General features: G+C 38.6%; 1 protein-coding gene across 2 annotated transcripts; it reads right to left on the reverse strand.

Annotated features, from left to right (window-relative positions):
• Positions 1 to 16,449: 16,449 nt before the first annotated feature.
• On the reverse strand, positions 16,450 to 104,847 carry bcar1 (BCAR1 scaffold protein, Cas family member). 2 transcript variants are annotated; one of them, XM_063004095.1, is made up of 7 exons: positions 104,753 to 104,847; positions 36,478 to 37,095; positions 25,620 to 25,763; positions 21,632 to 21,742; positions 20,288 to 21,229; positions 19,027 to 19,107; positions 16,450 to 17,746 (listed from the first exon to the last, which is right to left on the reverse strand). In XM_063004095.1, the coding sequence occupies exons 1-7, from the start codon at positions 104,792 to 104,794 to the stop codon at positions 17,234 to 17,236; spliced, it is 2,451 nt and encodes an 816-aa protein (XP_062860165.1). In that variant the 5' UTR covers positions 104,795 to 104,847; the 3' UTR covers positions 16,450 to 17,233. The 2 variants fall into 2 exon arrangements, with proteins under 2 accessions (XP_062860165.1, XP_062860166.1); XM_063004096.1 differs by lacking the exon at positions 104,753 to 104,847 and adding an exon at positions 48,329 to 48,513.
• Between the last annotated feature and the right edge of the window lie 28,746 nt (positions 104,848 to 133,593).

Here is a 133,593-nt window from a genome sequence, read left to right on the forward strand (position 1 = left end):
TGTAATGCTCTTCTAACTGGATGCTCTGGTAGATCCATAAACAAACTCCAGTTAGTTCAAAATGCAGCAGCTCGAGTGCTAACTAGAACTAAAAAATTTGATCATATTAGTCCTGTTCTATCATCTCTACACTGGCTGCCAGTTAAATTCCGCATTAATTACAAAATACTTTTACTAACCTATAAAGCGCTACATGGTCTGGCTCCACAGTATCTGAGTGAACTTATTAATCACTACAGCCCAGCGCGTCCACTTCGTTCACAAGATGCAGGGTTACTTATAGTTCCTAAAATTAAAAAGACCACAGCTGGTGGAAGAGCATTTTCTTACAAAGCTCCACAACTTTGGAATAATCTTCCTGCCTCTGTTCGGGATTCGGACACAGTCTCAATGTTTAAGTCTAGACTAAAAACATATTTATTTTCTCAGGCTTTTGATTAGTATAGACAAAGGCGCAGAGCTTGGGGGTTCTTGGTCATAGAAACTTGTGGTGATCAGGGATGTTGGGTTGCTGTCGTTCTGCCTCTCTTGTCCAATCACTCTGGTTTGGGTAGGAGAGGTGGGCGCTGATGTCCTGTGAAAGCCTTCATGACCTTGTTACCTGCTCGCTCTCCCTTTTAGTTATGCTGTAATATTTAGGGCTGCCGGAGTCTAAAACTCTCTGTAAAACTGTTTTACTCAACTAGCATTGTACATTATTAACTACATTCTTTGTTGTTTTACTCCAAAGGCATTCTGATGGAAACCTGTTTACCCGCCGAGGTTAAGGATTAAAGTCGAGACTGCCGTGACAACGATGCTGCTCCTGCCAGATGTGACGGGTCTGGAGTAATTGCACCAAGAATGACATCTATTTATTACAAGTTATAACTTTTAGATCATTTAATTCTGTGTTTGAATGCTTTGTGTAAATCGTGTATTTATTTAAAGTATCCTCCAGACCACCCAAGAAGGATGGGCCCTGCTGAGTCTGGTTCCTCTCAAGGTTTCTTCCTATAATTTTCAGGGAGTTTTTCCTTGCCACAGTCGCCCTCGGCTTGCTCAACAGGGATTTTCGTATCTGTTGGTCCTGGATTTTGTAAAGTTGCTTTGAGACAATGTCTATTGTAAAAAGCGCTATATAAATAAAGTTGACTTGACATTAAAAGATTTTAGAGCTGTTTATAAAGCTTTTTTTTTTTAGCCTTTCTGGCGTTTCAAATACATTTTGCAATGTAATGTTCAACAAAGTATTAGGTGTGTAGAAAAACACGAAAACACTATACAGCACTGTGTTTAAAACGCTCCTTTGAGCTTGTCTAATGCTGTATATTATCAAATGAATGAAAATGTTCCAGAACATTAAAAAAACCATTTCTTTGAGCTTCCCTTCTCTGAAAATGATTTTTGTAATGTTACTATCAACAAAATAATGAGAACATTAAAACACTTAAGAACTGTATGTCTGAAGCATGTCTTTGAGCTTTTATGACGCTGAAAGTGCATGTTGCAATGTCTTCATTAGTATTAGGAGTTTAAAAGTTTAAAACACATTAAAAGTCTAAACAACTGTGTTTCTATCCCTCCTAAGAACTTGTCTGATGCTGAAAATTCTTTTTGGAGAGTCACTGTCAACAAAATAATGAGAACATTAAAACACTTTAGAACTGTGTCTAAAGCGTGTCTGAGAGCTTTTCAGACGCTGAAAATGCATTTTGCAATTTCCTTATCAACAAAGTATTAGGATTGGAAAAAAATACGAAACCACTACAGAACTGTGTTTATATAATTTCTTTGTTTGTTTGAGCCTTAAAATGTGTTATTATTATTGTCAGTATAAACAAAGTATTGGAATTTTAAAAACACAATAAAAGACAAAAGAACTGTGTTTCTAACTCTCCTAAGAGCTTGTTTGATGCTTTTTGTAGAGTCACTATGAACAAAAGATTATTTGAAGATTTTAGAGCTGTTTATAAAGCTTTTTTTTTAGCCTTTCTGGCGTTTCAAATACATTTTGCAATGTAATGTTCAACAAAGTATTAGGTGTGTAGAAATACACGAAAACACTATACAGCACTGTGTTTAAAACGCTCCTTTGAGCTTGTCTAATGCTGTATATTATCAAATGAATGAGAATGTTCCAGAACATTAAAAACCGTTTCTTTGAGCTTCCTTTCTCTGAAAATGATTTTTGTAATGTTATTATCAACAAAATAATGAGAACATTAAAACACTTAAGAACTATGTCTAAAGCGTGTCTTTGAGCTTTTATGACGCTGAAAGTGCATGTTGCAATGTCTTCATTAGTATTAGTAGTTTAAAAGTTTAAAACACATTAAAAGACTGAATAACTGTGTTTCTAACCCTCCTACGAACTTGTCTGATGCTGAGAACATAAAAACACTACAACATTACAACATAATGAGAACATTAAAACACTTTAAAACTGTGTCTAAAGCGTGTCTTTGAGCTTTTCAGACGCTGAAAATGCATTTTGCAATGTCCTCATCAACAAAGTATTAGGATTGTAGAAAAATACGAAACCACTACAGAACTGTGTTTCGATAATTTCTTTGTCTTAGGCTTAAAATGTTTTATTAGTATTGTCAGTATCAACAAAGTAATGGGATTTAAAAAAACACGTTAAAAGACTAAAGAACTGTGTTTCTAACTCTCCTAAAAGCTTGTCTGATGCTAAAAATGCATTTTGGAGAATCAATATCAACAAAATAATGAGAATGTACAAGAACCTTGAACAAGTTAATAACTGTCTCTAAAGCGTTTCGTTGAGCTTATCTTTAGCTGAAAATGCATTTTGTATTGTAGCTATAAAGAAAGTATTAGGATTGGATGAAAACACGAAAACACTCCAAAATTGAGTTTAAATTATTTTTTCGTTTTACTGAGTTTCCTTTTTTCATTGTCAGTATTAACAAAGTAATGAGAATGAATAAAAACATAATAATAGGGAAGGGAAGGGAAGCTCCAAGATAGGCATCATCAAGCTTTTAAAAGTCTTTGAAAAACATTTTCTCAGTCTTTTATTGTATTTCTTAATTCTTATTACTGACAATACAAAAAATGCATTTTAAGCGTCAGACCAACTCAAGAAAATGATGTAAATGCAGTTCTTTAGTGTTTTCTAATTGAACACACTCCTAATACTTTATTTATAATGACATTACAAAATGCATTTTCAGCAGCAGACAAGCTCAAAGAAACACGTTAGACACAGTTATAAAGTTTTATAATGTTATTGTACATTCTCATTATGTTGTTAATAGTGACTGTACAAAAAGCCTTTTTAGTATTTGACAATCTCAAAGGAGCGTTAAAATAACAGTTCTGTATTGTTTTCGTGTTTTTCTATACTCCTTTACTTACTTTATTGAACATGACATAGCAAAATGTATTTGATGCGCCAGAAAGGCTAAAAAAAAAAGCCTTATAGACAGTTCTAAAATCTTTTAATGTTCTTGTACACTCTCAATATTATGTTTATAGTGACTCTACAAAAAGCATCAGACAAGCTCTTAGGAGAGTTAGAAACACAGTTCTTTAGTCTTTTAGTGTGTTGTATAAATCCCATTACTTTGTTTATACTTACAATACTAATAAAACATTTTACGCTTCAGACAAACAAAGAAATTATTTAAACACAGTTCTGTAGTGGTTTCGTGTTTTTCTACACTCTTAATACTTTGTTGATAAAATTGTAGGAAAACACGAAAACAAGAACTGTGTTTAAAACACTCCTATGAACGAACACTCTAAACCAGTACAGAATTGTTTTTACATTATTATTAATTTTGTAATGTAACCATAAATAAAGTATTAGGATTGAACGAAAAAACTTTTTTCATTACCAGTATTAACAAAGTATTGAGAATGAAAAGAAAAGCACATTAAAAGACTAAACAACTGTGTTTCTAACCCTCCTAAGAACTTGTCTGATGCTGAAAATTCTTTTTGTAGAGTCACTGTCAACAAAATAATGAGAACATTAAAACACTTTAGAACTGTGTCTAAAGCGTGTCTGAGAGCTTTTCAGACGCTGAAAATGCATTTTGCAATTTCCTTATCAACAAAGTATTAGGATTGGAAAAAAATACGAAACCACTACAGAACTGTGTTTATATAATTTCTTTGTTTGTTTGAGCCTTAAAATGTGTTATTATTATTGTCAGTATAAACAAAGTATTGGGATTTTAAAAACACAATAAAAGACAAAAGAACTGTGTTTCTAACTCTCCTAAGAGCTTGTTTGATGCTTTTTGTAGAGTCACTATGAACAAAAGATTATTAAAAGATTTTAGAGCTGTTTATAAAGCTTTTTTTTAGCCTTTCTGGCGTTTCAAATACATTTTGCAATGTAATGTTCAACGAAGTATTAGGTGTGTAGAAATACACGAAAACACTATACAGCACTGTTTAAAACGCTCCTTTGAGCTTGTCTAATGCTGTATATTATCAAATGAATGAGAATGTTCCAGAACATTAAAAACCGTTTCTTTGAGCATCCTTTCTCTGAAAATGTTTTTTGTAATGTTATTATCAACAAAATAATGAGAACATTAAAACACTTAAGAACTATGTCTAAAGCGTGTCTTTGAGCTTTTATGACGCTGAAAGTGCATGTTGCAATGTCTTCATTAGTATTAGGAGTTTAAAAGTTTAAAACACATTAAAAGACTGAATAACTGTGTTTCTAACCCTCCTACGAACTTGTCTGATGCTGAGAACATAAAAACACTACAACATTACAACATAATTACGTTAAATCAGACCACGCCAATGGGATACTCGTATATTGATGAACCTCGTATGGAAGGGCGAGGTGGTGGTGTTGCTGCAGTCTATAGGGATGATATTAAAATAACCACTTTGTCTTTTCCTGCTGCTCTTTCTTTTGAACACCTGGCTTTCAAGTTGTCAGGGCCTACTCCTCTGGTCACTGCTGTAGTTTATCGTCCGCCAAAGCCAAACGCTTCCTTTCTCTCTGATTTTTCAGATTTTTTAACCCAGCTTAGTGCCCTCTCATCCTCTGTACTGCTTATGGGTGATTTTAACATCCATATTGATGACAACAACTGTAAATTTGCCAGGGAATTTTTGGAATTGTTACAGTGTTTTAATTTCACACAACATATACATTTTCCAACTCATAAAAAAGGTCATACTCTTGACCTTGTCTGCTCTACTGGTGTCCTAGTTCATCAGCCGTCCAGCCATGACCTTACTGTCTCTGATCATTTGACAATCATCATGGACATTGAGGTCACTAGGCCCATCACTAGAGCTAAACGTAAAATATCCTTCAGGAATCTTCAATATATCTCTCCCTCTGCTTTCTCAGATTCTCTTGTTAAAAAGATGTCTGTCTGTCCTGTACTGTCTAGTAATTCATCTGACCTTGTCGATTACTATAATGACATACTCGCCTCATGTCTTGATGAGCTGGCTCCTTTGAGAACCAAATTTGTTTCATTTAGTCATTCCGCACCATGGTACACAATTGAGCTTCACCAAATGAAATCCCGTAAACGCCAGCTTGAAAGACTTTATAAGAAAACCGGTCTAACAGTACATTATCAGATTTATTCTGATTATCTTCAACATTACAAAGACGCTCTTACGGCAGCCCGATCCACTTACTATTCCGAACTCATACATGCTGGATCAACAAATCCTAAGACTCTCTTTTCCACAATAAATAAACTTCTCAAACCAGTTGACAATACTACCAATTCCTTTACAGTTGACAAGTGTAACTCTTACCTCTCATTTTTTCAAACAAAAGTTGAGAATATCCACAATTTTCTGACAGTTTCCCCTGTCATCTCTGTTTCTCCGCCTATCTCATCTCAATTTATTACCCAGCCTCTGTCTCAGTTCTCACCTGTGTCTCTTTTGGACCTATCTGAGATCTTAACAGGGATGCGAAGCTCCACTTGTGTTTTGGATCCTGCTCCATCAAAACTTGTTAAGGGTTGTTTTCCAGTTATCTCATCACTTATCACAGAGATAATCAATTCCTCTCTTAGTTCTGGCTCAGTCCCTCAATCACTCAAATTGGCTGCTGTTACTCCCATACTTAAAAAACCTGGACTTGACTCTAACATTATGAGTAACTTTCGGCCCATTTCCAATCTTCCATTTCTGTCGAAAATACTGGAACGTGTTGTTGCCTCACAGCTCAAAGATCACCTAAATTCCAATAATCTATTTGAATCATTTCAGTCTGGTTTCCGCCCCCAGCACAGCACTGAGTCAGCCCTCCTCAAAGTCACAAATGACCTTCTTCTTTCCTCAGACTCTGGACAAATTAATATTCTCGTCCTCCTTGATCTTACTGCAGCTTTTGACACCATTAATCACTCCATTCTTCTGTCCCGCCTTGAATCCTCTGTCAACATCACTGGTACTGCCCTTTTGTGGTTAAGGTCATATCTCATAAACAGACAACAGTTTGTTAATATCAACAATTGTAGTTCTGCCATTGCTCCACTGTCCCAAGGCGTTCCCCAAGGCTCAGTGTTAGGTCCCCTTTTGTTTATTCTTTATATGCTCCCCCTTGGTGACATCATACGTCGGCATGGTTTACATTTCCACTGCTATGCTGATGATATTCAGCTTTACATCTCCTCCAAATCCATTAATACTGAACTTCACTCCACTCTGACAAATTGCATCACTGAAATGAAATTGTGGATGAAAGCTAATTTCCTCAAATTAAACTGTGAAAAATCAGATATGATCATCGTAGGTCCTACAACCCTGGCAAAAACCACAAAAAATTTTCAAATTACCATTGATAATGACACTTTGTCTCCGTCTTCTAACATCCGAAATCTTGGTGTAATTTTTGATAGCAACCTCTCTTTTGACCGCCATGTAAATCACATCACCAAAACTGCTTTCTTTCATCTAAAAAACATAGCACGTCTACGTCCATCACTCTCTTTTTCTGCCGCCGAAACCTTGATTCATGCTTTTATTACATCCAGAATTGATTATTGCAATAGCATCCTTTATGGTACATCTAACAAAATCCTAAAAAAACTTCAGTATATCCAGAATTCAGCTGCTCGCCTCCTTACTCATACTCGCTCCCGTGATCATATTACACCTGTTCTACAAAAACTTCATTGGCTTCCCGTTGCTCAACGCATTCAATTCAAAATTCTTCTATTCACTCACAAAGCTCTCCATAATCAGGCCCCATCCTACCTCACCGACCTGCTCCATCAGCACATTCCCTCCCGTAGCCTTCGCTCTTCTGAGGCTAACCTACTGTCCATACCCTCTAGGACCAAGCACCGGACCTGGGGTGACAGGGCCTTTTCCATAGCTGCTCCATCTTTATGGAATGCTCTCCCCAAACACCTACGAGATTGTCCTGACCTGTCCAAATTCAAGTCACTTCTCAAAACTCATCTATTCAAAATGGCATTTAACTTGTAACAACACGAAATAAATGCTTTTATTTTTGCTATTCTTTTTAATAGTTTTTATACTTAGATCACGACAGAAATGTGAAGTCCTAGATCCTAAAACTTGTAAAGTTTTCAGTTTCCTGATTGCATGTGAATCTGTCCTGTTTCTGTCTAATTTTAAGAAATTGTTCTATATTTGTTGTTCTCTCTCATAATTTAGCTAATTTTTAATGAACTGTCTTATGCTGCTCTCTTTGTTTTTATCTTAATTATTCTTGATGTTGATGTACTATTTTGATTTTGTACTATGATTTGTATGGTGTATGTACGTATTTGTTTTGATTATTTGTCTTATGTAAAGCGTCTTTGAGTATCTTGAAAAGCGCTATATAAATAAAATGTATTATTATTATTATAATGAGAACATTAAAACACTTTAGAACTGTGTCTAAAGCGTGTCTTTGAGCTTTTCAGACGCTGAAAATGCATTTTGCAATGTCCTTATCAACAAAGTATTAGGATTGTAGAAAAATACGAAACCACTACAGAACTGTGTTTAGATAATGTATTTGTTTGTCTTAGGCTTAAAATGTTTTATTAGTATTGTCAGTATCAACAAAGTAATGGGATTTTAAAAAACACGTTAAAAGACTAAAGGACTGTGTTTCTAACTCTCCTAAAAGCTTGTCTGATGCTAAAAATGCATTTTGGAGAATCAATATCAACAAAATAATGAGAATGTACAAGAACCTTGAACAAGTTAATAACTGTCTCTAAAGCGTTTCGTTGAGCTTATCTTTAGCTGAAAATGCATTTTGTATTGTAGCTATAAAGAAAGTATTAGGATTGGATGAAAACACGAAAACACTCCAAAATTGAGTTTAAATTATTTTTTCGTTTTACTAAGTTTCCTTTTTTCATTGTCAGTATTAACAAAGTAATGAGAATTAATAAAAACATAATAATAGGGAAGGGAAGGGAAGCTCCAAGATAGGCATCATACAAGCTTTCAAAAGTCTTAGAAAAACATTTTCTCAGTCTTTTATTGTATTTCTTAATTCTTATTACTGACAATACAAAAAATGCATTTTAAGCGTCAGACCAACTCAAGAAAATGATGTAAATGCAGTTCTTTAGTGTTTTCTAATTGAACACACTCCTAATACTTTATTTATAATGACATTACAAAATGCATTTTCAGCAGCAGACAAGCTCAAAGAAACACGTTAGACACAGTTATAAAGTTTTATAATGTTATTGTACATTCTCATTATGTTGTTAATAGTGACTCTACAAAAAGCCTTTTTAGTATTTGACAATCTCAAAGGAGCGTTAAAATAACAGTTCTGTATTGTTTTCGTGTTTTTCTATACTCCTTTACTTACTTTATTGAACATGACATAGCAAAATGTATTTGATGCGCCAGAAAGGCTAAAAAAAAGCCTTATAGACAGTTCTAAAATCTTTTAATGTTCTTGTACACTCTCAATATTATGTTTATAGTGACTCTACGAAAAGCATCAGACAAGCTCTTAGGAGAGTTAGAAACACAGTTCTTTAGTCTTTTAATGTGTTGTATAAATCCCATTACTTTGTTTATACTTACAATACTAATAAAACATTTTACGCCTCAGACAAACAAAGAAATTATTTAAACACAGTTCTGTAGTGGTTTCGTGTTTTTCTACACTCTTAATACTTTGTTGATAAAATTGTAGGAAAACACGAAAACAAGAACTGTGTTTAAAACACTCCTATGAACGAACACTCTAAACCAGTACAGAATTGTTTTTATATTATTATTTATTTTGTAATGTAACCATAAATAAAGTATTAGGATTGAACGAAAAAACTTTTTTCATTACCAGTATTAACAAAGTATTGAGAATGAAAAGAAAAGCACATTAAAAGACTAAAGAACTGTGTTTCTAACCCTCCTAAGAACTTGTCTGATGCTGAAAATGCTTTTTGGAATGTCACTATCAACAAAATAATGAGAACATTAAAACACTTAAGAACTGTGTCTAAAGCGTGTCTTTGAGCTATTATGACACTGAAAATGCATTTTTTAATTTCCTTATCAACAAAGTTTTAGGAGTGTAGTAAAACACGAAACCACTTCAGAACTGTGTTGAAAACGTTCCAATGAACGAACTTACTAAACAACTACAGAACTGTGTTTAAATAATTTCTTTATTTGTTTGAGGCTTAAAATGTATTATTACTATTTTCAGTATAAACAAAGTATTGGGATTTTAAAAACACAACAAAAGACAAAAGAACTGTGTTTCTAACTCTCCTAAGAGCTTGTCTGATGCTTTTTGTAGAGTCACTATAAACAAAAGAACATTAAAAGATTTTAGAGCAGTTTATAAAGCTTTTTATTAGCCTTTCTGGCGTTTCAAATACATTTTACAATGTAATGTTCAACAAAGTATTAGGTGTGTAGATAAACACGAAAACACTACAGCACTGTGTTTAAAACGCTCCTTTGAGCTTGTCTAATGCTGAAAATGCTTTTGGTAGAGTCAATATTATCAAATGAATGAGAATGTTCCAGAACATTAAAAAATCGTTTCTTTGAACTTCCCTTCTCTGAAAATGATTTTTGTAATGTTACTATCAACAAAATAATGAGAACATTAAAACACTTAAAAACGATGTCTAAAGCGTGTCTTTGAGCTTTTATGACGCTGAAAGTGCATGTTGCAATGTCTTCATTAGTATTAGGAGTTTAAAAGTTTAAAACACATTAAAAGACTGAATAACTGTGTTTCTAACCCTCCTAAGAACTTGTCTGATGCTGAAAATTCTTTTTGGAGAGTCACTGTCAACAAAATAATGAGAACATAAACCACTTTAGAACTGTGTCTAAAGCGTGTCTTTGAGCTTTTCAGACGCTGAAAATGCATTTTGCAATTTCCTTATCAACAAAGCATTAGGATTGTAGAAAAATACGAAACCACTTCAGAACTGTGTTTAAAACGCTCCTATGAACGAACTTACGAAACCACTACAGAACTGTGTTTAGATAATTTCTTTGTTTGTCTAAGGCTTAAAATTTTTTATTAGAATTGTCAGACCTGTCAGAATTGTCATTTCTGACCGGGCCAGTGGGGCCAGCGCCCCGGGGGGCCCAAAACATTTTGCGATGCCTATCAACATTTATGATACAATATATTTTTATTTCCGAGGGCCCTCCATTTTAAGGATCCTCTGACTATTAGGGACTTTGACCCCAGGGCCTCTTGGGGCCCCTAGCCATGCTTTTGGGCCCTAGCCATGCTTTTGGGGGCCCTAGCCATGCTTTTGGGCCCTAGCCATGCTTTTGGGCCCCTTATGAAAATGTACGAGGCGTTGTGGCACTGCTCTGACTTCGACTTCTGGCTATTAGGGGTCCTAGGAAAGAGGGGGGCATACCATTAGAGGGCCCTTGATCACGAGGGCCCCTGCTATGGGGCCTTTGACTTCCATAGAAGTCGTTTATCATGGCTCCTTGACTTTCTAGGGACCTACAAATTGCCAGGCAAGCTACCATATTTCATAACAGACGTTTTGTTGCAAATATGCGATTCAGGCCTTTACTTAATGTTTCTGAATTTGTATTGTTTCAAAATTATTATGTTCAATTTCTCTTAAGCGCAGAGACACAAATTAATTTAGCAATTTTGCAATTATTTAAATTTAAGACAAGCAATTTGTCTGATGAATGCTATCTTTGACACCGATTAAATTGAGTGAATTTGGCCAAGGGTGTGATTTCACTTATGTGAAAACAACAAGCCATTTGACTAGTTTCATGTTTCCCCTTTAATAAACAACAGTAAAGAGACCAGTGGTCACTCTAGCTCTAAAGGAATGCATGAAAGGAAAAGTGCCTTTTCATACAACAGAACTGCAAGCTAATTTTACTGAGTAGCACAATTTTGCCAAGGGCACAAGCTTTAGCTGAATGCCCGTGATCTTCAATCCCTCAGACGTCACTGCATCAAGAACCGCCACTCATCAATAGCTGATGTAATCACATGAGCAAGGGATTACTTTGGCAAACCTTTGTCAAGCACTACAATACGGAGTTACATGCACAAATGCCACTTAAAACTTTACGTCGACTTCTCTGGGCTCGGCGGCAGCTAGGATGGACCATCACACAGTGGAAACAAGTATTGTGGTCAGATGAATCAGCATTCCAGGTCTTTTTTTGGAAAAAATGGTGCTCCAGACCAACGACAAAAAGGACCATCCAGACTGTTATTAGCAACGAATTCAAAAACCAAGGTCTGTCATGGGGCTGTGTCAGTGCCATTGGCAATGGTATTTTACACTTCTGTGATGGCAGCATTAATGAAGAAAAGACATATGCTTCCTTTCAGATGTCATCTTTTCCAGGGACAGTCATGCAATGCAAAAGCACATTACAAAGCATTGGCTGCAGAAGAAGAGGGTACAGGTACTGGACTGACCTGCCTGCAGTCCTGACCCGTCCCCAATAGAGAATGTGTTAAGAATTTTGAAACGAAAAATGCGACAACGACGACCCCGTACTGTTACACATCTTAAGACGTGTTTGCAGGAAGAATAGGACTAAATAAAACCTGAAACACTAAATCACTTGGTCTCCTCGGTGCCAAAACGTTTTTTAATTGTGGTGAAAAGGAATGGCAACATTACAAAGTGGTAAATGCTTTACTGTTCCAACTTTTTTTTGATTGCAGGAATGGATGTTTATTAATAAATGAAATGAAGTTGACCAGACAAAACATGAAATATCTCAGGTTCATACTGTCTGCAATGAAATAAGAGTCAAAATCGATGTTTTTTTATTATTTGTATTTTCCATGCTGTCCCAACCTTTTTCTGATTTGGGGTTGTAAAATTGCAAAATTTATTTTCAGTTAGACAAGCTCAAAGAAGCCTTTAAAACACAGTTATGTATTGTTTTAAAGTTTTTTTTACACTCTTATTATGTTGTTGATAGTGACATTGCACTGTTATGAGCTAAAGACAAATTCAAATACGCGTTTTAATCAGTTCTGTAATGTTTTTGTATTTGTACATTTATTTCATTTTTTTCTGTTGACATTGCAACTTTCATTTTCATCGTCAGACAAGCTCAGTTCTGTAGTGTTTTAGTGTTTTTGTACATTTCTATTACTTGCTAGTGAACAGCAAATTAGTTGATAGTGACATTACAAAATGCATTTTGAGCATCAGACAATCTTAAATACTCTGAGCGTCAAAAATTCTGGAGTGTTTTTGAACATTCCTTTTTGTTTTGTGATAGAGACATTGCAAAATGCGTTTTTAAATACAGTTCTGGAGTTTTTTTTATTGTTTTTGTACAATCTTATTGCTTTGTTCCTTGAGACATTGCAAAACACATTTTGTGTGTCAGAAAAGCTCAAATAAGCATTTTAATCACTGTTCTGGAGTGTTTTAGTGTTTTTGTACATTCCTTTTACTTTGTTTATAGTGACATAGCAAATGCATTTTAAGTGAGGGACAAACTCAAATAAGGATTTTAAGCACAGTTCTGGAGGTTTTTAAAAAAAAATATTTCTATTGCTTTGTTGATATTTTAAATGCATGTACAGTCCTAAAGAAGCACAAATAACCATTTTAATGTCTGGAAAAGAATCTTTGGAAACTGCATTTTTAGCACAAAAGAAAAAAAAACGTTTTAAGTGCAGAAGAAGAGCATTTTCCCTCTTTCTTTTATTAGCTAAACTTGGATTTAAACTTCATACAATTCTCTTTTAGCACAAGAAAATAAGCATTGTGTTTTTGTATATTCTTTTTTGTACTTGTGAAACTTGGTTTAGGATTTTGTTAAATACATGTACAGCACAAGAAAACCTCAAATAAGCATTTTAAATGCAGAAAAAGAGAATTTTGTGTTTTTATATGTTCCTAATCTTTTACTTGAGAAACTAGGTTTTGAACATTGTTAAACACATTTTCTGCTCAAGTGAAGCACAAGTAGTGTTTGAAAAGCAAGAGAAGGGCATTTAAATGTTTTTATTTTTTAAGAAAGTTGGTTTTAGACATTGCTAAATGCATTTTCAGTACTAAAAAAGCACAAATATACGTTTTAAACGCTAAAAAAGAGCGTTTTGTTTTTTTGTTTAATTTTGTCATTATTTTACTGGACAATACCATATGTGAAAAGAGCATTTTGTATATTTAAATGTTCTCATTTCTTTAATTGTGACTTTATTTGGTTATTTGGTTTTGGACTGTTATGTGATATACAGTATATATGTATATATATATATATATATATATATATACAGTATATGTATATATATATATATATATATATATATACAGTATATATACATATATATATATATATGTATATAAGCAAGCCCCCTGTTAAGCAAGCCCAATGTCCTTGGAAAAGATGTAGTCTTGAAGGCACCATATGGTGATCTAAAATCAAAGTGTATTTTTTATAGTAATGCTGCCATCACAGAAGTGTAAATTACCTTTGCCAAGGGCACTGACACAACCCCATACAAATAATTTTAAGTGTGTCTAGTCTTACTAAACCCAATTATTAAATACATTAGAGTAATATCCTTAATAAATAAAAATGTAAAAATTATCTTTTAAAAACTATTTAGTTTTTACTCCAAAAAATGATGAGTGATTTAAAAAAATTTACTACAATTAAATAAGTAGCAAAAAATGCTACTATTTACAGAATTCAGTTCTTATGACCATGTTTGCACTAAGATTCAAACTTGTTTTTGTAAGTTTGTCATTTTACCATTCAGAGTTTACATCCAATCAGTTTGGCTTATTTATTGTTAAAGATATTTTAAAGTCTTTAAACACAGATCTGAAAACAGAACAACATTACAACAAATATCAAGTTAATATTTATTTGACTATATGCACAATGTGTGTACTTAAATGTAGAATCAAGTTCACTGACCTACTTCTGCTGACATATTTTAATATTTAAAATACAAGAATGTGAAAATGCAAAGAAAAAGTGAGGCAGATTGTTGGCTTTTCCTGAACACTGTTCTCAATAATAATTGCAAATGCTGCATGAATAAACAGTATTTAACTGCGGCCACAGTACAGTACAGTACAGTGAGAGAAACAGTTTGCTTTAAGGTTAAACATGACTTTGTGCTATTAAAGGAAAAAGTGCCTACTCATATGAACAGACCTTCCAATGTGATTAATAGATTTTAAGTCGTCAGTATAATGCCTAGAAAACAAAATTATTGACTTAACACAAAATCTTTTGGCTACCTATGATGGCCCTGTCCAGCAGGTTGTTGCACTGTAGTGGAGATCCTTGACTTTAGCAGGCTGCTAGAATTAAAACATAGCCAGCACATGTGGTGTAATTAAAAAAAAAAAAGTGTTGGGACAGAATGGAAATGAAAAAAAAAAAAAAAAAGTGTTTTTTCCATTTACTTTGACTTTTATTTTATTGCAGACACATGAACCCACAATATGTAATGTTTTGTCTGGTTCATTTTATTTGTTAACATACATCCAATTTGGATAACAGGGGTTATCATTGTCACATTTTTATTTGAAAACTTTTTGAGGAACATTTTTTTTAAGCAATCAATAATTTTCTCATGCTTTTGTTGACAAACTGGAGATCATCTGCCCAGTTTTGCTTCTCAAAGATTCAGCTTTTCGTGGATACTGCTTTTGTCCCAAGTCATGATTACAATAACTGGTTGACATAACCTGTTTGAAATCACAAAATTTTCATTCATTCATTACCTTATTTTTAGCCCTATGTTGCCCCTGTCCCAGCTTTGTTAAAATGTGTATAATTTTATGAAATGCAAGAATGGATGTATAATAACAACTGAAATGAAGCTGACCAGACAAAACATGTATTGTCTTGGGTTCATAAACAGTTCTCACAAAGTAAAAGTAAATGAAACACTGAAAGTGTTTTTTGCATTTTCCACACTGTTCCAACTTTTTCTGATTTAGGCTTGTAAATAAAAAGATTTTGCAACCAGTCAAGGTACAGGCTGCACTAATATGCACTGTGCCTGTGTACTGCCGTTTTAATCCATAGATTTGCATAAAATAAATGACTAACTGGAAGCAAGTGGAAAACCACCATTGCCTTTTAAATGTTATGCCAGAATGTAGAATCACCATTGCATTGACATCTTTAAAAATAAATTGCTAATTGATAAATAAAAAATGGTTTAAATAAATTGGTACAATAAAATGGTTTGCAGTTTGGCAGAATCCAGCAAGAAGTAACATAACTACCTTTTATAACTATATTTTTGATACTTTGGCCTTTTAAAATGTTGACAGTAAAACTGTACTTGTCTTTCTGTAACACAGAATGTATTCTTATTGTCCTTGTCTTCCTTATGACACAATAACTGCAGCCATGGTAAAACTTGTGCATAAGATTAGTAATTGCTTTCTAATTTACAGGTGGCATCATTGCACTTAAAATGACTTTTGAAAAATAACAAAGCAACTGCTAAATTAACGTGTATGTATTGTCACTGGACATAACTCATTAAAAACATAATCAAAGAGCTATGTCATTTTGCTCAATAAAATGCATAATTTGTGAACAGTGATAGTAAATCAACTTGCTATTTTTGGCAGGTTTCTTTCTTTTTTGTTGAAATGAATGTTGTATAATTAATGTCTTTTGATTGCACTTATAAGAACAGTTTGATTAGCAGTTATGAGAATTAGCACTTATGAGAATATTTTGATTAGCATTACAGCTGGAGGGTGGTAGTGTGAAAGTGGAGTACAGCTCGAGATGTTGCTGTTGATTAGTCAGTTTTTACTGACTTGAGCAGTTAGCTTTGCTACCACTCTAAATCAGCCTCCTCTAGTGATGTAACAAATCTTTGCCAATCTTTACAACACTATATGACCAAAGGTATATAGACACTTCTCCTAATTACTGAGTTCAGGTGTTTCAGCCAAACACATTTAAAAAAGGTGTTTAAAATTAAGCATATGAAATAAATGATATGTTTCTAACTTTGATACAACAGAAACACCCTTTCCAGGTCCAGCAGAACTGTATTCTTTGTGCACAAATTCATATCTATGAAGACACAGCTTGATGAATTTAGAGGGAAGGAACTTAACTGGCCTGTTCAGAGCCCTGACCTTAACCCAATTAAACACTGTTGGTATGCGATGGAATGTCAATTGTGAGCCAAGCCATCACCAATTATGAGACCCTTTGACTAAATGGGTAGAAATTCATCCAGACACACTTTATTTCACACACATTCTCAAAAAGGTTTAGACTGTTACAGGTGCAAAGAGAACACCAACTCTAATGCCCATTGTTTTTGGAATTGGATATCCAACAGGTTCATGGTTGGGTGTCCACATACTTTTGACCAAATGGTGTACCATCAACTTTGTCATACAAACAAACTAATTAAAAACAGCATTAGGTACATTTAGATACACATTTTAAATTCTGGACCCTTCTTAACATCTCATAAAGGTTGTAATAATCAGAGCAATAATTACATTATAGCAATAATAACAATAACAGAACTACTAATAATAAGTATAATATCCAAAAACTGCTTTTCAGTTTTCTCTCCTTTGTTGTTTAAACAGATAGTTCATCAACTCGTTTTGTCTTACTACACCTCCGCATCTTACAGAAACTTAAATATTTACATCAATTAATTTACAAGCAATGGCACAATCCACTTTTTGGGAAATAAAAAGCAGAAGCTATGGACATAAACCAAGTATGTGCAACTATGTGGAACTTAATGCATGTGTTGCAGTAGTGTTTTTTGTACAAATCTTTTGTGTTATCACATGGACAGTAGGTGATTGAGAGCCATGCGGAACTGCTGGGTGCAGCCAGACAATTCGCGTACCCTTTCAGTCATGTCCCGTGCTGCCCCTGGAGAAGGGTACTGCAACGCAGCAGTCTTGGTGCTAACTACGATGTCCTTCAGCTTTTCACACAGCACATTGCTGTGCTGTGCCACCCTGCTCCGTACCTCAGGGGACTTAGCTTGACGCGAGACAGTATCTCCAATAAAGACCAGCTTGTGGGCACTGAGGATGACAAACTTGCTGTGGGCAACAAAAATCTTTGGAGGCTGGTTGTTGTTGATGGATGAGTAAAAAGCATCAATGGCATTGGTCAGTGTAGTGATGTTTGCCTCACACTGTTCTGAGTAGAACAGTAGCAGTTGCCGATCACCTGCACACAGCTTGCTGCGTGATGGAGGGGGACAGTGTAAAGGTGGAGTCCAGTTCGAGATGTCATTATTGATTGGTCGGCTAACTTCTTGCTCCAGCCTCTCGAACTGCTTAAGCTGCAAAAATGTATGGCAAAAAAGAGAAGGAATCTATGTAAATATTTGACAAAGATAATCTGAAATTAAACAATGAAACTATATGAAAACAGCAAAATAGAATATGGAATCGTACAAAAAGATTTTTGTTATATAACATTATGTTCTCGTGTGTAGTTTGCTGTAACTTGCATTTTTGTAACTGCTGTTCTAATAAGGTATTTTTTTGTATTTTCCTTAACCCCTTTTGTTTGCAAAGAAACCTTTGATTGAACTGAATGAACACCATGCAACTGTGTATTATTATGAGTACAATTTAATCAAGTCAAATTAAATTAACCATACGTATTGAAATAATTAGGGATGCATCGATACCATTTTTCCCAACCGAGTACGAGTACAAGTACATGTATTTTTGTACTCGCCGATACCGATACCGATACCTATTTAGAATGATGCAATCTGGAGCATTATGGAATAGTGTAGTTGCTTGGGTTGCCATCACTAATTGTAAAAAAAAAAAAAACACCGCACAGACATCATTGAGAAAGCTTCTGACAAGCTAACGTTAACGTTCATTAATAAACGCACGTAATTAACGTTGTGCACATCATACATGCGATGCGATTCTGCTGATTGAAATATTTACTTTAAAAGGATAATACAGTCCGATCCCATCTGAGCCGATTCTATCAGCACATACCAGTATAATTAAGCCTGAGCTTTATAATGTAAGCGAGTCACACAAAATGTTCTGTAGTATTTGGTGTTTATTTACAACCGCATCATTCATTATAACAGTTAACACGGAGAGATGACTGAGAAAAGAAGCTGTGCTTAAAATGAGTCGACTCCTAAATCACTTGTATCGACACTGTGAACAGAGTATTAAAGACACACACACGTCCTATAACAGCGGTCGCTGCTTTTGTAACCGGTTATCTTCGCTGTTAGCTCTATTTTGAAGGTTTGTTGTTTTTTTTTTCCAAACGGAACTAAATAACATTAAACGTGCGTGTGAGCGTGGTCAGTGAGAATAATTAATTATTATTAATTATAATAAGACAACCCCGAGACAAGCACTGCAGGTTAAAAATCCCTGCGTTAACGCAGCAACGTGCACTAGGCACAAGGTATCGGATGTTTAGAATCGGAGCCTCGTTTGCGAGTTCGTACGAGTTAATGAGCGTGGTATTGGGCTAATACCCGATACTAGTATCCGTACTCATGCATCTCTAGAAATAATACTTAAGATAATAAAAGTTAGCATAATTTTTATTCACATGTCAGAAATAACTAACCTGCTGTTGCTCTAGCTGAGTCTTATTGTGTCTGCCTTTTTCCAACAGCTGCCTCTGGTTCTTTTCAAATTCCTCCTTACCCTAAAATACAACACCTCCATTATAATCACATTTATCTCAAAATAAATACATTACCAGTTGTAATTTTCCAACAAGCAGTGTTTGCTCTTTAACACACCTTTAAAAATTAAAAGCATATAGGCTACGTGGTCTATAAACGTTGGCCAATCGCTGGTTCAAGATGGAGTGAAGCTGTATTTACTATGTTAGTCACAAGGTGGCAGTGTGGTTCAGCGAAAAAACTTATTCTAAACTGCAATTTCACCAGTATTAATGTTCAACACAACAGTTAAACAGTTTTAATAATCATCTATTAGGCTGACTAAACTTCTGCATTGCTGCAGCTAAGCACAATTCCTTGACAGTGACACATAGTATAGTACAATCAATGAGAGAAAATGTATATGTACTATAAAATTAAAACAGGCCAGCACACATTTCCTGGTGATTGATGATGACAACATAAGTAGTACACAAGGGGATTAAAAGCCAAGCTCACATGAGAGAAACATGGAGTCATTCAGTCACGTGAGAACCACTAGCATTCTTTCCCAACTTAACCAGGAGCCAGGTTATGTACAGAACTACATAGTAGGACACTGAACTTTTTGGCATTACTCTACTTTAAAGCCGTGGTCAAACGTTAATCTACTTAGCCTCTTCATGTCAGCTGTTAGAAGGCTAAGCTAACTTTGGCACCCATAAGCAGCAAAAACCTAAAAAAAAAGTAAATCCCTCTAGGAGCAGTCTCTAAGAATAGTTTATTTTTGCTCAAAAGCCTCAAAATCTAATGGCTGTTTCCTGCTAAAGCATAAAGCATGGCTCTACTGTGTTGCAATTAGATTGATCTGTAAGTTGTAAGCATAGTCATGAAGTTGTGCTTTGGGTCTTTAATGTGACATGAAAAAGATTTATTTTCAAAATGTATTGGTAAATGAATTTAAAATAAACATTTTCAACTGACAATAAACTTAGCGTGACTGTACAGCTGTGGCCATTAAGGACAAACTTAAAACAGTTTTGTTACTTGGTCTACACTGTGTATCTTCATATGTTGAAATAGCTGTTGTTAAATATTTGCTGACTGTTTACTGGTGTTTTTCCCCAAGTATTTAGTGCACAATATGATAAAAGACAAAGGCATGAAAATGACTGCTACACTGTGGGACAACACTAGGTTGACCTTAATTGTCTCCCCTACCTGTAAATGTACGTAGTCGTAATCCTCCATCCAGCCCTCCTCTGTAGTCTCATAAGGCCGCTCAGCTGTCTCTTCCTCAGCTGTAAACTTGGGTGGCGATGGCAGAGGGCGGGACTGGATGTTGGCCCTGTCTGGTGTGCCTGATTGATAGGTTGAGGCATTGCTGGTCAGCTGAGCCAGTGCATCTGTGGCATGCTGTTGTTGTCTGTTTGTCCGTCTGAAGAGCAGTGTGGCATTTCCATGCAAAAAGGACGCCAGATGCTTAGTGTCATCGGGCACTGCCCGAGCACACATTACCAGCCGGTCAAGGTCATCCCCTCCACTGTTGGGAGCAGGCACTGGGAGGGCAGAAGGTGCCCACCCCAGAATATCCAGTGCCTGATTGTGCTTGAGCAAACCCTGGAAGGCCTCGTCCATCTTTTGAACTTGCTTGCTAAGTTTAGCCTGCAATGTACGGTCAGTGGCTTGTGAGGCATTTGCTACGGCACCACCTGGCACTGAGCTGTCCCTGACTGGAACTGTGTCAAGGGATGAATTGGAATGATTGCTGCGGATGCTACCTGTGCTGGAGGCTGACAGACGTTTAAAGCTAACTGTGAGTTCCTCAGTGGTGGCACTTGCTGCATCACGTACTACTTGTGGGGGTACATCATAAACGTAGTCACACGATTCTTCTGTGACTGGCAGGTGCTCACGTGGAAAGTCATAGACATCACCATGGTGTTGGCTGCTGGGGATGTCATAGATTTCTTGCACCTCAGCCTGTGCTTTGCCAGCTAGGGGAGGAGGGACGTCATACACATCTTCAGGGATAGATAGTTCAGGATTGGCTGTATTTGCGGTTGGACTTATTTTGGCAAAATGTGGCGGGACATCATATGTCTCTTCTCTGATTAGGCCATCTAAAACATCCTTACTGACCGATGGGGGAAAGTCGTATACCTGGAACAGAGAAAGTCAAGTGAAACATTTTGGCTTTCTAAATCAAAGCAAGTAAAATCCATATGAGAAAGTTACTCCATTTATCCCAAATCGATTTACTAAAGGTATAATCTTTTGAGTTATGCTTTGCTCATGGGCTGCTCACCTGCCGGGTCACAGGCAACTCTGCTGATAAACATTGTAAACTGAATTCTAAAGGGTGCACTGTTCCTTTTAAACACAATAACCCACAACCACATTGCTCACCATCATATTTTACTATGTTCCAACCACCACATATTTCTAAATAAATAAGCCTAAAATAAGTTTCTTGTTTTGTCTCTTGTCTTGAGAAGGTCTCATGCCAAAAGCTGTATGCTGTAATGCATTAATGTAAGATCATTGTATGTGTGCATGTCTCACCATTTGCTGGGACAACAGTTGGTTCTTGTCCACATTTGGTGGAGTGTCATAGATTTCTTGCACATCACGACTGGTTGGGCCTTTCATCACCATGGGAGGAGTATCATATACCTGTAAAAAGATAAAAGTGTTCAGAGTATGATCAGGCATTGTTGTGCCATTTCTTTGATACTTGCTTGGGCCCTCAGATTTTACTGTAAAGACACTGTAATCTTTCACTCTTCTTACCTTTCCAACATGATAGAACTGGATAAACAATAATCTGAAAAGCATACATGTTAAATTCTCACCAGAAACTTTACTTGCAACTCTACATGCAATACTGCACACTGTAGGCCAATAGAATGCCATTCAAGAGGCCTGCTACATTTTAGCTGGCTACAAATGTAGACACAGGTGCACAGACTTAAGAGGTAAACATGCAAAGAACTTTAATGAATCTGTGTTGCACACCTTTGGACACCTTTATTTTGTATCAATCATTTGCCAGTACCCAAACCAGTCAAAATATGCCATAATTATACCAACTACTAGTTGATTACAACTTTAGTTAGGTTGTCTAACTAGTTAGATAGTTGTGTATCAAGTTAATTAAAAGATCAAGCTATTAGGGCATAATGATGGGTTGTACTGTTGCTCACACCTCCTGCAACATGCTTGGGTTTGGGCTGACTGTTGAATTCAAGCCCCACCACCAACTTGCTACAGTGGGGATCTGAGAAAGGCCCATAACTCTCAATTACTTGAACTGTATTTAGTCACAATTGTAAGTTGCTTTGGATAAAAGCCTCTGTTAAATGCTGTAAATGTAAATTGCCCATTGATAGAGATACAGTAGGTGAATGTGTGTTTGCACAATTTCTGATTGATATTGGAGCTACAAAATTAATGAAAAGGATACACATATTTATTGTAGTATTTTTGTATCAGCACAAATAGTTAATGAAAACTAATCTTACATGCTTTAACAGATAGACATTTCAGCTAACCACACTCTTTAGTCTCATAATTGCCTTTTTTTTTCTTAGACAATTTCTGTTGATGTCTTAACAGAACAGATTATTGATGCTGCTAGATAAATAAGAGTCAGGAGAACAGTGATGCACAAGATAAAGGCTCTTCTTCTTTTAACATATAAATAAATCTGAGTGATTTAACTCTGTTTTGTTCATAAATGACTCTGAATTACAGTCTGGCTATTCCTGGCTATTGGCAGCAAATTAATTTCTTAGTCAGTTCATTCAACTCGAAGACATTTCGGGTTTGAATTTACAATGTGATATTGACAATAACATTTAAAAAAGACATCACTTTGTCTCTGAAAAGACTACAAATGCAGCATATATTTTACCTTTTATTAGAAGCCTTTAAAATGTATTGCTGGAATTCCTGTGTAAAGTGAAATTTCCCATATCTTACGAAAAAAAGTATTTAGTACTGCTTATGATGTATAGTCATTCCAAGCACTGAAAGCCTAAACTTAAAATCTGACTTTTTGTTAAGTCAATTTTTTAATCAAACTTAGGAAAAAGAACCCTGTGCATGCGAAACATGTTCTTAGTTGCTTTGCTGCCTCAGGCACCGAGTGCTGAAGTAACAAGACTATCAAGAAACTTTGAAGTGGAACATACAGCCTATTGTCAGAAAGCTGTGCCTAGTGTCAGAAAGTAGTGGCTATTTTAAAATAGAGCCTTAAATTATGCAATACAATGGGGAATCTGGCGTCATGATCTAACTGCTTCTTGAGGCTGTTTGTGTGTGTGTGCATGTGGTGTACGCGTGTGTGTGTCTTGGTACAGGCTATCATTACTTTTCTTTGCTTCAGGGGTATGTATTTGTGTAAGTGTGATGCAATGTGCTACAATGTGGAACCGATCTTGCTGACAGCCATTTCAAGATAAGACAAACACATGCACATCCATTTAGACATGTCTTTAGTACCTGCATACTTTGCTTCATACACTTTACACTTTAAGTTAGTCAAATCCGACAATGCAGACAGTGAAATACAGTGGGGCCAAAAAGTATTTAGTCAGCCACTGATTGTGCAAGTTCTCCTACTTAGAAAGATGAGAGAGGTCTGTAATTTTCATCATAGGTACACCAACTATGAGAGACAAAATGAGAAAAAAAAATCCAGGAAATCACATTGTAGGATTTTTAAAGAATTTATTTGTAAATTATGGTGGAAAATAAGTATTTGGTCAATAACAAAAGTTCAACTCAATACTTTGTAACATAACCTTTGTTGGCAATGACAGAGGTCAAACGTTTCCTGTAAGTCTTCACCAGGTTTGCACACACTGTAGCTGGTATTTTGGCCCATTCCTCCATGCAGATCTCCTCTAGAGCAGTGATGTTTTGGGGCTGTCGCTGGGCAACATGGACTCCACAAATTTTCTATGGGGTTGAGGTCTGGAGACCAGGACCTTGAAATGCTTTTTACGGAGCCACTTCTTCGTTGCCCGAGCGGTGTGTTTGGTATCATTGTCATGCTGGAAGACCCAGCCACGTTTCATCTTCAATGCTCTCACTGATGGAAGGAGGTTTTGGCTTAAAATCTCACGATACATGGCCCCGTTCATTCTTCCCTTAACACGGATCAGTCGTCCTGTCCCCTTTGCAGAAAAACAGCCTCAAAGCATGATGTTTCCACCCCCATGCTTCACAGTAGGTATGGTGTTTACTCAGCATTCTTCTTCCACCAAACACGACGAGTTGAGTTTTTACCAAAAAGTTCCATTTTGGTTTCATCTGACCACATGATATTCTCCCAATCCTCTTCTGGATCATCCATAAGCTCTCTGGCAAACTTCAGACGGGCCTGGACATGTACTGGCTTAAGCAGGGGGACACGCCTGGCACTGCAGGATTTGAGTCCCTCTCGGCGTAGTGTGTTACTGATGGTCCCAGCTCTTTTTGTTACTTTGGTCCCAGCTCTCTGCAGGTCATTCATCAGGTCCCTCCGTGTAGTTCTGGGATTTTTGCTCACCGTTCTCATGATCATTTTGACCCCACGGGATCGAGGGAGATTATCAATGGTCTTGTATGTCTTCCGTTTTCTTACAATTGCTCCCACAGTTGATTTATTCACACCAACCTGCTTGCCTATTGTAGATTCACTCTTCCCAGCCTGGTGCAGGTCTACAATTTTCTTCCTGGTGTCCTTCGACAGCTCTTTGGTCTTGGCCATGGTTGACTGTTTGAGGCTGTGGACAGGTGTCTTTTATACAGATAACGATGTCAAACAGGTGCCATTAATACAGGTAACGAGTGGAGAACAGAAGAGCTTTTTAAAGAAGAAGTTACAGGTCTGTGAGAGCCAGAAATCTTGCTTGTTTTCCACCATAATTTACAAATAAATTCTTTAAAAATCCTACAATGTGATTTCCTGGATTTTTTTTCTCATTTTGTCTCTCATAGTTGAAGTGTACCTATGATGAAAATTACAGACCTCTCTCATCTTTCTAAGTAGGAGAACTTGCACAATCAGTGGCTGACTAAATACTTTTTGGCCCCACTGTATCTGTTTACTGAGAAATGTGCAACCTGCTCCAAAAATAGATGCAAAATCTTTAATCCAACAGCAGTCATTTCCAACTTAGGTTATGCACCCTTAGGTTAAGCAATTTTGGGTTTAGTATGTAAAGATGTAGTAGTAAAGACTGTCTAAGCACGTTTTCTCTCTCAAAATTAGATGTAAATATATGCTAGGAGGTCGGCCATCTACACAGACGTAGATGTTTGCATATGTAGAATAATTTTTAATGTTAATTGTGATGATTTCCAAAAACTACTAAATTATAAGAAACTAAATTGTAGTATTCACAATAAAACCATATAAAACACTAGTTTATGCAGTAACAGTGTTCTGCAACTATGTTCAATTTTTTTTTTATCACAGAAAGTTTATTTCTCTTTCTTCATGGCCACTTCATACTCAGTGGTTTGTACAGTTCATCTTTTTAATGCTTTGTTAACACTTTACCTGCTGGTTGTATTGGCCACGAGGAGGAGGTATATCATAGATGTCCTGGGAGGGTGGCAGATGTCTGGGAATATTGTACTCATCCTGCTCTGTCTTTCCTGTGTCAAACACATACATTTGGCCAACCCGTGTGGGCACCACCACCTGAAAGAGACAGACAAGAAAATGTTAACCATATATTAATTCATTTATACTTTAGTTTTAAGTAACTGCTCAATGTAGAACAGGAAGATTTTTAGGAGCTGTAAAGAAATTGTGGTTCCCAGAGGAAGCTTAGTTGAGGAGAGCAATGCAAATTCCCCACAAACAGAAACTGGTGATGAGGGTCAAACCTGGGACCCTGGAACTGTGAGGTACATACACTATCTGCTGTACCACATCAGCTCTTGAGGTAAAACTTTTGTCTCTTGAGGTTTCGAAAGTGCCACTGAATTCTGCTTCACTGCCCTTTATGCTATGTTAAACCCTTCATTTCCAGAACAAAAAGGGGTCTTTCAGGATCATTGTGGGTACAAGGGTTGTCCTATTGTGTGCCTATTTACCCTCTGACTTCAGGTTTCAGCAAATTCAGCAACTGAGTCAATTTCCCAAGCCTGAGAAACAAAACACACATGCTGCCTTATTTTGACTATAGTGCACCCTTATGATCCTGTTTTCACAACACAGAGACTTCTGCTACTCATTCACACAAGGGCCACAATGGCACTCACTTTTGTTAACTAATAATCTAATCTCATAATGACTATAAGGTGCAATACTTCTTTTAGTTGTTATGATTTTGACAGTGCTTCTGGTACCCATAATAACAGAAATGTGCAAAATATTTTAAACAATGAAGTAAGTATGTATTTGTTTAAGGTAAATAAATGTTTGTAATGGAATTGTTTAAACAAACCTAATATCCACATCCAAATTTTATTATTTTATTAAATACTAGTATTAAACCACTCATTTCCTTCTGTCATCCACTAAAAGTACAACATCTAATTAGCTGCTAATATCTAGTATTGTAGCTTATATTTTCTGTGGTGTCCTTCCCCTCCCAAAACATGTCAATAGGTGGACTGGCTGCTCTAACTTGCTCCCAGGTGTAAGTCAATGTTTAAGTGTGTCATTGTGAAAGTTTTTTCCTTGTCTATTGTGTATTCTTGCCTTGCTTCTAGTGTTTTCTGCTTACTGAACATATATAAATAATAAAGATATGAAGCATTTATTAGCATCTAAACAGGTCAAATATGATATATTAAACATGATGCTGTCTATGGTATTCTTGCCTCGCACCCAGTTTTTACTGGTGGAACTGAACCTGTGTGACCCTGACCAGGATAAGCTGTTGGTAAAAATGAAATGAAAAAAACAATTAATGGCTGGGAACAGATGTTGGTCAAGAAAGTCGTAATTGATGTTAGCAGTTGCTGTGGCTGAAACACATGAATTCAAAAAATAGAAAGGTGGTGTCCCAATACTAAAGAAAGTACATTTCAGTACTTCCATGTCTAAGGGTGTAATAATCGCTTGACTCCTATTCATGACAATAGGCATTTAAAAAGATTTTAAGCCATATTATACACCTACACACCATTTCACACGACTAAACATATCAGCCTCCTTAAATGTTGCACACAAATTTGCCCAGCCAAATTTCCTTCATGAGCCCTCTGAGACCAACTAAAGAACTTTCCAAAAAAATAGCAATCAATAATGTGATTTATCAGTTAGCATAGAAGAGCACCATATGGTCCATTGACTATCACCCACCTATTCAACAATGTAACTAAAAGGCAACTGTAAAATTAATGAGAATGTGTGTTTGTGTGTGTGTGTGTGTGTGTGCGTGTGTGTGTGTGCGAGTGTGCGTGTGTTAACAATGATGTCACTAAAAAATGTTCATGATGCTGGGTTGATAAAAGAAGACAATAGTCGAGCAGTGACTGTCTAACTACCATGACAGCTGATCAAATGTCATGACCACAAAAGAAGGGTCAGCACTAAACATGGAACATGTCCATTCTGCAATTACCCAAGATCCAACAAGGTCGCTCCTTTACCCTTGCTTTGACCCCAGGTGACAGAGATACATTAAAACATTCCAGATATGTTGGAAACTTCCAAGTTACATAACTATAAGGAAGAACTTAGTTATATAAAGAAAATACACACTCTGTATGTATGGCTTAATGTGTGTGTCTGGTTGGCATTTACATGACAGTTGTTTAGTCATTGCTGAATGGCTTTACTACTTTCACTGACCACAGCAATTGGGGCTGAGGTCAGGATAAGGCCAGGACATTTGTACTGCATGTGAATTACAAGAGTAATTTGGATGATGAAGGTGATCAGTAAATTCATGTACATATCATTCATCACATTATCTGAAGCCTGTGCACCTTTCCACAAACAACTTTCCAAAAATTGTTTAAAAACACCAAAGTATCGATCAAACTCAGTAGACCCTTTTCTATGACTATTTGCTTGCTCCTGAATAAACTTTCAGCATTTTGGCACTTATTTACCCAGACAGCTATTATTTAGGATAGGGCAGGGGTGAACAGACAATGAGTGAATATGCAAATAAATTACATGCTAAATTTCCTTCAGGTTTGAGTAAGTGATAATTATATGAGTGTATGTTGCTCTGCATTAAACTGCAGTCCTGCCTATGGTGTATTTCCACTGGAACAACCTTAACAGACTTGTGGTTGGAAAAAAAATTAATAAATCAATAAATTATAAAAAATGGGCCTATGCTTTTTACATGCTACGTGCAGGGGTTTGAGTGTACATTTTTTAGTTTCAAAAAGATTCTTTAACTTAATGTGTCTTCATGTGTTTTCTTTATACACCAGTGTCATATGGAATTAGCATGTGCCATGTGGCAAAAGTGCTGGCATAAATGAGAGACAGTAAGTCATTTTTATTGAAACCAGGGTAGTATAAAGCACACAATAATTGGATTACTAGCTACCCAAATTCAAAGTGCCATCTGTAAAGTATGGCGAAGGATAAATCATGGTCAGAACTGTTTCGTATGGTTTGGTCAAGACATAAAACGGTTTTTGAAAGTACGTAAAGAAGAACTTTTTTTACCCCAATGCCTGTGGGATGAATTGAAATTGAAAACAAGAAAACGGGGAATTAGATCATACAGACAATACTATATACCAATGTGTTGACGTGAGTTTATCCCTGACTAATACAGACACTGTACCATCAGGTAGCCATTAAGTGGACACATGCTGTAACATTTGGTTTTCATCTAAAAGTGGACACACGCTGTACCATTTGGTTTCATCTGAAAGCCAAGGACAGATCTCATTTCCTTTCATGTTTAACTTTAAGGAGGACAGTAAAACATTCTAATATCAGTAACAAAGTGCAGGCTATGTTTAGCCCTGCAGCAGTGTGCTAACAGAAACCAATCAGGGCTGGAAAGTTTATTACAAAAACAAACATCTATACACGCACAATTGACCGCACAATTTTAAACAATCTTACATTTTACCTGTGTGGAGGGGGCATGTATTTAGCTCATAAATTAGAATAAATTTTTAATTGATAATATGAAACCATGACTTTCGACTATGGGTGGTCTTGCATGTAAATAATAATCTGATATCTGCAAACAAACAATAATTTATCAAGATTATTAAATACAATTACATAAGTTAATAATGGAAAACTAAGGCTATGTGTCAGTCATTCATTTATTTTAGTAGCTCTATTAGTATTAATACTATTGGATTCATTACATTTTTAAGTAGCAAATACCTCTACTACTCTGAACCATACTCGACTATCTGGAGATGCTGCCATGAGTGCTGGAGGAATACAGAGGGCATACTTCATATGGGTTAGTTCTCTGTTGGATTGTGTAAAAATGTGTCACACTTGCCAGGAGAGGTGTGTTCCTGGTTGAGGCCCTAGGCTCACATCAAGGGTGTGATCAAATACAGAGGTCACCAAATTGCATAGAGGAATATTGAATTTACTACTTAAATCGAATAATAATAAACAGTGTGCATGTAAACACACACTTTATGTTACAGTTAGGGATAACACTTGCAAGAGCAGTTCACCCTAAACATAGTTTAAGAACTGTTCACTGTAACACAGTTAACCCCTTGGCACAGATTATAAGGCACAGAAAGCAATGTAGCAATGTAAATAATTGTAGCTTATTTTGTTTACAAGTTATCTTAAAAACACAAAACAATGTAGTTTTGATATATTCTGACAAATTACAGTGTCTATATTTTGTATTATTACAAGGCTGTATTTGGATTACTATTGACACAATTTGTATCAAACAAACCAGCAGAATATCACAATCACATTTTGTTGTCTGTTTTACTTCAAATAAATGAGAATAAAAAATGCCAAAAAAGTTCAGTATTTAATAATGCTTTGCTATCATTGCAAAATGAAATCAGCAAAACAAATGAATCTTTACTATAGATAAGAGCACCGCTCCCTGATTAGATTCCAATGAAAAATTTGTTTGAAAAGAGTCATTTCTGACTTGTTTTAGGTCAGTGATTTAGTTTGCTTTATCAGACTGATGTGAAGAAATGGGGGATGGGTAAATTTTATGTGTATGGGCAGAGTCTGACAGAGCTTTAGAGCCAAAAAGGCACAAATGTATTAAACATGACACTATAAAGTACAAATAATTCATCTTACATATTTTACAGATTCTTACAGATCATACATATCTGTTTTTTTGTGTTGGAAAGCTTTGGAGACCTTTGGAGACCAACATGGACTCTTTGTACTCCAACTTCAATAACTCCTGATCAGAATTAGTTAGAAGCAAACAATTTGGTATGGTAATTGTAAACAACATTTTCCACAGAAATAAATGGTTGGTAATGGAATTTCAGACCTGCATTTCTACTTACACTCACTGAAACTTACACTTACATTTTTTAGGAATTTTATCATCATTTAAGCATTCAAGTTTATTCTGATATTTTATGGGGTTTCATATAACATTAAACTATAAATTTTGTCTTATCTTATAAACATTCTAAATAAAAAGCCTTTAAAACCAGGCCTGACAGCCAAGGGGTTAAACACTTGACCGCTTTATGCCAGTCCCCCCTACCATGGTCCTCCACTCTGCCTTGTGCTTTGTTATGGCCTTTTAATGTGAACCCCATGCCCAGCTTAAATAATTACAAAACCTTAGATAAGAATCACTGGAGCACAAAAAGGCTGCAGGAGCACTTATGTTTATACTGAGGGCAGCAATGTCCTGTCCTGCACATCCCCAGTTCCATGCTGCCTTTTTAGTGTGCTAATGACAAGCCACAAGCAATGGCTGAGCATGGAAAACCAAAACCTTCCTTCTTCTACTTCTGAAGATTTGAGCCTGGTGTCCCATTTCATCTTCATCTGTAACTCCCTGTAATTTGTTCTTTATCCATGTAAAGTTAGAGAGCAGAAAATAAGTCCTTAGCAGGTAGTGGAAGACATCAGGCTAGACAAAGAAGGAGGGCCATTTCTTTGTATAGGCATGCACATAAACCTCTTAAATCTGTGTTGCAAGAAGTGTTAGGTTTGTGTGAAACTAGTAGGTAAGGAACAGCAGTGTGAGCAGGTGGCTGGCATATGGGTAACCACTGTAGCTCATCAAACCACAACCCCAAATCAGAAAAAGTTGGGACAGCATGGAAAATTCAAATAATATAAAACACAGAATCTTACATTTACTTTGACTTTTATTTCTTTGCAGACAGTGTGAACCTGAGATACTGTATTTCATGTTTTTTTTTTTATCAACTTCATTTCATTTGTTCATCCATTCCTGCATTTCAAGCCTGCAGCACATTCCAGAAAAAGTTGGGACAGTAAAGCCACTTTGTAATGTTGCCATTCCTTTTTACCATACTTAAAGGACATTTTGACACTGAGGATACCAAGTAATTTAGTGTTTCAGGTTTTATTTTGTCCCATTCTTCCAGCAAACTCTTAAGATGTGCAACAGTACAGGATCGTTGTAGCATTTTTTGTTTCAAAATTCTTCACACATTCTCTATTGGGGACAGGTCAGAACTGCAGGCAGGCCAGTTCAGTACCCGTACCCTCTTCTTCCGCAGCCATGCCTTTGTAATGTGTGCAGCATGTACAGTAGTTTTGCATTGTCTTGTTGAAAAATGAATGAACGTCCCTGGAAAAGATGACGTCTTCAAGGCAGCATATGTTGCTCTAAGATCTCAATGTACTTTTCTGCATTAATGCTGTTATCACAGAAGTGTAAATGAACTTTGTCAAGGGCACTGACACAGCCCCATACCATGACAGACCCTGGCTTTTGGACATGTTGCTAATAACAGTCTGGATGGTCCTTTTCATCTTTGGTCCTGAGCACACGGCGTCCATTTTTTCCAAATGCTGGAATGCTGATTTATCTAACCACAATACACGTTTCCACTGTGTGATGGTCCATCCTAGATGTCTCTGAGCCCAGAGAAGTCGACGCCACTTCTGAACATGGTTAACATAAGGCTTCTTTGTTGCGCAGTAAGGTTTTCAGTGGCATTTGTACATGTAACTCCGTATTGTAGTGTTTGCCAAAGGTTTGCCAAAGTAATCTCTTGCCCATGTGGTTATATCAGCTATTGTTGAGTGGCAGTTCTTGATGCAGTGCCATCTGAGGGATCGAAGATCACGGGAGTTCAGCTTAAGCTTGCACCCTTGGCCTTTACGTCCTCCCGATTCCTTGAATCGTTTAATGATATTATGCACTGTAGAGGAAGAAATATGCAAATCCCTTTCAAACTTTCTTTGAGGTACACTGTTTTTAAACATTTCATTAATTTTCTCATGCATTTTTTGACAAACTGGCCCATCTTTGCTCCTCAAAGACTCAGCCTTTCCTGGATGCTGCTTTTGTACCAAACCATGATTACAATCACCTGTTCACATCACCTGTTTGTAATCACATCATTATTTAGTTTTTTTTCACCTCATTACTAGCCCCAAAGTGCCCCTGTCCCAACTTTTTTGGAATGTGTTGCAGGCCTGAAATGCAGGAATGGAGGTATATCAACATGAACTAAAGTGGAGAAGACAAAACATGAAATATTTTGGGTTCAAACTGTCTGCATTCAAATTAAAGTCAATGTAAGGAACATTGCATTTTTATTTTAATTGCACCTTCCATAGTGTCCCAACTTTTTTCTGATTTGGTCTTTTAACAAGTGTGGGTGCCTCAAGAGTCTTGAGGAGTTAGATTCTTGCTTAAACTCACTGTGTTTATTCTCTTATTGTTCCTGTGGGTTTGTGAATGACTGAATGTGGAAGTGGGTGCTTTTCTGTGATTAGTTGGTATTCTATCCTAAGTGTTTTCCTTCCTTTCTGCACATAGGGATAAGGTTATTAATGAAGTATTGTACTAAATGGAAACTACAGATTGCAATGTTTTATTATTTTCTTAAAATAGTGTTGACATAGAAGGCGACTTCTCTCTCATGTACTGGACTTAATTTGGATCCCTTTAAAGCATTACATGTGACTTCTTTCTCCATTAATTTATTTCTGCCACTCAGCACTTTAAGCTAGAAATGTTCCACAAGAACATACTGTCTGCTGGAAGAGAGAAACTATAACTGCTGTCTGAAGGCCTAATCCACTCCATCAGAGTCCAGTGACAAAAAGATGAGTATTGCTTTTGGAAAAACGTACTTGGTCTGTAGATGATTTCCATTCTCAGTGCTGAATTACTATTTAAAACTTAACCAAGTGCTATTTTCATTAAGTTTTTAGGAGGAGCACAGAATGAAAAGAGGAGCAAAGTCTTTTCTAAATAAGAACCCCTGATTCAGATTATGTTTTGGCTTTTAGTTTGTGTGTGTGTGTGTGTGTGTGTGTGTGTGTGTGTGCGTGTGTGTGTGTATGGACAAAAGGGAGGCAGAAAGAAATAACTCCCTTGGAGAGGAATGCAAAAAGAGACATGGAGGAGGTTGCCTACTTGCCAGGGGAATGCCCACATCACACACACACACACACACACACAAACTAATCAAATTAAATCTCCATTAATGAATTGTTTTTGCAGTATTGCAGTACCCCTGCACAGTATGAAAGTGTTTGTCATAAAGATACAAGACTTCCATACGTAAATGCAGACCCACTAACCCATGTAGCAGTTCCACAATATAAATTTCAAATATAAATTTAATTCCAGTCCTCACTGTAACACGATGTTGTTTGATTTAAAATCCACATACATTTCTGTGTGTGTGTCTTTTTATACTTCTCTTCCACTGCAACCCACACCTCATGAACATACCCAATGTGGCAAACATCGGGCAATTGTTCCCATACAGTTGGAATCACCAGGCTGAAACCATTGCAGAACCCAAACCAAATTACTCTTCTCTTAATCCAAACCTGAAAAGAATATACTAACCAGGTTAAAATGTGTAACTTTAATATAACCTTAGTTTTATTAACATAGGACAAAGTTTACCTTTACCTATGTTACCTACCTTTAAGTAACTTATCATATTTAATTGGACCTTTACCCTGGTTAATGTCTCTACCTGAACTGGCTCCAAAATCATTTTGCTCCTCAGACAGGTAGGAGCAAGACAGTTTAGAAAAGTTGAACCCTCCAAAACAGAAGCATGTGGGTTTGATGCTGATCTGATGGCATAAACTAAAATACTGTACTGAACAGTATCCAACATATGTTACCAGTGGCCATTATAACTTTGATACACCATTTAGTACGTAGTATAGAATCTGGGAAATAGCCACTATGAGAAATGCTGTATAAGTACATTGTAATAACTTTATTGGTTGTAATAGCTTAGGGCATAAACCGATCCATATATTTAGGTGCCATGTGTCTATCTCTCACAGTTTTAAGTCTTTTCTCTTTCCATTCAGATGTCTCTTTTGATGCATATGGTTATGTTTGCTCAAAAAGTTCAATGTGCAAACAAAGCTGTTATTGCCACATTGCTCTGGTTAACATTTAACTAGGAGACCAGTGTGTTAGTGTCAATTCTTAAGGTGAGCAACAGTACAAGATTGTCACTATCACATTTTCCATTTCAATACTATTATATTATTATATCAGCTGTTGACGAATGACAGTTCTTGATGCAGTGCGTCTGAGGGATCGGAGATCACAGGTGTTCAGCTTAGGCTTATGACCTTGTCCTTTACGCACTAAAATTCCTCCAGATTCCTTGAATCATTTAATGACAATGCACTGTGGAGGTAGAAATGCAAATCCCATCCAATCATTCTCTTAATTTTCTTACGCGTTTGTTGACAAACTGGCGATCCTATGTTCATCTTTCCTCCTCAAAGCCTTTCATGGATTTTGTACCAAATCATAATTAAAACTACTCTACAACTTCTCATCTGAAGTCACCTGTTGACATCACCTTTTTAAGATCACAGCATTATTTAGTTTTTTATTTTCCCTGTACAAACTTTTTGGGATGTGTTACAGGCATGAAATTTAGGAATGGATGTATTTTAACAAATGCAATTAAGTTTATTTTGAAATATCTCGGCTTTACCCTGTCTGCAATTAAGTACAAGTCAAAGTAAATGTAGGAAACACTGTCTGATTTGGGCTTGTACTGCCCTTTTACTGAATAAGACATAAGAATGTGTATTCATTCATTTATTTATACAATGGGTCTAGAGCCAATCTTAGCAATGCTAAGAGACACCCTTAACATAAAGCATTTCATGGCAAGATATTACACATTTAAACAAGTATTTACTTCCATCTAGGGGTAATGTAGAGCAGCCACTTGCTGGTGGAAGAATGTTAGAGTACAAAATTAAAACCCATGCAGACAGGGAATACTCACTTTGAACCCAGTTTCCCAAGACCTTGTTGCTGTGTGGTTCATATTATACCAGCTGTACCTCTGTGTCAATTAAAGTATGAGCATGCATTTTAAATTGGCAGGTTTTTAAATTTTTTATTAACAATGCCATATCCCTAAGTGTACTAACATGGGTACACATGGCTGGAAGTCAGTAGGAAAGCAGCTGTACATCTCCTCTTTTTCCTCTGACCCATTATTTACTTAATTCATTTCATTAATCCTGATGCAGGTGCATAAAAATATGAGTCTATGCACTGACTTGAGGACAGCCCCAAATAAGTGGCACTGGCTGCTACAGAAGAACTGAAGACATCTTATATTAGTCACAACCTTACCATGCCTGTAGTCTCCACCAATTTTTGTCACTGCATTGTTTATTACTGTATATTTCATTTACTCCACTCCCATTTCACAGCCTTTTTTCATCTCTGGCTATCCTAAATTTCCTATTTGTTTTTGTTCATTTAATTTTACCACATACATGTTTTATCAAATAAGACACTAGGTACAATGGGGAATTATTGTTCAAGCCTTTTTGCCATATGCTGAATGGCCCTGCAAGTCATTGTCGCTGTCAGTAGTGTCACTGTCAGTCATAAACTCATAGCTAGTTTATCACTAGATATTTGTGTCTGTAGATCCTTGACTTCCACAAATACTTCTCATACTAATATAACTGTTAGTTTGTTCATTCATTCATTGTCTGTTTTACCACCACTTTATCCAATTCTGGGTTGCAGTGGGTTCAATTAATTGGGCAAAAGGTAGAAAATACCCTGGGCAGGTTGCCAGGCAATCACAGGGCAAACACACACACACAATCACACACACAAAAAAATATTAGTAGCCCCAATTATCCACACAGGGAGAACATGCTTAACATGCTTGATAACCACTCAACCTGGTAATCAACACTTCATGCTGTGAGGTGGCAGTGCTACCCACCAAGCCACTATATTGTTATTATTATTATTATTATTTGAGTTGTGCATCCCTACCTTCCCCAATGTCTTGGAGGAGTCCCAGCATCTCTTGTCCATGGATGGTGGGGTTTGGTAGATTTCTTGTTTCTGGTTCAAAGAAGGTGGCACCTGATACACATCCTGCTCTTCTGTTGCAGGTGGCACCTGATAGACCTCCTGGCCTGGTGTGCCCATGGAGGGCGGCACCTGATAGATTTCCTGTGTGATGGGGTGATACTTGCCAGTACATTGTTTCTGTGTAAGAGGGGGTGCTTTGGGCTGGGTCTGTGGAGTCTGGGGACCAGTGGGCACCTGGTACAAGTTGGGAGGGCTGGTGCAGGCAGGGTGCATGGTTGTGTACTGGGTAGAAGGCAAGGGTTTAGAATAGGCACTGGGTGGTATGCTGAGGTGGCTTTGAGGTGTACATGGTTGTGGGCTAAGGGGCTGCTGCTGCTGTTGTTTATCATACATGCCCACCAAAATTTTGAGTCGGTTACCTGGTACAATGCCCTGGCGCCCATGTAATGAGCAGAGCCACCAGCCATCCAAGCCTTGAGTGTCTCGCTCCAACACGGTCATTATGTCTCCTTTTCGGAAGGAGAGCTCATCTGGAGACTCTGCCACATTGTCATATAATGCCTTAGCCAACACGTTCTAGTAGAAAAGAATGACAGAAAGAAAGAAAAAAAGTAAGAGAGAAAAAAGAGAAAGAGAGAGAAAACAACTTTTAGCATACAAAATAAAAATAATAAAAATGCAAAGGTTTAAAAAAGAACTTTTAAATAACATCAGTTAGCATGTATTAGCATTAGTGTTGTCATGTTAATTGTTAGTTTGATAACAATACCAAACTAAATGCTTGTTTTAAATTAATACATATTTACAACAATTACAATACAGCTTTATGCACATTGAAAGCATCAATGGATTTAGATTTTTACAGATCAACCGCTATTACTAACTAACAAAAAGACAAAATTTTAACACTGCTCATAAACCTGATTTCTTTTTAGTGTCCAGGTACATTAATACAAAATGCCACTCTGTGAGTATCCATTACTACCCTGCCCTACACAACAAGCAATCCATCTGTCTTAGTACTAAAAAAGCCACCCACAAGCACTGCCAGTCATTTACACCAAACAAATGTTTGCTTTCAGGCCCCACACCGGCAATAGAGAAGGGTAGAGCCTGGCTCGTGTAGCTTGTCTCTCAATGCACCCACTTAAAAAAGCTCCAGCATACACCAATGGTACTTCATCACTTTCCTTGCTCCAAATGAACAGCATGTCACTGGCTAATTTATAAGATGTTCCAAACTGAACCAAAGCTCCATTATACATCTTGAAGTGTAAAGTAATTTTTATGTCATTCAACATTCAGCCTTTGTTAAAGAAAAGGTTGAAATGTCAAAGCTCACTGGCAACATACAGAATCTTATTTTATCTAATTAACTATATCTGTGTCAAAAATGGAGAGAACTGGAGAGACTAGATGGGCATGGCAAGGACAAAGACTTTTTGATCAAGCCTAGCTACGTTTTTGAGTTTCATTCTCTCACATTCTCTCTCTAACATTGACATTCTCTCTTTACAGACATTCATTATTACCCACGCGAATATACAGACAATCCTTATTATGTTTCTTCTATCAGGACACAAACTCGTCTCTGTGCCATAATAGTGAGTGGCAGTATGTGAGCCATTGTGCACTAAATAAGATGTGTATGTGTTTGTAGCAATCTGTGCTAAGAATGGTGGGGTTGTGATGAATGCTGGGTCTCTGTGTTGTGTTGGCAGAGAGCGGGAAGGCAACATTTTCTTGATGAATGCCCTGCTTGTGTTGTCAGACTGGTCGTAGCATCTCCCTTAGGCATAAGTACTAAATAATAAACCAGAGTGGCTTGGTGCTGGCTAGCAGCTGGCTTGGACATTCCCATGCAGCCCTGGAACATTCACACACACACACACACACACACTCACAAATGCCACAAATAACAAGAAGCTCTCAAGACTAGTTAAGAGGACACAATAACTGGTGGAGCTTGAATCAGAGACCTTTTAATCACTAGTCCAGGGTCACTACCACTGACCTGATTAATAAAAACAGAGCTTAACTTATGAATAGTGTCCCAAACAGCAAAATAGGAAAACATATTAAATAGTACACAATTTATGATGTTTACAACTACATTACCTGGTTGTGCTATTCCTTTCCAGTTCAGATAATCGATAAGAAGTTCTGAATATTGTCCATTTTAAATAAATTAAATAGGTTATATAAAACCTTGTACTGTTGTTCTTAGAAATGTATATTTTGCAATTCTTTCAAATTGATAAGAGATCTTCATTAGTCAATAATTAACCATTAACCCCCCAACATAGCATCCTATAAAAATATAACAAGCATTATTTTTATTGTACTATCCAAAAAAAAAAAGTCAAATATGCTGCTGTGGCTAAAAAAACAACAATTCTCATCTGATTTGCAGCACTGACTGATTGTCGAACGATCAGTCACTCAGTCCTACTCTGCATGTTACATAATTACATGAATTACATTTTAGAAAGAAATGTAACACATAGAGAACAAGTCAGAAATGCTTCCCCGCTGCTCAATAGAAAATAGCAAAGAAAAGTTAGTATTGGTGAAAAGTAAAAGAAAATGGAATATACATCCAAAGGACTTAATATTCAACCATTTGCATTAAAAATGGCCAGTAAGAAAAATGGCAGGAACTTGACAAAAGCAGGGGTTTGAGGAATGAGAGATTACAGAAATAAGAAATATAAAAAGCAAAAAGATCCACAAGGTAAAGAGTAGGAAGAGAAATGAAAATATATACAAAATTGTGGAAAGAAAAAAAAGGAAGGAAGTGAAAGGGTTAGTGGCTGCTGAACAGGAAATAATGTGGCAGCTGGTGGAGTGCACACAGTAAAGTCAATGGATGAGAAGGCACTACACGAAAAAGCAGGGTGTGTGTGTGTGCAAAGGTTGTGGGGGGAGAGCATTTATCTTATGTCTTTCATATGAAACAGGCTTTGTTAAAGTCAGCAAAACATTTGGTTAGTATTTGTATATTACAGCTTTCATTCCTCTCGCAAACCAAGGTTTTAGACTATAACTGCAAGAACTCACTTTCATTTAACCCTCACAATGTGAACAGAGGCAGTTAAATAAGAGAATTAAAAAAACCTTCTACAAATTGTTGCCATAGAATTGTTGTTTCTGCTTTGTAGAAAGTGGCCTACATGTTTTATTAATTCTTAACAACAACATGCCTAGTTGACTGTGGAAGCATTAGCATTCTGGAAGAATTCCACACTGAAATATTTTAAAGTTGATGTTTGTATATAAAAACTTTATAATTAGTAAAACACCTATAAAAGTAAGGTTAATCCATTTTTTTGTTTTCTTAAATGCTAGCTAATTTTTCATGCCATTTTTGCTCCCATCAGCCCTAAGCAAACACCACCTCTACCAACAAAAGCTTCACTGGCTTCAAAACAAATGGACAAAAACAGTATTGTCTCTTTTCCTTATGGACACCTGTGCCTAAGTAGAATGTTTAAAGTAATGTTTTGCTCTTTAATTTATGTTGCTAAATCAGGAAACACAGCAAGTGTATTACTAGGCTAAGTTATGCATGAGTCCAGGTTAAAATGTTAATACAGCAGACATTACACCAACCCTAGCTTTTTGAGGTTGTTGACCTGTCATTTGTGTAATTAGCAAGCTGAGTAAGTATGAGTTGTGATGAGCAGCAACAAACTGGTGATTAGTGCAACCCACTGTTATTAGGCAGTGAGATCAGAGTGGATCGATGCTTGTCATGCTGAAATACAATACCTACAACTGTATGTCTGAGCAAGAATTATCACCTGGTTTCTCTAGGAGTTTTTCAACTTCCAGGAAGGGCAGGTGATAATTCTTGGTAAGACGTACTCTTGTAGGTATTAAAATACCTCAAATGTAGGCAACATGCTTGAGGTAGAGCATGTAATTTTTAGAAAGAACTTACACACACTGAACAGGCAACACAATTAGAGCATGTAGAATTAACAAAAAATTGTAGAGCTTTTACCAGCAATACAAAAAAGCAAAATGCTCCAGTTGACTTCAGTCACTTAGGGCTAAGAACAATAGTGGCCTGCTCTAGTTACAGGATATATGAACTGTGTTTGCTACAGGCAAGACCAAACTTAAGCTCTAACAATAGGCCACAGGAGAAGAAGGGGAAAAATGGTGGGAGGGAAGAATTGTTTGTATGTGAACGTATGTCTGTGAAGTATATGAAATATGAAAGAAATGAATGAAGACTATAGACATGAAATAAATCTATATGGAGTTAAACATATTCAGGAGATGGCTATCTTACTTCTCTTATAAGTATTGTTTACTATTTTATCTGGTGGAGATCTCAATGGTAACATCAATAAAATGATACTGTGATACATTTCCATTTCTGTTACTTCCTGTTGAATATTTTGCAACTAACTACAATTAGGTGGCCAGGAACAGTCCACCATAAAACATTTTAGGCTAAATTTGTATTTCTTATTCACTTTGCATTTCTAGTGGTAATTTGTTGCTCCGTGCTTTATTTTATTAGTACTATTGAAGGTTAGCGTTTTTGTGCCACTGTTATTCAACATTATTTTATTGCTTGTACAGTTACACTTACAGTAATCTTAACAGGAAAAACATTTTTAGTAATCAGAAAGATAACTCAAAAACATTAATGACAGTAGTATTTTGCTTTTAAACTACACATTTAAATAGCAAGCATTTGTTTTCTGGCTCAGCATTTCTTAGCAAAATACGACCTCATACTAACAACAAATCCAGTGTAGTAAAAGTGAAGATAAAAGTTAAACTGAAAAAAGCAAGCTATACCAAAGAGCTGAGATGACCATACATGTCAAAAGACTTAGTCATTGCCCGGCATTTTATTTTGCTAATAATTTTATATTTTTTGCTTAAGTTTACCAATATTAGCCATTATTATTTGTTGCTTGTTATGAAATCTTTTGTAGCAATGTTTTTACAGAAAATAACACAAAACTACAAAAAATTAAGATCTGCCCATGTGCACTGTTCATTGAAATTTACCAGTCTGAAAAGAAATTACAAAGCTATTGATAAAGCTCTGGGACTCCAGTAAACCACAATGCCAATATTCACAGATATGGAGAACAGTGGATGGCCTGGAATCACTCATCCAGGAATCACTGTTATTTAAAATAACAGAAATGACAGAAATTGAGAAGATCTGCCATGAAAAATAGAATAAACTGTCCATATTCAGGTGTGCAAAGCTTGTAGAGACATATCCAAAACACCCTTTGCTCCAAAGTGGGCTTCTAAAAAGTATTAAATTATTTGTCTAAAAACTTGTGTGTGTGTTTTTGTTATCCCCTACACAAGTTTAGGCATATCTCTTTGCTACCGGCATCTGTACTGAAGCATTCCACAACTTCTTTACACCTTCTTACCTCACATTCCACCTCGTCATACAGCTAACAACATGAAACACCCTAACACAGACACACACACACGCACCTGGTGCATTACACATACACAACACAAAGCCCACAGAAATTAAGTCAACAACCAAAGCAAAAACAGCCAGATGAAAACACAAACACACCGCCCTAAAATAAAGCATTTCCATGCTAAAAACATTTGAAAACACACCAACATTTAAAGACTACTGTGGAGTCAACAATCATGCCTCCGTGCTTTCCTTCAGGCAACAGAAAAACAAAGGCACTTCTCTGGGCACTCCTTTCCTGTTAGGTGAGTGTGTGTCACTCATAAGAAAACATCTCACATTCTTGTAGCTTCAGGCTACAGTCAAGTGCTGGCTTGCTGCCTATGCTGAACTTGCCCAATAGGGTTAGTGTACATGCTGAAAAAATAATCTCTGTAGCCTTTCAAAACACTCTTTGGGTTAGGTAACATTTTGGCTGGTTTTTTTATTTATTTAAAATTGTTAGCTCAAAGCAACAGTTCATGACAAACTTCTAAAAAAGTAATAACAGAGCATTTATAAGCAAAGAACAATTAGTCTAATAATATAAATGTAGATTTTAATATGAATTTGATTATCAAGTTTGAAATGTAAAACTAATTATGAAAAAGTCAGAATTTATTTTTAGCAGATAATTTGGCAAACTGTGGATTTGTTTACTTCCTATTATAGACAGTAGCATCTCCACATTTTAAATAAAGCAGATTATTTTTAAACTTTATTGCTCAGTTATCTTTCAGTCTGAAATTACGTAAAGAAGCAATGTCTCTATTACAGAGGTGGACAACTAAATTTTCCAAGGGGCCACATAAGAAACTGGGACTGTTGTGGAGGGCCAGACTAATACAGTGAACCTGATTGTACTCAAAATTAACTGTAACTCTTTATTAAAAAAGCAGTAAATTGTACAGTTCTGGTAAGCTGTTGCTATTCAGAGTAGATGTTACAAGCAGGCAGTTAAAATGAGAAGCAGACATTTAATCTATTTAATCAACTTTCACAAAAACAGGTGTGAACAAAATGTGCAGGTGTTTAAATTATTTTTACACAAAGTGCTATTGCTATTTTCTTTGCAGTCTAATGACCTAATTTGCTGTTTTTCAGTTATTTGTTCTAGTTGGATATTCTTTTTGAATATCACAAATCTGCTCCAGTTCTGGATGTGTAAAACTACCTTGTAAAAAAGTCCTTGTTGCTTTTACAGTTTGGCTAGCAAAGCTTCAGATGTCACCGCTCTGCATCGTTCAAGTTCTTGTATTTCTGTGTTAGTGTCGTAATGGTGATTTTAATTGTAATCCATAAACAACTTTAATCTCACTTCAGTAAGTAAATACTTTAAAAAGTCCATGTTAAAAAGTCCATGTTTTGTTAAAACTTTAACGTCTCTATCAACCGCACTCAGTTCTGTTCACCAACACATTACGGTGAAGCTGGATACACTCACACACACGTAAATTTAAACTTAGTAAATTTTTAAAAAATAGCGGTCCCTTCAAAATTAAACAATTCTGTTGTATTGCATTGTCGATGTACAATTAATTACGTATGATTTTTAATTGCCACTGACCTCATACAATGCCCAGGTGTGATCTATTATGTAAAGAAGCTGTTCTGTTACATTGTAAATACAACAGTAGTACCATTACTTTTTTTTTAAGTAATTCTGCGCGATCAACACTACAACATTTATTAATAATTCTATTGTTTTATGCTTTCTTTATGCTTTTTTTAAGTTAAAAAAATCCATTTTATATCGAGTCAACTCAAATGATTGACCATTTTAATATTTTTATCTCTATAATGAAAACAAGGATGTAATGCAATCCCACTTCCAGCTGCTTGATTTAGGCATAGTTTCAAATAATTTACTAGTGTACTATCTAAGGACTCAACAAAAACAAAGACTTCTTACTTAGAAACTCACTTACTTGGGGCTTCCCTGGCAGTATGGGCCACTGATAGCAAGCTAAGCAAACTCGTCCCTCAGAGGTCAATATGGTATGCAATACGGTAGTTGCAGACAAACGTTTACTAATGTCAGTGTTTACCAAATTTTTATTCTGCACGATAATTTTGCCCAGTTTCTTTGGCAAACATTATTTACAACTGAAGTTTTTTTATTCTAATTTTGCAACATGATTCTTAAAATCAAAATTACAACTGGTTACATGGGATTTTTCCCCTTAGTTAATATGTTAGCCTGTAGGACAGCCACTATGTTGACTGTACTTTCCTCTTTTATTCATATTTTTACCCAGTGCTATTTTTCTGCCAATAATCTGCACAAGTGACCTGCTCACATAACACATTGGTGATACTCTCATTAAGTAGTTCATCCTTGAGTGTTTCGTATAATAACAGTTAAAAGAAAAAAAAATTTATTTGTCAACTTGTCAAAAATCCATTTAAAAGGTGTCATAACATAAAATGAAAATCCAATAATTTAACCAATATAACCAATAAAGACAATAAAAAAATAAAAAAACAAGAATCTAAAGCTGAAATGATTTTTTTAGCCCTGAGTCAGAGACCTGGCATGACATGTAAAGAATTTTGCAGCTTCTTAAAATTGATTTAAAAAGAAATGTATGCATTCATAAGACTACTGTAGTCACTCTCCAGTTCAGCATGTCACTTAGTTTGACATTTCAGTGGTTTTGACAAAGTCAGGAAAAACTCAGGAACTATTGTTTTAATTGATTTAAAAAGAAATGTATGCATTCATAAGACTACTGTAGTCACTCTCCAGTTCAGCATGTCACTTAGTTTGACATTTCAGTGGTTTTGACAAAGTCAGGAAAAACTCAGGAACTATTGTTCAGAGGTGTCTTTACCGTCTTAGGTTATCAATAAAGCTACAATCAACCAGATCCTTTCTTAGATGGTCATTACCTTTTCTGATCTCTGAAAACTATTACAAAGCACAGCATTAGCTTTAGGCTTTCAGGTAAACAGCAAATCTCATCATAACTTATTCAGCTTTACAACCGGCCTGCTTCACATTTATCCATCCCTGAACAAACCTCCTTCTTTCTTCCTGTGAGTCATCAGACTTTATGATTGCTAAATTCATACAGTTAAAATCCATAGGACTGGAAACCAGCTTTACTGAAGGCAATGACTATTTAACTGGTATGAATAAATTAGTATAAACACCTAATCATAGTACTTTTTCCCTAATATTGTGGTACCCCTTCATAATACTTGTAATTATAATGAGAAATAAACATATACAGGTCCTTCTCAAAAAATTAGCATATTGTGATAAAGTTCATTATTTTCCATAATGTAATGATAAAAATTAAACTTTCATATATTTTAGATTCATTGCACACCAACTGAAATATTTCAGGTCTTTTATTGTTTTAATACTGATGATTTTGGCATACAGCTCATGAAAACCCAAAATCTCAAAAAATTAGCATATCATGAAAAGGTTCTCTAAACGAGCTATTAACCTAATCATCTGAATCAACGAATTAACTCTAAACACCTGCAAAAGATTCCTTAGGCTTTTAAAAACTCCCAGCCTGGTTCATTACTCAAAACTGCAATCATGGGTAAGACTGCCGACCTGACTGCTGTCCAGAAGGCCATCATTGACACCCTCAAGCAAGAGGGTAAGACACAGAAAGAAATTTCTGAACGAATAGGCTGTTCCCAGAGTGCTGTATCAAGGCACCTCAGTGGGAAGTCTGTGGGAAGGAAAAAGTGTGGCAGAAAACGCTGCACAACGAGAAGAGGTGACCGGACCCTGAGGAAGATTGTGGAGAAGGGCCGATTCCAGACCTTGGGGGACCTGCGGAAGCAGTGGACTGAGTCTGGAGTAGAAACATCCAGAGCCACCGTGCACAGGCGTGTGCAGGAAATGGGCTACAGGTGCCGCATTCCCCAGGTCAAGCCACTTTTGAACCAGAAACAGCAGCACTGGACTGTTGCTCAGTGGTCCAAAGTACTGTTTTCGGATGAAAGCCTGGGAAGACTGGGGAGAAGGAAATGCCAAAATGCCTGAAGTCCAGTGTCAAGTACCCACAGTCAGTGATGGTCTGGGGTGCCATGTCAGCTGCTGGTGTTGGTCCACTGTGTTTTATCAAGGGCAGGGTCAATGCAGCTAGCTATCAGGAGATTTTGGAGCACTTCATGCTTCCATCTGCTGAAAAGCTTTATGGAGATGAAGATTTCATTTTTCAGCACGACCTGGCACCTGCTCACAGTGCCAAAACCACTGGTGAATGGTTTACTGACCATGGTATTACTGTGCTCAATTGGCCTGCCAACTCTTCTGACCTGAACCCCATAGAGAATCTGTGGGATATTGTGAAGAGAAAGTTGAGAGACACAAGACCCAACACTCTGGATGAGCTTAAGGCCGCTATCGAAGCATCCTGGGCCTCCATAACACCTCAGCAGTGCCACAGGCTGATTGCCTCCATGCCACGCCGCATTGAAGCAGTCATTTCTGCAAAAGGATTCCCGACCAAGTATTGAGTGCATAACTGAACATAATTATTTGAAGGTTGACTTTTTTTGTATTAAAAACACTTTTCTTTTATTGGTCGGATGAAATATGCTAATTTTTTGAGATAGGAATTTTGGGTTTTCATGAGCTGTATGCCAAAATCATCAGTATTAAAACAATAAAAGACCTGAAATATTTCAGTTGGTGTGCAATGAATCTAAAATATATGAAAGTTTAATTTTTATCATTACATTATGGAAAATAATGAACTTTATCACAATATGCAAATTTTTTGAGAAGGACCTGTATTATATGGCAACTTTTTAACACCAGAGGTTTTATTATACAAATTCATCTGTATTTAACCACAGAGATATACAGGGGCAGTTGTAGCACAGTGGTTAATGTAATGGACTGGTAATTGGAAGGTCACTGGTTCAAGACCCACTGCCAGCAAGTTGCCACTGTTGGGCTCCTGAGCAATGCCTTGCATTATACTCAGTAACAAGTGTAAGACACTTTGGATAAAATTCAATAAATTTTGCTCACTAAGACAGCAGCTTAAAAATTTACAATAATTATCCGTGGCAAGGGGTGGGTGTAGCAAGAATTAACAATGAATTTTATATCATGTTTATAGGTCTCAAAGTTCTACTCATTTGGTTTACGATCAGCATGAAAGGGAACATTTTACTAATTATAGTGATGTCTGAGGATTAGACCTTGATTGTCAAGCTCCCTTAGGAGTAAGGGATGAATATAGGGGGTGAATTCCTGAGCCATGGAGATGAAGCGTGAGTCAAGGGTGAGTCATGGGGTAAATCACTCTATGGCTGATTCAGGATCAGCCATATGAGCCAGGTTTAATGAATTGAGGGGGCTTTTACCTGATTAATATTGTTTATTGGGCTTTGCTAAGACACTAAGAAATAAAAAGCTCTAACACAGAATTACATTATTAGAAAAGCCTGTTTAAAATTAAAACAAAATGTGTACATACTGTAGCTTAAAATCAAGCCCTTGTTTCTCATTTTGATCAAGTTTATGGCACTGTCAAAAACATTTTAATTACAAGAAAACCCACCAAAACATTGTTACTTTCTCAAAGTAAGCCATCCAGACAAAGAAGCTATTAATGGGTTATGCAGGGGGTCAGCCCCAGCATGCAAGGAGTAAAGTCTCCTTAGACGAAACCAGCTTTTGTTTCCAAATACCATAGTCCTGTGTCATTCCTGCCTTTACAAGCTAAGTGTGTGCCAACGCATTTAAACAACAGCAATTTCAGTCTGGCCCCTGTGATCCGCCTCTCTCTCTTTCTCTCTCTCTCTCTCTTTCTCTCGCTTTCTGTGTGCCTGACATCCATAATAAAACCTTAATCTTTCAACCTTCTACTGAGTCAGCAGTGCAAGCCCCATAGAGGCAGCGCCATACTTCCATGATTTTGGTCTGAACACTCTAAGGAAGTAACCTCTGTAAGCACTCCAGCTTACTCCTGCTGAAAGCATTATATTGCAGTCTTGGATAGTGCAGTTAGGATCTCCCAATTACACTATTACACTTATAATTACACAAAATTTTTAATCCTACCACTTCTGACTGGTTTTCAAATATGTTAATTTGGCTTAAACTAAAAAGTGGATGGAAAGTAGATGGAAATTTCTAATCCCCAAATGAAACACAATATACACACAAAAAAAGACAAAATACAGTCAAATCCCTATAGTAACAAAAAGAGGTAAACAAAATAAACCTAGAGTTCCTTTTTTCTGATTCTTTTCCCTCTGATTGGTCTGATACTTCCCTGTTTTCCACAGCTGGACTATTTAGCACAGACATTCCCACATATATATCTCACACACACACACACACACACACACACACTCAGTGTCACTCACCAGATAATTCATTTTCAGTCCTGCTGTGTGAGCCACTGGGACTCCAGGCAACTCTTAATGACCCTGAGATTTGGCCCAGGACAACCAAACAAAAAACTCCCTCGGATTAGCCACCTCCAGGTCAAACTTTTAATTATCTGTTGGGCAAAAAACAGTCAGGACAGACTGTAGCACATAGTCCTATTCCGTGATCTCAGAGGCTAAGAATGAGACTGTCCTATATACTTCTCTCTTTCGTTCTGTCCTTCACTCTCATTCTCCAGCTCCCTCCCTCTTTACTCCCTCCCTTGCTTTGACGCTAGAGAAGGCAGGGCACAGTGTAATCTGACACCCTGGTCCCAGCACAATCCTGAGATTTCCCTTCATGAATTGTATTGGCTGGGAAAGCTCTTTTTATGTAAATTTTTTCCCTGCCTGTAAGGAATGTTTAAGGAGCCTCCTTGTTGACCTGTGAGGGGAAACAGACATTAGCTTTTTTTTCTTTATACACACACATCCCCCTACTACTACTTTGTCTGTGTCTTTTCCTTTAACCCCTCAAAATTCCTGTCTTTTTTCCTGTCTGGGCTTTTTGGCTATTTCTATAGTCCCAGTAAAAGTTTGTCTCATGTAACTTATCCAGTTTTACTAAAGATACACTGACAACAAAGATGGTTTAAGTCTAATTAATTTAAATGACTTGAACTTGAGTCATTTTATCTATATAGCACCTATTATCAGATGGCTTACAGATACAGACATTTTACCAAAAAATAAATAAATAAATAAATAAAAAAAATTAAAAAAATAAAATAAAATAAAAAAGCTGAATAGAACATTTAACATTGTTTTAAAGAAGCTGTATTTACATTTACATTTACATTTACATTTTCAGCATTTAGCAGACGCTCTTATCCAGAGCGACTTACAGAAGTGCTTCTATAGTGAACATTTCATTTCTCAAGTTTAGGAAAACAACAGTCAAAGAACACAAATCTGCTAAAAACCTGTTAGAACCAAAGTGCCTTTTTTTTTTTTTTTTTTTTTAATGGAAAAGAATGGAACAAAATGTTAGTAAATAAGTACAAGTCAGCCTAAGTGTTTAGTAAAAAGGTGGGTTTTTAATCGTTTTTTAAAGACAGCAAGAGACTCAGATGTTCGGACAGACAGAGGAAGTTCATTCCACCACTTTGGCGCTAGAACAGAGCGTATCCATGCTAATAGCAGTAAAGTCCTAAGGGATACACTTCTTTTGACAACCGATGCCACCTTGCCATTCAATGTATCTGTGGGTCCATTCTTCCGCTCAGCAACTAGAGTTGGTTCAGGCTGCAGACGGCATCTAAATCCCAGCAGCAGTAATGGAGCATGCAGTCAGTACAGAAAAAGTCAAAGTTTTACCTATATTTGCTTCACTGAAACAAAGAGACTTACCCACTGCCTGAAGCTGCTTTACAACACTCTTACGTTGAGTGGTAGCTCAGTGGTTAAGTTACTAGACTAATAATCAGAAGGTTGCCGGTTCAAGCCCCACCACCACCAAGTTGCCTCTGTTGGGCCCCTGAAAAAGGCCCTTAACCCTCAATTGCTCAAATCGTGTTCAGTCATAATTGTAAGTCATTTTGGATGAAAAAAAAGCATCTTCTAAATGCCGCAAATGTAAATGTTATGTTAACATTACTATTTAAAAAAGCAAAGCAAGTACACAAAAACATATGATGGTAAAAAGCATGCCAAAGTTCTTGAAGGCACCAGATATGTGGAACATTTCCTGGTAATGCTTTGCCAGATACATTAAACTGCATTCACAATAGATTGCTCAGGAAAAATTTTACTAATTTACATTTGCAAACATAAATTTCACTCAGACATGGTTAAATTGGAGTTGTATCATGTTTTCTCACCATTATTAATTAATAAAACAATCTGTTTAAAACTATGATCTGCTGCCTTGCTATTCAAGGTTAATCAATGTACTCTGGCTTCTGATCAAGAAATACAGTCAAACATACTTCAAGATTCAACAAGTAGATGTCAACAGTGCTGTGTGAATTTCACCATTTGATGTTTTAATGCTTTGTGGTTAATATCAAGTTTACATTGTCTTCAAAAGCCAAATATCAGTGCTTGATATCACTGTCCAGCTCTCTGATAAAGGTCAGAATGTCAGGTTGAGCCCATCTCCTAATGTAATTCATGTAATATAGTGTGGGTGTAATTTGAAAAAGGTAATTAAAAGTTTCTATTAGTGTTGGCCAATGGCAAAGGTTATGTGTACCTATGAAACATGCATTGGGAATTCAGAGCTGTTATCAATCATTATCTAACGATAATTATCTAATCTCATCCTGTGGCACAGTTGGTAAAAAAGAGTCTGATACACTATTTGTTAGGAATGGTCCCTTGCTCTGATGGCATTCCAGAGAGCTTAAGTGTAACCAGTTCTGTCGCTTAACAGTGTTTATGTGCGTGCAGTTATTGATTGTGTCACTTCTTATCACCAAACATATTACTACCAACAGGGGAATTAATTTGGAGCTTGGCATTGTGCATGCTAATGGCTTGTGTATGGCTGCTAAATTAATGGAAATCCAATCAACGGCAAACTGTGCCTGTATGAGTAACACCCTTTTTTAATTTTTAAGAACAATGCTGTTGCGTCATGCATGTTTCTATTCACCTGCCTCAAAAATGGAGTCTTAGTTCATTCATGGTTACTGGACTTCTTGACTGTGTGTATGTGTGTGGTGGACAGTAGACTCATTGTGTCTGCATGGCCCGATGTCAGATGGGTCAGGCTGCCAATGCATTCCTCACACCTACACACTATCGCACTGCACAGACACACACTTAATGCCCCCTTAATCACAGAACCTTCATCCCATTATACAGGCTGGCACACAACATTTGTCGATATCAAACATGCCATTAAATCATATGTCAATGCCAAACCAGCCTCTTCAGAACTATTCACTCTGTGTGGGTCACACTAAAAGAATATGTTATTCAAATTTATCTTGCTTTCTCCAAATCCTCCTCCTTCTGGACGTTTTGCACCAGGGTGCTGAATTTATGTACAGTCTGTTACAGACATTTTAGGGAGGTCAGGAGAGGAGGTTCAACATGTACCAAAAATATAACCACTTTATATAACCACTAATCTTTTGGCATTAAGGTTGAGTTTAAACATCATTGTTAGAATAATTTGTCTTTTCTAATAGCTCTGAAGGTCATACTACAGGACAATATACTAAGTGAGGGATTTTTTCCTCAAAAGTGCTAAAAAGCCTAATAATGATCTTTTAAAAGACATGAAAAAACAGTAGGGACACTTATAATACCTTACATATTTTGGACAAATTAAATGTTTTTTAATAAATACTGTGGTCTGAAACACAAAAATCTGACCTCACCATAAGGACAGTATAACTGGGTGTGGTTGGTATTTTGACTCAGCTGCTATGATGAAAGAAAATGACTGCATCTGAGACTTATATGCAGTGTTTAAAATATTGCACTTAGAAAATTACTTTTTTGGAGTGTGTCAGTAAATGCATTAATGTGCATTGCTGTTTTTTGTTGATTGCAGGAAAATGTTTGTGTTATTTTTTTCCACTGTGAAAATTCTACATAGAGATATCAAGCTTTTTTTTCTGAGAAGTAATAGAAATAGAAATACATTTCTATCTCTATACCATTATCTTTGCTTTGCTTATGACCACTGGTGCTTCGATTGTTTCTGGTTTTACAATAACCCCTTTGACATGACATTTTAAAACTTCAATTTCCATATTTTAAAAAAGTTAGGGTAGGTGCAACATTTTAAGTTATGCAAGTTTAGGTTATGCATCCTGCTTGGGTATAACAGGAGCATCCTGAAAAGACCTACTCCTTCATAAATAAGGATGAGTTAAGGCTTTCCACTTCATAATTCAACAGTTTAAAATATTTCCTAATGAGTGTCTGCAATTATTTTAAGTTGTTTTACTTTATACAGTGCATAATACCTTTAAATAGTTTAGGGGATCCAAATAAATTATTAAAATTGAAAAATATGGTATATATTACCATATATATAAATATGATATATAAAAATATAAGTAATGTTTTACCTATAAACGGTGACTTTTACTATGGTGCATGTTTTAATAAAATATAGGAAATTGACTCCTAAAGGCTCCTAGAATGTAAAATGTTAAGTGGGATTTATGATCATTTTCAAGGCATGATGAGACAACCCTTGGTGGGTTTACTGTGTACTAGTTCTGGGCAGCATGACGGTTCATTCGGCTTTAAAAGGCAGCAGTCTGCCGCTCAGGTGGCGCAGCGGTAAAAAGAAACGCGCTGCAACCAGGGCTGGATTCTGAGAAGCGTCGTATCGAATCCAGCCTTGCTTTACCGGTTCGAAGCTGAGTGGCTATATGAGCAACGATTGGCCGGTTGCTCATGTGGGGGGTGGGACAAAGAACCGGATGTGGGTCTCTCTCTGTCAGAATGCGGTTGCGTTCTCTGCCGGCTGATTGGAGGCGCTTACACAGAGATGGGAGGGGGTGCACTTAGGGTGTGTCTCTCCGCATGCAACGCTAGGTGGCGCCAAACTCGTCAATGTGTGGGTGGCAAAGATCTGGCTGCTGCTCGTGTTTCGGAGGGGATACGGGTTAGCTTCAATCACCTCCGTCAGGGCAGGGTTCGGCATAGACAGAGAGGAAGCACGATGCTAATTGAACAATTGGATGGGCTAAAAAGGGGAGAAAAAGGGGTAAAAAAAAAATAAAAAAAAATTAAAAAAAAGGCAGCAGTCATATTGTTTGTCGCTAAATGCCCTATGGAGTGCCTTGAAGATTAGGTACAGTTCACTAGTTAGCCAGGTACGTTAGCGTAACAGTGTTAAATGAAAGAGGTTTCCTCTATATGGTGGGGGGAAAAAAAATTTAAAAAAAAAAAAACAGGAAACAGAAAACTGATGGAGAATGAAGAGAGGGAGACCAAAGATGCACTGAAAAAACCTGCCAAAGAAATGAGCTGTGTCGACAGTTTAGACATTGTTTTGGTTTCTGACACAGACTAAAACACTATATACGGTTTGTCGAGCCACAGCTGTTAAAAAAAGCAAAAGCAAAATTACTAACGTTGCAACAATCCATCTATGCAAGGACATGATTTATCTATAAACAGTTGAGAAATAAGATTTCAGAGCAATGATTAAAATACTGGATTCGAGGTATCTTACTGAGGCGAAAATACTTCAGGTCAGTTGCTAAACCAATGTTATACCAACAACACTAAAGCAAGCTGCAAGCGGAGATATGTAAAGTCGTCCACTTTTCTATGACAACAAATCAGAAATTGTACAGTGGAGTCATACCTCAGAATAACGGTATAACTGTGCACTCATAGCGGTTTTCCACTAAAAGAACTCTGGTTCTTGAACCGGTTCTGTTCAGGTTTCTTTGAACCTTGGTGTTTCACCAGTTTTTAAGAACCAAGCATGCGTCATCAACGGTGGCCGTTGCCCAACAAAAGTAAAGAGTAGTAACATGATGGCGGAGCTTGTAGATTACCTGCGAGCATTTGCGCTGTTGTTACAGATGTTCGATTTTATGCAAAAAGCATTGATTATCTATTGGTGATAAGAAGACGTAGACATGTTTGTCGCCATTGTTGCTTTTTTAGTGTGTTCATGTGAGAAGCGTTCTCGCTCTCAACGCGAACCCTAGGCGCAAATAGCCGATTTGCTCAGTGCTCAGATTGAGTGGTGAAACATCACTAAAGTTCTACGACACAAACATCAATTTGAGTGAAATAACCATCAAACCTACTCTATTTTTTGTGTTTAGCTGTGTTTACTTCACGTGTGGTGGTTATGCAGTTTGGGGTTCAGAATCTGCTTCTCAGGACAGTCGAAAAAGCTTAATGTAAAAACAGGGCTGAATGTACTAAAAGTACGACATAGCAACTCTAAACTTCTATGTTATTACTTGTTGTCAAGCTCCATACGAGACAACAGCACAGCGGTTTTGCAGCTTCTCTTGTAAAAGCACCCAAACCTCTACAACTTTGACACGCCCACAGATGACGTCACGGTTCGCACTGAAAAACCAAGTATTCTGTGGTGCCAGATTAAAATGCTAGTTCGCTGTCTGGAACCTCTTTTTTTTCAGTGGAAACACGCATAACCGGTTCCAAATCAAGTTCGCGAACCGGAACCTTTCTGCGCCGGTGGAAAAGGGGTATCAGTGGTGACTGGAAGAATGAAAACATTGTTTTATGTGTTAAAGGGAGAGTTAATTGTATAATATTTAAATATTAACAAAACTATAAAAATTTTGTATTTTGCAACTGTTGCTTACATACTGATTCCATTGTGTAGTTTTGTGGGGCCAAGCAAACCTTATAGTACTCAAAACCCTAATTATATACATGGTGAAATTAAAATGTTTAATATTCTATGTACTAATGACAGTAGAATAAGCCACAGACATATAAAACGTCATACAAAAAATAAAATATACAGTGAAACCGCCAGAATCTTAAAATATACTGTGCTACAAAATTTTGGTATAAAGTTTGATATTGTGGCGCCAGCGCGTCGGGGCTGCGAGTGAGCTGCCTTTGGCAGTTCATTCAGTGGTTTAGGAACAGACACCCATTCATACACACATACATTCATACAACAGACAAACATTTAAGCTACTTACCCAACCCTCACCGCAGCCACCCCACCCCACTCCCAACAACGGGATACACGGCTACGGTGAGCTTAGACACCACTGCCGCAAGGCTTTCTGGGTAAAGCCTGTGCCGGCCCCCCAGTGGCGACGCTACACTGCCCCCTCCCTAATGGTCAACCGTCCCGGTGACCTACTCACCAGCGTCCACTGGGTGGCTCCTCGGCCAGACCGCACCCCATTACACTGCCGAGCCGCTCTTCCACCCACTGCTGGACCGGGCACCCTGCCCCTACAGCCACCTGGGCTAGCGCACTCAAACAGACCGGACATATTGGCCCACTGTACCACCAGAGCCACCCCAATGCCACAATCCCACTTCTGACACCAATGTGGCGCCGGCGAGTAGGAAAGAGAGCGTTGGGGCTGCGAGTGAGCTGCCTTTGGCAGTTCATTCAGTGGTTTAGGAACAGACACCCATTCATAGACACATACATTCATACAACAGACAAACATTTAAGCTACTTACCCAACCCTCACCGCAGCCACCCCACTCCCAACAACGGGATACACGGCTACGGTGAGCTTAGACACCACTGCCGCAAGGCTTTCTGGGTAAAGCCTGTGCCGGCCCCCCAGTGGCGACGCTACACTATAAAGTTTAATGTTTTCTAGGCTTTTAACCAATTAGCTTATTAAAAGTTTTAAGGGATATTATTATTCAGGTACACAAAAACATTTTTAAATGTATTGTGTTGCATGTAAATGTGTAATTAGGCAATTAAGTCTGTATTTCTAAATAGAGGAACTTTTTAGCTTACAAGCAAAGGCAAGGTTGTTTGTTAATATTTGGGTTCGAGTCCCTGTGCCTCCACTCCGGTCAGCACTGTAGAGACACAATTGCCTGTGTCTGATGGAGGACTGGTTAGATTCAGTACATTAAAAAAGGCAAGCAATAGGAAAAAGCATAACATGTTTTGTGTATGTTAATGTTGGCCAGTAAAAAGAAGCAGCTAGTGGCTTTACAAGTGTTGGTGAAGGCGAATGCTAGCCTGTGGACTAGAGATGCATGAGTACCGATACTGGTATCGGGTATTTGCCCGATACGCGCTCATTAACTTGTACTCGTACTTGCAAACGAGGCTATGATACTAAACATCCGATACCGTGTGCCTAGTGCACGTTGCTGCGTTATGCCTAGTTCACACTACACGATTTTTGCCCTGATTTTCACTCGGCGACTGGTTGGAGCTAGATTTGCCGGCTCGGGAGCAACTCGGCGTTCGCTCGGCGATCAAAACTCGGCTCTCGATCGCTAAGTGTGAACTACCCAACAACTCGATCCGACCGGCTCGCCGAGCGCTCGGCGACCGGATCGAGTTTTCTAGCATGTCAGATATCTGATCCAATAGGTATTGGTATTGATATCGGCAAGTACAAAAATACATGTACTTGTACTCGGTTGGGAAAAAATGGTATTGATGCATCCCTACTGTGGACCTACTTGACCAATGTGAGTGTTTGTTGTGCATGCAGCAGAGGTCACAATTATAACAGGAGAACAGTCTCATTTCTGTTTCTGCATCAAAATAAAGTGCATTTTTACCTGTTATTTCTGCTTATTGTTTACCTGCCTCATTCTAATAGAACCTTATCCATCATTTCTTATTTCTTTTTTTCCAGTGGCTTTTAAAGAACGTCGGGTAATACACACAAAAGACATACATCTAACCAGCCTGACAATAAACAGTTAAATAAATTCAGCAGTTGGTGGTCAATTAGCAAATTAGGTACAAGTATAAACTTGTGCGCAAATTTACACTATCAAGATTCAATAAGCTTCAAGTGATTGCAATGGAATTATTTTGGAAGAACAATCTTTGATGTTTTATTATAAAATATCTAGATAATAAGAAATAATTGTCAGAGCCACAGTGACTGGTTTTTGGAGTGATTCCTTCAATTCTCTGCTGCTTTGATTCACTGACGGACCTAAACAATGCACGTCCTTGTGCAGTGACATCTGCTCCCCAACCAACAGCAACATTGATGCAGCTTTGAAGGACCTAACAGAAAAGGGTCTATTTCTTTGATGGGGCTGTCCAGCTCAGTGCACAACCTGTCTCTGCGCTTTTGAACTGCGTATGATGAAGGAAGCAAGTCATCTGCAACAATCTTAAACAACCACACATTTGCATGAGCAAACAAACAAAAATAATACAGACTCGCAAATTAACGTAGCATTTTGCATTCCTATGCAAAAGCACAGATGGACACACACACCTTCAACAGTTGCAGGCTGACCATTTGTTATTAAAAATGACAGGCTGACTTTTTTAAACTGACAACTGACCCCCCCCGCTTCCAACAGACAGCGGAAAAGCCCTCCCTGTCTGTTTCAAAGCAGGAAAAAACAAAGACTAGCCTGAACCAAAAATTATGGATACTTTTTTTCACCATGCACCTACACAACATTTAATTTACATAAAGAATTTTTGTAATTTGTCCTTTTATCTACAGAACATTCTAATGCTTTGAAATGAATAAAAACTACAAAAGTGTTTTCCCTCTTTAAAGAAGAACTATGGGGAAGTGCTAATGGTGTATGTAGCAGTATCTCTCTCTTACACACACACTCTAATTATCTCCTTTTCTTCAATAAAAAGATTAGCTTTAATGTTAATGCAAGCAAATGGTATTATATGCAGCTAAAAAGACATGGGAAGCTGATTGGGTTACAGATTGCACTGGGGATATTACTCATGTGCCTGTGTGTGTGTGTGTGTGGGTAAGGGGGAAAACATCATAGGGACAAAGAAAAAGATTGATAACCTTTTGTAGTTTTTAATTATGTAGATAAATTTAAATGTGTTTATTTGCTTTGTTTATTTAAATTGGCATTGTAACAAATGCATGTAGGTAGTACAGGTGCTGCAGAGCTGCAAAATAAAAAGACTCTGCCTTAGTGGATGTGATATGGAGTAGGCATATATTAATATTTCTTGGAATGGTAAGTTGGGATGGTAAAGCATTTACCACTTTGTAATGTTGCCATTTCCTCTCACAATACTAAAACATGTTTTGGCACCAAGGATACCAAGAGATAAAATATTGCAGGTGTTATTTTGTCCCATTTTTTTTTCTGCAAGAGTCAAAAATTCTCCACTCATTCTCTCTGGCAGGCCAGTCCAGTACATCTTCTTCTGCAGAGTTGCCTTTGTAATGTGTGCAGCATGTAGTTTTGAAAAATATTTCATTTTAGAGGTGCTTTATTGTGTTTATTCTATTTTGTACTTATCTTAGTCTATTCTTATTTTATTCATGTCACACACACCAAGGCCTGGGTAACTGTATTTCATTCTATCATGTACGTGGTTGAATGACAATAAAGCTGAGTCTGAGTCTTATGTTGCTCTCAATCTCAATGTACATTTCTGCATTTATGCTGCCATCACATAAGTGTAAATTACATCGTACAGTGACACAGACACAAATACCACTGGCATAACCCTATACCATGACAGACCCTGGCTTTTGGGACTTGTTGATAACAGTTTGAGTTGAGTTGAACTATGGAATCATAGTTTGTGCATAGTTTGTGCATAGAATTAATGTATGGCTTTCTCTTTGTGTAACAAAGTTTTAGGTTGCATTTCTTGATGCAGTGGTGGACTGTGTTAAGTAACAGTTTTTTCAAGGTACTCCAACAGCAGTATGATGGTTTCTCATGCAATGTCGTCTAAGGCTTCAAATGCAACAAACTTTTAACAGTGGTTTCCGGCCTTGCCTTTCAAAGACTAAGATTTTTCTGGATTTGCTTAATGTTTGCACAATATTATGTATGGTGGATGATAAAAAGAAAATCAAATATTTGCAATATTGCATTGGGCGATGTTCTTTTTGAACTGACTAACAATTATCTCTATCTAGTTGAAACAAAGTGATAAGCTGTGACTCATCATTGCCTGTAAAGGCTGAGTCAGTGCTGGCTCCTTCTTTTATACCCAGTAATGATTCACCAATTTATCTGCTTACTTACTGTGGAATATCACTGTCACTTTTTGACTCTTATTTTGCCTCTGTCCTATTATTTGGACTGTGTTGCAGGTATTAAATTCTAAATGTGTTTATATTTATAAAATACTCTTTTCTTTCTACTTTATGTAAAAAAAAAAGGTTCAAGACAATCTTTGAAATCACAGATTGTTCTTTTTATTGCATTTCAAAAATGTTTTTTTCCACTGCATGACATTGTTTGGGTTGTTATTATTTAGTTTTTTTTTATTATTATTAATAAATGTATTTATTTTCAATTTATGTCAGGACACTATCTAAAATCTCTCTTAGACAGGGATAATCCAGTCAGCTCTATTGACATAAGCAGCATCCCTCATGGTGAGCAAAAACAGCAACAATTACCCAGCTTACTTGCTAACACAACCACAAGGTGAGAGATGTACACATGGTTTGACATAACACTACTTACAGTTAAAACATTACCAACAATCCTACAAATATCTGCCTTATATTTCCCCTGGCCCTCTCAGAGGAATGCTGGAATGTGGTAGGCTAACTCCAGCATTAATGTAACTCTGTATTGTAGTGCTTGACAAAGGTTTGCCAAAGTAACCCCCTGCCGATGTAGTCATATTAGCTATTAATAAATGATAGTTCTTGATGCAGTGCAATCTGAGGGATTAGAGATCATGTGTGTTCAGTTTAGGCTTGCACCCTTGCCCTTTAAACACTGAAATTCCTCCAGATTTCTTGAATCATTGAATGATATTATTCACTATAGAGGGAGATTTATGCAAATTCCTTCAAATCTTTTTTTTGAGGAACATTGTTCTTCACATTTTTAAAAATAAATAAATATATATAATTTTTTTTAAGGAGAATAGTATATTTTAGAATTAATTCTGTTCCTCATTATAGTATAATTCTCTGCAATTACTCCACAGAGTGTAAGAGATTAAAAAAAGTATTTAGTTCAATGTGTATATAAAGCCAGTATAAGGCCAGTAAAACAAAGTTGGTACCTGGGTAAAAAAACATTAAAAAGTTTATAGATTTAAGTTTCACCATTTTCTAGCATTCACTAGTAGGAAGGTGAACTGGCTGGCTGTTTTTTCTAATGCAGTATATACAAATGACATAAATACCAGAAAGTATGAATTGAATACTAAGTTATTCTGTGCAAGAAAGAGAGAGATAGATACATAGAAAGAGGGGGCCGTGATTTTTTTTTTTTTTTTTGCAAAAGCTCATGGATGTCACGGGGTAAGAGGTCAGTAGGGCATACAGTATTCTCACCAGCGAGCAAGAGCTGCTCTAGAGTACAGAATGCACACAAAGTCTAAACATTGTGTGTGTGCGTGCCAACCGTACATATAATGGCCTCTAATGAGCAGATCAGTATCTACGCTGCTTAGTAACACCATTTGAGCCATTACTGCCAGGCAGGCAGTTCGAGACCCCCCACTTTACACCCGGTGTATGATAATCTGGTACTTCAGTCAGAAAAATAAACCTGACCAGTAGCTAATAAGCCATTTGTGTTTCACAGAGCTTAGCTAAACAAAGAAACCGACATGCTATTCATTGAAATTTTGATACAAAGGCACAGATACACAAACATGCAACTTTTACACACATCTAATGTTGAGAGAACACTAGACCACAGGCTAATTAAACACCCCATAAATAAAAACACCTTTGGGATGCAGAAAAATGTCAGCTGCTAGCCAGAGTATTATGTCCAGACTGTTAATGCCCATGGTTTTGGAAAATAATGTTTAACAAACTGATGATTGCCAAATGGGAGTCATCATATAACGACTCCAACAAATCCACACAAAATTTATTCATTTACTTATTAATTCATTGTCTGTTTTACCACCGGTTTATTCTATTTTGGGTCGCGGTGGGTCCAATTCACTGAGTGAAAGGCAGGAAACAACCTGGACAGGTCACCAGTCTATTACAGGTCAAACAAACATACAAACATTTACAAACACACTTATACCTTAACCTGACTAGGAAACCCACACAGACACGGATAACATGCAAACTCCACACAGAGAGGACCTAGACCGTTCCATCTGGGAATCGAATCCAGGACTTTCTTTCTGTGAGGCGATGGTTCTAACCACCAAGCCACTGTGCCGCCACAGTCCACATACTTCCACCTTTCTGGAAAACGAGTGGGAAAGGACATTTCCTTTTCCAGCGTGATTGGACAGCCTTCATTTAAAAGAACTTTAGTTTCTCTGATTACCAGAAAATACTGGAACATAAGGCATGATCTAAACTGGTGGCAGATAAAGTCTGGGCTTTAAATTGGCTACTCAAGGACATTCAGAGTCTTGCCCCGAGGCCACTGCAGGATTGGGGAAAGAGACACAGTCTCAATAAATAGTGCAATAATAGGATGGTGCCATTATTTTTTTAAAGGACTTTTGTCTCAAAACACAACAATTTTTTGAGTCAGTAATCAGCAAAGCACATAACGTTACTATTAAAATGCCAGTACATTGACAATGTTGTATGTTGTCAAAAAAATACACACTCCAAAGTTTAATTATACAACCATGCCAACAAAATCAACCCAGGCTTGTTTAAACATCTCTCCCATCTTAAATCCATACAAATTCAAGCTGAATGCACTAAGTCTCATACACCAGTATGCTGTTAGTATTTAACAGAACTCTCTGCAATGCTTTGTTGGACCTACCTCTATGGGTGCCCCCTGAAGGCAGCTGAACAATTTACAGAACACCTAAAAGGGAGGAGCAGTGCAGGTAAGATGTAGGCTCATAGCATCTAGAGTACTCCATCTAGACTTGCTGGCCCGGGCAGCAACAGAGGACAATGCATGGACAGAGGACAATACATAGAATGTAAAGCTTATTTCTGTGTGAATAACAACAGAAAATAAAATATCTAAAAGAAAGAAAGAGGGGACTGAAACCAAAAAGATAAAAAAATATAAGCTAGAATGGAATAAAGTGAAAGTGAAAAGAATAAAAAATTCCAACAACATACAACTTTAGCCATATCATAATTTTTACTAGAATTATTTTCAAAAAAATATAAATAAATGTATTAAATATATTAAATGTAAAATCAGGCATCATTATTTACAAAATAAATATACATTAATGATGGGTGCCATAAGATAATTACAATTTCAAAGGCATCCAAATTATAATGCTCAGTGACACCTACCCAAATTTTGCAAGATCTTGTTTTTACTTGCTAGGCAAAGTGATAAATGTGTTTGGGATTTTATTTCTACTAAAATGTCAAATGCTCTAAAAATAAACAGTAAGAAGAAAACTATTGATATATTCATAGCTGCTTAAATGTGCAGTTTCCACCACAGTTGAACCTGTTAACCTGTTGTATCATGCCGAGCATATACAACACATCATTCCTTCTTATTAATACTACAATATAGCAATTCTATCAAAACCCACCTAAGCCGGGGTGCACACACACATTATAGTTTGCATTGTTAATCACAGCTCTAATACTCAGTACACACCATTCCAGTACTGATACCCCAGGAGCCTGTAAATGAGCCCTCTACTAAAGCATTTATGTAAACTCCAATCAGACATTTTTCATCATTAGCGGGACTCGGTATAAGTCTGTATATGCTGGCTCCAGTTTAAATGTTCCTGTATTGTATATTGTAAAATTATAAACCATTATAATCTTTATGTCACTACATGATAGGGTTGTCCATAAAGTAACTGTACTTTATACAAAAAATACATTAATTAATAATTCCTCAAGCTTAGGAAACTCTTTCATTATGATCAGTGTCACGTTGGGTCCAGTATCACTCACAAACACAGGGCATAAGGAAGGAATAAACTACAGGGCATCTCTGTTTTACCCAACTCTCAGTTAAGGCTGTGGCAGCCTATGGGGTGTCACACACTCATTCCAATTTCTTTATAAAAAGATGCTACTGAGCCCAGGTATCCCTTTAACTCTACTACCATAAAATAATGTAAATAATAGAAAAATATAAATATAAAATGTAAAAATAGCACTGTGTATGTACTTGTGAAAATGACCTGTTTCATTAGCAAGAAAATATTTTTGACATTGTGCTAATTAATGTGAGATCTTTTTCTGTATAGTTTTATGCATGTAGACTTTGTTATATATACACTATATTGCCAAAAGTATTCACTCACCCATCCAAATCATTGAATTCAGGTGTTTCAATCACTTCCATGGCCACAGGTCTATAAAAGCAGACACCTAGGCATGCAGACTGCTTCTACAAACATTTGTGAAAGTATGGGTCGCTCTCAGGAGCTCAGTGAATTCCAGTGTGGTATCGTGATAGGTGGCCACCTGTGCAACAAGTCCAGTCGTGAAATTTGCTTGCTACTAAATATTCCACAGTCAACTGTCAGTGGTATCATAACAAAGTGGAAGCGATTGGGAATGACAGCAACTCAGCCACGAAGTAGTAGGCCTTGTAAAATGACAGAGCAGGGTCAGCGGATGCTGAGGCGCATAGTGCGCAGAGGTCGCCAACTTTCTGCAGAGTCAATCGCTACAGACCTCCAAACTTCATGTGGCCTTCAGATTAGCGCAAGAACAGTGCGTAGAGAGCTTCATGGAATGTGGTGCTTGCGGATGCAGTGGTGTAAAGCACGCAACCACTGGACTCTAGAGCAGTAGAGACGTGTGATGAATCACACTTCTCCGTCTGGCAATCCGATGGACGAGTCTGGGTTTGGCGGTTGCCAGGAGAACGGTACTTGTCTGACTGCATTGTGCCAAGTGTAAAGTTTGGTGGAGGAGGGATTATGGTGTGGGGTTGTTTTTCAGGAGTTGGGCTCAGCCCCTTAGTTCCAGTGAAAGGAACTTTTAATGCTTCAGCATACCAAGAGATGGACAATTTCATGCTCCCATCTTTGTGGGAACAGTTTGGGGATGGCCCCTTCCTGTTCCAACATGACATGACATGTGCATCAGTGCACAAAGCAAGGTCCATAAAAACATGGATGAGCAAGTTTTGTGTGGAAGAACTTGACTGGCCTGCACAGAGTCCTGACCTCTACCCGATAGAACACCTTTGTGATGAATTAGAGTGGAGACTGCAAGCCAGGCCTTCTCATCCAACATCAGTGTCTGACCTCACAAATGCGCTTCTGGAAGAATGGTAAAAAATTCCCATAAACACACTCCTAAACCTTGTGGAAAGCCTTTCCAGAAGAGTTGAAGCTGTTACAGCTGCAAAGGGTGGGCCGACATCATATTAAACCCTATGAATTAAGAATGGGATGTTGCTCAAGTTCATATGTGTGTGAAGGCGGACGAGCGAATACTTTTGGCAATATAGTGATATAGACTTTGTTTAGGCCTGAACTTTTTATACAAAACCAATTTCCAGAAAAGTTGAGACACTTGCTAAAAATGCAATAAAAACTGAAATCTGTAATTTATTGATTCACTTTTAATTAACAGACCAAAGGACAAAAAAAAGATTTTCAGTCGTTTCTATGTCAAACTTTTCTTTTAATGATACTCGTTTCAGAACTGAATATACTAATTGTTGGAGTTTTTCAAGTTAATTATACTCATTTTCCAAGATAATTTTTGTCCATTCTTGCTGTAAACAAGCTCTGAGGTATTCAACAGTCCATGGAAGCTGCTATCTGATTTTCCTCTTCATAATGTGCTATACATTTTTAGTAGGAGACAGATCTGGACTGCAGGCAGGCCCGTCAAGCACGCTCACTCTACGTCTACGAAGTCACACTGTTCTAACTTGTGTAGAATGAGACATGGCATTGTCATGGTGAAACAGACATAGAGTTTCTAGGAAAAGTATTCTTGATGTCTCACCAAAATACAATTAAAAGCTTCTGCCAGATCAGCCATGCCGTGGGCACTGGTGCACTGCTTTTCAGTCCATCTCAGGTAACTCTGAGCTCATGAAGTTTGTCAAAATGTGGTGAAACATGACCCATCCTTGCTTGCAAAGACTAAGCCTTTGATGGGTGCTCCTTTTATACTCAAACCTGATGACCTCACCTGTTACTATTTAAACTAACTGTGGAACCTTCCAGAACAGTGTTGCTTGTATAACCCTAGTCTTATTTTTCCCCTGTCCCACCTTTTTTTTAAGTGTGCTGCAGATGTCACATTGTTGTTGTTGTTTTTTTTTTTTTTATTTTTTTTTATACAAAGTACAGTTAGGTTAATTAGTGAAAACACTGAATCCATACATGTGGATTAATAAATTGAATTTTTAATTTTTTTTGTTGTTTTTAAAAAGTCAAACATATTACAGCTAACATTGCACCTCTTTTGCTGTTACAGATTGGTCATCTCATTTTAAATGAGAACAAAACAGAAATCCTTATTATTGGCCCTGACCATATCTTTAGGAGTCTTTAAGTTGCTCTAATGTTGAACCTCGTCCTAGAAATCTGGGTATTATTATTTTTTTTTTTTAAAGCATTTTCTCCCCATTTTCCTCCCGATTTAGCACACTCAATTTGTCTTCCACTGCTAAGGGATAACCAATTACATCTGAGGAGAGCACATTACTGCACACGCCTCTTGCGACACTTGCATAGCCCTCCTCTTCTCCCCCCTGCACTCTGCACAGGCATCTCTTTCGCCAATCAGGGTCCTTACACAGGATATGAAGATCCCACCCCACACATAGTCCGGTCCCCACCCTGCAGATACGGTCGCCAATAATCTGCTGCAGGCACTGCCAATTGTGCCTGCCATGTGGTGCCCAGCCAACCGGTGGCAAAGCCGAGTTTCGAACTTGGGTATTATTTTTGACTCTGAGCAACTTTTCTGCTTTTCTAAGAAGTATTTAAATGTATTGCCTTTTCAAAACACTGGAAAAAAATCTTTCATGCTTTTGTAATGTATTGTATACATTAGACGATGATCTTTGGTACAGCTACAGTTGGCACAAAATCTCCTGACAATGAGCAAATATAGAGTACTACCACTGTGTAAGCTGCTCTTAACTGGTTACCAGTAAAGTTAAGAATAGATTTTATTTAGTATAGTATATTTCAGAATTGTTCATTACAAGAGTGAAAGGACGTTGTTTGTTCCAAGGACAAAACAAAAGGGGGATTGTGCTTTTGTCTGCATGTGCTCCTAAACTTTGGAACAGCCTTCTGTCTAACAATAAACTGACTAACATGGAGTACTACTCAGAAAATAAAAAAGAACAGAATATTTAATCAAAGTTTAACAATACTGTGGGAAAAAAACAGAAATAAAAAACAAATAAAACACACAATAAAAGATTTGGCTTTGGCCGAATGTGCCAGTCCAGCTCTTGGAAAAAAAGGAACACCTTAGAACCTGCTAGAACACAAGCAACACCCCAACCCCACCAACTGGAACAGCCTGCAAATAACATGATCTATGGAAAAAAATTTAACCTGTAACAAGGAGCAAGTGATTGGCAAAAATGGCAAAGCAGAAAGACACAGTTCCCACATGACTTACATCTCTCAGCAGCTGAGCCACGTTACTAGAAGTTGTACTTACTGATTTCACAGCAAAGGCAGGAATGCCACTAAATACAATAAAAAAATTATTATATTTTTATAATAAAATAATGAATAAAAACTAAATAATAAAATATCAAGTACTTCAACCAATGGCATGTAGACTTCAAGTATTAAGAGGTTATTAGCGGTGCTTTTAATAGAAAAATAGTATGTTTGGTTAATCCTTCGATAGCACCACTGAGATTTCAACCCAGAGCTTAGCGGTGGGGGGGGGCTAGATAATAAACCACTGTGTCACCCAAGTGCCTGTAATACCTATGTTTTTTTAAGGTATTTTTGAGTTTTTGGTTGTTGCTTTTATTTTTATGTATCTTTCTACATTTTCATGTTTGAAAACCTTGATTCTGACACAACGTTACATTTGTGACATTCTATGCAATGACAGCAAAATATTATTCAAGCTGGTTCTGGTGCATAATATTTCTTAAGGCTAACATTACACACAGTTGTACACACAGTATGTTTACATTGAAATTATTATTAACATTTATTATATAAAAATGTAGTTTTTTTAAGTTTAACTGTGGAAATTTTAATTTACGTTTTTTAAAATAATTTTTAAATTAAATTTAAAACTTAATTAAATATTTATATTTTTTTTACTTAATTACTAGCCCTGATTCGCCCCCATCCCAATTTTTTGGAATGTGCTGCAGGTCTAAAATGCAGAAATAAATGTATATTAACAAATGAAATTAAGCTGACCAGACATAAAAGTCAATTTTCTGATTTGGGGTTGTGCTAGTAGTAGAATTAAGACCATATGAAATATAAAAGTTTTTTTAGATCTATATTTCCTACAGTATTCCTACATATTATTGTGTATAGGATTATGTCCAAAGTTGGTGCCTGCAATATAAAAGTCAAAGTAATTTTAAAAAACACTGATTATTTGCATTTTCCATACTATGTTCCAGGCCACCCAAGGAGGATGGGTCCCTGCTGAGGTTCCTTCTTCTGTAATTTCAAGGGAGTTTTTCCCTGCCACTGTCGCATTTGGCTTGCTTAACAGGGGTTTGTGGTCTGTTGGTCCTGGATTCTGTAAAGTTTCTTTGAGACAGTGTTTACTGTAAAAAGCACTATACAAATAAATTTGACTTGACTTTACTTAAAACATATCCTATATTTACATGACCTGAAAGACTGTTCAGCAAGGAAGAAGCCACTGCTCCAAAACCACCATAAAAAAAGTCAGGCTACGGTACATGAAAACATTTTTGAACATTTTTCCTCTTGTCTGATGAAATAAAAAGGGAATTGTATGGCTGTAATGACCATCATAATGTATGGAGGAAAGTTGTGGGGGTGCTCTGCTGCAGGGGGGTACTGGTACACTGGTATTAGTATTATGAGAAAGAAAATCATGTGGAGATTTTAAAGCAGCATCTTAAGACATGAGTCAAGAAGGTAAAGCTTGGGCACAAATGAAACTTCCAAATACACAATGACCCAAACCACAGTTGTGGCAAAATGGCTTAAGAACAACAAAGTAAAGTTAACAGAGTGGCCATCACAAAGCCCTAACCTTGATTCCATAGAAAATGTATACACAGAACTGAAAAAGCATGTGCGAGCAAGGAGGCTTAGAAACTTGACTTAGTTAAACTTGTTCTGTCAGGAGGAATGGGCTAAAATTACAACAAGGCTAAACAAAACATTTGATCCAGGTTAATTAATTAAAAGACAAATACTAACAGGTAGGTAAATATCTGAGCTGAATGAGATAAAAGAAGTAAAATTTTAAATCATTGCCTTTAGTATTGTTCTGACATTTCACATTTTTAGTGATCCTAACTGCCCAAAGAGAGGGAATGTGTACCAGGATTAAATGTCAGGGATTGTGAAAAACTGAGTGATCTATGTGACTTAAAGAATCTGACACTGGGTAACATGGCAGAAGCCTCAGTTACAAGGAGTACCTAACTGTCTGGTGTTTAAATGGTATTCCATATTCAGTGAAATATGTGCATGTGAGGTGTACACCAAGATAATTGTACAGGTCTAAATGCTTGCCCTACAGCAAGGACTTCCAGTGGCTCTGTTATACTGTAGGGGGCAATTTAGTGACACGATTTGGGTTTCCTATAAGGAAAGAGACAAAACATCTATGCCGATAATTTCAGATTTATATAATGATTTCTTCTCAAAATGTAACAAATACTAAAATTGTTAATCAGTTGCTGTGATGTAAGCAGAATGAGGCACTTTAAAACATGCGCTACTGAGCAGCTGTGAACTATTGTTCTTATTTATCTAGATCTGCACATCCCATCGTTCCTTATTTTGTACATATTGCATTGTAGACCTTAACAGTAAAGTGCACACAAATTCAATGTCCTATTGCAATTGACTAGAGGGGCTTTCAGGGTTGCTATGGTGAACAGAAACCAATGACCCAGTAAGAGAATGGAAGAAAATGAGAGATGAGCAGAAGAGAAAAATGATGAAAAAAAAACAGAGAAAGGCGAATAGAGGACATCAAAACTAATGTGCTCCAGTTGTACTGATGTCTGATAACACATCCTACATTTATGACCACACATCACTGTGGATTACACCCAGTACTGGTCCTAAAGCCTGCTCTACCTTTATCACTTCGAACAGGCCCAGTTATGTCCTACTGTAAATAAATGAAATCAAGCCTACATGCACAAAATAACCAAAACCTGACATTTGACATATACAACTACTCCACTGCTCCCAAAGTGAGATAAACCAAAGACAATAAACTGGGAAAAGCCATACGTGGATTGATTATGTTGTTAATGCTTTAAATCAAAAAGTATTAGCACTTAAGTATATACACTAGGGCCTAATTACACATAAAGATGACACATAAATATGTATTTAAAATAACACTTGTATGCTAATAAATAAATACCTCAATTTAAGTTGCTTAGATTACACAATTTACTTTCATTTAGTATCAGTTGGCTATATGGCAAAACGTTTATTGGTTCCAATAGGTTGATCAAATGAATATGATTTCAGCATCTTTGCAGAGAGACCAGGATAAAAAATAAACAATTACTTTACAACACCTACACACACCTTATTTACTTAGTATTATGATGTTAAAATATGTTTATCTAAAAATGGAAAGCTAAAATTGTAACGCTTATGTAGGCTAGATGGACAGGAGGGGCGGACACACGCAGAGATGTATAAACTAAGTATATTTATTGAAAACTAAGACAGAACAGAAGAATACAAACTAACATACAGGTCAAACAAGGCTGATAGGGCTAACAAGGCTAATTATGCTAACAAATACTAAACAGACTAACAGGCTAACTGGACTAACAGGGCAAACAAACAGACTAAACAGGTTAAACAGACTAAAGCTAACGAACAGAGACAAGGGTGAAACAGAACTACAAGAACTAAACACAGACAAACAGAATTAAAGTTAATAAACAAAGGCTAATGGGGCTAACATGGCTAAAGGGGCTAAACAAAAAGAACTAAACAAACAAACCAAATAAACAAACCGGATGAAACGGCAAGGAGCAAGGTTCAGAAACAGATAAGGAATACCCAGAGTTACCAAGAATAGTCTCCAAAGTCTGTACAAAAGCTGCCTCCTTAAATAAGGAGCAGCTGGGACCAATTAGTTCAAATGAACCAATCAGGAACAGGGGTGTGGCAGGAGACAGCGTGTGCTCCCAGTGAGAGAGGGGTGTGGTACTTGTGCACACAGAAGCACACTGGAGCACACAAAGGCTCCAAATGTGACAGATGCCCCCCCCAAAGGCACTACTCCTGGAGTGCCTTTAAAAAACAAAACAAAAACAAGGAGGTCCTGGACCCCTGACGAGGAGCCAGGAGCACCATCTAGGGGTGCCATCGAGAGTTCAGAAGTGCCGTCGGAGGGCATCAACGAGAGTTCAGAAACACCCTCTGGGGGTGCTGACGAGGAGCCAGGAGCACCATCTAGGGGTGCCGACGAGAGTTCAGAAACACCCTCTGGGGGTGCTGACTTGAAAGCAGAAGCTCCATCGGGGGCGTCGACTCTAGAACAGAAGCACCATCTGGGACGCCAACAAGAGTTCAGAAGCACCCTCCGGAGGTGCCGGCCTGAGAGCAGAAGCGCCATCAGGGGTGCCAACTCGGGAACAAGAGCGCCATCAGAGGGCGCCAACTCGGGAACAGAAGCGCCATCGGGGGGCGCCAACTCGAGAACAGAAGCGCCATCATGGGGCGCCAATTCGGGAACAGGAGTGCCATCGGGGGCGCCATCTCGGAAACAGGAACGCCATCATAGGGTGCCATCTCAGGAACAGAAGCGCCATCGGGGGGGGGGCCATCTCTGGAACAGAAGCGCCGCCGGGGGCGCCAACTCGGGAACAGAAGCGCCGCCGGGGGGCGCCAACTCGGGAACAGAAGCGCCGCCGGGGGGCGCCAACTCGGGAACAGAAGCGCCGCCGGGGGGTGCCAACTCGGGAACAGAAGCACCGCCGGGGGGCGCCAACTCGGGAACAGAAACCAGCTGCGTGGAGCCTGGCAAAGAGGCTTCGGGAGTCAGCTGCGTGGAGGCTGGCGAAGAGGCTTCGGGAGTCAGCTGCGTGGAACCTGGCGAAGAGGCTTCGGGAGTCAGCTGCGTGGAACCTGGCGAAGAGGCTTCGGGAGTCAGCTGCGTGGAGCCTGGCGAAGAGGCTTCGGGAGTCAGCTGCGTGGAGCCTGGCGAAGAGGCTTCGGGAGTCAGCTGCGTGGAGCCTGGCGAAGAGGCTTCGGGAGTCAGCTGCGTGGAGCCTGGCGAAGAGGCTTCGGGAGTCAGCTGCGTGGAGCCTGGCGAAGAGGCGTCCGGAGTCAACTGCGAGGACCCTTGAGAAGAGGCGTCCGGAGTCAGCTGCGAGGACCCTTGAGAAGAGGCATCCGAAATAAGCTGCGAAAACACTGGAGAAACGTCATTAATCAGCTGCTTGAACCCTGGTGGGACGTCATGAATCAGCTGCTTGAACCCTGGAGAGACTTGAATCAGCTGCGAGGACCCTGAAGAAGCGTCCTGAATCAGCTGCTTGGACCCTGGATACACTGGAATCAGTTGCGAGAACACTGGAGAGGCGTCCGGAATCAGCTGCTTGGACCCTGGATATGCGACAGAAGTCAGCTGTTTGGACCATGGAGAAACTGGACTCAGCTGCGAAAACACTGGAGAGGCGTCCGGAATCAGCTGCTTGGACCCTGGATATGCGACAGAAGTCAGCTGTTTGGACCCTGGAGAAACTGGACTCGGCTGCGAAAACACTGGAGAGGCGTCCGGAATCAGCTGCTTGGACCCTGGATATGCGTCAGAAGTCAGCTGTTTGGACCCTGGAGAAACTGGACTTAGCTGCGAAAACACTGGAGAGGCATCAGAAGTCAGCTGCTTGAACCCAGGAGGGGCTTCTTGAATCAGCTGCTTAGAACCTGGTGAGGCTTCTTGAATCAGCTGCCTGGAACCTGGTGAGGTTTCCTGAATCAGCTGCTTGGAACCTGAAGAGGTTTCTTGACTCAGCTGCTTGGAACCTGGAGGTAGCAGCAGCAGAGCTGAAGGAGAATTGTCTGTAGTAGACTGTGGCTTGAACTCTGCAGGCTGGAACATAACGCTTGGAACTTTGACAGGAAACAGAACTGGAGAGGACTTGGAACTGTTCGACTCTGGGTGTCAGGAGGGCCCAAAAGTATAGACAGACCATCCCTGAAACACTGACCTGCTGACTGACACCCACGGCCGACAGAGACAGATGAACACGGAACCAGACTAGAGAAACTAGAACTCATGGAATTTGACTTAGAAACATGACGGACTTGAACTGACGGACAAGACATGACAGGCTGGCTGACTAAACAAGCATGACCAGACAAACTAGGACTTACTGAATCTGACTTAGACACAGGCAAACATGAACCTAACCGAACTGGCAGAGGACGGACATAGACTTTATCAGACAAAGACTTAGACTGACTATGAGTCAAGGAAACAGACGGAACCGGCATAGGACTGACCCGAATTTGAGTACACGGAACTGGAGCCAGCAAATAAACAGAAGGACCCCCGGAGCCATTGGGGTCTTTACAAGGAGCATTACTAAACACACGATCCTGACTGGCTCCCAACATGGACATGGGACAGTCACGAGCATTAATAGCGGGCACTGGCACCCGGACCACATCAGCAGTGGGTACTGGGGGAAATTTAACATCCCCAGTGGGCACTGGATGCCGGGTATAAGCTGCAGTGGGCGCTTTGCTGCGTGAAAAGTTTGCTCTCATGAGGCCCTCAAAATCCTTCACCGAGTTCAGCTCAACTCCCCTGTCAGACCAAAGCTGCTTAGCCCATTCACGAGCAGCACCCCTCAGTCTAGACATCATAAACCGCACTTTGTCGGTTTCAGCTGGCTGGGGGTCCAGAAGGTTCTGCAGGTAAAGCTGGCTCTGCAGAAGGAAGCCTTCTTAACGGGAAGGTTTGAGGAAACCTCATGGAGTTAAAATCAGGGAACACATAAACCAAATACATCTCGCTGCGTCCTAAGTGAGAGACTATTATGTAACGCTTATGTGGGCTAGACGGACAGGAGGGGCGGACACACACGCAGAGATGTATAAACTAAGTATATTTATTAAAAACTAAGACAGAACAGAGGAATACAAACTAACATACAGGGCTAACAAGGCTGATAGGGCTAACAAGGCTGATAGGGCTAACAAGGCTGATAGGGCTAACAAGGCTAATTATGCTAACAAATACTAAACAGACTAACAGGCTAACTGGACTAACAGGGCAAACAAACAGACTAAACAGGTTAAACAGACTAAAGCTAACGAACAGAGACAAGGGTGAAACAGAACTACAAGAACTAAACACAGACAAACAGAATTAAAGTTAATAAACAAAGGCTAATGGGGCTAACATGGCTAAAGGTAGTGATGTTAGTCTGACACCGAAGCTCCGATCCTTGCTTCAAACTCGAAGTTGCCTTTCCTTTGAACCACTGCTTCAATGCTTGCTTCACGGCAGAGCAAGTTACGTAAGCGATGACGTATGAAGCAGTGACTGCTTCGGTCCCGGAATGAATCCCACAATAGCTTCAGATCGCAAGATCAGTCGCAGACGCGACTTGCTTCAGGTGGCTTGTGCGCGCCAAAACTAGTGATGGATGGTACTGTGCCGAGGCTTCGGAGCTTGTGTCGAGAAATCTAGGAAGTCTTTCGTGAAGCGCGTATCGAGGCTTGCTTCTTTAAGAACAAGTGACGTCACGGATGACGTGTGAAGCCTCGCCGGTTAGGAAGTGGTTCGAGTACTGGCGCGATTTATGTGAAAGGGTTTTTTCAAAAGCTGGAGAGGTCCTATCAAAAAAAAGAAACCGCCTAAATCCAAGCACAGTGGAAAAAATACTGTTTCTAAATAAAAATGAATAAAGTCCATCTCACCAGTATTCACAAACACAATCCTAACTAAACACAACTAAAATTTAAACATGAATAGACCTATATTACTTTTTCCCACTTAACAAAAATCATATATGAAATCATGAATGAATGGATGGATGGATGGATGAATTAACCACACAAAATCATATTAAGATGTTTTTATTTCTATTCTTGGCAGTGATTATTCCCATGTTAACACTTGCATGGGAGGCAGGGGTCATCACATCAGTTGAAATGACAATAATAGTTTTGACCAGCAGGGGGGTTTGTGTGCAAATGAAGCCTCGAGAAATGAACCTTTTCTAGAACCAATTTGATGGAAAGCGTCAAGGCTTCACGAGGCTTCATCAGCCCACACACTTTAAAGGCACCCGAAACAACTGACAACATGTGGGTTTATTGCGTGTGGTGTTGTTGCTCTCATAAATATTGCTTGTGGTCGATTAATATGGAGTCAACTAGGAAAAGAAGCCGTTCTCAAATGTGGGAACACTTTGAACTGATCAGTCCTAATAAGGTGAGTTCTTTATTACTAAACAAGCAATTTGTTTAAAGCGGGGAGGGGGTGATGTGTGGTGATTTAAGTGATTTCTATGACCTGACAGTTTGTTTTTTTGTTTGATCATTACTGTTCATACAGGTCCAGTGCTTGTATTGTTTGCTTGTACTGGCATATAATAACAATACGTCCTCGATGATTAGGCACTACAGAGCCAAGCATGAAAACAAGCAGGACAACACTGGTAGGTTATGTTTAATATATATGTTTTTCCACACAATTCTATAAACCACTAAAATGTTACAGTAACATGATGTCAGATAACAGTTTTTGTTTGATTCTGTCCTAGTGGACCGAAAGCATGAGCTGGATGAGGCTTTGGTAAATTTTCTGGTGAGGGATTCTCAGGCTTTTACCATTGTGGATGATCCAGGCTTCAAGGAGTTTGTGGCAAAGCTTGACCCCACATACACTCTGCCCTCCAGACAGGCTCTGAAGAAGATGGTGGAGGAAAAATATGAGGAGGAGAAGGCCAAAGCCAAGGCTCAACTGCAGAGTGTGGAGAGAGTGAGCCTGACCTCTGATATGTGGACCTCCATGAATATGGATGCCTATCTGGCAGTAACTTGTCATTGTGTCCTGGATAATATGAAGATGGACACTTTACTTTTAGGAGTGCTGCCTTTCCCCCAAGACCACAGTGCTGAAAACATTGCAGCTGCTCTGATGTCTCTGGTATTGGAGTGGGGACTTGAGGGGAAGGTTCAATGCCTGGTGACTGATGCTGCTGCAAACATGCTCTGCACTGCAAAAAAACTAGCCATGCGACATATTGTTTGCATTGCACATGCGTTAAATTTGGTTGTTAAAAAGTCCCTGGATCAAACGCCTGGCCTAGAAGAACTGCGTTCAAAGGCACGAAAAGTGGTGACCTATTTTAGGTCAAGCACTACCGGAAAAGAAAAACTGAAACATGTGCAACAGCAAATGAACTGTGCAGTGATGAAGCTAATTCAGGAGGTGGATACACGCTGGAACAGCACCTTTTTGATGTTGCAGCGCTTGTGTGATGAGAGACAGACAGTCGGGGCAGCTCTGGCATCACTTAAGACAGATGTTCATCCTCTCTCTTCTGAGGAATATGAAACAATCGCAGCATGTCTCCAAGTGCTTTCCCCATTCTATGCAGCAACTGTGGTGGAACTGTCCCAGGAGAAGAGAGTGTCAGGTTCAATGGTGATTCCACTTGTAAAGATGTTATTTCAAGCAACCCAGGAAGTAATACTGAAGACCACAAATGTAACAGCAACACTTCTTGGACGGAATATCACTGCAACCCTCATAAATAAGTTTGATAACCTTGAGAACTCAACACTCGTGTCACTTGCCACACTGTTGGATCCAAGATTTAAAGCCATTGGATTTCACAGTCCAGAAAAGGCCCAAAATGCTGCACGGAAACTTACAGCTGAATGTGCAGCACTGGTCAGGCAGACACGAGTGGAGACTTTATCAGATCATTCACCTCAACCAGCAACAAGTGCACAAAATCCATCCTCCTCAGGTAGTTGTAAGTTGGTAATTATGAACACACAGACAGTCACATAGACACACTGAAACTTGTATGTATTCATGACTGTCAAATCTTTATTGTTCTTTCAGCTTCCAACCTTTGGTCAAGTTTTGATCGAGATGCTGCACTGGCAAGAGCTCACAGGAATCATACATCAGATGCCACAATTGAAGTTCAGAGATACTTGTCTGATCCTCCCTTGCAAAGATCAGATGATCCACTGGCCTACTGGAATGAGCACAAAAATGTTTATCCACATTTGTTCTTGTTGGCTAAACAATATTTATGCATACCAGCCTCATCTGTTCCGTGTGAACGTGTTTTTTCAAAAGCCGGAGAAGTCGTCAGCTAAGTCGGCTAAGTCCAAAAACTGTGGAAAAACTCTTATTCCTTAATAAAAACCTCTGAATTCCCATCACTAAATTTCATGACTGAGTTAAATAAGCACAACCCACCTTTCTGCACCAGTTTTGTTTCTTTAAACACACCCTCTCTTCACCACTAGATGTCACTGAAACGAACCTTTGAATGAATGAACCCATGTTCAATACAATTGGCAAAGTGGTTCATTACTGCTTCATTGCTTCATTTGAGCATCACTAGCTAAAGGGTCTAAACAAACAGAACTAAACAAACAAACCAAATAAACAAACCGGATGAAACGGCAAGGAGCAAGGTTCAGAAACAGATAAGGAATACCCAGGCAAAAGAACCGACTCACAAACAGAGTTACCACAACGAACAGAGTTACCACAACAAACAGAACAGAGTTACCACAACAAACAGAACAGAGTTACCACAACAAACAGAACAGAGTTACCCCAACAAACAGAACAGAGTTACCCCAACAAACAGAACAGAGTTACCCCAACAAACAGAACAGCGTTAACCCCAACAAACAGAGTTACCAAGAATAGTCTCCAAAGTCTGTACAAAAGCTGCCTCCTTAAATAAGGAGCAGCTGGGACCAATTAGTTCAAATGAACCAATCAGGAACAGGGGTGTGGTGTGCTCCCAGTGAGAGAGGGGTGTGGTACTTGTGCACACAGAAGCACACAGGAGCACACAAAGGCTCCAAATGTGACAGAAATAAATTTCCACAAGAAACACTCACCAATCCTTGACCTCATAAATATATATATAATGAGCTGGTTATGAGGTCAAGGATTGGTGAGTGTTTCTTGTGGAAATTTATTTATATATATCCATTTATATATATATATATATATATATATATATATATATATATATATATATATATATATATATATATACACTACTGTTTTAGAACACCCCAATTCTTCCAGTTTTTTTATTGAAACTCAAGCAGTTCAATTCCAATGAATAGCTTGAAGTGGTACAAAGGTAAGTGCTGAACTGTCAGAGATTAAAAAAAGTGAGGTTACCCTAAACTGAAAAATAATGTACTGTACATTTCAGCATTATACAAAATGGCCTTTTTCAGGGAACAAAAAATGGGTTAACAACTTAAAGCTGTTCTCCAGTAATGACGATTGATCAAGCCTTAAAAGTTGATGCTACCAATTCCTATAGGTCTTCCAAGTTTTCTTGATTGCTTACAACCCCTTCTGTCTGCATAAAAGTAGTGTTGGAACACACTGTGGTACCATACCCTTGTGAGCATTATTTGAACAGTATTGTTCTGCAGAAAGTATTGTGTTGCTATAAAAATGGCAAGAAAAATGGAAGAGAGACAGACCATCGTAACACTTAAAAATGTAGGTCTTTTCTATAGAAAAACTGCGAAGAAAATCAAGTTGTCAGTGAGTACAATTTCCTTCACCATCAAAAGGCACTTAGAAACTGGGGCAAACTCTGACAGGAAGAGGTCTGGCAGACCCAAAGCCACAACAGAATTAGAAGACAAGTTTCTGAAAGTCAACAGCTTGCATGATAGGCGGCATACAGGACAACAGCTTCAAGCACAGCTTAATAGTGGTCGTAGTAAGCAAGTCTCAGTTTCAACTGTGAAGAGAAGACTTCGAGTTGCAGGTTTGACAGGTTGAGTTGCAGCAAGAAAGCCATTGCTAAGATGTCAGAATAAGAAAAAGAGGCTTGCCTGGGCCATGAAACACCACCAATGGACTATTGAAGACTGGAAGAAGGTTTTATGGACTTATGAATAAAAATGTGAAATCTTCGGTTTATCATGCAGGATTTATGTACACCATAGAGTAGGCGAAAGGATGGTTTCTCAGTGTGTGACATCAACTGTCAAACATGGAGGAGGAAGCGTGATGGTCTGGGGCTGTTTTGCTGGATCCAGGGTCGGTGACGTGTACAGAGTGAGAGGTACCCTGAACCAAAACGGCTACCACAGCATTCTACAGCACCATGCAGTACCCTCTGGGATGCGCGTAGTTGGTCAGGGGTTCATCCTACAGCAAGATAATGACCCAAAACATAAGTCCAATCTTTGCCAGAACCTTTGGAAAAAAGAACAAGATGGTAAGCTTGAAAACATGGCGTGGCCAGCACAGTCTCCAGATTTAAACCCCATTGAGCTGGTTTGGGATTAACTGGGCAGAAGAGTGAAAGCAAAGCAGCCTACATGTGCCACACATTTATGGGAACTTCTGCAACAGAGTTGGGAAGAACTTTCTAAAGAATATTTAATTTTCATTGTAGAAAGAATGCCACGAGTGTGTTCAGCTGTTTTATATGCCAAAGGTATCTACTTTAATAAATGAAACTTTTATAATACATTTTGGTTTATAAATTAATTCCATGATTTATTTTTTTAATTTCAGTTGTTTTTTTGTTCTATGTCTTCATTTCAGAGTACAATAAGACATTAAACTGCATACATTTCAATAAAAACTGGAAAAATTGTGGTGTTCTAAAATTTTTGACCGGTAGAGTATATGTAAATATATATACACCGATCAGCCATAACATTAAAACCACCTCCTTGTTTCTACACTCACTGTCCATTTTATCAGTTCCACTTACCATATAGAAGCACTTTGTAGTTCTACAATTACTGACTGTTCTTCACCCTGTTCTTTAATGATCAGGACCACCACATAGTAGGTATTATTTAGGTGGTGGATCATTCTCAGCACTGAAGTGACACAGCAGTGTGTTAGTGTGTGTTGTGCTGGTATGAGTGGATAAGACACAGCAATGCTGATGGAGTTTTTAAACACCTCACTGTCTTTGCTGGACTGAGAATAGTCCACCAACCAAAATTATCCAGCCAACAGTGCCCCGTGGGCAGCGTCCTGTGACCAATGATGAGGGTCTAGAAGATGACCAACTCAAACAGCAGCAATAGATAAGCAATCGTCTCTGACTTTACATCTACAAGGTGGACCAACTAGGTAGGAAAGTCTAATAGAGTGGACAGTGAGTGGACACGGTATTTAAAAACTTCAGCAGTGCTGCTGTGTCTGATTCACTCATACCAGCACAACACACACTAACACACCACCACCATGTCATTGTCACTGCAGGGCTGAGAATGATCCACCACCTAAATAATACCTGCTTTGTGGTGGTCCTGTGGGGGTCCTGACCATTGAAGAACAGCATGAAAGGGGGCTAACAAAGCATGCAGAGAAACAGATGAATTGTCAGTAATTGTAGAACTACAAAGTGCTTCTATATGGTAAGTGGAGCTGATAAAATGGACAGTGAGTGTAGAAACAAGGAGGTGGTTTTAATGTTATGGCTGAGCGGTGTAAATATATGTATATACAGTATACAGTGTATCACAAAAGTGAGTACACCCCTCACATTTCTGCAAATATTTCATTATATCTTTTCATGGGACAACACTATAGACATGAAACTTGGATATAACTTAGAGTAGTCAGTGTACAGCTTGTATAGCAGTGTAGATTTACTGTCTTCTGAAAATAACTCAACACACAGCCATTAATGTCTAAATAGCTGGCAACATAAGTGAGTACACCCCACAGTGAACATGTCCAAATTGTGCCCAAATGTGTCGTTGTCCCTCCCTGGTGTCATGTGTCAAGGTCCCAGGTGTAAATGGGGAGCAGGGCTGTTAAATTTGGTGTTTTGGGTACAATTCTCTCATACTGGCCACTGGATATTCAACATGGCACCTCATGGCAAAGAACTCTCTGAGGATGTGAGAAATAGAATTGTTGCTCTCCACAAAGATGGCCTGGGCTATAAGAAGATTGCTAACACCCTGAAACTGAGCTACAGCATGGTGGCCAAGGTCATACAGCGGTTTTCCAGGACAGGTTCCACTCGGAACAGGCTTCGCCAGGGTCGACCAAAGAAGTTGAGTCCACGTGTTCGGCGTCATATCCAGAGGTTGGCTTTAAAAAATAGACACATGAGTGCTGCCAGCATTGCTGCAGAGGTTGAAGACGTGGGAGGTCAGCCTGTCAGTGCTCAGACCATACGCCGCACACTGCATCAACTCGGTCTGCATGGTCGTCATCCCAGAAGGAAGCTGACGCACAAGAAAGCCCGCAAACAGTTTGCTGAAGACAAGCAGTCCAAGAACATGGATTACTGGAATGCCCTGTGGTCTGACGAGACCAAGATAAACTTGTTTGGCTCAGATGGTGTCCAGCATGTGTGGCGGCGCCCTGGTGAGAAGTACCAAGACAACTGTATCTTGCCTACAGTCAAGCATGGTGGTGGTAGCATCATGGTCTTGGGCTGCATGAGTGTTGCTGGCACTGGGGAGCTGCAGTTCATTGAGGGAAACATGAATTCCAACATGTACTGTGACATTCTAAAACAGAGCATGATCCCCTCCCTTCGAAAACTGGGCCTCATGGCAGTTTTCCAACAGGATAACGACCCCAAACACAACCTCCAAGATGACAACTGCCTTGCTGAGGAAGCTGAAGGTAAAGGTGATGGACTAAACCCAATTGAGCACCTGTGGCGCATCCTCAAGTGGAAGGTGGAGGAGTTCAAGGTGTCTAACATCCACCAGCTCCGTGATGTCATCATGGAGGAGTGGAAGAGGATTCCAGTAGCAACCTGTGCAGCTCTGGTGAATTCCATGCCCAGGAGGGTTAAGGCAGTGCTGGATAATAATGGTGGTCACACAAAATATTGACACTTTGGGCACAATTTGGACATGTTCACTGTGGGGTGTACTCACTTATGTTGCCAGCCATTTAGACATTAATGGCTGTGTGTTGAGTTATTTTCAGAAGACAGTAAATCTACACTGCTATACAAGTTGTACACTGACTACTCTAAGTTATATCCAAGTTTTATGTCTATAGTGTTGTCCCATGAAAAGATATAATAAAATATTTGCAGAAATGTGAGGGGTGTACTCACTTTTGTGATACACTGTATATACAGTCATGTGAAAAAGTTAAGACACCCGATGAAATCCTTTGTCTTTTTGAACATATTTAAACATATGAACATTTGAGCTTCATTTGAACAGTACTGAGAGATGGAGCTTATATAACTAAACAAATAAAATGTTAAAAAATTACTTTTAAACACAAGCTGTAAAATGTAGTGAACAAAAATGGAAATTTATTGTGAGGAAAAAGTTAGGACACCCCCACATTTATTACTACTTAAAATGTCTAAAATTAGAATCCGGTGCACCACATCAGCTGCAATGATTAGACCATTGTTAGAGGACAGTGGAGTTTTATTTAAACCTAAGACATTAGTTTGGTTTGCTCTTGATTGTTGAAGTAAGTGATATCACCATGGTGAGATCTAAAGAGCTTTCTGAGGCCTTCAGAAAGAAGGTTGTAAATGCATATGAGTCTGGGAAGGGATTTAAAAAGATCTTAAAACAATTAGAAATCAGCCATTCCACTGTCCAGAAAATCATTTACATGTGGTGAACATTTAAAACAACTGCCAACATGGCCAGGTCAGGCTGTCCTAGCAAGTTCAGCCCAAGAGCAGATCGCAAGATGCGTAAAGAAATCTCCTATAATCCTACAATGTCATCACGGGACCTACAGCTAGCTCTTGCCACAGTTGATGTCAAGGTACATGCATCTACCATCAGAAAGAGACTGCACAAGTTTGATTTTCATGGGAGGTGAGCAAGGAGGAAACCCTTGCTGTGAAAAAAACATCAGGGCAAGACTAAAGTTTACCAGAGAACACCTAGACAAAGATCAGGACTTCTGGAACAATGTGCTTTGGACAGATGAATCCAAAGCTGAATTATTTGGGCACAGTAACAGAAGACATGTTTGGTGCAAACCAAACACAGCATTTGGGAACAAGAACCTCATACCAACTGTGAAGCATGTAGGTGGAAATGTCATGGTTTGGGGCTGCTTTGCAGCAGCACGGCCTGGCAAGCTCTCCATTATAGAATCCACAATGAATTCTTCACTGTATCAGAGGGTGCTTGAGAAAAATGTAAGACCATCTGTCCAAAAACTGAAGCTGAAGCGGAGGTGGACCATGCAACATGCCAACAACCCAAAACATCCAAGTAAATCCAATTCTGGAATGGCCAAGTCAAAGTCCAGATCTTAATCCTATTGAGATGCTGTGGGTTGATTTGAAACTGGCTGTGCATGCAAGAAACACATCAAACCTAACACAGCTGAAGAAATTCTGCATGGAGGAGTGGGGAAAACTTTCTTCCAGTCGATGTCAGAGACTGGTAGATGGTTATAGGAAACGTCTAATTGAGGTTATTTCAGCCAAAGGGGGAAACACCAGCTATTAGGACATAGGGTGTCCTAACTTTTTCCTCACAATAAATTTTCTTTTTTGTTTATTACATTTTACAACTTGTGTTTAAAAGTATTTTTTTCAGTTTTATTTGTTTAGTTATATAAGCTCCATCTCTCAATACTGTTCAAATGAAGCTCAAATGTTCATTTGTTTAAATATGTTCAAAACGACAAAGGTTCTCATGGGGTGTTCTAACTTTTTCACATGACTGTATACAGGGCTGTTAGGCACGATACTGCAACCTGTGCCTTTCCCCACTCTATCTGACAGGTGATTCATTACAAGAGATCAGAGAAGAATGGGCAGACTAAAAATGGCTAGACAGACTGACAGAACAGCTACTGTAACTAACTCTTTACAACTGTGTTAAACAAAAACAGAAACAGCAGAGGACCACATTAGGATCCACTTACGTCAGACAAGAACATGCAGTTTGAACTTAATTGTGACCCCATCTGCACGTGGCTGCATAAATCAAGATTTATCAGGACAGTCAACATTGTTTCAATCTTTTACTATCCAGTTTTAGTGAACCTGCGTCCACTGTGTCATCAAATTTCTGTTCTTGGCTGGCAGAAAAGGAACCCAATGTGGTGTTCAGCTGTGTAGTCAAACCACTTGCTTCAAGGTTTAAGCTTTATGCTTACTATGGCTGTAAACAGTTATATACCAAGTTATTTGAGTTACCATAGCTTTGCTGTCAACTCCAACTAGTCTAAAATTTTCCTATGACCACTTTCATTAACAAGCCATTTTCACTTTAAGAACTGTCAAACTGAAAGGTTTGACATGAACATTCACTAAGGCTCTTGACCAATGTCTGTATAATTTAATGTATTGTGGTCCTGCGACCTGATTGCCTGATTTAATCATGAATGAGAGGTTGTAGTACATTTGTTGATAATAATGTGGCGGTTTAATGTTTAACTATCCACATACACATATACATTGTCTTGAATTAGCCCACACTGCACCCAAGGGCAGCATGAAGAAACAGTGTTTCCCCTGAGAACAGACGAGTAGGGGGCAGATCTGTTTTTACTTTCACAGAAGTAGAGTAGGCTAATGAGAAACACAGGCCTACTTTCACTAGTGTGCTGTGTGTGTGTGTGTGTGTGTGTGTGTGTGTGTGTGTGTGTGTGTGTGTGTGTGTGTGTGTGCATACTGTCCATTTTAGGATGATATATGATGTCTCTTGGTGACAAGCTAATGCTAAAAAGTCAACATGGCGAATATAGATTATTTGAAAGTGCCTATGCAGTTTCTTTATGTTAGTCCAAGTTCCAAAGGCATCTTGGAAGACATACCTGTTTCTAAATGTTTTATTACTTTGGATCCTGGATCTTTGCTCAATAATTTAAGTTAATTAAGGCCGAAATTCTGAAAGACATTAGCCTTAACTCATACGCACTTTTAGGTATTTATACAAGAACTTTACCTTTCTGGTCTCATCACACTATATATTGGGTTTAATTCAGAACTCGGTAACTCCTAAATGTCAATGTTGTTGCGTTGTATGTATTTATTTTAAATAACTGTCCTGCTGCATAAGAAATTATTAGTTTGATATAGAGTGGATATTGATAGAGAGTGGAATTCCCTTAAAACAGCATGGTAACTAGGTTCTAACCCACTTTATCACACTGTCATGGTCATGTTTGACTGGTGATATGATATTGTTACTATAAAAATGTGTACTACAAACCTAATTGTACTTTGTAAACATAAACAAATTAAAAATGTATTGCCAGTAACACTCAAAAACACTTTAAATAATCTGTCATACTGAAAAAAACGATTACAAGTGGAATTTTTGCCAGTTTCTGCTCGATACAAGACTTTAGCTTCTTCAGTCTGTGGGCACTGTTGTCTTAGTTTCATCTTCATGATGTACCATACATTTTCAATAGGAGGCAGAGCTGGACTGCAAGCACATGCAGAATAAGGTCTTTTGTCTAAAACAAGCTGAAATTTGGACTTATATGAGTTATCTGATTTAAGCAAGTATTCCTGAGACCACGTGGCTATAATCATCACAGTACCATGATAGTTTCACATGGAGTGCTGTGTAAGGACTTAAAGGTTACAAACATTCAACAGTGGTTTCTAGCCTTGCCCAACACATACTGAGATTTCTCCAGATTCTCTGAATCTTTGCACAAAATAATGTTTGGTAGATGGTAAAAGACCCTAATTATTGCAATCTTGCCGACAATTCTGTCATAAAGTTTAGCACAAAGTGGTAAGCCAAGTCTTTGGTGAATTCTTTTATTCCCAATCATGTTACCTGGTTCAACTGGATATTTTGGAATGGTTTAAAACTGTATAGCTTAAATATTCTATTAACTTAATTATTCATAACCAAAACAATAAAAGTCAATTGTTTTACTTGTCATTTAAATAAAAGAATCAAAATAATTAAAAAATCACATTGTTGTTCATATTGCACTTCATGAAATAAATAACAAATCACATATTGTGGTTCATATTGCACTTTATAAAATAAATAATAAATCACATATTGTTGTTCATATTGCACTTTATAAAATGCTCCAACTTTTCTGGAAATGATGGTTTGTATATAAGTTTATGAATAATATTTATATTATAATGGGTTTGTAGAAAAAAGTATAACTTGTAAATAACCTGTAAATCCTGGGGTAAAAACAAATGAACAATAAACCTGTAATATAATTACAGTTTCAAATTATACCACCTGCATTATTTTATAGCAATGTGATTTAAACTTAACTTACATGCCAATTCCACATAAAAACACAGCCTGAATGTGATGGTGTGATGGACAGATAAGGACACTTTAACTGACAGGAGGGAGGGAGAGGGAGAGAGAGAGAGAGAGAGAGAGAGAGAGAGAGAGAGAGAGAGAGAGGGAGAGAGGGAGGGAGGGAGAGAGAGAGAGAGAGAGAGAGAGAGAGAGAGAGAGAGAGAGAGAGAGAGAGAGAGAGAGAGAGAGAGAGAGAGAGAGACTAAAAAAATTCCCTGGACAATACATGTTGACTGGAATTTAAATATCTACCTGCTGAGGAAGATAAAGACATAAAAAAGCTCTAAGACAGTAAATAGTTCTTAATGAAAACTCAAATTAAAAATTATGACAGAAAAAGAAAAAGATGAACAGATGAAGAGGAGAAGAGAATACAAAAGAGGAAAGAACAGAAAAAGTACAGATTCAGTCATTTTAGTGTTAATTGTGTTATTATTAAATGTTCTTGAGATCTAAAATTACTATAAAGAATAATAATATAATGATAAAACAACAACATCCCTAATTATACCATTGTAAACAAAAAGCTTTACAAAAAGTATACATTAAAATATAAAATTAAGATTTTAAGTACACTGGTAGCCACTTCAAACATTTGGACTGGATATTACCACTACAGCTGCACTCAGCAATCCAAGTAAATCTGTTCATTCTTTTATAGTTTATCTTAAATAGTCTCACAGTTGAGGTTACACGTTTTGCAAGCTGCGTGTTTCTAACACGCTTGTTGGCCAGAGGTTTAGCAATTAGCCAGCTGGCTAGCCAGCTCAAGGCTAGCTGTAGCTGATTTGGTGCTAAACAATGGAATTAGCTTATTAAGAAGGTATTAATTAATTTTACAGAAGGCTCACACAATTCATTTCATTTAGTTAGTTAGGTTAAAAATTAGTAGCTTGTTAAGAAGGTATTAATTACTTTTACAGAAGGCTCACACAATTAGTTTCATTTAGTTAGTTATGTTAAAAATTATTTAGTTACCTGTTCTCAAAATTAAACTACACCCTTGTTTATATTCCCTATTTTGTAAAAGCAAGATTTTAGTTGTTGCCTATCCAAATAATTCAAATGCCCATTCACAGATTTCGTCCTAGTAATGCCTCTGGGAAAGATTGGGAAAATCTGTCTGAAAATGTCACCACAGACATGCTTAAAGGCTTTAATTTAAAGGATCTGAGGAATGTGAGTACGGGGAAAAGACCTAAGTGAAGGACTTTCTTACATTGTAAGACCAAAATGTTCTAATATTATGTTATATAATATTTTATATTATATTTACAAATTTGGATTTACAACGTTGTCCTGTTGATCCAGCTTATTAGTCATTCATGAACTTTATCAAGTGTGCTGGGAGTAGAAAGAACTACTAATGCACAAACATATAAATTGCTTCTAAAGTGGCACAATAGTACCACATTTAATCTGATAATTGGAGATGGTATATCCCAACTGCCAAAATGTCACCCATGTCCTAAAGAGCATAAGTGGCTTTAATAACTGCCTGGGAAAGATAGCATTAATGTTTTCCTATCATGTTCTCTGGCACAACCAACATGAGAATTGTTGCTAGTCACAATGTGCTTTTTGTTATATCACAATTAATTTCAGCACAATAATTATTATAATTATAATTATGTATTATAAAGCACAATTAATTTCAAATTGGTTTAATGAACATGACAATAAGTTTATTGTTATTCAAATGACTTTCATAGTCAACAACAGATTTAATAGACCAAAATCTATGTTTTAACACCTTGTGGAACCAATGCCACAAAATGTAAGTGTTAAAGATAAAAATAAAATCCTACACAGTGTTAGTATGGACCTCCTAATTAAGTGTCTGGTGAGTGTATATGTGAAATGCATTCAAAATAGACAAAGTGCATCTATTATTTGTAACTACCACCTGTTAAATTCTAAATGACCAATACATGTGTCTTACAAATGTCTGAGATGACTAAGGCTAAGGTTACATTAAATGTTTTAATGGCCCTCAGTCAACAAAATTTGCATCAAAAAAGACTATTCAGATAAAAACTAGCAGCCCATATCCACAAAGTTGAATCAGTTAATCTGGACACAAGTTTGTTGTAGAGATACGTTTCGTCACGAAACGTATCTCTACAACAAACTTGTGTCCAGATTAACTGATTCAACTTTGTGGATTTGTGTACCTGGATTATTGAGCATGCATCAACAGATAGCAGCCCATATGTATAGCAATGAGGTAACAAAAGTTGTAATAGTCTAAAGCATTCAGCTATAGTACACTGCTTCTTTATATCATTAACCAGATTTATGTGTGTAATTTAAAATAGCTGAAAACAACCCCCTTAAACCAACTAATTATTATTTTATGGCCTGAAAACAAAGTTCATCCACTAGCATTAGTGAATTTACAGAACAGTTTTAGTGTTTGACATTCCAAAAAATAATGCTGCCAATGCATTTATTCTACATTATTCTACATCTGGTGCTCAGCTTAAAGCTTCCACAGTGTTATTGATTACATGGTTTTTCTCTGTTTGTTTATTTGACAACACACATCTACTTTTCCCAGTCTCAATTAGGCAGCGTGATTAAATGTGATTAATATTTTTAGAATAGTTAAACACACACACACGCTCTAATACACTAACACATATTTTTGCACAAATACAAGCTTTTACAAGCACACACATTCACACACACACTGTGGCAGACTGGCAACCTGTATAAGCTGTTCACAGCCTTTCGCCCAATGAATCAGACCCACTGCAACCCTGACCAGGACAAAGAGATGGTAAAACAGACAGTGAATGAATTTTGCACACATGAATACAAATGAAAACGTATGCACACGTATGTGTTTGTGCACCTAAGCTGAATAAAGGAATGGCCCATTTCCTGCCTATGGACACAAGTGTAGTGAGCATACTCAGTTCAAATGTAAGGTCTTCCATGGTTATAAAATGCTGAGAAGCAATTTAACTGACTTGTTAGCTCTAGCTCCATAGTCTGCTCTAGCTGTTCCTGCCCACGTTAAATCAAAGATATATTTTGTGGCGCCCAGGTGGCACAGCACACCAGCACTGAGATTCTGAACTCCTTGGTTCGAAACTGTGTTGCCACCGATCGGCTGGGAGCCATCTGGTGGGCATAATTGGCAGTGCCTGCAGCAGATACTAATTGGCCACTGTATTTGCAGGGTGGGGGCCGGACTATGTTAGGGTAGGTGGGTCTTCATATGCTGTGTAAGGACCCTGATTGGTGGAAGAGATGCCTGCGCAGAATGCAGGGGCGAGAAGATGAGGGCTGTTCACGAGTCGGAAGAGGCGTGTACAGCGATGTGCTCTCCTCGGATGCAATCGGGTATCCCTCAGCAGCAGAAGACAAATTGAGTGTGCTAAATCGGGAGGAAAAATGGGGAGAAAATGCATTAAAAAAAAGATATATATTTTGTGCCATAACATTTATGCTATATTCAGATTATTAATTTGGTTATGTAGATAGTTTTAATGTATCTTTTAACTGTAGCATGGCCTCTTTGTTGTTAGTGGTTCTGTTAGATTATGTTTAATGTGCTGTTTTGTCATTTTTACTATGTTAGTCTACAGCTAGAAACTTCTCTTTGCATTACAGCACTGTGGGGCCAGACTAGATGCCTCTACTCCAAAACTGTCATATTAAAGCTTGATTAAAGGTTGTTGCATATAAAACAAACAAAAATGCAGAGACATGTAATCAACAGTGAACTTTAGGTGGCAGCTTCTAAAGTTTAAAATGTCTCTGAGTATATAACCACAACTGCATCCTGCTGCATCTGGCACTGTAGATCAATATTTACATTCCTTTTATAATTTTTTTAACAGATATACGCCAACTACATTTCCATCAATGTGTCAACAGCAAGCGGATATGTGTGTGCGCATCAGCACGTCCGTTTGTCTGCAACTCACACCTTCACTGACAAACACATCAGTCTCTCACTAAAAGTCTCACATACATCATCAATCTGCCATCATGTGTCCATTTAAGCACACACCAATCAGTGAGCAAAAGCAGTTTAAAAGGTGTTAATCAGGCGATGGGGGGGCCTGTTTGACAAACATAGGAGAGGACTGGACAACCCCAAGGACATGAAGATGGATGGCAAAGAGGGATCTGGGGACATTGCTCAGACATAGGAGGACTGGCGCATTAAAAGATACACTATTATTGCTGACTATTACCAATAAAAATGACATCCTAGCCGCTCAGGTGGCGCAGCGGTAAAAACACACGCTGTTCACCAGAGCTGAGATCTCGAATAATAATAATAATAATAATAATCCATTTTATTTATGGCGCCTTTCAAAACACTCAAGGACACCTTACAAAAGCAAGAAAGTAACAGACATCAATAAACCATTAAAATCTAATAGGAAAATCAATAAAGATAAATACAATAACAATACAATCTCTAAACAGTCAAATGTAATCACTATTAAACAAATATTGGGGTAGTAGTACCAATCAAGTTTGAAAGATTAGTAGAAGGCTAGCTTGAAGAGGTGAGTTTTAAGTTGGGATTTAAAAGTAGAGAAACAATCGATAGTACGGATATGGATTGGGAGGGTGTTCCAGAGAGAAGGGGCAGAGTGGCTAAAAGCCCTCGCACCCATAGTCGACAGGCGGACAGAAGGAATAGAAAGCTGGAAGGCTGAGGAAGACCTAAGAGTGCGGGTGGGATTGTAGAATTGGAGTAAATCGGAGATGTAAGAGGGTGCTAGACCATGTAGAGCTTTGAATGTGAATAACAAGATCTTAAAGTGTATGCGATAATTTACGGGGAGCCAGTGAAGCTGTCTGAGAACTGGAGCGTCTAAGCAGTCAGATAGGGTAGAAGGTGGGAGCAAGGCATTAGGTTTAGTGGATAAGTATAGTTGGGTGTCATCAGCATAACAGTGGAGTGGATTTTATGTTACCTAAATATTTGACCAACAGGTAGAAGGTAAATAATAAATAAGAGAGGTCCTAGAACAGAGCCCTGTGGGACACCACAAACAACTTCAGATGGGTGAGACTGAAAATGTTTGAGTTGAACGAACTGGCTACGACCATTAATATAGGAGAAAAACCATGCAAAAACAGTATCAGTAAGTCCAATTGATTTGAGGCGGTCCAGCAAGATTTTGTGTGAGATAGTATCGAAGGCCGCCTTCAGATCTAGAAGAATGAGAATGGTTAGCAAACTAGAGTCAGCTGCCACTAGAAGGTCATTAGTTATTTTAAGAAGTGCCGTTTCTGTGCTATGTAGAGGGAGAAAACCAGACTGGAAAGCCTCATATAAATCGTTGTCTATTAGATATTTATGAACTTGAGCAAAAACAACTTTCTCAACAACTTTCGAAATAAAAGGTAGACTAGAAATAGGACGAAAGTTATTTAGGTCATTGGGATCCAAGCCAGGTTTCTTAAGTATGGGTGTAATAGTTGCCATCTTGAGAGGGGCAGGAAGAGAACCAGAAAGAAGAGATGATTGAACAATGGCAGTAATAGGAGTACACAGAGAGGAAACGCAAGATTTGACAAGGTTTGTAGGGAGAGGATCAAGAATGCAGGTTGAAGGTTTAGATTTTTGGATAAGGTGGGTTATTTCAGTTATAGTAGGAAGTTCAAAAGTAGATAGGGAACAAGAACATAGTACATGAGCAGTTGTACAGTCATAGCTTATAGTATTAACAGGTGGAGAGTACAGCTGCTGGTGAATATTTTGGATTTTGGAATTGAAGAATGACATAAACTTGTCACACAGTTCAGTTGAGTACATGTGGTTAGGTAAAGTGTCCGGTGGCTGCAAAATGTTATTCACAGTAGAAAAAAGTGCACGGGTGTTACCCTCAAACGCCCTAAATAGTGATCCATAGTAGGTAGATTTGGAAGCCGAGATAGCATCTTTATAATGCAGTAGGTGGAATACATGGTATCAAATCATTGCCGGCTGAGGCTGAGTGGCTACATGAACAACGATTGGCCTGTTGTTCATATAAGGCGCGGGACTAAAGCCGGATGGGGACTCTCTCTCAGACTAGTGCGATTACGACCTTTGCTGGCTGGTTGGTGGCGCCTGCACGGAGATGGGGAAGGAGTGCGGTAGGGGGTGTGGCCCTCCGTGCGCAACGCGGTCAAGTGTGGGTGATAAGATATTCGATTGCTGTGCACGTTTCGGGGGGGATCAGGAGCAGGGACCAGCATTAGTGAGAGGATGATTGACAGGTAGAAATTGGATGCGCTAAAGTGGGAGAAAAAAAAAAAGACATCCTGCTTTGATTTATATTATCTTCAATCATTTTTTAATCATGCATTTCTTTTTTTAAATTACACACAGATATAAAAACAGATTTAAGAAATTGGTGTAATACAAATGGCAACATTTGAAACATCAATGAACAGAGAAGTCAGTGGTAATTAGTGGTAAACATCCAGTATAATTAACCACATTTGAAGAGGCTTTCAAGAGGGCATGTTTATTACAGTAGAGGAAGAGAAGGAGGCACTCTTTGCCCTCAGGTCTTCAAGAGAGCGATATCCATCCTTCCCAGAACTATTTAGTTGCTTCAAGCTTACAGAAAGGAAGTCATGTACAGTTTAGCCAGGATACTGCTCTGTAGGAAGCCAGTCTACTGTTTGCACATTTACTATGTAATGTGTGTGTGTGTGTGTGTGTATATGTACACCATATGGTAAATGGTAAATGACGCTGAAAAACTGATCCATGCATTTATAACTTCTTGGTTAGATTATTGTAATGCTCTTCTAACTGGATGCTCTGGTAGATCCATAAACAAACTCCAGTTGGTTCAAAATGCAGCAGCTCAGGTGCTAACCAGAACTAGAAAGTCTGATCATATTAAACCTGTTCTATAATCTCTACACTGGCTGCCAATTAAATTCCACAATTATTACAAAATACTTTTACTAACTTATAAAGCGCTACATGGTCTGGCTACACAGTATCTAAGTGAACTTATTAAGCACTACAGCCCAGCACGTTCACTTCGTTCACAAGATGCAGGGTTACTTATAGTTCCTAGAATTAAAAAGATCATGGCTGGTGGAATAGCATCTTCTTACAAAGCTCCACAAATTTTGAATAATCTCCCTACCTCACATTGTAACTACATCTTCTGTTGTTTTACCCCGAGGTGGTTCTGACAGAAACAGTGCTGCTCCTACTAGATAGGATGGGACCCTGGCGTGTTTGCACCAAAAATGTCCAGAACTTACAACAGACTTTATCACAGACTGGACTGAACAATGAAGAACTCCAATTATTTTTTGCTAGTTATAACTTTTAGTTTAATTTAATTTTGTGTTTGTATGATGTGTAAATCCTATCCATTTAAAGTACCCTCCAGGCCACCCAAGGAGGATGGGTCCCTGCTGAGTCTGGTCCCTCTCAAGGTTTCTTCCTGTAATTTTAAGGGAGTTTTTTTCACCCTCTGCTTGCTCAATAGTGGTTTTTGGTCTGTAGGTCCTGGATTCTGTAAAGTTGCTTTGAGACAATGTCCATTGTAAAAAGTGCTATATAAATAAATTTGACTTGACATGATATTGGTTCCCACTTTGCTGTCAACAACAACAACCCTAACTTTTCTGGTAATGCTTTCCACTACATTTTAGAACATGGTTGCTTAGATTAATAATGAGAATAGACGAAAAGATATTGGGCTATAAGGCATGCTTGTAATTAATGATATTGTCAGGGATTGAAATCAGAGCTATAAGCATACAAATGGAGTTGGCCATTTCTTTAGAAAACAAGCTATGTACGAAGTGGGTGAGGCAACTTTAAACATATTCTCTCAGAATCAGGAGAATGTGCTTACTTTTGTAGTAGTAAAAATGTATAAGTGGCTGTGCAGAAAGCTTTAACTTCTCTAATACCAGATTTAGCATCCCAAACTGCAAAATACTACAAACACCCTTTTTTTTTGCATTTTGCAAAAAAAGACAAGAACCTGTGATTTATTAATTATTTCAAAATGTATTTAATTGACAAAAGTAAAAAATGGCTTTAATGTATTGGCTAATCAACTTAATTGCACATTTTAAATAAAAAAAACTTAATTTTTATATAGAAAACATTTTTTCAAACAAAATTTGTCATTTAACGTCTGAGGCACACTCAAAAAGCTGCAAAATAAGAATGCAAATTTTATAGATTATGAAGGTTACACAGTTTTAAAACATTTCACAATAAGCAGCGGAATTGGTAACACCTGAGGTTATAAAAAGACCCTGGGCTCGAGCTAATCCCAAATGGACCAAAAGACAGTGGAAACTTGTGCTGTGGTCAGATGACTTCTGTTTCAGCTTGTTTTGAGTTTTCTGTTGTAAAGATAAAAAGGACAATCAAGACTAGAGATGCATGAGTACCGATACTGGTATCGGGTATTTGCCCGATACCGCGCTCATTAACTTGTACTCGTACTCGCAAACGAGGCTCCGATACTAAACATCCGATACCGTGTGCCTAGTGCACGTTGCTGCGTTATGCCTAGTTCACACTACACGATTTTTGCCCTGATTTTTGCTTGGCTCGGGAGCAACTCGGCGTTCGCTCGGCGATCAAAACTCGGCTCTCGATCGCTAAGTGTGAACTACTCAACAACTTGATCCGACCGGCTCACCGAGCGCTCGAGTTTTCTAGCACGTCAGATATCTGATCTCAGATGTGTGACTGGGAATGAGTGACAGGTCGAACAGCCAATGAGAACGCAGGATACGGTGTGAGGGGAAACGCAGGAGAGGAGTGTAAACAGGTGGGACAGGGGGATAATATAGTTTATATCAGAATACGCCGGCACACACACACGTTTTACAGTATTTCTGATGTGATCGTTCTCTACAAAACATAACAACAAAACACCAACATTGCTAAAATATTTATTAACCTCCAACTCACTACAGAACAATCCATGCTATTCGTGTTGCCAAATCCACTCAGATTCATTTATTTTTTCCTCCTTGATTTCATCACATCAGCGCACAAACACTTTGATCACTCGCTACTTGTTGACGTGCATTTTTGGACGTGGTATCATTAAACTTCTTGTCACTTCTCACGTGTGTTTTTGTTGAAAAAAAAAAACGGTATTCTAAATAGGTATTGGTATCGGTATCGGCAAGTACAAAAATACATGTACTTGTACTCGTACTCGGTTGGGAAAAAATGGTATTGATGCATCCCTAATCAAGACGGATATCAGCAAAAGCTGCAAAAACATCTGTCATGATATTGGGGTTATTAGTGTCCAAGGCTTGGTTCACTTTCATGTGTGAAGGTACCCTTAACCTATGATTAAGGCCTTACCTAATTCACGGCCGTAAAAAAAACAATCCCGTAAAATATGCAATTTGCTCTGAAATTTAAATTTAAGGTTTGTGTTTAGCAATTTAACATTTTTCATTCGAGGGGCATATAAAATATGAAGCGCAATATGCAATATAAGGCGGTCCTAGCAATTATATGGCATTATAATTAAGTGTAACAGACTTTTCTATAGTGTACCACAGAAAAGTTTTCACTTACTAAGCTAACACAGTTAGCCTCAGGCCATTCAAACCAATGGGCTGAGGCAGCACAACCTACTAGCATGCAAGCTAACATCTCCCTTCGTGTACTGAAAACGTAAAATTGTCACCGACAAGCCCGAATTTGCTAATAAATTACACGCGTACACCTTTGGCAAAAAAAGCTGTGCCGCAAAGAATGCTGGGATTGCCTTCACCGCTAGGGAAGCTTTGAATGCTCCCTCGTTATTCAATCAGTTTATTACTTAGGCACCTTAGTAGGCAGCATTTTAAGGCATCGAAGAATTCGGATAACCTTCTTTTATGGAGTGTGTAGGATGAGGTAAAATGCTATGTAGAAAGATCACTAGGTTTTCAAACAGACCCAACATTGTGTAATAACAATAGATGTGGGTAAAATAGCCTAATTCATAATTTAAAATGGGGTGTCCATATACTTGCCATGTCGTGTACAATGTTTAATGACACAAACCTTGTATTCAAAGGTTTTATGCACTAGTTTACATTTCAGAATTTACACTGATGACAAGTCACTTTACAAGGGTGCCAATTTAAAATGTGTGAATATGATGAAGTCCATCTCCATAGCTGCAGCAGTAATTAGACTCTCTGTGTGTTTGTGTGTGAATTTAACTTGCATAAGTCTACAGCTGCTGCGAGTAGCTACAGCTAAAAAAAGCTCACCTTGAAAGACACTGCACACTAAGTGCAGACGTGTCTCCTGGCAAAAACATTTCCAGTAAAAGTAGGACTCTGAAAATGGCTGTGATCTGATTTGCAATAAATGAGCTGTGGAAAGGATTTGGCTGGTGGGTAATTCATGTGTTTGCAGAGAGTCCAGGCCTCTGGGCTCAGATTTGGAAAGAGGAATAGAAAAAGCAGTGGAAACAGTGTTGGACTTTCAGCATGGTGGTTCAGGATTCCACAGAACAGCCCTCTAGTCTCTCATTGATGCACAAAAGACAGAAGACTGCAAAAGCATTTAACAAGTATTTTGGTTGTTTTGAAAACAGAGCTGTGTATAAATACAGAGTTTGTTTATACCTTGACATAGGGCACTGAAAGTTATTTAAGTGTTATAAAAATGAATAAATATAGACTTTAAAAGTGGTGCTATTGTGTATAACAACGAAACTTGCAGGTTTACATTTGTATATGTATATAAATCAATTACATCATAGTCTCATGATCTCAAGGAGATTTTGTCTGGGGAAGCAAAGAATCCAGATACCCACCACTGTTTAACACCAATGAGTTTAATTCATAACCATCTACAATTGTACAAGTTTAGTAAACAACCTGTCTGAATATGAATGTTTCAGAAATTAGCCTTTCCTTTGGTTCATTTATCATGGTGGCGATCAAAGCACTGTTGTACTTTTTCCTGCCTTTACTGCGTTCAGTTTGCTAGATGTACATGTTTGCTGCATTTACTGCACTCTCCACATTCACTAGACACAACTTTACACTTAACTAATGCCTGCTGATTTTTTAACCATGATTTTAAGGGTTCCATTCACCTTAAGGTCAAAATCCAATTGGAAATTGTCCAACTGGTACTGTTACAGCTCTCAAACCTGTAGTGGATGTTCCTGTCTTTGTGCCCACATATCTTTTTTTTTTTTATGTTTTACATTTCATGAATGACCTATATTTGCAATTTTTACCTTTGGTTCCTTAACTTAACATTTCTTTTCTTGTAGTCTCCCTCCTTTTCACTCATATATTCTCTTCTATTCCTCTAAATCCCTCACTTCTTGCTCCAACCCCCACTCTGCTATATTTTCCTCTTTTTTCTCATAAGGTGGGGAATGGTCTGTGAATGAGGAGTAAATTACTTGCCCTCTCAGTTCAAAACTAATTCTGTTGGGCTCCCATTCTTAGATTGCATGGTTAGCAAGCAGGGTGAAGGGTTGAGGCTGAAATTGATGGCTTGCCTCTTAACATGCTTAAACAGATCAGCATTGCATTTACCTATTAAATCTACCCCTTCCTTTTGACATGTGTAACACAGAATATCTTACTCTATATACTTATCAGTCACAATGAGCAGATGAGTGCATGTTCTTCCATGCATTTTGTATTCTGCACTTGACCAAGAGGTTTCTGTTGGGTTCTACTTATTCATTCCAGCCCTTTCAAACTACATTTACAGTTGTGGCCAAATGTTTTGAGACTGACACAAATTTTGGTTTTCACACAATTTGCTGCTTCAGATCTTTTTCTCATATGTTTCTGTAGTATACTGAAGTATACACACATTTACTGCACCGTGATCTAAAAAAGAAAAAAACAACAACAACAAAAAAAAAATATCTACCCATCTATTTTCTATAAAATCAAGCTCCTTTTGTTAGCTTTAAATGGCTTGCTTTTGCCGCAGCAGCCGTGGTAATAAGGTGAAGAGTCCTTCCATTATCTTGCCATTTAATCCCAGGGCCAGTGCTATAAAAGGCGACCAAGTGGGGAAAGGTCTGCCCACTGGTGAGTAGAAGGGAAGCTGAAGTTGGTTTAACATCAACCTAACATAAATCCATAAATCACTTATGAGAGAGCGACAGTGTTTTTGCAAAAGATCAGGCAATGGGAGCTGCATGAAATGGATTCCTGGTTCATTACGTTCTTGGTTTAGTTGGCTTGTCCTAGCCCAATTTCTCATTCACTGGTTTCTAGAATTTGCCGTTTCCCTCCACTTTCAAATCCAGATCCCACCCTGCTCCCATCATAGAAAAGGTCAACAAGGACAAAAAACAATGACAGCCTGTGAATGAGACATTTCCAGAAGCATAATGTTGCATTGTTTATGTGTGAGTAGGTGATGAAGGAGGTCATGCTGAATCAAAGAAAACCAGGAAAGAAAGCTCATCTAGTCCCAAATAACCTCAAATAAATTACATGAATTATGCACGAATTGCTTAGTTGACTGTAACCCAGTCAATTATGATTAAACTGCCTTTATGATTATACCTTGATTAAATCTTAGGGAACACCCTACCTCTTTACATAGAACCATTCAACTTTATTAAACCAGGTATGCAAGAAAGCTTGAGATTGAACATTTTGTTTGTAGTAATTTATCTATTATGAAATTGAATTGTGCCAGACAGGTGCATACATTATGCATAGCTGCTTTAATTTGACGTGTGTTATGCATGGAGGAGCAGGTAACCTTCACACTGATTAGTAGGTTTTCAAACACACTTCCCATTCCAAAGCAAAAGATTAGGCATGGAAAACATAAGGGCTACACTGCAACACAAACTGTTTTACACATACTGTATGCAATACATTCAGCTCATGTCCCTGAACAAATCCTCCTTACTTGAACAAATCAGGTCACAATTACTGGGCATCTTGCATTTAGCATTTTGTGAAAGACCCCTTTTGCAGTACTAACTCTTCTCTTATAATGCTTTATGAGCTGAGAATTTAAGAGCTTTTTTCAATACAGATTGTTTCCAAAAAGCTTTATATTTTCTTCATAAAATGTCTAACAAATTCCAAACTTCAGCTACTTATGTTTGTGGTTAGAAAATGTTTTTTAAGCGTGCATTCTAAATAGTTTTGTTGTCTAATCGTAGATTCTGGGACTTGGTGATCCCAAGATGATTAGAATCTTAGAATCTTCTGCAAGTTTTCATGCATGATTATTTGTAAAATATTTTGCCCTCTGACCCTTCTCACTGCACATGGGGACAAAATACATTTCCTTTCTCCTCAAGACAAGTTTATTATAACTTCAGTTGTTAATTACTGCTCTAAGATTGTATGTAGACATGAATAATGCATGGTTAAGGATATGTGGCCTTTATGTCACCACATATTTATAATTTAAACTATTTTTGATTGAGATTAAGCACTACATAGACTTTTTCAATGACCTTTTTCGCAAATATTTATAAATGGTGTTAATTATAAAGACGTCTAAATAGCTTTACTACTTTTATTAGCATATTTGTTTTAGAAATATTAACATTTATATTTTTGTTCATTCATGCAGGTACTTAAGCATACACAAATACACACACCCTCATCTGCTCTGGCAAGGGGATTGGAAAGAAGATTCTCAGCAATGTTAGTTGCTATAATGTCAATTATTTCTGTTTGTTATTATGTTTTTTTGTATTAATTTTTTTTTTACCTCAAACGTCTCTGAATTGTTGGTCTTGTGGAGTCAGATGTAATTGTGTAACAAGATAAACATTTATAGATATGTTGGTTAGAAACAACAACTTTTTAGCATGGAAAACAAGGTCTATTTTTAAAAGTACTTGATTTCTTAGCTTAAATGTTTGATCCTGATCAGAGTCGTGGTGGGCATGCTTTGACCCCTTTTAACGCAGAAAGGAAACCACACCCTGTACAGACTTATTTATTGCACAGGAGCACTAAACAAAGATTACATAAGGAGAACATAAAAAACTCCTCACAGATCGAAGCGATGTTTAAAACCTAGGATGTCAGGAACAAGGTAGCTCTGAATCACCCACATTACCTGCTGCACTAACATGTTGTTCTCCATTTAAAATGCATAAGCCAGTGAAATGGCTCATGAAAACAGAACACAAAATAATTACAGCATCTGTGTCTCGCTTTTTTACATTTGGTACATTTGTTGGATCCTATGGATGCAGGGACATCAGTCATATTGGTTTACAACACCAATAAAAATGATAATTTGTTAGAATGCTCATTTACACATTGCAACCCTCAGCAGTATCACTAGCACCATTATTATAGTAACTATTAACAGTTTACTGTATACTGCTACATCCCAGCTAAATCATTATATGACGTTATTTCAATGATTGTGTCGATTTTTATTTAGCAAGAAGGATCGTAACATGGATGATGTGACGGCAATAATATTGTTCTTATATTATTTTATATAATAATAAACCTCTATTTAGAATAATCGAGTTTAGGTTGTATTTCCTTATGCAGCTTTGTGTGAATTTACTGTTATTAATAAATGCTGCAATGTTGAAGCTATTGCTAACTAGCTATTACCACTGTCCGTGGAGTTGAAAGTTATCTCCCCTTCGTCTTCTGTCAGTCAAAGCAGAGTATCCTGAACTAGCAAACTTAGCAATTAATGTAATTCTGCCTCTACTTGACTCTGTGAAGTAACATTTTCTGCTCTCATCTACATCAAAAGCAAGTACCGCTGACGATTTACGACTAGTTGAATTTCTATAATGTGCTCACAGAATGTTCAGCCGTAGCACTGAATAAGATAGGGCTTCAATATTTCAATTAGCAAAATTGCATTGTATGTATGATGCGCACAACATTAATTATTTTAAGCTCTTAGTCAAGAGCTGTTGCAATGGTTTCTGCACAGGTTGATGGGGGGAAGGGCGCAAGTTCAAGGTCGGCACATGAAAGGGGGCGCATGTCCAAAGTTGAAAACCCCTGGTCCAGGATGGTCTAGGATGCTGCCATGCAAGTAAGAAGCCCCTACTACGAAACTGGCTTAAATTTCAACTTAATTTTGTTGTTTAATAGACAAAGATAAAGGTAAATGCATAGTACGAATAATGATAGGCTACAACAATTTTGTTGCCATTGGCACACTGCAGCAGTTGGAAAAAAATTAAAAAGTTAGATAACCTGACTTTTTTAATACTGGATGCAACTGGATGTTCCAGCAAGACAATAACCCAAAACATGTTTTGCAATGGCATAGCCAGGCTTAAATTAAGCTTGACCTCAACTCTATCAATATGAGGACTTTTTCCAGTCAAATCTGTTGATCTTAAGTGGCTAATGATCGGAGGAGCTTAAGGCCATCTGACAAAATATTAGGTGTAGTGTATATTATATATAATATAATTTCTGACCAAGCAGATTTTGGGATTTTTGAAAAATATAGGTGTTAAAGAAGAAAAAGCATCTGTCACCGGAAAATAAGCCAAAAAAACTGCAACATCGGCTAAGTTCTCCGGAAAAAAAGCCAACATGCTCATTGGCTAAAAAACTGGACCTGACCAAATCCATAATCACTACCTAAGAGAGTAGTGCAGAGAAGTCTTCTTGTCCAACATGTGTGCCTGACTGTTTGGTCTTCTTGACCCTAGTGTAACTTGGATCATTTGAACGTGGATACTTGTACTTTTACTCAAATATGAGTTGTTAATGCAGGGCTCTAGACTAACTTTTTGCACTGGTTGCACTGGTGCGCCTAACTTTTTTTCTTAGGTGCACCAGCACAAAAGTTAGATGCACCCAAATTTTCGACCGCATCGCATTCAACACAGGTTCACTTTTTTTTTTTTTTTTTTTTAATCGCTGTCCATATAGGCAGTATTAACTTGTAAATGATTAACTAACAATCTGGTCAACATGGCCTCGTCTGATGATCTGTTTGCTGCTGCCTGCCGCTGAAAGGCAGTGGGGAGAGGGGACACTCGGGCAGTGCATTTATCGTGGCATGTAATGTGTTTTATAGATGCATTGTGCTTTTTCAGCCTTTCAATTCAAAATGTATTAGAACCAGTCACAAATACACTATTGCAGGCCATGGTCTTCCCATGCTCTTTACAGTTAATTATAGACTTATAGTCTAATTATGGTACACTATTATAAAAATAATAATAGAGTAAATGTGTGTGTATGTATGTGTGTATATTTAAAATTATATGTATATATATTTGTGTGGGTTTGTGTGTGTGTATGGGGCTCTAGAGTGTTAGAGTGTAATCTTAAATGCAGTGCATTATATTATCAGCTTTACTGTATCTTTTACACAGAATCGCTTGCTGTGCACTCACTGTGTATTTTGATTACATGTATTCTAATATTTCATGGTCTTTTAGTTATTTTTATATTTTACTTAACGAAAATATAGTCGTGTTTTTACTTTCGCTATCGCAGCACTTTACCGTTAGCATTAGCCACTTGCTACTCGAGGGTCGGCTCACCTAGTCACTATCTGGGATGTTACGGGTCTTTTGCTGCGTGTGGTGGTGGAGGTGTTGGAATAAAGGCACACGACAAGAAAGAGTCACTTTAACTGTTTAGTCAGGACTTCAGTGAGCGTTACAACACTTTAGACTGCCTAGTTCCAGCACCCGAACTTCAGTTCTGGGGCCATCCGACGAGTCTCATATACAAAACTAACTGCAGAACGTCCGAACGCACATGTATAAACCTGGTGCTGCATTCTGATTGGCTGAGCTGAATGTCGCTCACATATCGCCGCTACAATATTGTCCCGCCCCTCACTATCTCTGATTGGTTTAGACCATGATATTGGCCTGATGTGTGTCTGTTGTTGAACCTGAGACTTTTCAGAGTCGCGGAGACCGTTTTTTTCCCCTCGAATGGCTGGTCGCACCGGTGCTACCTCAGATTTTTTTTAGTTGCACCATTGAAAAATTAGGTCGCATGTGCGACCAAATTGGTCGCACTCTAGAGCCCTGTAATGGTACTTTCACTTAAGTAACTGTTTTTTGCTACTCCACCAACTTGTCACCAACTCTACACAAATGTAAGTCCAGCCAAAGCTTATGACAGATTTACAGTCAAGTAAAACAAAGCAGGTTATGTTTAGTTCATGGACTAACTGTAAAGGTGGCCAAATACCTTTGTAATTCATTAACAACTCAGCAGAATTACACACAGTTAGAGACTTGGCTAATACATTTCTACAGTCCTTGATACCCAAGACACACACAACATAATCCACAATGCACAAAGGACAAAAGTACCAACGCCATGTTCCCTCTCTGCTGAAGCGACTTCTGTGCACTACAGTGAGCAAAATGACAACAGGCCTTGAATTTGCTCGAGCTGTGCTTGAATTTCACGGTGAGCCAGCTATTCCAATACAAATACAACACAGCCATGCAGCTCAGCAATACATGTATTATCCACACACCAGCACACATGAAAACTAAAATCACTGAGAACAAAATAACCAATTCTTATGGCATAAAAGAAATATTTTATTACTACAGCATTTAGAAATTGGTAAATTGGTGAATCAATTTTCCAGAACCCTAGGTATTGATGGCATAACATAGTAATGTCTTATAAAGGAGACCAATTTTAAATTACAATTTTAGCACTATCATACTATGTATGCCCAAAAGTATGACAATTGTGTGGGTAGTGTGTAGGACATTCCATTCCATAACCACTGAAATTAGTGTTACGGTTAGTTGGACATCATCCCACCCTTTTGTGGCTAGAAGAGCCAAGGCTTTGCTTATAAGATTTTGAAGTGTATCTGTGGGAATTTGTGTCCAATCAATGAAAAAAGCATTTGTGATTTCACATACTACTGGTGGACAAAAAGACTTGGCTTGCAATTAACATTTTAGTTCATCCCAAATGTGTTTAATGGGGTAAAACAAACAACAACACACCTGCTTGCTTGCAGTCTGTTACACATCTTACATCGTTTTGCTACCATTTAGCTTATTTTGTAGTAACTAATTTGCATATAGAGCAAATGTATTAGTAAAAGTTGATGGAAATTTAAAAACTCCAAATAGTCCAAAAAATACTTAAGTACTGTAACAAAGTATTATTACTTTGTTACATTATACCACTAAAAAAAAACTTTGGTTCTAACAGGTTTCAGCAGATTTGTATTATTTGACTGTTGTTTACTAAAACTTGAGAAATGAAATGTTTACTATGGAAGCACTTCTGTAAGTCGCTCTGGATAAGAGCGTCTGCTAAATGCAGAAAATGTAAATGTAAAGTCAGGCAAGCATAAAGTGAAAAATGGAGACAGAAAACAAGTGTGCAAGATATAGAGAGCATGACCAGACTTCTGTTTTTTTTCTGGTGCTTACATGTATACCCACGCCCGCAAGCAGAGCCTAGGAATACATTACATACACAATCTCCCTTAAAAAGAAATACAAAATACACTCAAGTTACACTCCCAAATGCACACATACATAAACACGTGTATACTGCATGGTTAGATAGCAAAAGAATGTGATGGTTTCCCATGGTTGCTCTACATTTTCATGCTTATATATTTGGTCTCCCACAGAATCACATCATGAAAATACACACAAACCTGTGTCTTAAAACATGGCAGCTCCAGCTCCTTCTGCTCAGTCATCTCAGCATGCCCTTTGCATAGATATGTGCTGTACATGCACCAACACGCTCTTTTAATTAAAACGCACATACTTGGAAGGTGGGAAATGCTTCCCCCCTGGGAAGTCATGCACTAATGTTTATTTGCACATATACATACAACATACAACATGATATATTATTATTGAATTTATTCGACATAAGGACACATAAAAACAAATTGCCATACACTATTAAACCTGTTAAATTAAAGTCTGATGTAAATTAGATCATTCATATTAAAATCTAAGAGAAAAAGAGAGCTCGCAGAGAGTTGTGAAAATGTAGATATTTTTAATATTTTAAGGTTTCTAATGTCTATACCTTTTATGCAGCGTTTTAAAGCATACATATGATCATATCTGCTGAGCTGTCAGACTCAAATGAATCCACCTGATGTATCTGCTGTATAAAGATTTGTGTGTGTGTGTGTGTGTGTGTGTGTGTGTGTGTGTGTTGGGAAAGGCCTTTTGTCATTAAAGGCAAATAAAGATCTATCATATGTGCTGCAGGCCTTCAAGGTGAGGTCTGTATATGTGTGTGTGTGTTTGTGAGATCAATAAAGAGAGACATACCTCTAGAGCAGGGGTGTCAAACTCACGGCCCGTGGGCCACATCCGGCCCGCCACGTCATTTCATGTGGCCCGCGAGAGCTTAAACGACTGTACGATTGTTGTGATGGGTTGAGTCATTACAGAGACCGTACTAGTGTAATGGGAGTCCTGCGCCTTTAAGTGGCAACCGGTGACATCGTAGTCATGGCAACTAACTTTGACCTTCGCTAGAAGCCATGTGACTTTTACGGCAAAAGAACGCGGGGTAGCGTAGTCAGTAATGTGAACAATAATAAATAAATACAGATAAATATCTTGCAGTATAATACAGAAGCATCGTCTGTAAGTAGTGGCGTTTATATTCTCAGTTGTTTGTAAATGTTTAGTGAGTATATTACAGCGTTTTAGTTGCAAATTTACCGTAATTAAATACAATTGTTACCGTTACTATAGCAATTAGTATCTTTACACAAAATGCTAACTCGTTAGCGCTATTTTACGTTTGGTTAAATCTAATATTGTACCAGATGTAACACTTGACTACAGCTGTGTGCTTGTACTGTATTAAGTTCTTTATTGTTTTTATTGTTTGTATGTTTACTTTATTTTGATGCACACAGTGTATCACACAGCTGGGAAACAAATAAAACCGACTGTATTCTGAAGGGAACTGTCTGTCTGTCTTTCTGTGTGTCTGTCTGTCTAGCTGAGAAAGGGGGATAAACTATTAGTGAGGGCAGAATGATTGTCTTAAAAATACACTGTAAAATCCTAAACAAACTGCATCTCTCAAAATGCCTAATTTTGTTACCTGTAAAGTGACACAGCCCGCCAGTAGATAATGTTAAGAAATATTTACACAATCCCAAAATATGCAAGAAGATAAGTAAGAAAATTAAGCAGAAGGAGGAAATGTAATGAAAGTGAAAACAAGTTTGTGCTTCAGGAAGAGAAAACGGTGGAGAAAAAGCCTTGTGTTATGAGGCTGTGTCTGTGGTAAAGGAGGACAATATAAATGCAGAATTCAGCCTCCAAGAAAAACAACAGTCTGCAATTACAGCAGGATAAGTTACAATCGGCCCTTTGAGGGCCACGATAATGCTGATGTGGCCCTCGGTGAAAATGAGTATGACACCTCTGCTCTAGAGGAATGAGTGTGTCACAATATATGGTCTTTTTCTTGTTTTTTTTTATGTCTATGGCAGAGAATAAAAGTGTTATTAAAGTTTTTAGGTTAAGCAAGTTTATGAGTGTGTGGTGCTCTGGACACACCCTGTCCATGGTGTATTTCTGTCTAGTGGCCAGTGTTTTTGAGTAGCACTAAACTTACCACAATTCTGAAGAATAAAGCAATTGCTAAACATAAATACATAAAATGTAAGTTTGCCAAAATATGTGTTTAGAGTATAGCTGGTCCATAGTGCATTGCCATACACTAGGGCTGCAACGATTAGTCGACATAATCGATAACGTCGACTATAAAAATTTGTCGACGTGTAATTTCATTGTCGAAGCGTCGTTATTATTGCAACGCACTAAAGGATCTGCAGGGGGCGCAGCATCGCTTCCATGGCACAGCGGGGAGTTTATGAAGACAGAGAGGCAAAGATAAAGAGACCGAAACTTTCTAAAGTATTTCAGGAGCATTTCAGCCAAAATAAACCAAAGAAACGAGCTGAATGCAGACACTGCAGAGCAGAGTTGTTGTTTCACGCCAGCAACATGGTGATGCATGAGCATCTGAAACGCGAGCACCCTGCAGCCGTGATGACCAGCGTTATTCAGGACAGATAAGTTTTTACACCGCTTCATTCTTTAACCAATGTACTGTAGCTAATGTTTGTTAATGTTAGAGTCTGAAAACTTCCTAAGAGATCGCTATTTTTTTTAGGTTTGATAGCTAAGCTAACGCATTAAGTGCAATAGTTAATCAGTGATTTATTAGGAGTAACGTTATATAACTTAACGTTATAGCCTAACGTTATTTTTTGCTCACGTTAATGAGAGCATTCATTCTAAATAATAAGCGTTCTCCGCTTAATGATACAGTGTATCACAAAAGTGAGTACACCCCTCACATTTCTGCAGATATTTAAGTATATCTTTTCATGGGACAACACTGACAAAATGACACTTTGACACAATGAAAAGTAGTCTGTGTGCAGCTTATATAACAGTGTAAATTTATTCTTCCCTCAAAATAACTCAATATGCAGCCATTAATGTCTAAACCACCGGCAACAAAAGTGAGTACACCCCTAAGAGACTACACCCCTAAATGTCCAAATTGAGCACTGCTTGTCATTTTCCCTCCAAAATGTCATGTGATTTGTTAGTGTTACTAGGTCTCAGGTGTGCATAGGGAGCAGGTGTGTTCAATTTAGTTGTACAGCTCTCACACTCTCTCATACTGGTCACTGAAAGTTCCAACATGGCACCTCATGGCAAAGAACTCTCTGAGGATCTTAAAAGACGAATTGTTGCGCTACATGAAGATGGCCAAGGCTACAAGAAGGAAATGCCATGGTCTGGGGCTGCATGAGTGCAGCAGGTGTTGGGGAGTTACATTTCATTGAGGGACACATGAACTCCAATATGTACTGTGAAATACTGAAGCAGAGCATGATCCCCTCCCTCCGGAAACTGGGTCGCAGGGCAGTGTTCCAGCATGATAATGACCCCAAACACACCTCTAAGACGACCACTTCTTTATTGAAGAGGCTGAGGGTAAAGGTGATGGACTGGCCAAGCATGTCTCCAGACCTAAACCCAATAGAACATCTTTGGGGCATCCTCAAGCGGAAGGTGGAGGAGCGCAAAGTCTCGAATATCCGCCAGCTCCGTGATGTCGTCATGGAGGAGTGGAAAAGCATTCCAGTGGCAACCTGTGAAGCTCTGGTAAACTCAATGCCCAGGAGAGTTAAGGCAGTTTTGGGAAATAATGGTGGCCACACAAAATATTGACACTTCAGGAACTTTCACTTAGGGGTGTACTCACTTTTGTTGCCGGTGGTTTAGACATTAATGGCTGTATATTGAGTTATTTTGAGGGAAGAATAAATTTACACTGTTATATAAGCTGCACACAGGCTACTTTTCATTGTGTCAAAGTGTCATTTTGTCAGTGTTGTCCCATGAAAAGATATACTTAAATATCTGCAGAAATGTGAGGGGTGTACTCACTTTTGTGATACACTGTAGCTAGTTAGCTCAGCAGATAATTCAGTTAAGATATTTAACCTGTTATGGTTTAGTTGGCATAGCCAGTACACTATTTGTAATAAACTATGATATTGCCTTTAGTTTGTGATAATTAATACAGCTTTCTCTTTTGCTCTTTCTATTAATAGCACTAAGTAATGGAGTGTGGATGAGAAGAGGTTCATGCACCCCTCAAATGGCTAAGGTCCTCACAGACAGCATTCACATGTATCTCAACGACATGTTATATATGTTTTTGACTTCCAGAGTGATAACTTCTGAAACATACCAGCTTCTAATGCTGTCCAAAGCTTTCTTATTTAATTTATTTTTTTATTGTGATTGTGTATTAATGTTTCAAATATATTTGATTAAACTATCAAGCTTAAGTTTCAAATTCATGTTTCATGGGTCATTATTTTAATTTGATATTGGAACTTAAATAACATAACAGAGTTTTGTTATGTTAAGGCAGATGGAGGGTATGACATAAATAGTCGTTGACTAGTCGACTAATTGAAAAAATAATCGTCAGATTAGTCGACTACTAAAATAATCGTTAGTTGCAGCCCTACCATACACTATTTAGATATGTCAGCATTCACCGTTCAAAAACTGTAACCAATAAAACCTCAACTAGACATGCCTCGTCTTCTTCTTTCACTTAGTATTTTTATACTTATTATTGTTGTTGTTGTTATTATTGGTATCATTATTAGTAATATTACTATATACATTCACCATGCACTTTATTAGGGACATACATTCATTGACCATGTACATAAACTAAGTGGGTGTTCAATAACTGACTGTAGTCTATCTGTTGCTCTTTACACTTTGCCACTACTTTCCATCCTATTAATCGATAAAAAAATGGGACCCCAAAGGGGACTCCAGTGAGCAGATGTTATTTAGGTGGTAGACGATTATCAGCACTGCAAAAAACGAACAAGGTAATAACATGGTAGTGTGTGATATACTGGTTTGAGTACATCAGGTACAGAAATTTTTAACATCCCACTGTCAATGCTGGGAGAACAGTGCTTCAACCAAAAATGTACAGTCAACAGCATCCTGTGATCAAAAAGTTTTTTGCATTTACAAGCACTTTATGCCTGTCAGAGTTGCTGAAGCCCTGCAGCTCATTCTGGACTTTCTGGATCACTCTGGACAGGGCAGAACTACATTGCAGTGAACCACACACTCACTAAATTACACTTACTTATACCTACAAGGGGCAGTTAGGAGCAGCCTATGCACCATATGATATATGAGATATGGAAACCAAACAGAGACATAGAAAGAACCTGCAAAACTATTCATACATGAAAATAGATTATTGTTCTTTTTCCCTCTGACATAACAATGAGACCCGTTAGGGCGTTATATTGTTATTATGATACACTGCCTGGCCAAAAAAAAGGTCACCACCTGGATTTAACTAAGCAAATAGGTAAGCGCCTCCCATTGGATAATTACTGCATGGGTGATTATGTTTCAGCTGGCAACAAGTTATTTAACCCTAACTGATGCAGTGAGTAGCTTCTCATTTGTTAAACAACCATGTCGAAAGACACATCCTGTGGTCATGGAAAAGATATTAATCTGTTTCAGAAGGGTCAAATTACGTATATTACAGTTATTCAAATTAATCCAATGTACATGTTTAACAACTGAATAGCTCTGCAGAGCTGTAGGAAAAAAATTGCCTGCATCCAAGCTATTGCTTAATGTTCTTTTACAAAATAAAAGTAAACAAACCTAGTGCAGCATTGTAGTAAAAATGAAGTGAGATAATTACAGTTTCACTTTGAACTTTATATTCAAAGAACATAATTCTGTTTAATGCAGTGATACACTAAAAATGAACAAAAATCTCCACTCACAAGTGGTGTAGCAGCTTAACTTGAATATAAAAAAACAAATAAGTTACTTAACAGCATTACAGTAAAACCTGAATACCAAAATAAAATGGAAAGTCACTCTTTTGTTATGAAGGAAAGCCAGTTCTTAAAGTGCTTGTATTGTGACAATGGTTTGATGGACGGGTCTACGCAAAGTGAGTGTGTTTTGACCCTTTGGGGCTTCCATAGTGCATGGGATAGCGTGCTCGGCTCTGGCTGTCCGCTATTCGGAACAGAAGAAGTTAATAAAGTGTTTTGCTCCCGACAATTAGTGAATATACCGTGTATTTTATTTCTTTATTAAGCGAGTGCATCACTATGACGCTCGGTTACATAACTAAGCCAATCAGAGTGCTCGATACTGAGATGTCGTTCAGTCTTGTAACACGTAAACTCGTAAAAGCTGTATGTTATGGTCCTGAAGTTTTCATACTCGGATTAAAAGTTATTGTTTTGTAAACCGGAGTGATCCTCGACTCACACACCTTATAAACAGTAAAATTCTACAGTAATGAACGCAGCTCTGCTCCTACCGCCTCGTGAAACGCTCGCATTACAGACATTACACCGCTGTTGGACTCGTTTCACTTTCCAATTTAAAGTATTTCCACACAGCGGACATGCTGACGTAAAACAAAAGATCGGGTTATGATCGGCATTAGTAAAGCCGATTTCCGATCAGTTAAAAATGCCTTGATCGGCCCCGATCCCTCACCTAAACAGCTGTTTAGCCTTAAGAAAATCACTTGTCAGTGAGGCTAACCGGCAAAAACTGCTTCAATTTGCTAGGGAGCATAAAGATTGGACTCTGGAGCAATGGAAGAAGGTCATGTGGTCTGATGAGTCCAGATTTACCCTGTTCCAGAGTGATGGGCACATCAGGGTAAGAAGAGAGGTGGCTGAAGTGATGCACCCATCATGCCTAGTGCCTACCATACAAGCCTGTGGGGGCAGTGCTATGATCTGGGGTTGCTGCAGTTGGTCAGGTCTAGGTTTAGCAACGTTATGTGCCCAAAGAATGAGGTCAGCTGACTACCTGAATATACTGAACGACCAGGTTATTCCATCAATGGATTTTTTCTTCCCTGACTGCACGGGCATATTCCAAGATGACAAAGATTCATCGGGCTCAAATTGTGAAAGAGTGGTTCATGGAGCATGAGACATCATTTTCACACATGGATTGGCCACCACAGAGTCCAGACCTGAACCCCATTGAGAATCTTTGGGATGTGCTGGAGAAGACTTTGCACAGTGGTCCAAATCTCCCATCATCAATACAAGATCCTGGGGAAAAATTAATGCAACTCTGGACAGAAATAAATGTTGTGACATTGCAGAAGCTTGTGGAAACGATGCCACAGCGAATGCATGCAGTAATCAAAGCTAAAGGCGGTCCAACGAAATATTAGAGTGTGTGACCTTTTTTTTGGCCAGGCAGTGTATTATATTTTGTGATTATGAGAGATTGGTAAACATTAATGAGAGATTAGCTGATAGCAATAAACATTCTGGGGCATGTATTTATGGAATAAACTGTTATATACAGTGTATCACAAAAGTGAGTACACCCCTCACATTTCTGCAAATATTTTATTATATCTTTTCATGGGACAACACTATAGAAATAAAACTTGGATATAACTTAGAGTAGTCCGTGTACAACTTGTATAGCAGTGTAGATTTACTGTCTTCTGAAAATAACTCAACACACAGCCATTAATGTCTAAATGGCTGGCAACATAAGTGAGTACACCCCACAGTGAACATGTCCAAATTGTGCCCAAAGTGTCAATATTTTGTGTGACCACCATTATTATCCAGCACTGCCTTAACCCTCCTGGGCATGGAATTCACCAGAGCTGCACAGGTTGCTACTGGAATCCTCTTCCACTCCTCCATGATGACATCACGGAGCTGTTGGATGTTAGACACCTTGAACTCCTCCACCTTCCACTTGAGGATGCGCCACAGGTGCTCAATTGGGTTTAGTCCATCACCTTTACCTTCAGCTTCCTCAGCAAGGCAGTTGTCATCTTGGAGGTTGTGTTTGGGGTCGTTATCCTGTTGGAAAACTGCCATGAGGCCCAGTTTTTGAAGGGAGGGGATCATGCTCTGTTTCAGAATGTCACAGTACATGTTGGAATTCATGTTTCCCTCAATGAACTGCAGCTCCCCAGTGCCAGCAACACTCATGCAGCCCAAGACCATGATGCTACCACCACCATGCTTGACTGTAGGCAAGATACAGTTGTCTTGGTACTTCTCACCACTGCGCCACCACACATGCTGGACACCATCTGAGCCAAACAAGTTTATCTTGGTCTCGTCAGACCACAGGGCATTCCAGTAATCCATGTTCTTGGACTGCTTGTCTTCAGCAAACTGTTTGCGGGCTTTCTTGTGCGTCAGCTTCCTTCTGGGATGACGACCATGCAGACCGAGTTGATGCAGTGTGCGGCGTATGGTCTGAGCACTGACAGGCTGACCTCCCACGTCTTCAACCTCTGCAGCAATGCTGGCAGCACTCATGTGTCTATTTTTAAAGCCAACCTCTGGATATGACGCCGAACACGTGGACTCAACTTCTTTGGTCGACCCTGGCGAAGCCTGTTCCGAGTGGAACCTGTCCTGGAAAACCGCTGTATGACCTTGGCCACCATGCTGTAGCTCAGTTTCAGGGTGTTAGCAATCTTCTTATAGCCCAGGCCATCTTTGTGAGGTGCAACAATTCTATTTCTCACATCCTCAGAGAGTTCTTTGCCATGAGGTGCCATGTTGAATATCCAGTGGCCAGTATGAGAGAATTGTACCCAAAACACCAAATTTAACAGCCCTGCTCCCAATTTACACCTGGGACCTTGACACATGACACCAGGAAGGGACAACGACACATTTGGGCACAATTTGGACATGTTCACTGTGGGGTGTACTCACTTATGTTGCCAGCCATTTAGACATTAATGGCTGTGTGTTGAGTTATTTTCAGAAGACAGTAAATCTACACTGCTATACAAGCTGTACACTGACTACTCTAAGTTATATTTAAGTTTCATATCTATAGTGTTGTCCCATGAAAAGATATAATGAAATATTTGCAGAAATGTGAGGGGTGTACTCACTTTTGTGATACACTGTACATGTTACATAAATTTTTGCATCATCACCTTATTAACCTTTTTTTTTTCCACAAAATTACTCCGACATACTTTTTCCTACATATGTAATCTCTGTTATTACCCAGATCTCCTAAAAGCCAACATACCAGAGACAAGTAGATTCAAGACTGGTTATCAGCAGCTTCCAGTTGCTAGGGCAACTTTACATAAGTGGCTTCAGGATGATTGAAATGCGAAGTCTCACCGTGGCCGATTATTAATATGTATGCCGAGCATCATCTATGACATGCACCAAATGTCAGGTTTCAGAGCAGTGTGTGTGTGTGTGTGTAAGATGGGGATTCTGCACTCCCTGCAGAGGCCCCATTTAAGCTCCAGCTATACAATTCTGTTCTGAGAGGACAGCCTGGAATTTTCCATCCAGTCTGCACTGAACTCAAAAATACCTGGTACAAAGAGATGAACAGGGATCAGCTTCTACAGTATCTTTCAGTTGTGGTTACTGGTCAGTGATCAGTACATTGATTTGGTATAGGTGTACAGTGTATCACAAAAGTGAGTACACCCCTTACATTTCTGCAAATATTTCATTATATCTTTTCATGGGACAACACTATAGACATGAAACTTGGATATAACTTAGTAGTCAGTGTACAACTTGTATAGCAGTGTAGATTTACTGTCTTCTGAAAATAACTCAACACACAGCCATTAATGTCTAAATAGCTGGCAACATAAGTGAGTACACCCCACAGTGAACATGTCCAAATTGTGCCCAAAGTGTCAATATTTTGTGTGACCACCATTATTATCCAGCACTACCTTATCCCTCCTGGGCATGGAATTCACCAGAGCTGCACAGGTTGCTACTGGAATCCTCTTCCACTCCTCCATGATGACATCACGGAGCTGGTGGATGTTAGACACCTTGAACTCCTCCACCTTCCACTTGAGGATGCGCCACAGGTGCTCAATTGGGTTTAGTCCATCACCTTTACCTTCAGCTTCCTCAGCAAGGCAGTTGTCATCTTGGAGGTTGTGTTTGGGGTCGTTATCGTGTTGGAAAACTGCCATGAGGCCCAGTTTTCGAAGGGAGAGGATCATGCTCTGTTTCAGAATGTCACAGTACATGTTGGAATTCATGTTTCCCTCAATGAACCGCAGCTCCCCAGTGCCAGCAACACTCATGCAGCCCAAGACCATGATGCTACCACCACCATGCTTGACTGTAGGCAAGATACAGTTGTCTTGGTACTTCTCACCAGGGCGCCGCCACACATGCTGGACACCATCTGAGCCAAACAAGTTTATCTTGGTCTCGTCAGACCACAGGGCATTCCAGTAATCCATGTTCTTGGACTGCTTGTCTTCAGCAAACTGTTTGCTGGCTTTCTTGTGCGTCAGCTTCCTTCTGGGATGACGACCATGCAGACCGAGTTGATGCAGTGTGCGGCGTATGGTCTGAGCACTGACAGGCTGACCTCCCACGTCTTCAACCTCTGCAGCAATGCTGGCAGCACTCATGTGTCTATTTTTTAAAGCCAACCTCTGGATATGACGCCGAACACGTGGACTCAACTTCTTTGGTCGACCCTGGCGAAGTCTGTTCCGAGTGGAACCTGTCCTGGAAAACCGCTGTATGACCTTGGCCACCATGCTGTAGCTCAGTTTCAGGGTGTTAGCAATCATCTTATAGCCCAGGCCATCTTTGTGGAGAGCAACAATTCTATTTCTCACATCCTCAGAGAGTTCTTTGCCATGAGGTGCCATGTTGAATATCCAGTGGCCAGTATGAGAGAATTGTACCCAAAACACCAAATTTAACAGCCCTGCTCCCCATTTACACCTGGGACCTTGACACATGACACCAGGGAGGGACAACGACACATTTGGGCACAATTTGGACATGTTCACTGTGGGGTGTACTCACTTATGTTGCCAGCTATTTAGACATTAATGGCTGTGTGTTGAGTTATTTTCAGAAGACAGTAAATCTACACTGCTATACAAGCTGTACACTGACTACTCTAAGTTATATCCAAGTTTCATGTCTATAGTGTTGTCCCATGAAAAGATATAATGAAATATTTGCAGAAATGTGAGGGGTGTACTTACTTTTGTGATACACTGTAAGTCATATGCGTTTTGGCATATGACAAACTGAGCGGTGATAAATCAGTTTAAAGTACTTTACACCACTGTGGCCAAATGTGTTTTCTGTACTTTACAGCTTCCTTAGTTTGTTTTATGTGTGGAATGACCAGTTGGTGAAGCAGGTAGTTTGTGTGCTCCACAGTCCAGAGGTGATAGTAGGTGGACTTTGTCATGCTATTCCTCTATTCATGGTCTAAATAAGCATGTAAGCATCTCACCCAGGGTTGAATTCTTGCTTCATTTTTTATCATTCCCAGAACCGACTTAAAATCTGCAGCCGCCTTAACGATGATAAAGCAGGAACTGATGAATGATGAATGAAGGTATTTATTTGGCTGCGATATCATGTATTGGTTTGTACAAATGTGTTGTGATGATTGTGTACCATCAGAGCTGCTGCAGTTTTCATTTTTCTGAATGGTTAACTCATCAAGTGAAAATGCTGCTGCTTAAATGTGTAAATGGTCATCAAAACATTTAAATGGTCAATTGACTTGCAACCTAAAATAACTTGTATTAGAAAATACATTTCAAGTGGCAAACAGGATGAACCAGTTATGATATAATTTTACAAGGAGAGTCAGACAGATTAAAATCATGTAACTACAGCATCTCCTCTGTTTAAATTTTTTTTATACACAGTGCCTTGCAAAAGTATTCGGCCCCCTTGAACTTTTCAACCTTTTGCCACATTTCAGGCTTCAAACATAACGATATGAAATTGTAATTTTTTGTGAACAATCAACAACAAGTGGGACACAATCATAAAGTGGAACGAAATTTATTGGATATTTTAAACTTTTTTTAGAAATAAAAAACTGAAAAGTGGGGCGTGCAATATTATTCGGCCCCCTTGCGTTAATACTTTGTAGCGCCACCTTTTGCTGCGATTACAGCTGCAAGTCGCTTGGGGTATGTCTCTATCAGTTTTGCACATCGAGAGACAGAAATTTTTGCCCATTCTTCCTTGCAAAACAGCTCGAGCTCAGTGAGGTTGGATGGAGAGCGTTTGTGAACAGCAGTTTTCAGCTCTTTCCACAGATTCTCGATGGGATTCAGGTCTGGATCTTGACTTGGCCATTCTAACACCTGGATACGTTTATTTGTGAACCATTCCATTGTAGATTTTGCTTTATGTTTTGGTTCATTGTCTTGTTGGAAGATAAATCTCCGTCCCAGTCTCAGGTCTTTTGCAGACTGCAACAGGTTTTCTTCCAGAATGGTCCTGTATTTGGCTCCATCCATCTTCCCATCAATTTTAACCATCTTCCCTGTCCCTGCTGAAGAAAAGCAGGCCCAAACCATGATGCTGCCACCACCATGTTTGACAGTGGGGATGGTGTGTTCAGGGTGATGAGCTGTGTTGCTTTTACGCCAAACATAACGTTTTGCATTTTGGCCAAAAAGTTCGATTTTGGTTTCATCTGACCAGAGCACCTTCTTCCACATGTTTGGTGTGTCTCCCAGGTTACTTTTTATGGATATCTTTGAGAAATGGCTTTCTTCTTGCCACTCTTCCATAAAGGCCAGATTTGTGCAGTGTACGACTGATTGTGTCCTATGGACAGAGTCTCCCACCTCAGCTGTAGATCTCTGCAGTTCATTCAGAGTGATCATGGGCCTCTTGGCTGCATCTCTGATCAGTCTTCTCCTTGTTTGAGCTGAAAGTTTAGAGGGACGGCCGGGTCTTGGTAGATTTGCAGTGGTCTGATACCCCTTCCATTTCAATATGATCGCTTGCACAGTGCTCCTTGAGATGTTTAAAGCTTGGGAAATCTTTTTGTATCCAAATCCGGCTTTAAACTTCTCCACAACAGTATCTCGGACCTGCCTGGTGTGTTCCTTGGTCTTCATGATGCTCTCTGCGCTTTAAACAGAACTCTGAGACTATCACAGAGCAGGCGCATTTATACGGAGACTTGATTACACACAGGTGGATTCTATTTATCACCATCAGTCATTTAGGTCAACATTGGATCATTCAGAGATCCTCACTGAACTTCTGGAGTGAGTTTGCTGCACTGAAAGTAAAGGGGCCGAATAATATTGCACGCCCCACTTTTTAGTTTTTTATTTCTAAAAAAAGTTTAAAATATCCAATAAATTTCGTTCCACTTCACGATTGTGTCCCACTTGTTGTTGATTATTCACAAAAAATTAAAATTTCATATCGTTATGTTTGAAGCCTGAAATGTGGCAAAAGGTTGAAAAGTTCAAGGGGGCCGAATACTTTTGCAAGGCACTGTATAATATTTTAGCTGTTTTAGGTTTGAATGTCCAAAACACGGAATTATTTAACAGGTGATGAGTTACTTAATTAATTGATATTTTGAACATTTAAAACATATTTTACTTTGTGATGGTTTGGAAAATAAAAATGCTGAATAAAAAAAAATATATATTGATAATCGTAGCTATTTTAGTTTTGTTCAATGTTGGGGTGTCCTTTAAATCAGGAAGAATAAAGGATTTTGCAGTTACATCTGGGCCATGAGTTTAAACTGCTTCTTTAGTGATGGAAATGGGTTCTATGACAAGCCGGACACTGTATCAGACGGTGTACCACCTGCTGCTGATGTCTGTCACCAAGGTTACATCCCACGTCATTTTTACCTCAAGTCCAACAGCTGCTACATCCAGTCATGTGGCCACATAACAGTTTTATGAGTTTATATATGTTTAAAATACACAACATGGCAAGCTGGCAAACCAAGTAAAACTGCATGAGATAAATGTCAGCCTCTCTTAAATCTTAGACGCTAAGATTCTGTCAGCATAGAGATACTCACTCACAAAGCTGTTTACCAGTGTTGGTTCAATATTCTTATTTAAACAAAATGACAACCCATGTCCACTTATTTTGTTATTTAAAAAGACAGCATGGTATGTCAGCAGGACAGACCTGCCTTACAAGCTCAGTGTCTCTGAGCAGCCAGCACAGTGTTACTATTTCAGTCATTCCAGTTCTTTAAAGCCCTGAGCAACACTTGCTAAACTTGTGCCTGCTAGAGTAAAATTAACTCAGAGAGCTCAGTTAGCACAGTTACTGCTAAAACTTGCTGTTGGATTGTGGCTATCTACATATACCAACAAGTGTAACAAACATATACAGACCAATCTCTGAGAAGAAGCTCAATGTTTTTTTGCACATTTACATCACTTCCCTACTATACTACAAAAGACTTTCATCTCTTTGGTTTCATTTTTCTTTTAGCATATTTCTTCACAAAAAGGACACAGGGATTAAAAAGACAAGGTCAAAAATGCACACACACTTACAAAATGAGACATCCCTGCTTGTTGATGCATCATTTTAAAGTAACATCACTTAAGCCTAGAGCACATTAGTTTATTCTAAAATGCTGCACCACTCACACTACACTGCACATACTTGCTTATAATTAAGTCTTCAAGTGATTATATACACATAGTAATCCATCACAAATGAGAGTTACACATTACATAACCTTTAAATTACAGACCCAATATTCACAAAAAAGTGTACAAAGAGAATTTGGTACAAAAAGCAGAGTAGGTACAGGATGCTTAGTTACATTGAAGGCAAAACTATTTTGTTTTAGTTTTTACTTTAGCAAGTACTGTCTGAGTATTTAGTCCTGTAAAATTGACTCGTAATTGACTTTTGACGCAGTTTATCCAAGTTTCCCTTGCTATTTTTATTTCGAAATCAATTTATACACTGCTAGTTATATAAGTTAATGAATGTATGAATCAATCAGTGGCTCCTATGACTTACACAGTTTATTCACTAAAGACACAGTATTAATTCACTAGTTAATACTTGGGAAGTACAGTATTTTCTGCCTACTATGCACAAGTGCCAATATGCATTTTTAAAAGAGAGGGGGTATGTAGATGGTAAAAGAGATCACAATATGTCACAAAGTCTCAGTGCAAACACAGAACAACATAGCACAGCCGGAGACTATCATTTTCTAATCTCTTTCCTACACACTCGCTCCCTATACCCTAGCATTGTTTTTTAATAAACTAAAAATGTGGCAGAACATTAACTGAAAAAGAGTTTAGCAGTAAATAAAATAAATAAACTTAAAAAGAGCCTCACAGTGAAGATAAACCAGAGCAGCGCGCGCGTGTGTGTGTGTGTGCGCCTTTAGAAGAGACGCTTTGTTCACTGTATCGCTATAAGTGATTCATTGATTCACGAGTCATTTTTCGCGAAGCGTAAGTTTCTCTTCTCAGTTATCTCTCCGTGTTTACTGTTATTAATTAAATGTCGTGGTTTTAAATAAACACCAACTACTACAGAACATTTTGTGTGACTCTCTTACATTAAAAAGCTTCATTAAAAAGCTTAATTAAACTGCTATTACCACAGATCTGTAACCGACCGTCAGACTCGTTCCGTCTAAGGAGCTAAAAGTTCAGCAGATGATCCTGAACTAACGAATTTGGTAATGAATAAACTTTTGCCTCTGATTGGCTCTGTAATGTTTTCTGTTCTCATCTACATCACAAGTAAGAACCGCTTACGATTTACCAAAGTGAACCAGGAGTTTATATAACGTGCTGATAGAATCGACTCAGATGTGACCGGGTTGAATTATCTTTTTAAAGTAAATATTACAATCAGCAAAATTACATCGTATGTATGATGCACAACGTTAATGATGTTATTTTAGGTCATGAAGAGCTTTCACTGTGGTTTCTGTACGATGGTTGATGAATGGTGATGTGATGGTTGGCGCGTCGTAGCTCAAAGTCTGGATCAATCCACTGAGCTGTTAACTTAACGTGATCTTTATATATCACACGATCGGATCGGCTACTTTTAGGAAATATCGCCGATCGCCGATAGCATATTTTGATTAAAAATCGGCCGATACCGATTCATAGCCGATCGATCGTCCCATCTCTAATACATACATATAGAAAATATGAATATGATGGACAGCACCACACATTCCTGTTGGACAGCAGCCTCCACTCCTCTGTGGGAATTGGTGCCCATTAAATTTAAAAATCATTTGCAGAGTTATGCACTGGAGTTGGACGAGAAGCCCTGGCTCGCAATTATTGTTATTTATATATAGTTAGGGCCCTACTAAATTAATGGAAAAAATTTGCTTAATTTCATGAATCTTGTTTTTATAAAATCTCAAGAGTTCACAGATTTTTTTTAAAAAAGTGCCACATTTCACAGCAGTCATTATATTACACTGAATGATGTCTGTGTTTTTACACACCTCCCTTCTGCGTCCACATAAACATTGTCAGCACACTACACCACAGAAAAGTCTGTTACACTAACTGAATACCAGCAATTGCTATGATTGCTAGGACTGCCTAATATTGCATATTGCGCCTCATATTTCATGTGCTACGCAAATTAATAATGTTAAATCATTATACACAAACATTATTTATACTATTATTTTAAAAAATAAAGTTTAAATTTTTAATTAAAGAGGCACCATTAGTAAATAACAGTAGGTGATTAACGGGAAAATGAATATTATTAGCAGCCACCAGCCAATATGTCAAAAAGGCATAAGCCCTTTTGAGCCCAAAGAAGAAAAAAAAGAAGAGTACAAAAGACAGCAAAAAGACATGTATTGTGATGAATACATGAATACATACTTTATTTGTGAATAGTTGCTGTCCGATGCTCTGAGCAAAGTTACTAGCTAGTTAGATAAAGTTCGCTAATTTAATAAATAGTATTCCAGCATAGCAACAGAATGCAAGCCCAATACTGGTGAACACTGTCACTGTCACACATATTTTGCTGTCATAACAACGCTGGTCTGTTTGGCTGCACTTTTGTTGTACTTAATGTATTAAGAGAATGACATAGGAACACAAAATCAACACAAATTATTTATTACTGCTCATAAAATCTCTCCACAAAAAAATTCCTCACTTGTTGTTTTAGTACAATAAGTCACGTTAAGCTTTGTGCACCGCCACACTCCATAGGAAATAACAGCACAGCCAGCGCAAAAGCGATTCTCATGTGAATGCGCCCTTACTGAACTCACTAAGAAATACAGTATTACACGATCAAGCATATCCACGATTAAGAAGCATAAGTGTCAAAAACAACCCGATTATTTCACATTAGCCTAAAATATATGCAGTTCCACAAGACCATGGAGCACATTTACAGGTTTCCCATACATCCTTATGGGAAAAATACATTATCTTGATGCAGTGCCGTCCAAGGGCTCCGAGATAACAGGTGTTCAGCTTAGGCTTGCACTTTTGCCATTCATGCACTGAAATTTCTCCAGATTCTTTGAATCGCTTAATGAAATTATGCACTGTAGAGGGAGAAATATGCAAATCCCTTGTAATCCTCTGCCCATCTTTGCTCCTCAAAGCCTTTCGCTGCTACTGCCTTTGTACCAAATCATGATCACAATCACATGTTGACATCACCTGATTAAAATCACATGATTGTTTAGTTTTTTTTTTTAAAACCTAATTACTACCCATAAATTGCCCTAAAGTTTTTTGAATGTGTTGCCGGTCTGAAATGCAGGAATATACGTATATTAACAAATGAAATTAATTTGACCAAACAAATATCTTGGGTTAATACTGTCTGCAGTAACAAAAAAAACCTGCATTTTGTATGTTTATTTTATTTATACTGTATTACTATTGTATTTATAGTTAGTTTAAAGTCACTTTTTTTACTGTTTAATACTGTTTTTGTTTTTAAAATAAAAATCTCAAAGACATAAATCTTTGTAGTGTGTGTGTATAAACACAAGGATAAATGAAGCCAAAATCGTGCCTAGGGGACCACATTTGAAGTTGAAATCACATAACTGATTTTATACACATTTTAGCAATGGCTGTGGCTGAAATCCCTGAACTCATAAATTAGGTGCCATACTATGGGTCATATAGTATGTGTTTATACATTTCATCGCTTTTGCCCCTTGAAAAGTCCCCCTACCCACATTATGAAGCAGTGCACGTGTCTGCTTACCAAGGTGCGCAATGGTAGAACGGTGCTGAAATGACAACTCTAAACGCTTCTATATCAGACGCAACAAATGAAAAAAACCTAATAAACCAGACTGGAGTAGTTAAGGAAATATTTTAGCCGTGAAAAAATGCATATGCTTTAGGGTTTACAAAAATTATTTTTAGGCTGCGTCTTACCGGAATAGACATCATGCGCTCCAGTCGACTCGAGCTTTGCGCGAAGATTTGTAAGGAATCGGACTGCTTCTCCGTTTTCCAATCGCACAGATTTATTTTCAGCTCGTCTGTTTATTCCATGCTTCCTCCTGCAAAATCACGATTCGTGCAGTGTGCGTGGATGATGCCTGAAGTTCGAGGGAAATGCAGCCTATTTCCCAAGCGCCTTTAAGCAAAAGCCTACAGAATAGCACACAGCAGTCCAGATCACGCGAAAAGCCAGGTTTTCGTCCCCGATTTGCGCGTCCGATTAAGAAACAGCAAAATCGATGCAAACGCACAGCAAAAGCTGATCCGCTTTTCAGAGATCGGATGGCTATATGCTGGCGAGCCACTCTGTGATGCGCCTGTATTGCAGCAGTGTGGAGTGCAGCTCTAGCTCTATCTCGTTTTCTCTCTCTCTTTCTCTCTCTCTCTCTCTCTGTGTATATGTGTGTGTCTCTACTGCTTTCACTCACGTTCTGCTATGCCATTAAGTTTACTTTAAAGGGACCGACACAGTCTAAATAAAACAGTGTGAAGCAACAGCATTGCTCTTCAGTTTTTTCTCGCACTCATATATTATAGTACTAGATTTATATTCATATTGGATTTATATTCATATATTATAGTACTGGATTGAAGGTCACAATGTTTTGTACCTTTATTTTCACAACAAAGGCCAATCTTACAAACTCTGGATTGGGTAAACATTTTTGTTGTGTCAATCAGGAGTACATAATCAACAGGTCACAATAGTGGATTTAGCACATACTATACATAACCTATACAAGTGATCTATTATTTAAATTTTCTATTAACATATAAAGGCATTTGAGACCGGATTGTGCCACTGTTTCAGCACATTGTAGCACAATGTACAGTAATAAATGGCCAGTGATAGCTGGGCCAGTGATGGCTCAGTGGTTAAGGTACTGGACTAGTAAACAGAAGGTTGCTGGTTCAAGTCCCGCCACCACCAAGTTGCCACTGTTGGGTCCCTGAGCAAGGCCCTTAATCCTCAATTGCTCATTGTGTTTAGCTCATTGTGTAAGTCGCTTTGGATAAAAGCATCTGCTAAATGCTGAAAATGTAAATGTAAATGTAATAAATGCCTAGTCCTAAAGTCCAAAATGTGGGACACACCCCTATGTCCCTGGGGTCACTACCCATCTGGTTTAAAGCATCTATAAACATTTTCTGGTTTCATGTAGTTTTGGGAGATGGAAGGAAACCATATAAGACACAAACGTAAACAATAGGGTCAAAACTATGTGGACACCTGTCAGAACTATTGTGTTCATGTGTTTAGTCAAACCCATTGCTAACCGGAGCAACAAACCTTTTATAAAAAGTAAATGATATGCTTTGTGCCAACAGCTTGACAAAGGCCATTTCCTCTTTCAGTCTTTTATTACTATGCCCCTGTGCAGCAAGCACATGACATGAGTTTCTTGTGAAGGAATTCAGGTGGTCTGCACAAAACCAAACTGAGCATATTTCTGATGAATTGGAATGCCAATTGTGAGTCAGGCCTTCTTATCCAACACAAATGCTTTTTCCCACAGAAGAACGGTGCCGCAGTGTTACAGGAGATGGCAGTGTGGACAGATGCAACTCCTCACTCCTTCAAGATGACCAACAAGCTCATGGTTAGGTGTCCACATATTTTAAGCCATATAGTGTAAAATAGTAGTTCAAAATTAAATACTTAGACTTGTGCAATCAGGTAAACATTCTGTCATTGTGATGTCATTAAGAAATAATTTACAATGTCACAGCAGGTCTGCTGCATAGCAGAACTGCAGGGTTCCTACTAAACAATGCTGAGGTGGATGTTTAGCCAGGGATTTCTAGACTCACTGGAAACAGTGCTCTCAAAGGACTTTCTGACAGCAGCAGCTCTGAGCTTTGCCTTTTAAATTACACAGCCAACCAGGGTACCAAACGGCTGAGGTGTGCCATTCGTAGAGCATGTGCAAGGAATATAAGGGAAAGAGGAAATTGCCTTGTCAGTGTCCTTTGAGTGTAAATTAGCTGGCATACTCCAGAAGTGCCATAGACACAGTCCATTTAAATATTGTGGAACCTGCAAAATATTGCATTCAGGTGTGTTGATGCTGGCCTAAACTTGAATCCTTTAGAGTACACAACTTTAAGAAGTAAAATACCAGGATGTATTCTGTTGTTACTCTAACAAAATGCCCCCAGCACTAGTGGGAGCTCTCTAGTATTATATATCTAGCAGTGGCCAGAAGGTCAGTGACATTGGGAACATTTTACATTGCTATTATTTTAGGTTTTTATGGTAACTGTTTAAAATTATCCTCCTCATAGTGCTGTCTTTTTCTAAGAGTCTTCCCCTTTTATAAGGTCTTGCACTTGTTGTCAAACTGTTACACATTCCTTCAGGTAAAGCATGTGCCAAATATACATCAGGCATTTCTACAGCCCCTATAGGCATGCCTTTTTAAACACTGCAACCAGGGAACACATCTCAATCAGAGTATTACTTTTGGCTGGCACTATTAATGTTTTTTTAAAACCTCAGTCAAGACCATGCACTCTGTGACTACGAAGCCATGCTGTTGTACAGAATAAGGCCTGGAGTTATCCTGTTGAAATAACCACATACAGACTCATCTAACCACAGAACAATTTTCCATTGTCTTTCAGTATATGAGATAAGCTCAGGATCAGAGAACTCGTTGGTGTTACTGTATAGAATTGAGGTTTGGCTTTCTTCTTGTGTATCAAAGTTTTAGGTTGCATTTATTGATTCAGTGGCATATTGTGTTAAGTAACAACTTTCTGTAGTACTCCTGATCCTATGAGGCTATATTTATCAATGTAGCATGACGCAATGTCATCTGAGGGCTTAAATGTCACGGACTGAGATTTCTCCAATATTATTTATTTCTTTTTACAATGTTATGTAAGGTAGATGTTATATATACATACCTACATTATTTGCAATCTTGTACTAACAGATGTTCTTTTTTAACTGACAGTTTTCACATAAAGTTTGAAATGAGTCACGACCCATCACTGCTTGTGCAGACTGAGCATTTGGTGGATCCTCCTTTTATACACAATCATGATTCCCTCACATGTTACCAGTTCAGCTGCTAATTGTGAAATGTTTTAAAACACTGTACCTTAAATGTTCTATCAAATTTCACACTCATTTTATCTGCTCCTTTGTGTGAGGAGGACCAGGAGGAGCACTGTCAGAGCTCTCAAAATGAGCTCCACCATCCAACTGGTGTACATGTTGACTCCTGTGGACTCCTGTGATTACAACCCAGCATTGTGCAGCTCAAATGACATTTGCCAGAAAACACCTAAAAGTCCACCACTGGCATCCCATTCTCTTTATGGATAAGAGTTTGGAAACACCATGGTGAATGTTACGTGCAAGGATCGGCACGTATTATTATTATTATTATTATTATTTGTGTGGCTGCGTCTTTTTGTGTGTGTGTGTTGCTCGTTTCTCTCCTCTACCACTGTCTTCTGTAATAGGTGGAGAAGCTGTCACTCAACGCGATGAAGCGCGTCAGCGGACCAATCGGCGGAGTGTGGAGGCGGGAATAACATTACAAATAGGAAGCACGGAACCCGTTCAAAAGGCGAATGCCGGTTTCCGAATTTTGGGCTGGAGAGACGCGTGTTGCTGTGGTTTTTGCGGTGGTTTTTGCGGTGGTTGTTGCGGTTTACTTAGTCCCTTTTGTTGGTTAGCAGGATACTGTAAATACGTGCACGCCGCTGGTTAAACGCCTACCTTTGGAGAGAGAACAGGTAAGACGTGCGCGCACATACATTTTGCAGCACGTAGGATTTCTCGTTTTGTATAGACACCCTAGGTACAGGGGTTGGACAAAATAACTGAAACACCTGGTTTTAGACCACAATAATTTATTAGTATGGTGTAGGGCCTCCTTTTGCGGCCAATACAGCGTCAATTCGTCTTGGAAATGACATATACAAGTCCTGCACAGTGGTCAGAGGGATTTTAAGCCATTCTTCTTGCAGGATAGTGGCCAGGTCACTACGTGATGCTGGTGGAGGAAAACGTTTCCTGACTCAATTCTCCAAAACACCACAAAGTGGCTCAATAATATTTAGATCTGGTGACTGTGCAGGCCATGGGAGATGTTCGCCCAAGATTTGCGCTCCTTGCACCATTGAAACCGACGTTTGGCATTGGCACGAGTGACCAAAGGTTTGGCTATAGCAGCCCGGCCGTGTATATTGACCCTGTGGAGCTCCCGACGGACAGTTCTGGTGGAAACAGGAGAGTTGAGGGGCACATTTAATTCTGCCGTGATTTGGGCAGCCGTGGTTTTATGTTTTTTGGATACAATCTGGGTTAGCACCCGAACATCCCTTTCAGACAGCTTCCTCTTGCGTCCACAGTTAATCCTGTTGGATGTGGTTTGTCCTTCTTGGTGGTATGCTGACATTACCCTGGATACCGTGGCTCTTGATACATCACAAAGACTTGCTGTCTTGGTCACAGATGCGCCAGCAAGACGTGCACCAACAATTTGTCCTCTTTTGAACTCTGGTATGTCACCCATAATGTTGTGTGCATTGCAATATTTTGAGCAAAACTGTGCTCTTACCCTGCTAATTGAACCTTCACACTCTGCTCTTACTGGTGCAATGTGCAATTAATGAAGATTGGCCACCAGACTGGTCCAATTTAGCCATGAAACCTCCCACACTAAAATGACAGGTGTTTCAGTTATTTTGTCCAACCCCTGTACCAAGCGTACAAGCGTGTGCCACCCGCTGTACTTTTGGAAAGATAAAGTAGAGTAGTCAGTCGGGTGGGGGCATATGTTTAGTTAGTCCTGGGTTGTTGTTTAGAGTAGGTTTAGGCGTTACTCTAATTTCTTTTATTTGGCACCGCTTAGCTCCCTCTCCGTGGTAGTTTGTTTTTTTGTTTGTTTAAGACACAATCATTTGTACAGTCACCCTTGTTTATGAGCTTAATAGATATTTGAATTATTTGGTTTGATGTTTGTAATATTTTGTAAATAGCATTGGTGCTGGTTGTTTTTGGACTTGTTGCACTAGTTGTTTTGTAAATAAACACTTGTTAGTTGACTTACTGCCTTCCTCCTGTTATTTCACCTACACCACTTATTTGTAAAGCACCTCCACCACTCCCCTTCCCAAAAAGGGGACAACTCAACTAGGGCTGGGTATCGCCACCAATTTCCTGGATCGATTTGATTCCGATTCACCAGGTCCCGATTCGATTCGATCTTCGATTTTCGATTTTCGATTCGATTTTCGATCCAATTTCGATTCAACACATTTAGGCATATTTGAGTTACATTAACAGGTTTTGTTTACATATGTACAGATGTTCAGAGAACGAATGTGATAATTGTACAAAGAACACTCATTATTAAAACTATTTGTGTATTTTGTTTACATAAATAATTAATCCAAAACAGAAAACAGTAACATTCAACAGCCAGGTGTATGTTTACATTACATTTACAATGTTGTAGCATGTCAGACAAATGAAATAATAATAAAAAAATGAATGTTACTGTTTTCTTCCATTTGTCTGACATGCTACAACATTGTAAATGTAATGTAAACATACACCTGGCTGTTGTACAGCTTATGCCAAGTTTACACTACACGACACTCTAATTAACACGTGGTCACTGTAATGTTCACACTACACGACTGATCGGCGATGGGGAGTTTTACACTACACCATCCATCACCAGGGGGAATCACAGGCGAGCTTCTCTGGTCTCCAAAACTACGTTTTGTCACGAAAACACACGTGAGAAGTGATGAAAGGTTTAATGATACCACGTCCAAACATGCACATCAACAAGTAGCGAGCAATCAAAGTTTGTGCGCTGATGAAATAAATGAATCTGAGTGGATTTGGCAACACGAGCAGCATGGATCGTTCTGTAGTGAGTTGGAGGTTAATAAATATTTTGTTTTGTAGAGAACGATCTCGCGTGTGCTGATGTATTCTAATAGAAACTATATTGCGCTCCACCACCTGTTTCCAACCTCTCCCCTGTGTTTCCCCTCACTGTTTCTCACATTGATTGAGAGCCGAGTTTTGATCGCAGAGCGAACACCGAGTTCCTCCCGAATCCAGAGCCGAGCGAAAATCAGTGCAAAAAGTTGTGTAGTGGTCATAACTTGAGCTTCTGCCATGCTAAACTGATGTGCAGGTCAGATCTCGTTGCATGAAAAAACAGTGGCTGGTCACGCGAAATTAAAGGGGGTAACAATAGTAATAGAGTTCCGTGTGCACCGTAAAAAGGGGCGTATTTAAAAAATCGATCTCGCATTTATATGAATCGATATCGGATCGTTCAAATAAAGATCGATTAAAATCGAAAAATCGATTTTATAAACCCACCCCTAAACTCAACTGATCCCACATCATTAAAGTTATTGATTCCGCCACATCTTTAGACGAGAGCCACTGGCGGGAACGTAACAAGTGGGGGCTCGTCCGGGATACGAAGTTGTCATTATTCCCTGGTCTGGGACTATTTGGAGAGGTTAATAATTAAATCTGGTTGTGGTATTTCAGGTGGAGGACAGTAAGAAAAATGGCAAGTGTTGAGTTACAAACTTTTGTGGCTGAACCAACATTTGAGACTTTGGAGAGGTGTCGGAAGGACACGTTGTTGGAAATTGCAGCACACTATGGGTTGTCGGTGTCTAGGAACCTCTTGAAAAAAGAAATTAAGGCCCAGGTCTGTGAGGGACTGGTTGATTTGGGGATTTTGGATCCAGTACTACTTACTGACACTACACGGGTTAGTGAGCCCAGCAGAGTTTTGGAAACTCCACGTGGGCCAGTGGCACCTGACACTGAGGAGGTACGAGCTACTCTTCTCTGTCGGCAGGGTCTAGAGAAGCTGCCCGTATTAAGGTGCGTCTTGCACGCCTACAGTACGAAGCTCAGGAAAAAACTTTGGAGCGTGAAAGAGAAACTGAATTGAGGCTAGCGATAAGGCGGATGGAACTGGAAGTGGAACGGGAAATACGGTTGTGGGAATTAGAGGTAGAAGCCTTAAGAATTACATCGCAGGTCTCAAGTCTCAAGTCCTGTGCCAACATCTTCTCCTCCAAGGTCATTCCCTTCTGAAAAACCTGTCCCTAAACCGCGTTCACTACGTTCTGACACGGCTATCTCTCATGCCTCATCGTTTGATGTGAGTAAAAATTTTACTCTGGTTCCCATTTTTAGAGAATCTGAGGTTGATACCTACTTTAGGGTATTTGAGCGCATTGCAATAGCTTTAGGTTGGCCTAAAGAAGTATGGGCTTTGCTTTTGCAATGTAAGCTAGTTGGGAAGGCGCAAGAAGTGTGCTCTTCTTTACCCTTAGAGGACAGTTTACAATACGATAAGGTAAAAGCGACGATAATGCGTGCTTATGAACTTGTACCCGAAGCTTACCGGCAGAAGTTCCGGAATCTTAAAAAGTCTTCTTTTCAGACTTTTGTCGAGTTTGCGCGAGAAAAGGAAATGCTGTTTGAGAGATGGTGTCAAGCTTGTAATGCTACTGAGTGGCAGTCTTTACAACAGCTTATTCTTCTTGAAGAATTCAAAAACTGTATGCCAGAACGCATTGTAGTGTACTTAAATGAAAGGAAGGTTTCTTCAGTGGCTGAAGCAGCTGTTCTTGCAGATGAATTTGTGCTAACACATAAAACTGTGTTTAAACCAGTGAGATTGGACTCTTCAGAGTTGACTATGGGTCACTCTAAGCCTGGGTCTGGTAGGGAGAAAACTCTCTTTCGTGGATCTTGTTTTTATTGCCACAAACCAGATCATATGGTTTCAAAATGTCCTGTTCTACAAAAGAAACAGGAAAGAGCGTCACACACCTCTGGTAAAAGCCAAAGTGTTGCTTTGGTGAACACAGTTTGTTCTACAGCTGTAGAACCTGCTAGTGAACTGAAGCGCAAGTTCCCTGATCCTGGGTATCAACCGTTTGTCATGTCAGGAACTATTTCCTTGGAAGATAATGACCAGAAGAAAGTTCCTATTCAAATTCTTCGTGATACTGGTGCAATGCAATCGTTTGTACTTGCAAGTGTTCTGACATTTTCGGAGGAATCCTTTTGTGGGAAATATGCTGTGTGTAAAGGAATTGAAATGAAGTATGTGACAGTTCCACTGCATCATGTGTACATGTGTTGTGACTTGGTGACTGGGAAATTTAAGGTAGCGGTATGTGAGTCTTTACCAGTGGAGGGTATTACATTTATCCTGGGTAATGACCTGGCTGGAGACAAGGTCTTACCAGTCTTGGAGGTAACAGAGAATGCTAAGGAGTCATCTATGCAGGATGATCTGTTCTCTGAGTTCCCTGCAGTTTTTCCTGCTTGTGTGGTCACTCGTGCTAAAGCTCGTCGGGGAGAAGATGAAGTTGATTTATCGGAAACATTCTTTGTTGAACATGATGATCTTAGTTCAACTCCTTTAACTTCTACTGTTGTGTGTCCTGTGGATCCTGTTCAATGCCAGATTAGTATAGAAGTTGCTGAAAAAGAATTGAAGGTGGGTAGACAGCAACTTATTGCTGCTCAAAAAGCAGATCCTAGTCTGGTAAAATACTTTTCGTCTGCTCGTAGTTCTGAGGAAGCAGCCAAGAGAGCGAGTACATTCTATGTAGATAATGGTGTGTTGATGAGAAAGTGGTCTCCTCGTGACACGGTTGGAGTGCACAGTGTGTTTCAGATAGTTGTTCCATTGCCATATAGGGAGAGTATATTACAAATGGCCCATGGACATTCGTGGTCAGGACACTTGGGGGTTACAAAGACCTATACTCGTGTGTTGAACCATTTCTTTTGGCCCGCACTTAAGAAAGATGTGGCAAAATTTTGCAAGTCATGTCATGTGTGCCAGTGTGTGGGAAAACCTAACCAGGTTATTCCTCCTGCTCCTCTTAACCCAATCCCTGTAATGGGTGAACCTTTTGAGCGCGTACTGGTAGACTGTGTTGGTCCTTTACCAAAAACAAAGATGGGTAACCAATACTTATTGACTATCATGTGTGCGGCTACTCGGTTCCCAGAGGCTATTCCGGTAAGAAGAATTACTTCCCCAGTGGTAATCAAAGTGTTGATCAAATTCTTTACTACGTTTGGACTACCTAAGATAGTTCAAACTGATCAAGGAACCAACTTTATGTCGAAATTGTTTAAACAGGTAATGAACACACTACATATCACTCATCGGATGTCGAGTCCATATCATCCTGAGAGTCAAGGAGCACTAGAAAGATTTCACCAAACCCTGAAATCAATGCTCCGTAAGTATTGTTTGGAGACGGCTAAAGACTGGGATGAAGGAGTGCCCTTGGTCTTGTTTGCTATACGTGAAACTGTGCAGGAATCTCTGGGTTTTAGTCCTGCCCAACTAGTGTTTGGTCATGCAGTGCGTGGTCCGTTGAAGCTCCTTAAGGAGACATTCTTAGCTGAGGGTGAGAAACAACACAATCTCTTAAATTATGTAAGTGAATTTAGAGAACGTTTACAGAAAGTGTGTGCTTTAGCTAATTCTGCTTTAAAGGAAACCCAGAAACGAATGAAGAAACGCTTCGATCAAAAGGCGGTTGACCGTAAGTTCCAGAAGGGAGAATATGTTATGGTCTTACTCCCTGTACCTGGATTTTCTTTGTCTGCTAAGTTTTCAGGTCCCTACAGGATTAAAGAAAAGCTTAGTGATACAGATTATGAAATCTGTACGCCAGACCGTAGACGCAAGACACGTGTGTGTCATGTAAATATGTTAAAGGCGTACCATGCCAAGGAGACTGGTTCTAGGGGGCCAGAAAAGGCCCCTGAGACTAAGGTGACCCCAGTGCTTGCAGTAGCCAAAACTCAAGGTGAGGAGGAAGACCCTGAAACTCCACAGGTTAGCAAAGATTCATATTGGAGTGGTCGTTTCCCTAACTCTGAGATATTGTCGAACTTGTCTGCACTTCTAAGTCATCTGCCCGATATTCAAAGGCGGGATATGGAAGCTTTGATCCAGGCCTTTCCGTTAGTCTTCCAGGACGTCCCTTCCTGTACTAATGTATTGCAGCATGACATTATAGTTACTTCGGCAGTGCCAATTAAACAGCATGCTTACAGAGTCAATGCAGCAAAGAGAGAAATCATGCGACAGGAGGTGGGTTATCTGCTAGAAAATGGTCTCGCAAAACCCAGTTGTAGTCCCTGGAGTTCACCCTGTCTACTGGTTCCTAAAACAGATGGCTCTTTTCGTTTCTGTACCGATTACAGACGGGTTAATGCGGTAACAGTGCCAGACTCTTATCCTCTACCTAGGATGGAGGATTGCATTGACAATGTGGGAACTGCTCAGTTTGTATCCAAACTGGACTTGCTAAAAGGATATTGGCAAGTGCCTTTAACGCCACGAGCATCAGAGATTTCTGCTTTCGTTACGCCCGACACATTCTCCCAATATACCGTGATGGCTTTTGGACTTAAAAATGCACCTGCAACCTTCCAACGTTTAATTAACATTGTATTGTCGGGTATTTCAAATTGCTCGGCGTACCTTGATGATCTGGTGGTGTATACAAGAGATTGGCCAAACCATGTTAAAACCTTAAAAGCCATCTTTGAAAGATTTCAAAAGGCATGTTTGACAATTAATTTAGCAAAGTGTGAGTTTGCTCATGGTACAAATACATATTTGGGTAAGCGTGTGGGGGGGGGACAAGTGTGTCCTGTGGAAGCAAAGGTGACAGCCATTTGTGATTTTCCTGTGCCATCCACTCGTCGAGAGTTGCGCAGATTTCTAGGTATGGCTGGTTATTACCGCAGTTTTTGCAGTAATTTTTCTACCGTGGTATCACCTTTAACGTCTTTGCTCAGTCCGTCGAAGTCTTTTGCCTGGACGGCAGATTGTCAACATGCGTTTGACAGTGTAAAAACACTTCTGTGTAATGCCCCAGTACTTGCGGCCCCAGACTTCACAAAAGCTTTCAAGTTGGAAGTAGACGCAAGTTCTGTTGGTGTTGGGGCAGTACTATTACAGGAGGATCAAAATGGAATTGATCACCCCATTTGCTATTTCTCTCGGAAATTTAATAAATACCAGAGAAATTACTCTACCATTGAGCAAGAGACTTTGGCACTCTTGTTAGCTTTGGAGTTCTTTGAAGTTTATGTGGGGAGTAGCCCATTACCTGTTACTGTGTATACGGATCACAATCCGTTAGTATTTTTGTCACGTATGTACAATCATAATCAACGCCTGATGAGATGGTCTCTTGT

The sequence above is a fragment of the Trichomycterus rosablanca genome, chromosome 11 (assembly GCF_030014385.1).
Source record: "Trichomycterus rosablanca isolate fTriRos1 chromosome 11, fTriRos1.hap1, whole genome shotgun sequence".
In the NCBI taxonomy this organism is placed as follows: domain Eukaryota; kingdom Metazoa; phylum Chordata; class Actinopteri; order Siluriformes; family Trichomycteridae; genus Trichomycterus; species Trichomycterus rosablanca.

Excerpts from the sequence above, each read along its gene's own strand:
- bcar1 (XM_063004095.1), bottom strand. The coding sequence starts at position 104,794 with ATGTGGCCCACGGGCCGTGAGTTTGACACCCCTGCTCTAGAG. Across the intron at positions 37,096-104,752 it reads TTGACACCCCTGCTCTAGAG|AACGTGTTGGCTAAGGCATT; the intron begins GTATGTCTCTCT and ends CTTTTCTACTAG. Across the intron at positions 21,230-21,631 it reads AACTGTTGTCCCAGCAAATG|GTATACGACTTTCCCCCATC; the intron begins GTGAGACATGCA and ends TCTCTGTTCCAG.